This window comes from Coloeus monedula (assembly GCF_965178545.1).
Source record: "Coloeus monedula genome assembly, chromosome: 25".
NCBI lineage: Eukaryota > Metazoa > Chordata > Aves > Passeriformes > Corvidae > Coloeus > Coloeus monedula.
The window spans coordinates 4,071,133-4,211,351 of NC_138805.1; the positions used below are offsets into that span (position 1 = coordinate 4,071,133).

General features: G+C 52.3%; 4 protein-coding genes across 6 annotated transcripts in view; all 4 read right to left on the minus strand.

Annotated features, from left to right (window-relative positions):
• Positions 1-39,406: 39,406 nt before the first annotated feature.
• Positions 39,407-81,777, minus strand: SORL1 (sortilin related receptor 1; the record flags this gene model as incomplete). Of its 2 annotated transcripts, none has more annotated exons than XM_082296858.1 (48): positions 39,407-39,474; positions 40,056-40,268; positions 40,380-40,572; positions 41,464-41,570; positions 42,003-42,177; positions 42,955-43,119; positions 43,199-43,318; positions 43,788-43,972; positions 44,555-44,651; positions 44,909-44,991; positions 46,109-46,181; positions 47,085-47,189; positions 47,495-47,607; positions 47,866-48,035; positions 48,575-48,701; positions 50,173-50,301; positions 50,681-50,830; positions 51,207-51,362; positions 51,657-51,791; positions 52,429-52,560; positions 52,796-52,927; positions 53,349-53,456; positions 53,660-53,782; positions 55,958-56,077; positions 56,430-56,552; positions 57,545-57,658; positions 57,816-57,989; positions 58,756-58,894; positions 59,308-59,554; positions 60,172-60,263; positions 60,393-60,524; positions 60,695-60,867; positions 62,410-62,495; positions 62,714-62,842; positions 63,851-64,037; positions 64,728-64,906; positions 65,019-65,107; positions 66,737-66,810; positions 67,307-67,424; positions 67,599-67,791; positions 67,942-68,111; positions 68,858-68,959; positions 70,846-71,026; positions 71,299-71,366; positions 72,080-72,241; positions 72,519-72,644; positions 72,935-73,051; positions 81,559-81,777. In XM_082296858.1, the coding sequence occupies 48 exons, from the start codon at positions 81,775-81,777 to the stop codon at positions 39,407-39,409; spliced, it is 6,573 nt and encodes a 2,190-aa protein (XP_082152984.1). The 2 variants fall into 2 exon arrangements, with proteins under 2 accessions (XP_082152984.1, XP_082152983.1); XM_082296857.1 differs by having other exon boundaries at positions 53,660-53,785.
• A 4,263-nt stretch (positions 81,778-86,040) lies between these two features.
• On the minus strand, positions 86,041-89,424 carry SC5D (sterol-C5-desaturase). Of its 2 annotated transcripts, none has more exons than XM_082297109.1 (5): positions 89,352-89,424; positions 88,517-88,734; positions 88,023-88,155; positions 87,480-87,580; positions 86,041-87,211 (listed from the first exon to the last, which is right to left on the minus strand). In XM_082297109.1, the coding sequence occupies exons 2-5, from the start codon at positions 88,724-88,726 to the stop codon at positions 86,747-86,749; spliced, it is 909 nt and encodes a 302-aa protein (XP_082153235.1). In that variant the 5' UTR covers positions 88,727-88,734; positions 89,352-89,424; the 3' UTR covers positions 86,041-86,746. The 2 variants fall into 2 exon arrangements, with proteins under 2 accessions (XP_082153235.1, XP_082153236.1); XM_082297110.1 differs by having other exon boundaries at positions 89,344-89,358.
• Positions 89,425-98,826: 9,402 nt separating this feature from the next.
• LOC309581937 (alpha-tectorin-like) lies at positions 98,827-119,277 on the minus strand (the record flags this gene model as incomplete). The annotated part of the gene is made up of 23 exons (XM_082296855.1): positions 98,827-99,021; positions 99,424-99,540; positions 99,660-99,747; positions 100,051-100,213; positions 100,694-100,942; positions 101,062-101,225; positions 101,501-101,703; positions 102,071-102,181; positions 102,305-102,585; positions 102,683-102,969; positions 103,198-103,581; positions 104,385-104,584; positions 105,155-105,716; positions 106,019-106,629; positions 107,321-107,894; positions 108,291-108,883; positions 109,397-109,967; positions 110,248-110,660; positions 112,441-112,606; positions 113,145-113,282; positions 115,940-116,227; positions 117,388-117,521; positions 119,214-119,277. 23 exons carry the CDS (start codon positions 119,275-119,277, stop codon positions 98,921-98,923), a joined length of 6,462 nt encoding a protein of 2,153 aa, XP_082152981.1. The 3' UTR covers positions 98,827-98,920.
• Positions 119,278-125,383: 6,106 nt separating this feature from the next.
• TBCEL (tubulin folding cofactor E like) overlaps positions 125,384-140,219 on the minus strand; it is a 17,802-nt gene continuing 2,966 nt past the window's right edge. Inside the window, exons 2-8 of the mRNA XM_082296856.1 lie at positions 139,266-139,415; positions 136,899-137,038; positions 134,776-134,957; positions 133,551-133,807; positions 131,845-131,971; positions 131,224-131,340; positions 125,384-127,139 (exon numbers count right to left, since the gene is read on the minus strand). Of these exons, the coding sequence (XP_082152982.1) occupies positions 126,821-127,139; positions 131,224-131,340; positions 131,845-131,971; positions 133,551-133,807; positions 134,776-134,957; positions 136,899-137,038; positions 139,266-139,398 (1,275 nt within the window). The 5' untranslated portion in view covers positions 139,399-139,415 and the 3' untranslated portion in view covers positions 125,384-126,820. The remainder of the gene's footprint in view (positions 127,140-131,223; positions 131,341-131,844; positions 131,972-133,550; positions 133,808-134,775; positions 134,958-136,898; positions 137,039-139,265; positions 139,416-140,219) is intronic.

Genomic DNA, 140,219 nt, shown 5'->3' on the forward strand with positions numbered 1-140,219 from the left:
AGACAAGGACCAGCATTAATTTTCTAAATCTTTGCTGTCTTCTCTCGAAAAGCCTTGTATAGATATGGAAAACTCCATCCTAGATCTGAATTTTTTTTTTTCCTTTATGTATATAAGTGAAATCCTTATTTGAATATCTGCCCACCGGTTATTTTATATCATCATTTGCATAGTTCAGCTTCCTCCTGACTCCTCAGCAAGATTTAAATATAACAGCCACCATCCCAGTGTGTATTAACAGGTCTGGGAGTTCACCTGGATGTCTTCAGAGAGCTGTCACATTCCCACCTGGAAAATAGGGAAAAGAGGCACAGTGGCCAAGAATTTCCTGGACAACTTCCTAAGCAATGCTTCCAGCCAAAGAGCAGCTCCTCTGTCACTGCCACCTCTCTGATGTCACCTCTTAGGGTGACCTCCAAGGTGACCAGGAGTGGCTGCTCTGTAAAATCTCTTTATTTGGGTACTTTCTTGCTCCAAACCAAGGGTTTTATCCTTCTTTTCTGCCCTGACTTCCTTCCATCATGAGTCCAGCGCCTTTTCCAGTGGGTTTATTTAATTCTAGCGTGAAAGGTAGGGCTATAAAAGCAGGTGTCCATCTGTCCAGTGATGCAGAATGAGCCCGAGTGTCCTGTTCCGAAGGCTACGTGGTGTTTTTGCCACAGGAACAGACAAGGGGCTAATTACAGTATCAGGGAAATGCTGCGAGAGACGAGTCAAATACAAAATATTCAATTCATTTAATATTCCTGATGAATAGGCAAATTACTCTAATCACATTAGTTATTCTATTCATTTATTAGCTAAGAGTGATTAGTAGTGAATAGCTGTAAGAGGATCTTCCAGGTGCAAAAATTAGGCATCTATAGTTTCATGATGTTTATTTTCAGCGGAAGATAATTGTCTCTTTAGCTCCTCTCAGACACACACACACACTGCCACACACAGCCCCGCTCCCTTTTGTCCAGGCACGGGGGAAAAGGTAGGAAAAAACCCACACAGGTGTGCAGAGATAAGGCCAATTCCCTGCAGAATTTAACAGGATTTATTTCAAAACAGTTGGGAAGAGATTTCTCCAAGATTACGCCAAGTTAATGCAGGGGGATTTGGATGGCGGTTCCCACGGAGCGCTCGGATAATGCCATTTTAAGCACCAGGCTCTGCTTCGTTCATGCTTGATTTGATTGTGCTGGAGAGTGGGAGCTTGGCTTGATCTGCAGCACAAATGGAGCCCGGGTCCCTCGAGTGACAGTGGTGCTGCTGCCCTGCTCCAGCGGCTGCTCTCGCCAGGCCCCAGGTTCCTGCTGGTGTTGTTCCCCATGGGATAAGTGCAGATAGGCTGGTTTGGGTTGGAAGAGATGGAAAAGTCCATCTAATTCTACTCCCTGCCCTGGGCAGGGACACCTTCCACCATCCCAGGCTGCTCCAATCCCCGTCCAACCTGGCCTTGGACACTTCCAGGGGCAGCCACAGCTGCTCTGGGCACCTTGTGCCAGGGCCTTGCTACTCTCACAGCCAGGAATTCCTTCCCAATATCCCACCTACCCCTGTGGTGATTAATTTACAAATAATCCGTAGTTTTTCCTTTGTTGGCGTGCACAGATGACTCCAAAACAGGAGGGAAAAACCCAAAACTGACTGGAATTCTGCCTGGGATCATCTATAGGAGTCCCAGCAAAATGTAAGGAAAAGGCATCAATGTGGTTGCTCAGCTCTTCCTGGGATGGGAAATTAAGGACCAGCAGACACATCCCGTGGGGGAGAGGTAACAGGGTAGCTGGGAAAAGCAGGGGGATTGGATCCTAGAGTCCCAGAGTGGTTTGGATTGGAAGAGACTTTAAAGATCATCCACTTCCACCCCCTGCCATGGGCAGGGACACCTTCCACTACCCCAGGTTGCTCCAAGCCCCACCCAAGATGCCTTTGGACACTTCCAGGGATGGAGCAGCTTCCCTGGGGAGGGTTAGAGTGGGGGCAGGTGAAAGGGAATTTCTGCATCCTTAAACTTTGGCTCTCGTGCTGCCTCACCCCTCACTTCACACCTCGTGGCTTGATGGATCCCACCAGGGCTCTGCACCAGTTTGTCTGCAGGCACTAAAGTGCAGGCTGGAGAGCTGGGATTGCAAGGCAGGCATTTCCCTGATTTTCCCGAGTAGGAAATCGATGGGCAGCAGCACTTGGAGAGCGAATTGACAGCAGTATTTACTCCTCGATCACACACGGCGCTGCCGGGGCGCCTTAATTCAATGTTCTCAGGCACTTTCAGGATGTTATGCTAAGCAAAGGCTGAGCTGTCATTACATTTTTATGAAGTCAATGCAGTTTCTAACAGCTCAGAAAAAAGAATTTACAAGAATTGATCAAATATCTCATTTTTCTAAGGGAATCTGCTCCTCTGGATTTCCCTGAGCTGTCAGCTCGCATTGATATGATCTGATTGATGCTGTTTGCCACATTAAGAAACGTTGGGAGCTAATCTGTTTTAATCCCATTCTCTGTTTTTAATATAATACTCTTGAAGGTAACTGAAGGTTATTACTTATTTTAAATAGCTTAAATATTTGTGTCAAAACATTGTCCTCAAAGGTTCAAATCCAGCCTTTGCCACACGGCTTGAGGGAGGAGAAAAAAAAAAAAAAGAAAACCCCCAAAGCACCAATGTTGAGACCATTTGGAATGATCTAATCCATGCTCCAAATCCCTTTGTTCTCCTGTTCCCTTGCAGTGCTGGAGAGTTTGAGCTGAATGCCATTTATTGGGTGGTTGGAGGGGGTGCTGGCTGCTAAGGAGTTTCTTTCCTGGGCTCTTTGGGGAGGCTGCATTTTTCCAGCTCCCAGTTTGCTCCCAGTTTGGATGAAAGCTGCCATATCACAGGGAATTTCCTTATGGAAAAAACCCTGAGAATCCACAGGGAAAACTGGTACCTTTATTGCTGGGGGAGAAAGCTGTGCTTTTCCAGGACTTTCAAACCAGTATTTGGGGGGATGGATAAAAAAAGCAAAAAGGAGTCCTGGGGTAATGAGAGTTGTACATTATCTTTGAGGAATCATTTATCTCTATGCCAGTTGTTTAGCTGGGTTTGCCAAGCTTGAAAATTTAGATTTATTGGTGCCAACAACAGGAATGGAAGCATTTAATGGGCTTGTGCTTTATGGAGGTGATGAGGAAAAGCAACAGAAAGTCGGGAGGTGGCTGGGATTGTGCATCCCTGGCTTTTTTTTGGGTTGCTTTCTTAGGAATAAATTCAGACTGCTTGAAAGAAAAGACCATTTTTAAGAAGAGAGATGTATGCTACTGGACATGGTGTGGGCAAAACGGATTAACTCCAGCATTTCATTGATGTCAGGACTCAAACTGCTGACATTTGAACTTTGAGTTGCACCTTTCCCTGGCTGACCTGTGCTGTGGTCACTCAGCATCTCCTCCTTGCCGGCTGTGCCGGGATGAGGCTCCTCTCCCATTTCCAAAGGTTCTGGCTGGGGGCCCCCAGAGCAGCCCCACGTTTGCTGGTGCTTGTGTTTCGCTGGGGCTGCTGTTGTTTACCCCACACGCTCAAACAGGGCTCGCACTGGCTTCGCAGGAGCAGATGTGAAGCACAATCTTGGACGCCTTCCCAGCCCTCGCTCCGAGCGTCCAAGTGCTCAGTATTTCCTGCACGAAGCCAGTCTAGTCTGACACAATGCCAGCTGCACGGAATGTGCTCTCCCAGTGAATGCTCAGTGTCTGGGTGGCTCGGGGCTCGCACACAGAACCACCGTTTCCACCTTTTTACCCCTTTTCCACCCCGTTTCCTTCCCAAACCTTCAGTGGTGCCGCGGTGCTGCTGCCGCTCTCACAGGGAGCATCTCCGAGCAGCAGCGTTGGGTGAAATGAGGGGTTTGTGTCCAAAATCTCCCCGTGCACCTGCTGCTGTTGCTGCACATCCTGGAGCAGCTGCCACTGGGCCTGTGCTGGCCCAGCCAGCCCCTGGCAGTGGCTTTTTGGGCTGAGCTGTCCCCGTGGAGGCACAACCTGTGGTCCAAAAAAAAGGGATTTTTCACCTGCTTCTGATTAAGTCTTCAGCTTCAGAGCGAACAGCTCCATGTGCACTTATGGTTTATGTAGATCAAGGAAAGTGGTGAGCACTGAGTCCCTCCCTGCCAAGTTTTCCCCTCGCTGTAGCACAGAGTCCACTTAAGAGCTACAATCTGGTTGCTTCATTTGCTTTCAAATTCGCCTCCCATTTGTTCCTCCAAGACATTTGGGTAAGTGGCAGCATCTGTCTTGTGTTTGTGTTATTCACACTGAATTTCCAAATGGACATTTCAAATGGGTGCAAGATGCTGCTCTGGCTTGGAAATCAGACTTCTCCAGGCTGTGCTTGACTTATTAGATGTAAAACAGGCTGGGGTTGGATGTGGGGCTGGATGGAGACCTCCAGAGCAGCGCTGGAGCCCGAGCAAGGAGCGTTTTCCCCTCTAAATCTCCATCAGCCCGGCTGCAGAAGGGCCACCCCGTGAAAGGTCACCTGTCTGGATAACGGGAGGTGTTCAACCCCGACGGCTTGGCCAGCTCTCAGCCCCCAGGTGAGCCGCATTCCGCTGGCCCAGGGGCCCTCTAGTGGCATTCCCGGCTGGATCTGCTCTGCCTGGCTCCTGCCTGGGTGGGCAATGTCCCTGCTGAGGGTGCAGGGGTGACCTGGCACCAGCTGGCCCTAGAGCAGGGCGCCCATCGCTGTCTGCATCCTCCCCCGGGACCTTTCAGCAGAGCCAAAGCCTCAATTGGGGTGTGAAAAAGGCTGGAACCACCATGTCGGGCTTCTTCACTTAATAATTTCCACTATTTTCCCTTTATTTCCCTTTTTATTTCATTCTTCAGCTTTTTTCCATCATACCTTTCCGCAGTCCCAGGCCCTCTTTTCAGTCTGTTTGTAGATAAATCTCCCTTCATCCATCCCCTTTCCCCTTAATCAATTTTTGGAGGTGTCAGAGAAATGGTTCAGATGTTCCCAGCAGCAAATAGAAGCTTTAAGTCGTTCCCTGATGGTTCTACTCCTTATCCCTTTCATTTACAGTGGGGGGAAATACAGATAATTGCAGATCCTGTACATCTCAAACTGTTTGTGGTGATAGTTGCAATTATCCAAAATAATTGGCAGAAAGATCTGTGGACTTAATGTGCCGGGCTAAATTAATACTCTTAAATGCTAGAATTTTACCAGCCTGTGTTTGTGCCGTTGCTCGTGCTGGATCTCCTAAAATGGGCTAAATTGGCCATGCTGGCCATGAGGAGGCATCAAAAGGTTTCTGGTGTCGTTTTAGATCGGAGTTTATCTGAGCAGCCATTAGGGAAGGCAGAGAGGAATATCACTTGCACCCACAGGAATCTGGTTTTTTTCTCAACTCATCCCTCAAAGAGTTTAAATAGAGGCAAAATTTTCATGTGCAGAGCCATGCCCAGGTTGCCCAGCCCGAGCTCACAGGAAGCCAATCCTCAGCAGTGTTCCTCCTCCAGTCTGCAAGTCCAACCCTCTTCTGGTTCCTCGGTCTCCATGGGAGGTGTGGACCAGCAGGAGCTCATTTCTGGGAGTTTCAGGGAGAGGAAAACATCTGGAATTCTTGGGTAGGCATTCCCCTTCCCTGGAGGAGCAGAGCTGCCCCACTGCTGAACCCCATCGCTGGCCCCAACAACGAGTGAGAAACGTTCCTTTGGGGAGCTGTAAGATACTGAATTCGGGATCGGAGTCAGCCAGGGTTAAATCTTTGTGAAAATCTGAGTTGTAAGGGGTGTGCCTGGGCACTCTTCAGATGGAGCCAGTCAAAACCTCCAGGAAAGGGAGCTGGGAAGGGGCTGCGGGTGCAGACAGAGCTGGTGCTTCGCCCACGGCCGTGCAGGCGGCTCAGAAAACAGACCCAGGCTTGGCTTTGCCAAGAGACCTCACTCCCCCAGCAGCCAGACTGTGGGGAGAAAGACATTGGGAGTGAAGGGCTGACAGAGACTGACAGAAGCTTAGCACCCTGCTGGATCCAGCCTTTGGAAAGGGGCGATGAAAGACAAAATCCTCGGCGCTGCGATGGCAGCGCCGTCCCTGGTGCAGCCCTTTGTCTGCGAGATGCCAGGCAAGGCTGTGCCAAGGTGCTTTTCCCTGACCATCTGCCTCATGAGCCCACATGCCAGGCTTGATGCAATCCAAAGCCTGATAGCACACAGGCCTGCTGGTTTATGAGGATCCATTTCACAATTAAAACAAATATTTAGGATTTCTTCTAAATGAAGGGGCCAAGTCCTCGCGAGGGAAGTCTGGCGGGTCTGAGGCTTCTCTTTCTCTCCTGACAGAGGCAAATTGCACTGAGATTCCAGTCCAGAGGTCGTCTGTGTCATTTCAAAACTGTGCTGGACTTAAATAGAAAGAACTACAGAAACTAGAAGTGCAGATGGAGAGGGCACTGACTGGGTGGAAGGCACATCCTCTCCCTTCTGCTTGGCTTGGATCTGCAGCGATAGGCAAGGCAGGAAAGGTGGAGGTCACCCTGTTATCAGGGAGGCTGATTTTGGCTTCACTTCTCCTTTACAATGTCCCACAGGGGCACCTGGGGGCAAAACTCCATCCTGGCTCAGCCTGGGCCACTTTCCTGAGCTTCCAGGGGCAGGATTTCTTGCAACAAGGCTTGATGTTTCCTGAGCTTCCTCCTAGTGCTCCCACCATGTTAAACAAATGCATATGCTTCCTGCAGATCCTTGGCAGTGCTCTGAATCAATCCTACATGGAAATGAGGAGGTCTGGCATGCCACTGTGCAATCCAATGGTCTCACACCCCAACAGAGCTCAGCTGCAGGTCATATGTTCCCCTCCGAACCACATTTTCTGATGAAAACCTTCTTGGCTGCAGCCTCAGAACCAGCTTGAGTGAAGTCAACAAGGCAGAGGAAGTGCCTTGGCCAGGATGAAATGACAAGCTGGGAGCAGAGCTGGGACCAGAGCGGGGTCTAATGACTCTCCTGGATCTTTGTGGCCGTGGCTGACGGGCACAGGGGGAATTCAAACCCATCCATGCACACCTTCAGCCACTCATACCTGTCTGAGGGGCAGAGAGAGGGACAAAAATGAACTCCCCTGTGCAGGGATAATCCTTGGGCTCGTGGAAGAACCTCCAGGGTGTCAGACTTCGCCCATCCTGTGTCCGACACCTGGTGTTAGGTGCTACCCACTCCCAGTTTTTAAGCTGTGCTGTAAAAAGGAGCGTGGGACCTCGGTTTTTTCCCTGCTGGCGGGGTTCTGGCCGTCATTCCCTGTGGATGGTTCCTAGACACACATTCCTTTGTTTAGGAAGACCCTGTATCATGTTGACACAGCAGCATGTGGCACTGGAAAAGGAAATAGAAAAGGCTTTTGAACACAAACTGGGCTGGTGCTGCAAGAATGCAGGGTGTGAAAGGGCATCCAATACTAGGGAACAGTTTTCGGTTGGAGCTGAAAACTCAGATTTCCATCTTTGCTTCCTGCGTTTTTCCATTTGTAGGGAATTTAGCAGAGTGGGCAGGTTCAGTATTAGTGCAGTGGGTAAATCCCAGCAGGACTCTCTGTGGGTGCTGGGGGGCAAGGAAACGCTGTGGAAGCTCTCCGGGTTCTTTGCCCTGTTCTTGCACCGTGGTGCAGCAACTCCCACTCCCCAGGCCTCAGTTTCTCCTCTGGGAATATTAATGCTTATTGGTAAAGTGCTTTCAGGGCTTGCCCATGAATTTTTAAAACACAACAGAATTGCCAAAAAAGAAAACAATACAAAAAAATCTGCTGTTGGGTTCCAAGTCAATAATTTGCCACCCTCCAAGGACCATGTCCTCAATCAAAACACATCTGTCGCAGCCAGCGAGGCTCCAGCAGTTTGTAACACCTGTGTCCGAAGTTATTCAGAGCTGTTCCATGGATTTCTGTCTCCCAGGTTGTTTCCTGATGGATATCCCATGAAATATTCCTCTTGAGGGCTTTGCACATCCAGGGATCTTCCCTGGGATTCCCAAGCATGGATTTAATTCCTCATCTTGCTGAGAACTCTCTGTGGGGCTGTGCTGGCTTTCCCCAGGGAAAGTAGGGACATTTTATATCATCTGAGAAGTCCTTTTAGACAAACAGAGTGTAAAAGAGCCTTTCAGGGCATGAGAACTGAGTTTAGACTCTCTGTGCGTCAGATAAATAGGGATAACCGATCTTTTTCATGTGGCTTTGCTGGTTCAGGTTATAAGAATTTTTAGGATGGGCACTTAGGCCTTCTCCAAACCTTGTGGGGTGCCTGGCAGGGCTGTACCCCATTCCAGCCCAGGTGGGATGGCAGGACAGGGTGCAGAATTCAGCCCCCAGGTCTCTCTCTCTCTGCGTTTGGCCTCTCCGTCCCGATTTGTTTATCTCTCAGGGGCCTTTCTGTTTTCAATTCCATTGTTCTTCACCTGGGAATTTCAGGCTATTATTTAATTTCCTTCCAGCTTTCAGCCCTTCCCCCGTGCCTCCCAGGTCTCCCTGGCCAGCCCAAGCCCCTCTGTGCAGGGAGTTTTTACTTTTCTGCCCCTCTGTGCGAGTCAGTTTTCGTTGGCTCTGGCAGCATCTCCTCTTGTCAAGGCATTATCCAGTGGGGAGCCTGATTATTTGGATTCCTTCAGCTTCCCCTTTTAATATATCTCCTCTGTGTCCTGCAGCCTGACCCCTGCCAAAGGACCTGCCACGAGGGTTGTTTCTCCCAGTCTGGAGCCCTCCCCCAGCTTCCCTTTCATCTGTGTTTTCTGAGAGCTCTGTGCTTCAGGCAGCAAAGTCAGAGCAGGGTTTGGGGCCTCTGGATCCAGCGCTGGATCCCTCCCCCATCACCTGAGAAAAGGCAAAAACCCCTTCTAGGGCCAGCCTTGGAGGGGGGTGGGGAATGGCTGAGCCCAGAGAGGGAAAGGAAACCATTTAATCCCTTTTTCTTTGACTTTGCAGCATGGCTCCTGGAGGAGTGTAGGCGCTCTGGGGCAGACCCTGTGCCGTGCTCTGCAGAGCGCTTTTAGGGCAGCACACCTGGGACTAGTGAGGAGGTCCCTAAAAATTAGGAAAGAGAGAGTGTTGATGCCAGGGTGCTGCACTTGTGGCTCCAGTATGCCCAGTGGAACCAGTTTAAAACTGTCCATGGGGATGTCAGGGGGCCTCTCTCCAGGTTCAACACGAGGGAGAGATGCTGGCTGCTGTGATTTGATCCCCTCCCCTATGGAAACCTCCCCTCTGAAGAAGATAAACAGGATTTTTCCAGCCCCCTGCCAGTGTTTTATTTGTGAAATTGCTGGAGAAGGAGGAGACCTGTGGAGGTCTCCAAGCTAGACCCCAAAATCATAAAATATTTCTAGAAAATACTTAGCCAAGATGCTGTTGAGCAGGAAAACAGAGAGGGAAGGATGGAAAGAGGTATCAGCTGGCAGCTTTCGAGGGTTTCTCTGCAGAGAGAACAGTGTTCAGGTGGATGGCTCCCCATTTTTGGCTCAGGTGAGGTGGAAGCCACACCCAGAGCAGGCTGTTTTCCACATAGCACTGCTTCTTATTCTTAAAATATTCCCAACTATGCCTCTAAAACTGGTGTAAAACAATTTTTCAGTGTCCCACGGTGTTGTTGGATCCTCCTTTAGCTCCCACCTCTGGTCCCTCTCGGTGCAGCATGGATGCAGAGATGGATGATTGGCTCTCAGGAGATCGTGTGTGTGTGGTCCAGGGCTTGCAGCTTGGTGTGGGTGCTGAGAGTGGTTTTCCCCTTCATTCAGCCTTCCCAAGGAGAGGCAGCAAAGCCTTTGGAGTCATCCAGGAATGGCTGTGAGTTGTCACTGCCCGTCCCATCGATCACCCAGCACAACGTGACACCTCGGCCAGGGAAATTCAGAGAGAAGCAGTTTTCTGTCAGCTCCAATTTACCAATAAGGCCTTTGAGAGCAGGGCTTGAAATGACTGGATTCTCCACGAAAACCTCTTTTAGGACATACAACAGGAGATTTTTCTCGGCCAAAAACTCCGTTTAAAGTATTTTCCCCCTTTTTCTACCACCATCCACCACCTGGGTCAAGAGTACCACCAGGTTTTGGCTCTTTTGAGAGTCAAGAGAGGGTCCTGAAATATTGTCCCTCACCTAGGGAGGTGTCCCAGCACTCATCTGAGCCCGAGCATCTGAGCAGGCCCTTGCTGAGATGCAGATAAAATTTATTAATATTAAGCAGCAGCTCATCATTGACATTTTCAAGGGGAGATGCTAAAGTCAGGGCTATAGGAAATCTGAATCCATAGCTAAGGACAGTTGCAGCCAAAATTTTATACATCCTTCCAAGTGCTGGATGCTGCCTGAATTGCTGAAGTTCATCCTGCTCAGAGGAAGTGGAGATTTGAGCTGAGCCTGCTGCAGTTACCAGGTTCCATGCCCCTGTTAAAACGCATTTATGTCATCCCCACTGTGTTCCATCCTCAGACATTTGGTTCCAGGAGTACAGCAGCTCTCTCCTAAGGTTTGGAGTAAACCCCGTGGCAAGTGATGTTACAGGAAGCAGAGATTTGACATCTGGGTCAGAGCTGCAACGCGCTCTCTGCAGGTTTGAAACTCCCCTGATGTCAACCTCACCCTTGGCAGCTCCCTGGGTGCTCCCAGGTGTAAATTGTCCTTCCTCTGGGCAGGCTCTGTGCTCCAGAGCGCAGTGGAGGAAAAGAAATCCCACCGGTTCATGTGTTAGGGGAAGGAGGAAAACAATTTTCTCTGTTGTTCTGTGAGGTGTCTGACTCAGGGCTTGCACTGTGGAATTTGTGGAGCTGTCTCCATCCTTATTAATCTCCTGTTCCTTTGGTTTACAGTGAGCCCTCCAGCAGGATGATTCAGCAAGGGAAGGGCAGGAGGGAAGAGAAGATGGGCTGAAGCCTCCACTGGTGCAAAAGGAACTCTGAATCCCTGGTTTGGGGAGGTTTCTGTTGTGTCCTGGCCCAGGGAAGAGCCCTGCAGTGGCTCTCTGCTAAGGCACAGAGCACAGATTAACTCAGAGCTCAAAACTCCTTATTTTCCTTGGCGTGGTGAGCAAGGAGAGCTTACATGGCAATCATCCATAATACATGACACAGGCAGAGAGACAGAAAGCAAACAAAACTGAGATCAAGTGCCCAGGAAACACAGCAGCCCAGGGCTCACGGGGGCTGAGGGCAGCTCCTCTCTGCACCTTGCAGGGCAGGATTCCCAGGCAAGGTGCAGAAAACAGAACTGAATCCATCACCCTCCCAGCACCCATCTGCTGGAAGGAGTGGGGGAAATGGAAGACTGGATGCTGGGGGGTGTCCAGCCTGGAGAAGAGAAGGCTCTGGGGATATTAGAGCCACTTCCAGTGCCTAAAGGGGCTCCAGGAGAGCTGGAGAGGGACTTGGAACAAGGCATGGAGGGACAGGACACAGGGAATGGCTTCCCACTACCAGAGGGCAGGGCTGGATGGGAGATTGGAAGGAAATTCTTTGCTGTGAGGGTGGGGAGGCCCTGGAACATGTTGACCAGAGAGTTGTGGACTTCCCATCCCTGGCAGTGTCCCAGGCCGGGCTTGGAGCAGCCTGGGATAGCAGAAGGTGTCCCTGCCCATGGAAAGGGGGTTGGAACAGGATGATCTTTAATGTCCTTTCCAACCCAAACCATTCTGGGTTTCCAGGTCTAATTCAGGCTCCTGCAGTAGCTGTGGAGCACCTGGTTTGCTGCTGTGATCAATAAAGAGCTAAAACCTGTTACAAAAGTCAGCTTTGAGGCAGACTTGTGCTTTGGCCCTGTGGCAGAACTGTTTTGTCTCTGCAGTGGGAGGTATCTTAGGGATTGCAGGGCTCTGCCGTGGATTCAGCCACAGATCTCTGAGGGAAATTGGCTCTTCCTTAGTGCGTGGTCCTTCCTGACATTTTCAGCAGGATGGGGTTTGGGTGACGATCGCTCTTCCCCATCTCTGTGTTTGGGTCTGGGTCAGTTCCTCAAGAAGCAACGAGAGAGGCAGACCTGGCCCGCTCCACGTGCCCGGCAGTGACACCAGCTCTGAGTGTCCCCACGGAGAAAGGCGGCTCTTCCTCAAGCAGCTAAAAGAAAACGCCAAAGTTTCTGCTGTAAAAATGAACTAAAAAATACTCTTGTCACTCTCTGATGGTCCTTAAGCTGTGAGGGGCGTGTGTGTCAAAAAACAAATTTGAGGAGAAACATAATCTTGAGTAGTCCTTAGCAAAACGAGGGAAAGTCAAAGTATTTCTTGAGCCTTCTTTGTTTAATCCTGACGCGGTGATTTATTCCCCCCTAACACATCCACCATCCCCCTCCACACACACACACACACACACACACGTCCACCAGGGCAACTGCTCCAAATTTTATTGGAAAAATATAAAACGGCTTTGCATTCTTACCTTTATTTCAAGACCTCCTACAAGAAACAGGAAGGGTAAACATGAAAGATCTGTTTCCTTTAAATTGTGAGTGTGGGGGAGTTTTCCTGTAGTGAAAGGACTGTTTTGAAAAGCTCTAAATGCTTTTGAATTGAACACATAGGAGTAACGTACACACGGTTTGAATTTACAGTTCTGGGTCTCCTATCCCCCTCCATATGAATCCTATAAGTCAGACGTGTTGCTACAGTGATTCCCACCGGGAAAGTCTGGACCTAGACTAGGAACAGCTGTAGATCTACAATCCACCAAAGTCGGCTTCTGAAACAGATATGAATTATTGGTTCAGTCAGATAAATATGGCTTTGCCTTTCCCCCACAGGCAACCACATATGGCACTTGGAAAGAATTAAAACCTTTACCCTTGGCCAGGTCTGGTTAAATAATGGCTCTTTCTTATACTTTCCCCCTCTCTCCATTTCCTCTCATTCATTCTTCTTTTCATTTTCCTTTCATGATCTTTTTGGCACCGGCACCCGAAATGTCACCTCCTCAAAGTGACCCCGAATTTTCCAGTGTCACCTACGGGGCTGCGGGAGCGCGGGCGAGGCAGACGGGTGGGAAAACATGGAGCTGTTATTCAGCGGGGCTGGAGCTCTGAAAGGAGGAACAAAACCACCTTTCTGCTGCTCAGCATGGCTGTATTGAGTCCAGGAAAGCCTCAGAGGCTGCTGCTACATTGTCAGCCGAGCTCGGGCTTGTCCCAGAGCCCGAATTCACCCAGCACCCCACAGTGCTTGTGCAGGAGGGTGCTCTGCCCCTTCTTGGGGTCCCCTCCTCTGCCAGAGTGATTTTTATGTCTTGAGCAGCTCTAACAGAGAGGAACAATGGTCTGAGGGTGAGGCATCACGGGGAAATGAGGAATGTGAGGGTGCCTCCACTCTCCCAGCCTCTTCTCCCCATTCCCAGCTCCCTGTGCTGCTTCTGCCCCTCCAAACTCAGGGCACACAGGTGCAGAGCAGCATCCCTCAGATGAGGATTCAACCTCACAGCCATTAAACGCTCTCACCTGCCTCTCATGGGCTCCCTGATCCCCCTCCTCTCCCTGCTCCTCTCTCCTATCCTCAGTCACTCCTCCAGCCTCACGAGCTGCCCTCCGGCCAAGCCCTCCACCAGATTCAGCGCAGTTCCCTTCCTCGAGCTACTTCACGGGCTTTAAAAATCGGGAATTAAGAAACCTGTAAGTTGCTGCTTTATCTCATTATCTCCTGTTTTGCATTTTAATGTGCCTGCTCTAAAAAAGCCCTCATTGATATTCTGGTTCGGCATGTGTTTGTTTGTGTCTCTTGGGAAAATTGGCTACAGATATTACTAAGTCAAAAACACACACAGGAGAGTTTGCTGCATATTTTCCTTTCCTTTTTTTCCTTCTTTGAAAGAAGATGGTATTTTCTTCACTTTCTTGAATAGCAACAGAGTGGAAATGGTGGGATTTGGAGGCAGCTCAGGATGTAGGATGTAATGCACTGATCTTGGGGTCTCCGGCTCTGTGTGTGAACTCCGGGGTTCTTCCTCCTCACCCTGCAAAAGGACCCTGCTTTGAAATGCCTGGCATCCTCCTACAGCTTCCCAGCCATGCAGCACCTCTTCCCAAATCCTCAAAGTCACAGGGACAACCCCAAAGGCCAAGCCTTGGGGCTCCAAGGCCGGTGTTGAACCAGAGGTGATCCCAAAGGCCGGTGTTTCCTGCCAGTCTGGGAGGGTGGCTCTGGCAGGAGTGTCCCACCACAGCCTGTGGGTTCCTAGGAATGTGCAGAGGAGCCTGGAAGGGCTGGGATGGTCTGTGGGTGGCTGGGGAAGAGGCCACGTGGGCAGAGGCAGGTGCATTCCAGCATTTCCCTGGCTCCAGCAGCAGCTCCGAGCTCGGCACGGGTCCTTCTGGAAAAGTACAGGGGACTTTATTGGGATGGTGCTCCAGGAATATGTTGCCAGGGCTTGGTTTTCCTCTCCCTTTTGAGGTGAAAAATGAGCTCTTCTGCCCTCTGTGCAATCATTAAAATCCCTCTGGTGCTGCTCTTGAATTGTGGTTTAACTGCAATGCTCCTGACATGTTTCCACTGCTGCTTCCTGCTATAATCCTACAGTTAGGGGGACTTAGGATGGGAGAAACAACCCTCTGGAGGTGGTGATGCCTCTCCACCAACTAGACAGGGAGTTTAAATAGCTGCTTCAGACTAGACATTTAAATTTTTAGGGAAATAAAATTTACATGAGGTGAACCCCAGGTTGGCTGCTTGGGAAATCTGTGTCAAGCAAATCTTTGAAGAGGTTTTTAAAAATGCAGTTGTTTTCGACATCTCCTCGAGAATCATAAATGTTAAAAGCACTCCTGTCAGCCTGGGACTCAGCAGAGGGGGACTTCTTGGTTGGATCTCCCTGGTTTTTGGCACTGTGTTCTGTACAGGTGGCATTTTTGTGGTGGGAGGGGAGGATCTGCATTAAGAAATGAAAATGTGCTGAGTACTTTGTCAGCTTTAGGGTTTATCTTGAGCAGGCGATGACCTGGAAACACCTGTCACATCACAGAGATGCTGAATAAGCCAGCAGAGGCATGTTCCCACCCAAAAGATGTTGTCACAGGTCCTGAATCACCTTCCTTGATCATTGCTCTGGTGTAAGCAGTGATGCAAGACCCCAGCTCCATCCCACTGACACATCCAGGTGTCCCTTGCTGCTGCTTCTGCTGCTCTCTTTGCAGCTTTGAGCAGTGTCCCAAACTCTTCTGGCAGCCTCTCCTTCTCCCCTGAGGCATCGGCAGCAAATGAAGGCGTTTCAGCAGAGCTCCTCTCTGTTCCTGTGCGAGCAGCTCGGTGTGGCCGATGGCAAAGGCTGCAGGGACAAACTCCTCACCCTCATTTCTCTTCAGGGGCCCAGTGCAGGAGAATAAGCAGGGATTTTTTCACACGGAGTCTGAATTCCAGGGCTGGATCGTGTCTTCGGACCCCTCTGCGCTGCACTTCCAGCCACCATCCCGAAGCTCTCCCGGGGGACGGCGGTGTGGAACAGAGGCACATCCCAGGGCTCAGGGTGCCCGCATTAGCCCCCATCTCAGTGCCAGCAGAGACCCTCCCCACCTTTGTGCTGTGTCACTTCTGAAACCACTCCAGGTCCCTTTTGCTGCCCTGCTTTTGGAAGGAGTAAACTCACAAGCTCCTCAAAATTAGGCTTCGTTTTCAAATCCCGAAATACAGGGCTCCCTCTCCCCTGGCAGTGACATTCCCTTCGTCTCCAGCACGCTGTGTTTGTGTGAGGGTGGGTGGGACATGGACCCGCTCACCTCCAGCGAGCACCTGTAAGTCCTGGCAGCGTTTTGGCCCCCAGCCCACACCTGGGGACACATTTGGAGCCAGCCCCCGGCAGCACCCAACCCCTGCAACCCCTCTCAGCACACCCTGCCCTGATGTGAGGCACCATTGTGCTCTAACATTTCACTGCCAGGATTCCTGCCTTTTTATTTGTCGTGGGTGCTTTTTTCTCTCTCTTTTAATGATCTTCTTATTTTCTTTAAGTGTTTTGATACTTCCAGTGGGACCACTGAAGGCAGGGCCTTTCCCTGCTGACCACCCTGACACTGTAGCCCCTGTCAGGGCTGCTGTGGGCAGGAAGGGGGAATAAATGGGAAGTGCAAGGGAAGAAATGGCACCGTTGCCAGATGCTCCAGCAAGGAAACACTTGGGGACCCTGTGATTTGTCCCTGCTGTGTGGCAGAGGCTGCTGTGCACCGACAGCACCCCAGCCATGCACTTAACTGACTTTAAAAGCGACCGAGGTGAAGTAACCCTTCTTTATTTTTATTTTTTTCCTTTAAATACCGTGTGGTGCCGAACTGAAATTGCAGCCAGCTTCTATTTTCAGAGGGCTCAGTGAGAGAATGTTTTTATCTGGAGATACAATGACTGTCGCCCTGTAGCCTGCAGTTCCCATGCTGGTGCTGCCAGGGCCCATGAATGCGTGCTTTATGAGCTGCTCTCGCAGGTGTTCGGGGGGCATGTAATCACTAATGAATGCTGGGGACACACAAACTCGGGGCAGGCTCTGGCACAGCCAGCCAGGCCAGGCTTTTTTTATCACTCTGTGAGAAAAAGCAGGAAAAAAAAAAAAAAAATAGTCCAGAGCTTTTCCTTCGAGAGCTCTCCCAGCCTCTGCCCAGCTTGGTGGTCACTCACTCCATTTACACCCACCCAGATAGGAGTTTGGGCATGGAATTCAATGTTTTGGGGTTTCTTTTGCCTCCCTGAAGGAGGAATCCCGGAGTGGGCAATGCTTCCGTCCACGTGGAGTTTGCAGGGCTTGATCTTGAGGATTTTGTGCTTTTTATCCTCCTGTCTCTCCCCATGCCAGGGCTGGCGCATAAAATAAGGAGCAGTGACTTCAGGAGGAGCGCAGCCCTCGGAATAACTTGGAATGCGTGTGTTATGGACGGGGCCTGTTATGATAATGATGATTAATTTGCCATTAAGCCTGTCTGATCCTTCCCCCTGTCCCACCCTCCCCAGGCACAAAGGGACAGGGATTGAGTTGCAGGGGCAGTTTGGGCTTTGGCAGGCTGGGTTTTCAAGCCCTTGGCTCTGCAGCCAAACAACGTGCTCTGAACAGAGTTCTGGGTGAGGAATAACAACAAAAGTCACCCCAAGCAAGGCAGATTTTAAAAAGGGGGGAAATCTCTGTGATTTTTAACTCAACAGACCAGAAAAGGAGGGGAAACGCGTTTATTTTGTGACTCTCAGCCAGAATTGTTGGATAAGTGACTTAAGCCCTCCTGGCTCCCAGGAGAGCAGAGGTGAGACACCAGCAGTCACACACCAGGTTTGCTGACAAGCAGCCTCTGGCTTGGGTTTTGCTCTGGGAGGGAACAAGGATTCTCCAAGCTGGGAAATGCCAGAGCGTTCCCACAAAATTGGCTTGGAGTCACTTTTGGCTCGGAGAATCTGAGCTCCAGCTCACCTGTGGCTGCTACAGATAGGGCGGAGGTGGCCACTGATTCCTGAACTGCTGGGTCTCAGCGTGGCCAGGAAGTTCAGGTGCACAAGCTGGATGTGAATCCTACCTGGCCAAAGTGGCAGGATTTCCCCTGGGAAAACTCCCAGTGATTCCTGGTTTTTATTATTATTATTGTTGGTTTCATTTAAATGCTCTGTGGGAAGAGAAGAGCCCCCAAGTTATGATGACTTTTATCAGTCAGTGTCAGGTTAACAGCTATCTATAAAGCCATACATCCTTCAGCCTGAAAGGAAGATACTATTTTGGAAAAAAAAAAGAAAGAAAAATTAATATTCAGGGTGTGCAGCCTGAGCCAGTGTTTTTATTTGTGCTCATATTTTTCACTGCCTTTCTTTTACACCTCAAGGACACATTTATGATCTCCTCGTGGTATTTCACTTCTGAGGTGATGGTGATGCCTTGAGAAAAAACAGATCTCACATTAATTTGGCCCCCATTAGAGTGCTCGTGGAGCAGGGAAATGCGAGTGCAGCTCTCGGATCCTTGGCTGCATTTATCAGGAATTTGCCATTTTGGTGCTTTATTTCTGCAGTGCCAATGCACACAAAGGCCTTGGGTTGGCGCAGCACAAGTTTTCCTTAGAAATAAAGGCAGAGGGAAGCACTCCCCACCCTCCTGGAAGTGGCACCCCTGAAGAATTACCCAAAAATCCAGGATGCTGTCTGAAGGGAAAAGAAAGCTTTGTGCATGTTTAAAAGTGTGGTTTTTACCCTGCAGAGGAGGAGGCAGAAATGCTGAGGTGGTCTGCTAATAAATGAGGGTAATTAGTGATGGGGAAGGATAACACCTTGCATTCACAGGGTATCTTTCTCATTAGGGACCGGGCTGGTGGTGTGGTGTCTCCTCTAGGGCTGAGGGAAATGGGTGCTGGAGAAGCCCAAGATCATCTGCAGAATTGGTGGCACGGCAGGAAAAATAATCATCACCCCCCAAGTGCCAGAAGATGCTTTAACCCCCAGGAAATGCAGCTTTTTGGTTGAATATTTTTAATTTTTTTTTTTTTTTTTTTGAGAGCTCTCTGGCTCTTTGAGCATTTTTCGAGCAGCAATGCAGCACCTGTAAAATAGCAATTCTCCCAATTTCCATGAGAGAAGTGACTCACGCAGGGAGGAGATCACCACACCTTTCACAGCTCTCCAGCAGGAGGTTGGCAATGTCTGGGTCAGCTCAGGAGCAGCAGACACAGGGACCAGAGGCACACAGGGATCTAAACTCAGGGCACCGAATTCCCAGTGAGGACACAGCTCTGTCTTGACATGGAAAAGGAATTTCTCTGCCGTTTGTCACAGTCTTGGCTTTTCTTGGCTCATTCCTGGAAAAAAGAGAGCACCCAACAAGCAAAGACAGCCAAGGTTTGGTGCAGGGAAGGATGAATTTCCCCAAGCCGCACGGTGGCACCAAGTCTTTGCCTGAATTTGAATTTACTACTTCGTGTTGTGTCACATCCAGCTTTCCTCAGCCATCATTTTCCCAGGATGTGAGCACCTTTTCCCTCATTCCTGCAAGCTCCATCCTCTCCAGTTAGGAAAAGGGCAGAAATCCTCCAGGCTCTGCCCCACCACCCTGTTCAGCTCCTCACCCACTGCTGGGTCTCTTTCTGCAGAGCTCATCATCACCCCAGGTCTTGTTTATGCTTTGGAATATTCCTGCCTCTGTCCGATATCTCGTACTTTTATCCCTGTTGGATTGCAGCCAGTTATTTCAGATGATTTTTCAATTTATCCAGATAATTTTGAAGGCTAATTCTGATCTTAACATTCTGGTGGGGCTCTCCCAGCTCTGTGTTGCCCACAAATTTAATAAACAGACTCTCTGTCAAGGTCAGCATGGAAAATGTGGAATAGAAACAGAAGCACAAAACCCTCCTTCAGTTTGACACCCACCACAGCAAAATTTTCCCCAAATCATGCTGGTTTCAGCATGGAGGGAATGTAATTTCTGCCTGAAAAAATTCCAAGCTTGCAGCTCTCCCAAACACTTCCAGCTCTGCTTTGTTGTCAGATCTGTGTCTCACCTTAAAATTAAAACAAAAAATACGACTGAAGCACTTAGAGATTTTTAAGCAGCACCTTTCCACTCCCAGGTAATGGGATATACATTCTGGAGATGACATTTCCATTCACAAGGATCTCGGGATCCACCACAACTCTCCCTGGAATATTTCCCTACCTCCAGGATGAGGTGGAGCAGCCATTTTAACGCTGCACCATTTAAACCCCCCGCACATGATTCCCTCCCGAGCCGTGGGGTTTGGAATTCTGGGGAGCCACAAACTTCTCGGGCTGTAATCAGTTCCTTCCTAACTCGAAGCCGCCTCAAATTATAAATTGCTTCCCTCACCGATGCAAAATGCGGCGGCACAATGTGGTGATTGATGCTATAGAGGAAACTCTGGTACAGTTTGCACGCTCTCAAATGTAATCCTGGTGCAGGTGGGGGACTGAAGCACGGGGTAAATGCAGCTGATTAGATATTTTGTCTCATTCAGGAGCCTTTTCTGCCAGCACTATATGACTGAATGCATATTGCATGAGGGGCCTGTTCCAAAGTCCATTGAAATGGAGTGAAAGGCTCCCGTTTTTCCCTCGGCGTGCTTTGGAGCAGGGCAGGAACACTGTCAGGCACACACAACAGAGATGTTGCATTTCGGTTTGAGGGGGACTGGCTCTCTTAATGGCAAAAACAAATGTTTTCCCCGTGATGTGTGGAGCCCTTAACGACAGCAATTCCTCGGGGAGCCCCGGGATTTGCAAATATTGAATGTATTTCCATTTTGTGGGAATTGAAGGATGGAAAATTAAAGGAGGTGGCCAGGTCCTTAGAGAAGAGCTGGAGCCTTGACCTCTGCTCTAGCCTGGGACACTTGTCCTGGCAGCAGTGCAGCAGGAATGTGGCTGGGATAATGCTCCTCACTTCCAGCTCCATTCCTGCTTGGGAAATGCCCTTTCCTTGCTCATGCAGTGTGTGACTCCAGCCAGGTTGTTGTTAGTCCAGGTAGGGAAGAGCTTGTGCCACACCAAAAGGCAGCACAAACTAGGAAACTCGCAAGAAAAACACAGTGTTGTTGTTTTTGGGGTCTTTTCTGGGGACAGTCCCAGCAGGAGCCTCATCCCTCATCCTGTCCCAGCAGTGCTGCACCCTCAGCTGGTCCAAGAGCAGGGCTGGGCCCAGGGATTCCTCTGGGAGCCCAGACAGGAGGTGAGAGGGCAAGGAATTGCCGAGCTGGGTTGATTTTCCTCTGCGTTTCCCAGCCATGGATGCGAATTTCTCTGTTTTCTGCAGAAAAACCGCTTCTCCTCGCTTGCATTTCTGTGTTGCCAGCGCTGGGGATGAGCCATGCTGGCTGCACCAGTAGCCACTCCTGCTCTGCAGAGGCTACACCGAGGCACAAAAGGCACGGGCAGGGAATTTAATCACTTTTTGTGGGGATCTGGAGCCCGCAGGTGGGACAGACATAGGGCACTGCTGCCGAGGTAGGAGGAGGATCCTTACCCGCACCCCTGCGAGCATCTCAGGGTGTTTTAGCCCAAGGGAGGCAGTGGAAGAAGGGAGGGAGGCACCAGGGGCTGGGGAGGGACCCTGCCACGGGCTGGCAGCCAGGTCTGTGTCCCCTGCCGGCTTGAGCTGGGTCTGTGCCTCCCCTAAACGTGCCGCATTTATCCGTGCGGCGTCTCTCCTCCTCGTGCCCCTTTCTTTTTTCCTCCCTCCTCTCGCCTTTTATAGTCACGTCAGGCACGGCTTCAAGGGGCGAGGGCAGCTCGCCAGAGCCTCCGACCTTCCCCTGCCAGCGCCCATCGCTGTCGGGAGCCGAAAATTGAGCCCGAGCGCCGGCTCTGGTGAGGCTCTCGCGCAGGGAAATGAATAAATAACCGGATAAATAAAGTGGAGGGCACCTCGAGCAGAACGCCGGTGCGTGGCTGGAGGTGCAGCCACCCCCTTGCAGCCCTCACCGGTGAGCAGTAAATGGAATTCTGTTCCCTCTCGGAAGGGTTTTTCCCCCCTCATTTGCCGGTTTCTAGCGGTGCTCGAGACCTCCAAGAGGTCTGGGCGCAGATTGCAGTGACTCCCAACCTGGCTCCGGCTCTTTGTGCCAGTGGGGCATTATCTGCGGCTTTCCTTCTTTTTTTCTTCTCCCTCTTTCTTTAAAAAGCCATCAAACAGCGCGTACTATTCAGTGATTAAGATTATTTGGGTTCACTTCAGTCCTGGCACGGTGCTAATAAAAAAAAAAAAAAAAGCCCGACCCAGCGTTGAAGGGTTTGTTCTCTCATTTGCAGAAGGAACCGTCTCACTATGGGAATGAACAATTAACAGCGTTTAAATGAGCTGAACTTGGTCCTTTTCTCCCATTGTCTTTGTGCCTCTTGAATCATCTGGAATTGGATTTTCTCCGCTGTCTATTTTCCGGTGCGCTAAAATGTTCTACATAAATCATAGAGCCCAGCCCCGAGCCGTAACCCCCTCGTCCCCTGCAAAAACCACGAACATGTTGTGCTTAATCACCTGGATCTGTTGCACGATTGCCATCTTTGCTGATTATGATTTTTTATTATTATTATTATTCCCTGCCATTTTTTTTTCCTTAAAGGAAATACAGCAGAGGGATGGGGAGGGCGTTCTCTCCCCGGTTCCGTATCCGCAGGCATTGCTGCCTTCATTAATTAAAAATGATAGCGAGGAGAGCGAGCAGAGGGGTTTGATCTTTACATGGGAAAGGCAGCGTGGAGCCTCTTCTAAACCTTTTGGCGACGGATTTCAACTCTTCTCTCACGCTGCAACCCCAGCGGGCTGCATCTGTATATTAAATATATATATATATATAAAATTTAGGGGTTTTTCCGAGGTAAATTCAATATATAAATATGTTGAGTATATGAGTATATTGAGTATATAAGTATATTGAATATATAAGGGTATTGAGCATGTAAGTACACTGAGTATATAAGTATATTGATTATATAAGTATATTCAATATATAAATGCATTGAGTACGTATTAAATCCATAGGTGTATTGAATAGATATTAAATGTGGAAGTGTGTTGAATACAGAGTTATATTAAATATATGTATATTATATATATAATATATATAGTGTATATATAATATATATACTATATTTATAGTATAAATATATACTATAATATATATAATATATATATTATATATAGTATGTATGTATATTATATATAGTGTATATATATTATATATAGTATATATATATTATATATACTGTATATATATTATATATACTATATATATTATATATATGCTATATATATTTTATATATATAAAAGATATATATATATATTATATATATAAAAGATATATATATATATAATATAGAGTTATATTAAATACCCCAGGAAAGGGATGTGACACGGAAACCAGGCAGCTCGTGGTGGTTTCAGCGCCTGTCGGGTGATGCTCAGGGCGGGTTTATCGTACCGGGGCAGCCCGAGCGGTGGCGGGGCAGGGTCAGGAGGGGGATTTGGGGCTCGGCCGGCCGTGCCCGCGGGAATGGGCCGGGCCAGGGGCGATGGGAGCCGGGCCAGGGGCGATGGGAGCCGGGTCGCCCGGGCCGTCCGTGCGCGCTGCCGCCGCGGCGGGGCCGGCGCACCTCAGATGAACCCGGCGGGGCCGCCCCTGTTGCCAGGGCGGGGCGGGGAAGGCGCGCGCTGATTGGCTGCGGCCCCGCGCCGGCAGCCAATGGGAGGGCAGGGAGGAGGGATGCGCGCGGGGCGGGGCGGGGCGCGCGCCCGAGGCGGGGCCCGGGTCCGGCCCCATCCCGGGAAGCGTGAGATTGATATCCCGGGAATGCTGAGAGAGATATCCCGGGAACCGTGAGATTGATATCCCGGGAATGCTGAGAGAGATATCCCGGGATCCTGAGACAGATATCCCGGGAACCGTGAGATGATATCTCGGGAATGCTGAGATATCCCGGGTACCGTGAGATACATATCCCGCGAACCGTGAGATACGTACCCCGGGAATGCTGAGACTGATATCCCGGGATCCTGAGACAGATATCCCGAGAATGCTGAGATATCCTGGGATCCTGAGATGATATCCCGAGAATGCTGAGATATCCCGGGAATCGTGAGATATCCCGGGATCCTGAGACGGATATCCCGGGAATCCTGGCACATTCCCGAGTCCACCCCTATCCCGGGATCCTGAGACATCCCGGGATTGCTGAAATATTCGGGGAATCCTGAGATATCCCGGGATTGTGAGATACCCCCGGCATGCTGGGACACCCCGGGGTCGTGCCGCATCCCCCGGCCCTGCCCGCCCCATCCTGTGGTTCTGTGACTCTCTGATCACTGGCATTAATTCCGTTAAGTTCTCCCCACGCAAAGGGGAGAAAGCTCTGCGGTGCTGCTGTAACTCCATGATGGACCATCCTGGGATGATCTTTAAGGTCCCTTCCAACCCAAACCATTCCATGCAGGCGGGAGGAGACAGGAGAGCAGCTGGTGGGAAAGCTCAGTTCCCAACCCTGGAGAAAATCCATCAGGATCCTGCTCTGTGCAGAGGTCTTTGAGCAGGAAGTTCCACTTTATGGCGTGTAACCGAGCAGGACCCCGTTGTTTCAGACCCTGGCCCTAAACCCGTCCCTGTTTGGGCTGTCAGCAGTGTCTGAACAGAGGAACAGCCTAGCAAGCAGATTTGCCTGCCTCTCCTCCTGAGCTCTTTGCTGTCGTGATGCTGCCGCAGCAGAGATGGTTTTCTTATATAACCACCCGGCTTTTCCACAGCCATCCCCCTTCCCACGGGAGCAAAGCATCGCCTGGGTCATCAAATCCAGTCCTCTGCTTGCCAGCAGCCACAGCCCATCTCAGAGAGGGATGGAACTCCCTCTCCAACCTTGTTGGGGCTGCTGTCTCTCCTTTTTGTCTCTTCCTGCTCGTTGCTTTTCCTGAAAAGTCATCCCAGCCTGTCCCTTGTCAGCCAGGAGCCCCAGTCCACCATAGGGACACACGGGTTACCTCCCATGACTCTGCAGTGGCTCGTGGACCTCCTTTGTGGCCACCACTGAGGTGCTTTTGCAGGGCTGGGCATGCCCCAGGGTGGCCCAGGGGGTCAGTGGTCCAGTTAGCAGAATTACGGCGTTTTGGGGGTCTGAAAGTTGGTGGTGGCTTCCATGAATCCCCGTGGGGTGCACGGCAAGAAAGGTGACTCCTGGCTCTCCTCATGCCAGGAGTCAGGAGCATCTCCTTGGAGCTCCGTACTCCGGTCTCACCCTCTGAAAAGGCAGCAGGTACCGTGTGGGCCAGCTGGGAAGGTGTCAGGGCTGTAGGATGGAAGGAATAAATGCCCCGACCTCCCCAGCACAGCTCCTTCCCCCACTGGAGGATGGCTCGTGCTTTGCAGCCCAGACAGAAACCCCACTGGTCCTTGGGGACTCCCCCATTTCATTCCTACCAGCCCAGAAGCACCAGCTCTGACCTCACCAGTTCCACTTTTCAGAGCATTTGCATTTGTGGCCCATGTCCAAAATGTTGGTTTTTTTTTTAAATTTTCTCTGTGTAACCAGAGCTCATCCCTAAAGCAGCCAGTTAACCCTTTCAGTTCTCTGTCCTCCCAAAGCAGAGCTGGTTTTGGTGGGTTTATATGGATTTCTCCAGAGGGTGAGGTATGCTGTTGCTGTTGGGGTGCACATGGATGTGTAGGGGCAGCCCAAAGTTTGCCCTGGCTGAGTCATGGAGCGAAACCCTCATCACGTCCCCATCCACCACCCACAGCCACCTCTGAGCAGAGCCCGCAGGGCTGCGTGGCCGGGGGAAACTTCAATTTCCAGGTTCATCGTGTTAAAATAAATGAACTTCCACGTAAGAGGCTGTGGGGGTGAGGAGATGGAACACAGACACACAACCCGGGGCCCTTCTGCAGAATTAGGGCAAAAGTCTGGCCTTGTTTATTCTCATGTAAATTCAGAGTAAACCCAGGCGATTTTGTCATCCTGCGCTCTGACGCATTACTGTAAATGCTACTTTCGTAACTCTGCCATTATTTATGAGCATTGCTGCAGTGCTGTGTGAGATCAGGGCAGAGTTATGCCTGGTCACGTGCGTGTTTTAAGGATCACAGCTTGGACGTTTGAGTAGAGGAGACAAAGGCAGTCGATCATCTTCATTTCACAAATAGGGGCGTAGGATTACATGATCTGCTGGAGAGCTTGCAGGAAGCCGGTGTCTGGTCTGGACAGGAAACGGTTTTCCTGTCCTGAAAAACTTTTCATAGTAGAGGGGGGGAAAAAAAAAATCCTGTTTGATGTTTGGGGTGAAGGGTTTCAAGGGCAGGAAAATGTGATCGGTAACTGTCCGATGAGGGTTTCAGACTTGAGCCCCAGGTCTGCAGGGAGCAGACAAGGGATGCAGCCTTGCAATTGCTCACTGCAAGTCAGCAGCTTTCCCCTAGCTGGGGGAGTTTATGGATCATCCTGTCCATCAGGGCAGGCAGATTTTCTATCCGTGATCAATGGGGATTGCTTGAGCAGGACGGATTCATGCTCAGGACTTGAGGTTTTATCTGCTGCATCACATCCAGAGGATGATGGAAAAGAGAAATAAAAAAGGGGTTTGAGCTGGCAGGACAGAGGCAGTTAGAGGAACAAGCAGGTCTCCAGATGAAAGGCTCTATATGTGCTCTGTGTGTATTCTCTGTAGAACATCACCTATTTAATCATCTTCTGCATCAGAAGGGGCTCGGTTGAACATTCCCACCCCCTGCCCCGGCTCTGGCTGGCATTGCCCTTTGTCCTGGAGCTGCTGGGAAGGATTTCCCTTAAGGCTGTGCCAGCTTCTCCATCTCCAAGCTGCCAGCCTGTGCTACCTGCTCCTCAAAGACTTGTGGCTCAGTCGGTTGTGACGTGCCAGGATATCTGTTGCTGGCATTCAAGGACTTCCTCCTCCTGCTTTATTTTGCCATATTATTTTCCTCTCTTGAGCTGGAGGACAGAAATCACAGAGGACAAATGTAAGTCCCTGCCTTTCTCCGAGGAGGTCACTTGTGCAGCGCTCACGCTGTCCCCGCCTCTCCTTAATCCCACGGCTCTGCACAACTCCTCACCCCCCGTCTGACTTTTCCATCTCCAACCACAGCGTCTGCTCAAACCACATCAGGTAAATGCAGCGCCTCACTATCGACCTAGGAGGGGAAAATGACTTTCTAATCTGTTGAAGAGCAGTGTTTCCTTCTCAAATCAGCCTCCTCCTCCCGTGCAGAACCCAGCAACGAGGAGGTATCAGCCCATATACTGCAGAGGAACAGCCTTTGTTGTGTGTGGGTACTGCAAAATCCTTGGGAGTGCTGAGCAGGTATCTTTCAGAGGGGAAAAATTTAAAATAAAAAGGCAATTAATTAGACTAAATAAACATATATTAGGGTTCAAAATATGCACAGCCAAAATGAAAGTCACATTCTGGTTCATTAAATCTGAAAAGACTTCACACGTTTTAAGCCTGTAATCATGTTCACAGATGCAGCATCCCCTCCCCAACCTGCCCCCCTCCCGCAGATTTCACACCTTGGGAATGGCTATTGTAAAAAAAAAAAAAAAGGAAAAAAAGGAGCAGGGGAAGGTTTGCTGCTGCAGGGCACGGGCAGGAAAATCAGTGTTTGCTGTGGCATCTCTGTCGTGTCAGCACCGGCAGGGCGAGGGCTGGGTTCAGGTGCTCGAGGAGGAGGAGGCACAGAAATCTCAGCCCCGCTCTCCTTCCCCACCCTCCTCCCGCCCGAGCCGGGGGTCTCTCGCTGAGTTCCCCCGCTGCTCCCAGGCTTCTCCCCCTCCCCTGGAGGGTGGGATGTTACCAGGGAGCTGAGCTGCAGAACATATGGAAACGTCATGCGTGTATATATAGGAGAGGAGCGAAAATGGATGCTCTTGGGTACAATAAACATTAGTGTATCTGCGGGGGGGGGGGGGGAAGAACCTCAGCTATTTGCGCCGCTTTGGTGGATGTTTGTCGGGGGGGTTTTCACTGCTGTTTGGAGCCATAAATGCATACATATAATTTAGTTGAATTAGGAAGTCTGTGGAAGCCGGGAGTCATTCCTTGCGTGGAAATTCTGCTTTATTCCGAAGCGGCACAGTCAGAAAGGAGGATGTTGTGACTGCGTGCCAGCAGATATTTGTAAGGAGACATTTTGAAAATCTGAAGGGAGCAGTGTGAACGTTTTCAAGATGTTGGGGCTTGTTCTAGGATACCTTGGTGATTCAGTGCTTTCTTCTGGCTTTAGGTAAAATGAGATCAAAATTCAAATGTTTCTGGTGTGCAAAATCTCACCAGCAGTTTCGTGCACCCATTTATTTCTTTTAGTATATTTTTTTTCTGATTTTTTCAAATATCTAGTGGAGGTTTCTCTCTACCCCAGTGTGTGTGTTATTCAACAGGATGCCAGCTCCCTGGGCTCCAGCTCCCTGCGTTCTCCCTTTCTCAGGGAAGCAATCCCAAGGAATTTGCTGCAGTTCCTCGGGGAAGTAAGAAAGCTCAGCGTAAGGTGCCTTACACAGAAACCTGGGTATCATATCAGGCTTTCCGTGCCTGGATATCTTGATCAGTTTAAGCTGATTAGAAAAGCTCCTCGGTTCATTCTTGGGCAAGCTGGAAAACGATCCCTGCTTTGTATAATGAAGTATGTTATCTATCCTGCCCTATAATAAATCCAGAGCGGGGCTGCGGGGGGATTGTCATCTGGTCTAAATTAGCATTGCTCCGCTGCTGCCGATGGAGCCCTGACAGTGCTCACCAGGTGAGGATGTGGCCCATTTAGGGAGTTCCCGTGGGGTTACAAAAGCAGCATTGAGGACCACAATTTCAGAGGAGGAAAGAAGCCAGGAAAGGAACAGGACAGCTTGCAGGGAATCTTAAATGACATTAATTGAAATCTTATCACTTCCTTCATCTTAAGGTGAACCCGGGGCACAATAAAGAGCAATTATCTGCCATCTTCCTTCATCTGTCCCAAGTGCAAGGAGGGGAAGAGTATATCCATCACTCTTTCTGCTCTACCTTTTTTTTTCCCAGAGACAATCCGATATATTTACAGACCTGTCACCCCTTCAAACCCCTCCTTTCACGGGAGAGCTGAACAAAAGCAGGTAAAAGCAATGGAGCTTGGAAAAGAGAGGGGAGCTGGAAACTGGAACCCAGTGAAAATGGGGGCATCAGCCCTCTGAGAAGCCGCTGAAGGGACTTGAGTTACCACACGCCAGGGGAATGGTCACGAGAGACTTGGCCGGAGGGTTGTGAGGTGGCAATAAATAGAGCTGTGCTCTAAAACCTGGAGCAATGTTTGCTGGAAGCTGAGAGAGGCAGGGAGTTCTTAACAGCTCATGGAAATTGGTGCAGCACCCAGCATGGAGACCACTGGCAGTTTTTTCCTCCAGGTGCCCTCATGAGGTGAGATGAAGGCCATGGTCCCATTTAAAGCATTAGCAGGGCTGGGAGCAATCCCTCATCTCTTCTGGAGAGACCCAGAAGCTGGATTTCATCTTGGTAGACCAGAGGGAGATGGTTTACGCCCTGTCCTGTTGTGTTTTCTGTCTATTCTGCAAACACACCAAGGACAGCAGTCCTGGGGCTGCTTACTCCGCAGAACCAACCCACACTTTCATTCAGGCAGCAGGGAGAGGATTCTCTCAAACCACAAGAGGAAAACATGACCAAAACCTTTGAGACGTCTGAGCTGAAAGAGGAGCAGAAGGAGCTGGCCCTGCCCAGGTGTTTCCCTGGGGCTCTGTGTGGGGCCACAGCTTGTGCCCCCCACTCTCCCCAGCGGATTTGAGAGGAGCAGGAAGGGGCAGCGACATCTGGAACGCCGAGTGCAGCCTGTGGCAAGAGTCAGGGTGTGAGAGGGGCAGGTTCCAGGCGGCTGGGTTTGGGCTGTGTGTACAGAAACTCCAAGGCCATGTTGCTTTCTGACAGCAAATCGATGCCGCTGTAAACACGAGAACAAAGGAGCTCGCAGAGGAGAGGGGGAAGGAACACGGAAAAGGGAGAGATGGAGGGACTGCTCCGCAGCCAGAGCTGGAACAATGTTGGGAAAAGCTGAATGACTTCAGCACCTATTCATTCCCTGGCCAAAGCTGGTTGCTTGCCCATTCCCAAGGCCAGCGAGGAAGTGGTGGCCTCGAGTGGCTGAGGTGTGAGGGCACCAGCCGGGAGCAGGGGGTGACCTGGCTGCTCCCGATCCCTCTCCCAGGGTTTAGCAACTGTTCAATCCCCGAGGCCAGGGGCTGGATGAGGCAGACACTGTACATGTGCAGCTGGTTAGGGCTCAGCGTGCCCCTCCCCTGTGCAGCCTTGTGTCTCATGATGGATATCACTGGCAGGGTGAATTCCCATTCATTTGTCCCGTGGCTTCGGCACTGCGAGCGGTTTCCATACAGATCCCGCAGGAGAGAATACCGTGGAAAAATGGGGGTTTGGGAGCCAAGATGCTGGGATGTTCTTCTTCCCAGCTCTGCAGCAAAATAGACGATCTGGGGCCCGGCAGGTCTCAGTTTGGGATGGTGTCTGGCTCCTGACCCGATGTTGGGGTCATGTTGGTACATGGCTTTGGGGTTTAACCCATTGCAGGCAGGCTGGTGGCGGCGGGGGGGAGGGGGGGGCTGGTATTTAAGGCAGAATCGCAGAATTACCCAGGCCCTGTGCTGATCCACATGGCAGAAACACAGTTTTCCACCAGAACTGAGGGAGTGGGAATGCAGTCAGATGCTTTGCAGGTACAGCGTGACATTGAGAGGCTCAGCCCCGGATGAAAGCAGGTTTTCATGTTTGGTTGGGGTTTTAAGTTCAGCTATTTTCTCTGGCTGCCGCTGGGAAGGCCACATGGAAAAGCTTTAAGGACCCATCCAGGACGGGGAGAGGGAAGTTTGGAGCGCACAACTCAGCCCCTGAGCCTGCCCATCTGTAAAGAATCAGCATAACAACACTTAATGTACTTCCCCAACATGGCAGTTGTGGGCCTTAATTAAACTGTGCAGAGTGCTCGGAGATCCTCAGATTAAAGGCTGTGTGTACAGTGAATTACAAAAGCAAACAACATGAAATTTTCCATGTGTTGTGCTAGAGCTGTCTTCGTTTACCAGAAACAAATCATTTAATGCACCTCTTACATGGAGCTTGTTTATACGGGACGTGCCTGTTATTCCAGTAGGAGGGAAATCTGCTAGTTTTGATTATTGTTTCTCAATACTTCACCCACAAAAGGCGTAAAATCTGAATATGATAACAAAATAATATGCTAATAAAATTTTTTGACTCTATGTATGTGTAGTTAGCCCTGGGAAACGTCATCAGTTTTAACGGGCCTGAAAGATGGTGGGAGGTAAATTTAATATAGTATAAAAATAAAGGTAATCCCAGCAAAAGACAAGCGTGGAGCAGTCGCTGGAGTCACCACAGGCAGAGACAGAACATGTTTTGTGTCCAACAATAGCAGCGTACGTGACTTGAAATGCTCTTTCCTTATAAAACAAAATACCCACTGGTTTGGCTTATTAGTGCTAATCTTCAAAGGGAGAAGCAGTGCTGAGGTTCCTGGTTCAATTCAGAAGTTCAGCCCCGCTCTGGCAGCGCTGGCTTGACAAAGTGCCATTGTTGCCCACGGCCGGGGCCGTGTGTGTGAGGTTTAACCTTCTGCATTTCCCCTTTTCTGCTGCACGAGGAATGCCCAGAGCTGCGCAGAAAAATGTCTCTGATGTGTGGTTTACACGTGAAAATGCTGCATTTGAACTTGCACTGACTCTGCCCAGAGTGGATCGGGTTAAATGGACTATTACAATGGCGGGAGCTCATCTGGAACTAATAATTTTTGAGGCCACCAAAAGTAAAAAAAAAAAAAAAAAAAGGTGGGGGGAGGAGGAGGAGGAGGAGAGATCCTTTCGAGTTTGGTGGCCAGTGACTAAAGCTTCTGCTGCCATCTACTGCACATGGGTGGCAGTAGGGCCGGCTGGGAACTGCCCGCTTTGGACCGAACCGGCCAAAACAACAGGTTAAAAAGTGAATTATGGGTTCTGGTACAGATAGAGCCGGTTCCCAGCTCTGCCCTCCCGCGAGCGTATCTGGGGTCTGGCTTGGAGGGGTTTAGGACCGCTGGGAGCATCTGGTGGGGCTGTGCAGAAGGAGAGGAACGCGGTGCTTTCATCGCCACAGGTTTTGGGCTGCGCCCCTTGGCACCGTCACCCCTTGGCACCGTCACCCCTTGGCACTGTCACCCCTTGGCATTGTCGCTCCTTGTGCTTAGGATTCACCACCACGGCGGAAGTTTTTGGCTCTGGTTCTGGGGGGGGGGGTTGGGGAGGGGCGTTTACAAAACCCCCCTGATCCATGGTGGGCGAGGAGGGGCTGCAGCACAAATCACCCGGCAAAACGGGCCGGGGTGAGCGACATCTGTTTTGTCTCAGCACGGGGGAGCGGGGCCGGCCGTGGCCCCACCCGCTGGACGAGGCTCAAGCATTACCGTGCTTGGCCAGACAATAAACGCAGCCTATTTATTTATGATGGCTGGACCCTTAGCAGGTCACTGGCACGGTCTCCAAGGGCGATGCATTTGAATCCCTCTCTGGATTTTCCCTCTTCCCATCTCTCCAGGCTGCCTTCTATTCTTTGTGCCTGCTCTCCCGGGAGATCTGGGCTCGGAACAAACAGCTTGCCATCCTTGTGGCTCTTGGTCGCGAGGTTAAATAAGTTTAGGAGGGAAAAGTACATTTGGAAATGGTGTTGATGCAGATGAGTGAGCCAAACACGCTATTGTCTTTACCAGCTCTGAGTCTGCTGTGGCAATTTCCAGGGTACAGAGACAGGCTGGCTGTGGGTTCCATAGAGCTACTGCAAAGGGGATGGGAAACCAAGCTGGTCCCGTGACTGAACACACAACTGGGATTTGGCCTCCAGGCTTCTGTTCCTGGCTCTCTGAGGGATCCCGAGAAAGCCCCGGCGGGGGGGAAGGAAAGCTGTGCCGTTTCAGAGAGCCAGGCTAACCCCAAAGGGGGCCAGCAGCACAGAAGGGGGAGCCTTTGGGGAGGGTGTTGGGAGAGGAACTGCGGCGCTGCTCTCCACTGGAGCTGGGGAAGGGGTGCTAACAAGAGGAGATGTTTGGCCAGGGCTCCTCTCCAGCCTGCGGGGTGTGTGTGCTTCAGGAGCTGCCGGGCTGCAGGGGGGATGTTCTCACCCGGATCTTGGGTTTGGGATTCATTTCACGTAGGCTGTGGTGTCTTACAGTCCCAAGGCTCAGTGTGAGGCAGTCGCCGTTGAGTTCCCGTTATAGCAAAGAGAGTCTGACCTATTTTAGGATGAGGGAAGCACTCTCTGAACTGCTGTGCCTCATCCTTGGCTGCAGACAAGGCCTGGAGTGACCCTCTCAGCTTGGGCAGGGATGAATCCTGCACAGAGCCCAGGCCAGGAGGAACCTCCAACCTCTTCTCCATCTTCTTCCTGCTACCCTTGGGGATCTCAGGCTTGGGGAGATACAAAATGCATTGGCAGCCATTCCCTCAGTGTACAAAAATGACTGAGACTCAGTCAAGCCCCAAACTTCCATTCAGGCTCCAAATTCCTCCTTGGAGGGCGTCTGCTTCCCCCCCACTGGTTACAGAAAGATCCAGGGAAAATAAACCACCTCTTTTGGCCAGGCCAGCCTGGAGATGAGAGGCTTGGTGACGTGAATATCGCTTCTTGTCAGGTCCTCCACCTTTAAAACGTTCCCCTCCTGTACTGCCAGTGTCCAGTTGTGGCTTCAGGATGAATTTAATGAACTCCTGCTCACTGAGTGTCTTCCTGGCCCTCTTTCCCAAACTGCTGTCTAGTTCCTTTTCTATGACCGTCCATCATCCTGGGATTTTTTCCAGCACAACCCCACGCAGGTGCTCTGAAAAAGAAGAGGCCAGGTCTGCTCCCTAAGTTGATCCCAAGTCTGCAGAGGCTGGAGAGAGAAAATCTTCTGGGCATGATGTCAGCCCAGCTCTGAGAGTTTGAGGATGTGGGCTTCTGGATGCCTGTAATTTACAGGAAAGAAATAAACCTCACATCCTGGAAGATGCCATTTTTCTTGCATCCCACACTTGGCAGGTTGGGAGGTTTGTGGTAGGAGCCAAGATGTTGATGGTTAGCATGAATCTTTCCTTCCCACAGACCTTCTCTTCCTTCCTTCCTTCGGCTGGGCTATCTGGGAGCTCTTGGCTCCTCCATCCCAAAATCCAGCTTGAGTTCTGCTGTGAAATCTCCTCAGTTATTTCATCTTTCCAGCTGAGAAAGGCTAAACACAATCGTTCGGGAGTCTGGCACAAGGCACTGGGAGTGCTTGCTCAAAGGAGGAGCAGTGAGCCAGAACTTCAGCTGCTCCCTCAAGATCAGAGCCCATCGATTTTGTGGAAAGCTTAACCCACGGTGGGAAGGGATTTTTTGCTGTCTTTCCACCTGGTTTCCTCGCTCCTGCAGGCAGGATCCACGTCTTCCCCTCCCTGTGGTTGCAGGAAGCAGCCCCTGGTGTTATTTGGGGGAAAGAGGAGACTTTTTAGGAGCAGCAGAGTGAGGGGAGCCTGGATCCAGCTCCTGGATGGGTTTGTGCCTTGTGCTCCATCCAAAGCTCCTCCAGCAACTGGAATTTTCCTCTTTGATGGGTTCTCATCATGGTGGGGAAAAATGTTATAGCTTGCTGTGGTGAAGGTAGTAAAGGATTAGGGTGGAAATCTTCCCTATCCATAAAAACCTGCAGCTTTTGTTAGGAGAGGAGGCAAACTTTTATTCCATTGAAGTTTTCTCAGTGACAGCGCTGAGGCTTTAGAGCCGCGTGGCTTCCTCCAGCAGAAAGTAGGTGCCTGGGAATGAGGTGTAACTCCTTGTACCTCCCGGGGGGAACAATCTATTCCAGGGGCAGCCGGAAAAATCAGCGTCGTTCACCACCGAGGGGGCGACGGGGAGGAAGGGACGACTGTTTGTTAACGTTGCCTTAAGCTAAATGTTAATGAAGCGCAACACTTAAGATGCTCGCACGCCTCAATTATGTCCACCAAGATCACATGTTGCCTTTCCAATTATCCGGGCTGGGAAATGAGGGACGTGTGAAGAGGCTGCTGCCTGCTCGTTACCTCTCCCTGCCAGCAGAGATCCTGCTGGATTTCTCCAGGTGCCGGCTGTACCTTCACACGCACCGTGCAGGGACGGGGGTTGTTGTGGAAATGGGTTTTAAGCACGGAAAATAACGTGGGAGGTGGTGCTGTGCAATCGTGGAGGTGAAGCTTGGACAGGCTGGAAGTGATGTCTGGGTGTCTGGGGGTGTTGGTGACCTTGAGGGAAGGGACAGGCAGACGTGACCGCGTTAGGAATGAGGGTGGCACCTCTCAGGAGCTGCTGCTCCTTCGGCACAAAGCTCAATTTTCCTGATTCTGAGCGCCCTTGTCCCGTCCCTGCAGTTTGATCGGGAGCACTGACAGGAGGGGAACGGCTTCAAACTGGCACAGGGCAGGGTTAGATTGGATATCAGGGAGGAATCCTTCCCTGGGAAGGTGGGGAGGTCCCTGGCACAGGGTGCCCAGAGCAGCTGTGGCTGCCCTTGGGTCCCTGGAAGTGTCCGAGGCCAGGCTGGAGCATCGTGGGATAGTGGAAGGTGTCCCTGCCCATGGCAGGGGGTGGAATGAGATGAGCTTTAATGTCCTTCCAACCCAAACCATTCGGTGATTCTATGATCCTGTTAGGTTTTGTAAAACAAAAATATGTTCAGAAAAAAAGTCTCCTTTTTCCTGCACCAGACACACAGAGGCTGGGTAACAATTTCAGAAACCAGAAACTGTTTTGTTTACCCAATCCATTTTTATTATTATCATTAAGTGGAAAAAAAAAAAAAAATTGACAGACAAAACTTCCTTCAAAATTGTGCAATAATACATAGCAGAAATCAGTGAATAAAAAAAAAAAAAAAAAAAACCAACCAAAGGACACAGAGTAGCAATTCAAATAGTACAACATTAAACTTCACTTAAAGAACCTGATTAAAAGGTGACACTACCTCTATTAGAGGCTGGCTGCTTGTGGACTGATGCAGGTGTGGAAGGATTAATTATAATGTTGCAGCTATTTCCAGGAACGAAGATGCTCTCGGGGTCCAAGAGTAACTGAGTTATTGCACCATTTCCCTCCTCAAGTCCATTTGAAGGAGACTTGAAAGTTGTTTCAGAAAAGGGGTTTTTTCCTGAAAAAATGACATTTTACTTTTCCATCAGCGAGTAGGTGAAGTTTGTCATTAAATATACTCTGATTCCGAGCATGGAGATGCTCACACTGAGCTCTGCCCTGCGAGGAATGGGAATTCTGCTCAGGGAGAGTTTCCTTGGCTCGGGTGGGGGTTCCCTGGCGGATAATGTGAGGGTTTTGGACACTCTGGAAACAGGAGGAGTGAAATAATGTGATGACCACCAAGGTGACCATCAAACACGAAAGTCCTTTGGCCACGAGGCCACAAGACGTGGATGCTGGCAGCCAGCTCTGTCTCTCTGCTCTCCCCTCCCCTTCTTGGCTGTCTCTGAGCTCCCAAACCTGTCTGTAACTCCATCTGTGTCCAAGGAAAAGAGGCTTTTCCCAGGGCTGAGCCTGCAGCTGTCTCCTGCTAAGGCTGTGTCAAGGTGGGAGCACCTGGAACAAGTTAGGGCAGGGTGAGCCGGGGCATGAACTTGCAGCACGCCAGCCCTTCTGCACATCAAATACCTGCAGGCAGGGGGTTTTACCCCGAATTTCACCCCTCTCAGAAATCCCTCTTGCAGTTTTCCTGAGGTACAGGCCCTCAGCCAAACCCCAGAGGGGCTGGAAGCTCCTGCTCCAGCTGCTTCCTGCGTGCGCCCAGAGCGTGGGCTCTGCTCTCGCTGGGTTCAGGGAGCTTTTACAGAGCTGGCAACCCTCAGAAGGGATTTACTCAGACTGAAAAGAGCATTTTTTTTGACCTTTAATAGGTGTCAGGTCTCCAGTCTGGGAAATGGTACCTCCTTGTCGTTTCTTGTAAAAACCAAAGCTCCAACACAAAAAACCACCCCTCACAAAAAGTCTGAGCCAAAGGAAAAGAAGCCTCACGGTCCAAAACCTCAACAGACTTTAGTGTTCAACCTTAGTCTTTTGTTCAAACGGACTTGAGAGTACCCGTGGGCATCTGAAATGGATGCAAACACAAATTAACTGGTGGAAGTTCCTCCTAACCAGGGTATTTTCCATACCCTTTTCTTGTTTTCCATACGGATCCCAGCATTTCACTGGGTTCCTACAAAGTAAACCCAAATCACCTCCCAAAATTTAGGGTAGCCAGTCATGTCACATTGCATAAGGCTGCTGAAAGGAAACCAGAACGAAATGTACATCCACATCCACGTGCCATATTTACAGCAGAACCCTCCCACCCCCTGCCTGTCTCCGTGAACAAGATTCCGTGCTTCAAAAGTTCATAAAAATATACAATTTACCCCAGAACTTCATCGAAGCCGCTCACTCCCCACCTGGAGCCCAGACTTCTCTATCTCTCTCTATATAAAATACACTAGCCCTGTGAAAGTTGCTTTGCTGAGAGCACAGTGGTGATTTCTGCAGTGAAGGGGAGGGCTGGGAGCATTGGGGACAGCTCTAAGTGCTGTGCCCACGAGGGCTTTGCAGTGTCCCCAAACCCCTGGGCACTCACGGGTGACTCCACAGAGGGCTCTGCTCTGCCCACGCTGTGTTAGGGAGTTACATTTAACCGAGAGTGTTGGGTTTTGGGAACAGTGTTACCCCAAAATGCTGGGCTCTGCACGAGTGTCCCCGAGCCAGGAGCTTTTTGGAGTGGCCAGGAGTGACCTGTCCCCCAGGGGATGCTTGGAAACCTCCAGCCAAGGGATTTCTGCAGGATATAAAGTGGTTACAAGGGTCCCCCTTGGCATCTGGCTAGACAGAGATGGGCTAAACTCTGAATTCTGCTCATCTTACTGCAGCAGGATTCACTCTGGGGGAGTAAAATATCAGAATTTAACCACTCCTAACCCTCAGCAGAAAGGCACCAGATTTTGGGATGCTACACTGCAATTTTCATTTACCTGTGCCAAAAATATGTACTTTATAAGGAAGGGGTTCAGTACTCTTTATCTCTGTTTTTAGGCTTCCTCTCCTGCATAAAATCTTTTGATTTATGTTTTTGAGACTCGTTTAGCCTCTGGGTCAGAGTCTGGTCTCTCTGTGTAGCTGTAACTCCAGGCAAACTGTGCTGTGTGCACTGGGTTGATTTACTCAAAATTTCAACTCCTGAGCAGCACCTGATGCACTGACAAGGTAAAAATACTGCAACTCTGCGAGCTTGCTGCTACTTACAAAAATCTGATTCCAGTTTGGTCCCAGCTTTGGGAGGGGGAAAAAAAATCTGTCACCGGGAATGCTAACAGCAGTAATTGAAAATAGAGTCAGTATTTCTCTAGAGTATCAAACCATCCAGACTTCAACTTCTTTTTTATACAGTTTTCTATTGTGAAATTAAACGGATCAGTCGTGTATCAAAACATAGTTGGCCTCTCTCACTTCATCTGTAGGAAGACTGCAATTATAACTTAATTTACACTGCAAAAATACCTTTGTTTTTAACAAAAACAGTGTGACAAGACAGTGTGCTGTATTTCCTGGTGAGGAGTTTTGCATATATCGAGCACGGACAGGGGAGAGCCCTGAACATCCTCTCCTGTCGTGCTCCTGGGTTGGCAGGTAGTGGTGAGGTTCACATTTTTTGGTGAAATGCACATTTTGCTGTCACAAAATAAAAGCTCCAAACAGTGGCAAGCAGACATTTGCATTTGGCTCTGCAGCCAGTATTGTGTCTGCTGGGAACGTGAGATGAGAAAATAACACGTGTGTGTGTGTGTGTATTTATATTATCTCTAAAGCTGTAGGTAAAACTACAGCTGCTTTTAGGAAATTCCAATGAGGGAGCATCAAATCCCTGCTGTGGACCAAATTAATTTAAATTTTCAGTAATTATTGCTCTGTGTGAGTGTGGAAAATCTGTATTTGCACACACTGGAGGCTCCCCCTTCCGTCCCACCACTGTGCTGGCATCTGAGGGAAGCTCCACAGAGGAGGGGTATCCTAAATACCTGGGAAATGTGGTTTAAGGTGCAAGTGGCAGTTTTTTGTTTCAGTGATGTGGTGGTTGTAAGCTCCAGATTAATTAAGCCCCGTGTGATGGGCAGGGGCAGCAGCAGGAGGGGTTTGGGCAGCACATCTTGGTGTGGGGATGTTTTTTGCCTTCCTACAGCAGCAGGAAGCAAAACTCATCCCTAAAAAATGTGCCGAGGTACCTTAAGATTGCTCAAAGACTGGGTCTTGTATAATGGAGAAAAAAATATGTGAAAATGAGGGTTTTTATTATCATGGCAAGGACAATGATGGGGATGCCAAGATACGAGTGCCTTGCAGGATAAAGTGGCACATGTTCTACACAAGAATGTGTACAATGTCTGACGACTCTGGAAATCTGTTCTGCAGCAGATTTCCCAATAAATTAACACAACAAAAATACTTTCATATAAAACAAACTCCAAAGGATTTTTTTTTTTGTCCTAAAGTAAAAGCAAAACCTTCAGGGACTATATTACTTATCTCTCTCTACATATATAATCTCCTGAATTTTTTTCCTTTTTTAAATAAATTTATTCTTGTCTTAGAAAAATAAAACGAGTAGCCAATTTAGTCAACGGAAAATATCTCACAGACTTAAAAGCATGCCCAGCAAGCATAGCCTTGTAAGACTAAATTAATGTTAAATCAAAGCAATTTGTTACTCAACCAACCTAGTCTGCAATTCACAGTTGATTACTACAAAGTGTATTCTTAAAATTATTATTATTTTTTTCTTTTTTTTTTGGCCCATATAAAAATAACGTATTGCAACTCAAAGTGCATTTTTAAAATAAACAATCAACTATTTTTATCAAATAAAATATTTACACCATTTGGTTTTGTACAGTCAGAAATGCGCTTCAGGCGATGACCATGGGGACGTCATCTGAAAATCCAGTTATCATTGGGGCTTCGTCGTCCTCATCTCCTGGAAAACAAACCCAAAAAAGAGCTCTTTGGGGGCCCTCAACATTTATATTGCATTTTATATTTCTGGGGTTTATATTTCTGTTTTTATATACATTTTGCATTCTGTTTTTAAGCGATTTGCATTGGAAGGAGGGGTTTCATGTGATAAAAACGTTTGGTTAGGAAAACATTCGGTCGGACCTGATGGTCCTAAAAGGTCTGTGCGACCTTAACTATTCTATGGTTCTGTGCTTTGGGCTCTTAGATCAAATCCATAGAGATTGTGATGCCAGAGTGGCCCAAACCATGATAAAAGAATTCATTCTCACCCTGATTTCACGTCCCCAGTGCATTTTTAAGTGATTTGCATTGGAAGGAGGGGTTTAAGTTTGCTAAAAATGTTCGGTTGGGAAAACTTTTGCTGGTTGGACCTGATGGTCTGGAAGGTCTTTTCCAAATTTAACAACTCTGTAATTCCCTGATTTGTACTCTTAGATCAAACCCATAGAGATTGTGATGCCAGAGCGGCCCAAACCACGATAAAAGAATTAATTCTTGCCCCCGATTTCACGTCCCCAAATGCCACCAGGGGCCACGCACCCAGATCATCCCCCGAGGAGAAGATGGCTGAGCCCAGGCGGGAGCTGTAGTGGCTGTTGGCGAAGGCAGTGAAGCTGTTCTGGAGCCTCCTGTGCCTCATGTACAGCACCACAAAGCCGATGCCCAGGGTCACCAGCAGCAGGAACAGCACTGGCACCACGATGGCAGCCACGTCCGTGGGGCGGCCGGATTTGGTGGCAGAGGAGTCTTCACCTGGTGAGGGAGGGACACAGGTGCTGCTTGTACCAACTGCACACCTCTAAAGAATTTATGAGGCTTCCCGGAGTGTTTTTAAGGAGGGTGAGGGAAAAAATAGGGACTCACCCATTCCCAGCTCGTCATAGAGAAGTGTGGCCGGCTCCCCACACATCTGCCCCCCGTACAGGCACCGGGCCTGCACAGTGAATGAGTAGTTGTGGCCTATCTTCAGGTTGGACACCTTGAAGAAGTTCTCCGTGGTGTTGCCCAGATAGGCTGTGATGTTCATCAGGCTGTCAAACATGTGAATCTCGTAGCCCTGAGGGAGACACAAGCCCCAAATCACTGGGCTGCAGAGGGTGGGTTTGCTCCCTCCAAAAGGGGTTTGAAACTTGGCTTTCCTCCTGGATCTGGCTTTGATGAACTCTGCTGGGCTGTCAGCTGGGAGGGAGAAATGTGGAGCCTCCTCCAGGAACCCCTGCTGCTGTGCACGGACCTTGACCAGTTCAGGGAGGAGAGATTTCTCTTCTCCCAAGTGACAGGATGAGAGGACACAGCCTCAAGTTGTGCCAGGTGAGGCTCAGGTTGGACATCAGGAGGAATTGCTTCACTAGAAGGGTTGTTAAACATTGGAAGGGCTGCCCAGGGAGGTTTGAATCCCCATCCCTGGAGGTGTTCAAGAAACAACTGGATGTGGCACTCAGTGCTCTGGGCTGGTGACAAGGTGGGGATCAGGCATAGGTTGGACCCAGTCCTGGAGATCTTTTCCAACCTAAACGACTCTGGTTTGGTCAGTCTGGTCCGCTCTGTCCTTAGAGCTCCACCTCAGAGCACCCAAGCACAGAGTCCAGTGGGGTGATGGCTTTTTTGGTGCAGTTTTCTACCTGCCCATGCTCTGACAGACATTTCACAAATTTTCTATCCAACTCTGAGTAATGACAATTCTCAGACTTCCTGGCATGGCAGGGCAGCATCCTATTCCCAGTCCTTTCACACAAGGGACAATTGTCCTTTTCTAGGACAGTAATTATGTTCCTAAAAGGTGACTGATTGGATCTATCAGCTTCAGAGCCTGAGCCGTGACACGAATTTTAGTGAGCTCTCTTAGAGGGCTCCCCAAGGACAGGATGGATTTCAGAGTCTGTGAAGGAGCCTTGCAGTGACTCTGCCCCGGGGTTTTCTGTAGGACAGGAGGCACAGCAAAACTTACCCGGCTTTCATTGAAATTACTTTCCTTCAATGCCAAACTCTTCCAGAAAAGCAGAATATGGTCGTTTTCTGTGATGATTTTTAAGGCGTCCGGTGCAGACAGGGGGACTGCAAAGGACAAAAAGTGGCAGTGGGTGAGGCTGTAGCACTGGTGGCACTTTTCTCTTACAGGAATGGAGTCACTTCTGAAACTTAGTGGATTTTTTTAGGGATCAGCACAATACTCTGCTTGGAAAAGGGATGTGCTGGGGGAGAGGATGCTGTGGCGTGGAAGCTGGGAGGAGTTTTTCAGTGGTAGGAACGTAATGGTACTTGGTGGTGTGTACACAGCCAAATGGGTATTCTTCCATCTCCATTTATCAGGAGAAAAACACTGGATATCACTTGAGAGGCTTCTTCTCCACTGCTGTTGTTTGGGGGTGTAATCACCTCCCCTGGGAGGCCTCCCAAAACTGGGCTTTGGCCGTGGGAGAGGACCAAGAGCTGCAGAACCATTCCTCCAGCCTGCAGGCAGCACAGGATGGGCGGCGTGGCCCTTACCTGTGTTGATCTTCATGCTGGATTCCTTGCTCATGTTCCCCAGCTGGACCATCACGTGGTATTTCCCTCCTGGCTCCAGCTTCTTTATGGTGTACTCCACCGTGCTGTTCCGGCTCTTCACTTTGTAGATTTTATCTGTTTTCCTCACCAAATCTTTAACTGCCACAGCGTAGAGCTGGAGGGGGGAGGAAATGGATGGAAAAAATCTCACTTTCCTGCAGACTTTCAGCAAAACTGTGGTAGGACATTAGACGGGGGTGGGGGGGCGTAAAATTTGCTTTAAACCAAGGCTGAGCTTTACAGAAAGCCTGGGAAGCAAAATTCCAAGCCTCTCTCTGGTTCCCTGCCCAAAAATCTGCATTTACTGATACAGAAAATGCAGTTGGTGGAACAGATGAGGGCAGGAGGAAAACCTCAGGTTGTATTTCTCAGTGAATCACAAGGATGCAACACGAACCCTGTCAGAGTTTCCAGCTCTGCTGGGAAGATTTATACCTCCAAACCTTTGCTGTTCAAGTCTCTGGACCAGAATGGGAGGGGAAAGCTTGCTGAGAAAATGACTGGCCTTCGATGGAGCGAGACCTGAGCGTACGCCAGCGTGGCAGAGAACAGAACCGGGCTTTGTTGGGGTAGGAGGCAGTGCCCCAGCCCAGCCTTACCCTCCTGGGCAAAGCCAAAGCCCAGAAAGGTGTTTTGGCACATGCCCAGGGCTGTTTTTAGACTTAATCAGCAACAGATATCCCAGATCTGGCTCTTTTTAAACATTACAGCCCTGAGGTAAGGGCCAGTAGGGACGAAATGAAGATCTCGGAGGTGTCAGCACTTTGATGACGATTTTATGTGGAGCATAGATCAGATCTCAGGCTTTCTCCAGCGGAAGAAAGGCAAGGCTCTGTCTTTGAGCCAGCATTTTGCATGCACAGGGACAGGAGAAGGCTCTGTGGGGTGTTACCATGTCCTGGTCGGGCGAGTCGTAGGGCGATTCCCACTTGATGACGGCGAACGTCTTCCCGGTGTGCACGGAGTGGAGGTGCCGTGGCGGCAGCCGGTTGTCCGGGATCATCTTCACCACCACGTAGTCCGAGGGGGGGCCTTGGTAGGGAGACATCACCCGCACCTGGGAGGGAGGCACAGGGGTCAGGGCTGTGTCCTGGTGGAGCCATGGCAGGCACAGGGAGAGGAGGAAGGGAGCCCACCAGGAACAGGTACTGCTCGTCCCGCTGCACCAGCACCGTGATGTTGTGGGCGCTCGTGGTGCTGTTGTGGGGGCTCCTGTACAGCTCCAGGAAGGACGTGGCGTAGAAGATGCCGTAGACCTGAGGAGGGAGAGCGCAACAGGGATGGTGCAGGGTTTGGCACGGCCCAGAGCATCCACTGGCTGCCACTTTTTAGGGGCATAAAGCAAAGACCCTTTTCCTTCTGGACCCTTTTTCCTGCTTTTCCCTCTCTCTTGCCCAAGGTCAATCTGCCCACTTTCCTTTGAACTCCCAACCCAAAACCCTGAGTTCAGCTCAGGGTCCAGCAGTTGATTCAAAGGCTGCTGGAGCATTGTGCTGTCTGCATTTAAGCCACTTCTCACTGCATCAGTGGCTGAGCAAATGGACAAGGATCCTTTCTTTGCTTCTATTTAAAGGGCAGGAGGTTCTTTCCCTCATTCTCCCCCAAATTTTCAGGGCCTTGGAATTCAATCCAAACAAATAATCCTGATTTCAGGGTTTTCTGTGCTGCTCTGAGGCTCTGAGCTAGACCCCAGGGTGGCTGATGAGGGAAGGGCTGGTGCCTTACGACATTCCTGGGGCCGGTCCAGCTGCATTCCACCGCCGTCTGGTTGATGGCCTTGGCCTTGAGGCTTGGGGACGCAGGCCTTGTGCCACTGGTCACCACATGCACAAAAGACAGAGGGCTGTCACCCAGCTCCGTCTTAGCCCAAGCAGAAATTTCATAGGGGGTGTGTGCTGTCAAATTGGCCACTGAGCAAGAAGAGAAAGGGGCACTATTAGGTGAGGCAAAGCACGGCGAGGGCGGGGTGAGAGCACGAGGGAAGGGGCAGCAGCAGCAAACAGATGGGTGCCTGCCTCTCCTGGGCCGTGCTTCCATTCCTTTGGAGTAATTTCCTTTCTACAGAAGCACCTGATACTCTGGCATCCAACCCAGCCCGTGCTTTCCTGGGCCCGGATGATTTCCCATATCCACACTGAGATTGTTCCAAACCAGAAATGGGGTTAACAGGGACATGTGCTGTATGCAAGCCCAAGAAACGCTTGTTCTGTTCCTACTCCCTTTGGCAGATTAGAGATGGAACAACAAACAAAACCCCATGTGATGAGAAAGGACTAGTGCAGCTCTGGGGGTAAATCCCAAATCTGCTTGAAATCTCCAGGTCCTCAAAACAGGATTTGCTGCTTTGTCCTCTCCAGATAGAAACAGAATTGTTTAAACAGAAACAACCAGTAGCAAAACAAAAAAAGAAATAAAATAATCCTATAACCTCCCATTAATCCTTCTGCTGGGTGTTGACCAAAGCAAAACTTCACATTTTGTGCAGAATTTACCTTTTTGGATGGACTTTTCTCCTTCTATGACCAGAGTCCTTTTTTCCTGCCTGTGGGTATCGAATGTCCAGTAGATGTTGACCACGTAGCCACTGACCTGTCAAGCCCAAGGACACACAACAGAGCCATCAGCTCAGCTGTGCTTGCACACAGGGAAACAGGGTTGCTGTCAGACCCCTGACAGTCTTTGCATTGTATTTTCCATCCCAATTAAGAGCCCCGGGGCAGTTTGGGAGCAGTAAGAACTGATTTGGCATGAAATAACTGGTAATTGCAATGCTTCAGTGGGTGGCAGCTTCTCCCAGCCACTATTCACCATTCACCCAGCTCAGAGGTAAAGGGAAAAACTCTTACCTTGATATTCGTGGTCATTTTTAGGCTGAAACTTATGGAGTCCTCGCTGTAGCTCTCAATGTGGATGACAGGGGGAGGGATGACTGGGGGGAAAGAGAGAAAAGGCCTGTTAGTACAGCACAAAGAAATAGAAACAGTTCTTGGGAGGAGATAAAATACAGCTTTTTGTGGTAACACCCAGCTCCCAGAACAGGAAGCCCCAACCTTGTCTAAGACATGTTCCCCTCAGAGAAGACACTGATGTAATTTTTTAAGTGAACTACCTAAAAGCTGCTTTATCTGTGCCCTGCTCAGTGCAGGCTGGAACTGGAGGGGTCTGGGCAAAGGGATTTCCCTCTGAACTCAGCAGGATGAGCTCCTATCCCAGCTAACAGCTCCTGGCCTTCCGAGGAGCTGCTGAGGGAGGTCAGGAGCTGTCGGTGCCAAACACTCGTGCAAAATCTGAAGTGGAAGTTATTTCTGTTCTTTTTACCTCTGCTTTTCTAACCATCAGGTAATTCACATTATCTGAATCCTGCACTTTGAGTAGCCTGGTGTTTCCTTTCCCTTCTTCCATCTAGCAAATTAGCAGACAATTTTGATGCAGGGACATAAGTTTGGATGAAAAACTTGGCATGAATACAAACGACTTCAAAAGGCTTTTCTTTAAAAAACCAAAACAGGTTGGGAAGGAAATGATTTACTGTGCAGTTTGAATTTATCTGCTGTCACTTTGATGTTATGATAGTTCTTGGGAGCTGTGGTTGTTTTTTATGGTCTAGACCTAAAGGAGGAACCACAATAATTGTGACCTAAGAGGGAGAAGGATGAGCCAGCATCCTTTTAGGGTGAGAGTGATGGAGTTGGTAATTTCTTGTCCATCCTGTGGCCTACACAAGTCTGAGGGAACCTGTCTGCAGCCTGGGAGAGAGGGAACAGGCTCCTCGCCCACTTCCAGGGCAGCACATCCATCCTCTGAGCCACAGAGCTCAGAGGAGGAGTCAGTGACCCCTCCAGATGCGCCACCAAACTCTGAGGCAGCTCAGGTTGAGTGAAAAAGTCACTTTTTACAGGCCACTTTTAAGGGCAAAGCTGTTGAACAGTGTGAAAGGCTCAGCAGGGAGAATAAAGGACAGGGAGGTGGCTGTGGATGCTGATACTTCAGGCTGATACTCTGATTTTTGTTACCTTGTCTGAGTTGACCGAAACAGCAACATTTACCTTTGCCTTTGATGGTGGTTATGGATTTGGATTCACTCCAATTTCCCACCCCTCGACTGGTTACTGCAGCAACCTTTGGAAACGAGAGGGTGAGGGAATATGAGCAACACCGTACAGTGCAAACAGAGCGGGAGGTTAGAGCAAGGTTATGGACCTGGCAGGGCTCCTGGGAAAAGGACTTGGAAGCAAACAATAGCTTAATTACTCGGCAATAAAATGCTTAATGCAGAGCTAAAGCCGACTGCTTAAAGTCAATTAAAGGAATCTAAGAGGAGGGAGCTGCAGCTTCACTGCAGATAACTGCTCTCTTACGAGATCTTTGAGGAGCCCATCGAGATAAGGAGCTTGGGGCTCCATGGGCCCTAAACCATGCCAGGGAAGTCCATGTGAGCACTGAATCTGCTTCCAAAGATTTATTTGGGAATGGATTATATTGGGAAGGAACGCCATGAGAGGAAAGATCCAACCAGCTGTGGGAATAACACTGATTTGGAGCAGGGGCTTTAGCCCACCTCGCTGTGAACTTCCCCAAGAACTCGGGAGGCTGGACAATGGCAGAGCACACATTTCCCAGGGCTCGCTGTGCAGACTTTCATTTCCTATTCTTATTACTTCTGTCTATAATTACCCAGCCTCTCCCCTGTGCAGACATTCCCCACAGGCAGATCTGCTCCTTTTCCCTCTGATACACCAAGGACCAAATTTATCTCTGGCCCACATCCAGTGCAATCCAGTGACATTGGAATGGGCAATTAGCAGGGAGGATTTTGTCATCCAGCCTGGCCTTCTGGGACAAAGGAGCAAGTCAAGGGCCTTGGAACTGTAGACATTGGCAGTGCAAATGCCAAGCCCCTGGTGTGGGTTGCCATAAAGGGCAGGGCTTTAACAAGATGGTTTTTTAGCAAGTTCTTGGCTGTGCAGGACTTGGGCCACTCAGTATGAGAGCTCACTTAGAGAGAGCTTTGGAAACACTCACTCGGACTGTGTAGAGAGTGTTGACCTGCAGGTTCCTGATCTCCGTGTAGTTCTTGGTGGTTCTGAGGGATGACCACTCCTTGGATCCGCTGCTGCTGTATTCCACCTAGGAGCACCAAAACAAGGCATGAGGGCTCAAAAATACCACAGGTCAGCAGGTGCCTCTGGGACAAAATATTGGCAGAAAGAAGCACGGCAGCTCAGAAAGGGAGAAATGAAGAACTCCAGGGCTGTGGAGCCCCGCAGCATTGCTTCTCCCAACTTGCCCAATGCTCCCAGCAGATTTCCTCCCCAAAATGTCCCACTCCAGGCCCACCCTCTCTGCAGCTGGCTGTGTGCTGGCAAGCCAGCCCGTGCTGCTGTCCCCACCCCACTGAGCTGGGCTCAGCCCCAACGGGCAGCGGCACTCACGATGAATTCCCGGATGAGGCCGTGGGCATTCACGGGGGGACTCCACCAGCCCATCACCACACCCTCAGCTTCTTTCTTCAGGGACAGCTGAAGGTTGAGGGGAGCATCTGGTACTAGAGAAACAGAGAATTATTAGTGAGAAAGAGAAATATTGGTGCCAGTCGCAGTGGTGTGCGCAGAACGTGCGGGGAAAAGCAGCGTCTCCCTGAAAAATCGGGATAAAAAGGGGTGGATGGCCCTTTCTCCCCATCCAGCACAATTCCCAAGCTTATGGAAAGACCCTTTTTGCTCATAGCAGAGATATCTCTACTTTTTAGCCCAAAGCAGCAGCAACCTGCCAGGGCACTGCTGGGAGTAGCAGCTCTGCTTACGTCCTTCGGGCGCCCGCAGCGTGATGAAGTCGTTGGTGTTGTAGACCCGGCTCAGACACTGCACCTGCACTTTCACCTGGTAGGTGCAGTCGGGCTTGAGGACTTTCAAAACGCTGTTGGTCTTGTTGCTGTGGGTCTCCAAGATCTTCCAGATGCTCTCACCGACCATCCTGCGCGAGAGAGCCACACCCCTCCCGTCAGGATGGGCTTTTGTAGCACAGAACACACAGATTGTGCCAGAAAAATGGAACCATTTTAAAAGGTTGCTGCTCGTTTTTCTTTTTGGTAAAGCCACACCACCAATCTTGAAAAGATGCTGTTGGGAAGCCTGAATTAACCATGGCTTGGTGACTTATAAGCCCCTGAGCTTTATACAACTGCTGTGCTCAAATTTGTTATCTTTGTTCTGGCTGTTAATGGTCCCACAAAGATGAGGCCCAAGTGGAGAAAAAAAAAGACTTTAACAACTTTAGTGTTTGAGTAAATAATCAGGGAGGAAACCAACACAGTTTGTCACAAATGCCCTCTTGGTACACCTATTCTGTGTCTCTTTTGCTACCAAATATGAGATTTTCTGAGCAGAACTTGATTAAGGAGCTCTGAGTGTTTCAGGCCTGATTCTGTGCAGTTCTCTGCAGTAAATACAGGCACACCTGTGCTCACGCTTGTCCTCTTTACCTGCTACAACAGCAGGTGAGGGATGGTGTACCTGTAGTAGATGTTGTAGACACAGGAGGTTGAGGACATCCTTTTTGGCCGAGCCCACGTCAGGGTGACATCACCAGAGAAATCAGCCGTCCACTGGAGGTTCTGGACTTTGTACACGATTGTGTCATCTGAGCAGGCAATGGGAAAAGTTAATTTACTGCAGGGAAACAAACCCTGTGCCCAGGAGAGAAACAGCAGTTCTGGTTGTAACACGAACAACAGGGGAGGTAGGAACAGCACTGGCTGAAAGAGTGTCTGCACCATTTAAATGAGATGTTTAATTTATCACTGGAGAACACTGCGCTCACAGAGGGCAGTTCAGAGCAGGAATTTACCCCTGGTGCTCTTAGTTCCACTCAAAATGTCTTTATGCTGCGTCAGGCAAGCATCTCCTTTCCCCTGAGGAAAGATAAAGTGTGGCTGTTGATGAAATACTGGGAGTTTTGGAAGTGTGTGTGTACAAACTGCTTGGTGTCACCCTTCTCCTGAGTGTGATCAGACCGTGCTGTCCCTGTCACCCTCCAGGGCCATTCTTTGCGTGTTTTCCCTTATCACATCTCGTGTTCAGCAGCAGGACCCAAGCAAAGGCTAGCAGTTCAAGTCTGGGGCTCGCCTTGACGCGAGCTCTGTGGCTGAATCACTGCCTGACCTTCACAGAGGCACTTAGGGGATAAAAGCACCGTGGAAGCCAGCCCTGGCAGTGCTGGGGACGGGAGGTGCTGATCTGGAATGCCCCAAATCCGTGCCCTGCTCCCACCAGGCCATTCCCACCTCTCTCTCTCTCCACGTGTTGGAGCCCAAATCCCAGTGTTGTGGCTTGGCTCTGCTGGGGTGCTCAGCTTTGGTGCTGAACAGAAACCGAGCAGAGCAGAGGCAAACTGCTGCTGCTGTGTTTTCCCTGAACAGCTGGAATTAAACCCAGCAGGCACGTGGGTCCATGGACAGGCAGGGCAAGACAATTTTTCCAAGGGAAAAGAGATGGTTTTCCCTTGGCGTAGCAGCCGAGCCGTGCATCTCAGCAACGCCTTCCCCCTCCCCTGAACCTGCTGCCCTCTCCCAATCAATATTTAATTAAAGAACTAAACCTGATTGATGCTCGGCCCCCCCCAGCAGTTCAGTGGGGGAGCAGCTGAAGCTCATGGGTGGCCGGAGGCAGCGATCGATCGCTGTTACAGCCCAGGGCGGGCTCTGTCCCGCTGCCCCCACAGGGCCACCAAGGGCCAGCGTGGCACAACCAGGGATGGCAGCAGGGCACGTGCCACATCCCCAGGGTCACCTTGCAAAGGAGGGCAGAGCAGGAGACTCTTGCTTCACCTGTGGGCCATGTAAAATAGACACCTTTGCTCCTATACATCCGAAAATGATTTTTTTTTTTTCTGTGTCTGAGGTGCTGTCTTCTGAGGAAGACAAATTGTCAATGTAGAAGCTGCTGGGAAGTTTGTCCCAGCTGGTGATAAATGGGTGAGGAGGTAGCTTGGACAACTGAACAGAGGCAGATAAATCAGGGATGTTGGGAGGGAAAGGTCACATATCCAGGAGAGCTCCTCCGTGTGCTGCCAGGGAGCAGGGAGTGAGGGATGGGAGAGGGCTGCTGCTTACCTGTGCAGTTCCTCTCATCACTGCTGTCTGAGCAGTCCAGATATCCATCACAGCGCTCTGTCAGCATGAGGCAGGCCTCCCCATCCTCACATCTGAAACCACTGGGGCACGACAGGCTGCTCTGAGTAGCTGAAAAAGGCAGAACAGTTCAGGGCTTGAGGCAGGGAAGTTCCCTCAGCAGCACTGGAATGTTTGCAGGTGGCTGCGTGTCAGGCATGGAGCTCAGGCTGACGTGTCAGATATTGGGGTGTCTCCTTCTGGCTGTATCTTCAGAAGAACCTGGTGCTTATCGCAGGAAAAGCAACAATTGGACTTCTAATGGGAATAGCACCACTTGGGCTTTTTGTTCTTTTTTTTTCTGTAAAGGATTTCTGGTTTCTGTAAAGAATTTTTTTTTCCTGCAAGGATTTCACCAGCAATCAAAGCCTCCTCAGAGGCTTCCCCGCCCTCACAAGGAACCTCCCAAGGGAAGGATCCAGGTGGGACCCAGTCCCTTGCCCACACTTACGGCAGTTCCTCTCGTCCGTGCCGTCCTGGCAGTCCCTGACTCCGTCACACCGCTTCCAGTTGGGAATGCACTTGCGCAGCTGCTGGCACTCGAACTCGAAGCGGCTGCAGCGCTCCGGCAGCGCTGGGGACGTGGCTGTCACGTTGGGTCCTGCACACAGAGAGGGAGGAAAGCACCGGAGGCACGGCGGGGCTGGCACCGGCAGCAGCGGGGACCGAGCGCGGTGCCCGGGTCCCGACTCCACTAGATGGCAATCTCCTTCCATCCAGCAGGTGGAGAGGATGACGCCTCAGCCATCCTCTCTCCTGACTGCAGAGGGCTGGGAAAGCTTCTGCTTTGCAGGGAATGTCCTGCCCACGCCGCTGGAGCAGTGTCCCAGTTGGTGGCAGGACGGTGACCCCAGGGCCGGAGGACATTTTACACCATGCGTAAATTAACCCCGCAACCTGGCGAGGCTCTGAAAGGCCAGAATGCCTTGCAGATGTGATGTGGGAAAAGGGAAGGGGTGAGGGAGGGGGAAGCTTACTGGAGGTGGGACAGGCCTCCTCGTCAGAGCCATCCGTGCAGTCCTTGTAGCCGTCACACACCCAGCTGTTCATGATGCAGGCACCGCTGTTGCAGCGGAAATGGTTGGGAAGGCACGTCGGTGGGATCAGCGTGGTAATGGGATGAACTGGAGACCCTAAAAATACACCAGGGAGAGCTGACCTGAGGGCCCTGCTCCTGTGTAAGCTCTGCCTGCTCCCTGCTGACCCAGAGGGAAGTGGGGAGCAGGTGAGGCATCACAAGCCCGGTGCTTTCATCTGCATTGTGTCTGTAATCAGGGTACCCAGAAAGAAAGGGTAAAAACATGCATGAGAGTGCCCACTCATGGGGCATTTTTGGAGCCACAGTGGCTGTGGGAAGGCAGAGTGATCCTTCAGCATGTCCTGGTCCCCATCGTGTCTGTGTCACAGCCTCAGCACTGCGTCCTTACCCTCACAGTCCTTCTCATCAGACCAGTCCCCACAGTCGTTCTCCTCATCGCACTTCCACCGGTTGGGGATGCAGTGCCCGTTCCCACACTGGAACTGGTAGTACCGGGAGCAGTTTGGGGCTTCTGTTGGGTTTTCTGGCAAGGAGAGGAGAATCCCATGAGCCACAGGGTCACCTCAGCAGCCCTCAGCACAGCTGAGAGGTGAGAGCATCGCCCTGAGCAGCACAAGCACATTCCTTTCTCTTCATCCCCAGCATTCCCATTCCTCCCAGTCCTCACTCTGTTGCCACCACTGCTTTGTCTGTGTCCTTCATGGCCAGACACCACCCCTGATCTCAGAATCAGAGCAGAATTCACCAGAGCATGGCAGAAATGGAGGAGCAAACCCTGCAACTCCGAAATGAGGCTGCAGCTGCCTCGCCTGGCTGGGTACAGCTCCTACAGCCACCCAGGGAACAGTGGTAAATATTGGGTTTGGCTGAAAACTGCCTGTCTGCTCAGGGCTGGGAGTCTGTGCAGTAAACATGGTCACAGAAGAGTCACTCAAGCACAAGATGTGCCAGGTTTTCAGCGCGCTTCACTTTACCTGCCTGCAGAACGAGGGCAATGACAGTGATGTCCAGGTAGGACATGCTGTGATGTGCCCAGAGAAAGCTGCACTCACACACATAATGCACACGAGTGAAAACGTGAGGGAGACAGGACTCCATGCTCCTGAAATCCAAAGGAAGCTGGAGCTGCAGTGGCAAGAGGCGCTGGGGGTGCTGCTCACCACAGTTTGCTTCGTCAGAGTAGTCGCCGCAGTCATCCATCCCGTCACACTTCCACACCAGGCTGATGCACACCCCATTCTGGCACTGGAAGCTGAACTGGTCACAGGTCCGGTGGAACTCGGGGTCCTGGGCTGCAGGGAGAGGTTTGGTGTAAAGATCAAGGGCTTCAGGAAAGCTTGAGCAGGAAGGAGCACACTCGGGGCAATCTCAGATTTCTGAGCAGAGCATCGTGGTCTAGAGCCACCCCTTAGGAGAGCTGGCAGCTCTCTGGTAGTGGAACACATGATATTATTGGTTCTCTCCACACCTCTGGTTTCATTCTGTGCCCACCCATCCCTCAGCAGAGGTGCCCAGGGTGACACTTACAGCACCCAGCGTAGTTGGCATCTTCGTCCGAGCCGTCTCGGCACTGGATGATGCCGTCGCACACCATGGAGTGGAACAAGCACTGCTGCCGGTTCTTGCACACGAAATCCATGTAGCGGGTGCACAGGGGCTCTGCAGGGGTGGGGAGGACAGGGGGTGGCACCTCTGCTGTCCTTGCACACAGCAGCGTCACCCCCTGGGATCCGCGCACGCCTGAGCGCAGCGGGCGGATTTTAGGGACTTAGGGAAAGTTCCCAAGACAAATGGTTTGAGCTGTGTCCCTGCACAGGCTGCCCTCCCCAAATAACCCCTCAGGGTGGGCACAGGCACAGGAAGGGTTTGGTCAGATCCCTGGCAATGTCCTCCCAGTCTGTCCCAGTCTGTGCCTTTTGCTGACCTGCCGATTTCACAGGGGGCTCGTGACTACTGCACACTAAGGCTTTCCCATTATCTCCCAGGGCTTTACTCCCAGTGGGACAGGCTTGGGCAGACCAGAAATGCTGTCAGCCCTCGCTGCTGGGCCCCAGCAGCTCCCCCTGGCCCCGGTACCCACCACAGTGCTGCTCATCCGAGGCGTCGGAGCAGTCGTTGATGCCGTCACAGTGTTTGCTGGTTGGGATGCAGGTGCCATTGGGGCACTGGAAGCCATTGCACTTCTTCTCTGAAATCCAGAATTGGGTGGATGTTGTGTGGTTTTCAGGGTTTTGTTAATTAGCTACAAAAAGCCATGGTTGCCTTTGCGCTGTGCCAGCTTTTGGAGGGGTGGGGGCTGTGCCATGAATTTGTAGCTGGTTTAGCTCGGTGGGTGTGCAGAAATCCCTCCCACCCGTGGCAGAGTCCCCCCACACACACAGGACACGTTACCACAGCTGGCAGGGTCCTCATCAGAGCCGTCCTGGCAGTCGGCGTCGCCGTCGCAGGCCCAGCGCTGCGGGATGCAGTGGCCGTTGTGGCACTGGAAGCTGGAGGCCTCACAGGTGTGATAAACTGCTGAAACCAGAGCAGGGGGACACCTGAGTGTGGGGTGTCAGCATGGCCCTGCTGAGCTGAAAGCGAGTCAGGCCACACCACCACACCCTGCTCCTTCCCCTGCACCAGGATCTCCCGCCACAGCGGGTCCCAGCACGAGCAACACCCCATGGACCCCATGGTCTTTCCCTCTCCATGCCAGTCTTGCTCACGAGCCTGCTGTGCCTCGGGGATGGCTTTTGGAGGGCAGAGATCTCCCAAAGCTCTCCCCAAAGTCAGCAGCCTGTCTCCCTTTGATCTCAGTCCTTGGGGTGTGTGTGCAAAGGTGGCAGCGGCGGCATCGTGCCAGAGATGGTGAGAAGTGTCACAGAGATCAAGCAAGGCTTGGCAGAGCTGCAGGGTCCCCGTGCAGGGCAGGACAGAGACAGAGAGAGCTTTTAATTAAGGCAAACAAGGCTCTTCCATGTTGCCAAAGCAAACAAGAAATACAATTCTCCCTGGGGGTTTTCCTTAGGCTCCTGTCAGGGAAATATCTGCCTGTGGGGTATCTGGGTTGCAGCCTGGTTTGTGCTGTCACTTTAGAGACAAATCCTGCTCCTCAAGCAGGAGAGCGCTCAGAATTATTGGGAAAAGCAATGTTCAACTTAATTAAATGGCATGATCCTGAGTTTTAGGTCGGAGAGTGACACGCACTTGCAGATATTTCGAAACAGTACAATCTGGTGGCAGTAATATTCTATTAGGTATTCAGCGTGAAATGTAATTATTTTAGATAAGAGCAATAATTGCAGCCCGGTGAAGTCAGACGGAATGTTCCTCAAATAACTGTGATCCTCTTAGATAATTCCAACTTCAGGCTTTACAAACCCAACACGCTTTTTGAAGTAGGTTCCTTTCCTGTGGTAATTCTCTCTGGAGAAACTCATATGAGAGATAAGTGATACCAATATAAATTAAACCTTCTTAGAAAGCCACGCTCATGGAATACTAATGACCAGGATCCACGAGGCTACAGCCCTGGGTGCTCCAGGCACAGCAAATGCCACAGGGGTGAGCAAAGAGGAGCTCAGGGACCTGAGAGCAATCTCCTAAATCCTCGGGCCAGAGCCCCAGGACAGCAGCTGGTGCTGCTCTCTGTCCCAAAGGCTCCAGACTGCCAGAGCCAAGCTGTTGCCAGCATTCCCAGGGGCTGTCCTGGTCCCTACAGGCTCCCCATGGATCTCTGCCCACACCGTGGAAAACACTGCTTTTATCTTGAAATATCCCACATATGGCTTGAAAAATACAACCTTGTGTCTTTCACGGATGGGCTGATGCTCTGCCTACTCTGAGAAGTCTCTTCTCTTGCAAGTATTTAGGTTTTGGGCTTGGTTGATATTTTTGCTTGATTATTTTTAGTGGAAAAGACCAATACACTGCTATCTGTTGGCTTTTCTAAAGAGAAAAAGGCTCTGTGTGGGTGTTAACCTCAGGAGGCTGCTGAGGAGCATCGCTGTGGTGGTGAGGAGGGCTGAGTGTTGTGGCTTTCAGCTCCAAACACACACTGGGGCTCACAGGCCTTGCTGCACAGAAGGCACAGAGCAGGAACAAGGTTATTTCTGCCAGCCAGGCTGCTTTAATATGAGTTGTAAGAAAGGCAAGAGTGGGTCTTCCATGTGGGACTCCCTGCTTAGGACACCCTCTTCAGGTTTTTGAGCCCACAGAGCAATGAGGCTGCCAGAAGAGGACTAAAATTGCCAAACTAAACTTCCCAAACTAAATCTGCCTCTTCTTGAGAGCAATTACTTGTGGAGAAGCTGCAAAGAACGTGTCTGTTTTCCGCACCAAACGAATGGCAAGGACACAGAGTGAAAGCTGTGAAATGCTGTCAGTGCCCTGCAACACGGGAGCCCTTTTTGCCAGGAGAGTCCTTTGGCTGCTCAGCAGCCACAGAACCACTTCCCATTCCACAGAGCTTTCTTGCAGGTAAAAAGCAAAACTGGATCACTGTGTGAGCATCTCAGAGCTGTCAGCAAATTGCCAGCGAGACCTAAGGCACTGGGGGGAAGAAACCCTTGGGTTTGGAGCATCACATCACCCCAAGGTGCTCTAACAAGCCAGGAAACTGAGGCACAAGATGCTGGCCAATGTCTGCCAGGCCAGAGGTAAAAAGTGTCTGCAGCAGGAGGTTCTTGGTCACACCCCAGCACTCACCAGTGCAGTTCGCTTCGTCTGACCAGTCCCTGCAGTCGTTGTCCCCGTCACACATCCAGGACAGACGGATGCACATCCCTGAGCTGCAGCTGAACTCATCGTTCCTGCACTGGTGAGCCTCTGCAAACAAAATATCAGGCTTCAGGCCGTGGGAATACCCAAGGAGCAGAGCAGGAAAGCTGGATAATGATGGCATGGAAGCCTCCCAGCTGGAACATGGCGAGGGGAAGAACCAGCGCACGGCCTCGCTCTCTTCTCCTGTCCCTCATTTCCCAGTATACCATGGTCCTGTCCCTAATTCCCAAATACCCTTTAAATGCTGGTCCTGTCCCCACTTCCCAGTCCTCAGTCAGTGAGGAGGAGGCAGCCTGGATAAACAGGAGGATCTTGCCCTACGCCACTTCTGAGCAGCACCCAGAGGAGCAGCAGCTCTGAGCAGCACAGGGGAGCAGGTCTGAGTGGGGGCACTCACCACAGTGACTTTCGTCGCTGTTGTCCCCACAGTCGTCCTCCAGGTCACATTTGTAGGACAGAGGGATGCAGGTCCCCGAGCCCTGGCAGCGGAACTGGGTCTCGGTGTCGCACACGGTGGTGGCTGATGGAGAGAGGAGGAGGAGGAGGTGGTGGTGGTAGAAGATGGGTTCTGTTGCCTGAGGGTGTGTACTGAGTGCAGGGAGGTGGAGGGACGGGGACAGACTCCTGCCAGTGCAAGCTGAATTACTGCTCTTGTATTTTAATGCCATTTTTAGGCACTCCGTGTAAAGCAGAGCAGACAGGGGTCAGTTTTCTGTCTGGGGATCAGGAATGAAGCCCCTGATGTCCACTTCCAAGGCAGGGAGCAAGAAGCCAAGGTTGTAGAGCCATCTACTCCCCACAAAGGGGATTGAAACCTCAGGTGGTGGGATGAGACAGGGCAGCCAAAACAGGGGAGAAGCTGGGCATGAGTGTTGCTATCCAAGGCAGGAGCTCTGTGCCAAGCTGGTGACATCTCTCTGAGGAATGGGTACCCACAGACGCCTTCCCACACCTGGAGTCAGACAGCGAACTCAGACTTGGACTCTGGTACAAAATGGGCATAAACAGCCTCTCTCCTGGTCCTCCAGGGATTCCTAACTTCAAATCCAGTCCTTTTTCCACAGTGCACTAATCCAAACCCTTCTAAGGCTGTGGAACATCTGCCCCTCCTGCACGCATTGGCTGTCCCCAACTTTGCACAAAAAGGTGACCTCCATCTTTAATGTGTGAACTTGATTTATTATCTCAACAAGAGGCCCATGTCAGCACTATCTGCTCTCTTTTCCTCATTGGCTGTGCCCTCAATTAGCTTCAGAAGACAATTAGTGCAAGAGACAGTTGGCATCAGTCTCACCAATCTTTAGACACTGATGCCTCATCTGGTTAAGGGGATTGGGACAAAACTCATCCAGTTTGCTTTGGGAATCTACCAAAGGAGCTGAGTTCCACCCCCAGAGCGCCTCTTGCTCTCCCTGACTGTGAATGGAGTGTGGACCATCAGCTCGGGTGAGATGCCACCCCAGCAGACACCTGAATGTGGCCAGGCCAGTGCCACCAAGGCAGGACACTCACGGCAGTTCTTCTCGTCGCTCATGTCCCCGCAGTCGTTGTCGTTGTCACACTGCCAGATGCTGTTGATGCAGTTCCCATTGGAGCACCTGTACTGGTTGGGCAGGCACGTGTTCTCTGGGGCAGGAGGGACAACAGAAACGAGCTGGCATGAGGCTGTGCTGCCAGAAATGAGCCACTCTCCTCCCCGACAGAGGACAGATCCTGCCGGCCTCTTGTGACGGCAGAAACCACCTCAGCACTGGGCAGCAGCAAGAGCCGAGCAGGGCTTTACCTTCCTTTATGCACGTGTTGTTCTTCATGGCGTAGCCGTGGGGACAGTCACACCTGAGCTCCCCGCTGGGCAGCACCGTGCTGGCCACCCCCTCGGGGCACTTGCAGCTGCGGCCGTTGTTGGACCTGGGCAGGCAGAGCAGGCTGCAGGGCTTGGTGATGCAGGCGTTCTGCCCTGGAGCAGGGCAGAGAGGAAGGGGACAACGTCAGGGCAGAGGCACGGGAATCCCAGTGTCACAAGCCAGCCCAGGACAGAGGCACGGGAATCCCAATTTCACCAGGCTTTGGATTCAGATCCCACTAAAAGCCAGCTCTGCAGGGCTGAGTGCTGAGGTCACCCCTAGGAATGCACAGAGCCATCTGCTCCAGGGAGTGTGAGGGTCTTTAAGGGGGAAAGATTGGCCCTTAAGGGACACAACTCATCCAAGTGGCTTTGGAGGTCTACCAAAGGATATGAGTTACACCCCCAGAGTGCCTCTTGTCCCCCCAGTCTCCTGCAGGCTGCTGGCTGGCTGAGCCCGTCAGTGGTCTTGTACCCATCTGAAAATGGGTATAAACAGCACAAGGGGGTCAGCAGTGCCTTGTCACAGCACAGACAGAAGGTTAAAGGAGGACAAAGTTGGTGCAGCCCTGAAATCCTGTGGTTTTTTGGTCTATACAACACTTTGATGGAAAAGCCAGGATCTGTGACATAAACTGCGAGGTGCCACCACAGCCAAGTGCCCTACGAGCTCTGTCCCGGACGGGGAGCATCTCTCCTGGCAGCCAAAAAGCAGACTATATGAGTCATGAAACTCATTCCTTATGACTGTGCCTGAGTGACTCAAACCCTGCAGAAATGGGGATATATTCAGGAAAAGCAAGCCAGGATGGCTGGGAACCTGTGGAAATGAGGGATGAACACATTCCTAAATCCCAGGGAGGATCATGTGCACGATTACCTGTTGTCTTTCCTCTGTAAAAGATTTTCATATCCATGATCCCATTCAGTCTGCCGACCAAGATCTCCATCCTGGAGCCGCTGGTTTTGGATGCTCTGAAAATACTCAGCTGTGACCAGTCATTCCAGTAGATTTCATTCTGAAACACAGGCTTGGCTCTTAGCACAAGGAGTGACAGCACCAGGGCTGTGCTCATCAGGGCTGCACTAATCACCCTCAGTACTGGACGTGGGGGGACACTGAGAGTGAAAAGTGTCCCCAGCCCAACGGGGAGAGGAAGAGGAAGGCCTGAGGTGGGATTCAAGCTGGAATGGGATCTGCTGGGTGGCAAACATCACAGTGCAGCTGCTTGGGAATGTTGGTCCTGGGTTTGACTGCACTTGCCTGCCTGTTTCAGGGATTTGTGGGAATGTGCCGGGAGCAGAAAGAGAGCAAGCATCATGCCTGCTCCAAATCACATCCCTGTCCTTCAAATTCAGTGTGCTCAGTGCTCCTCCAGCACCAGCCTCAGAGCCTGCATGCTACGGAAAAAATGACAACGGGGAAACCAACCTTAAATACAGCAATGGCATAGGGGTGAGGGAGGCTGTCCAGGATCACAGATCTCTGCATCCCATTGAAATCGACCCTCTCGATCCTGTCCATGTAGGCTTCAGTCCAGTAGATCCAGTGGTCATCCACAGAAATGCCGTTTGGCCACCGCACGCCCTCCGAGACGATGCACGCGGCCAGCGACCCGTCCATGTCACTTCTGTAGATGCCAGCCCTGGAGTCACCCCAGTCTGTCCAGAACATCAGCCTGGCAGCAGGCAGAGAGGTTACTTGAAATCCTCCCAGAGCAGCTCATCAAAAGGAAGCAGGTTAGGAGAGGCAGAGGTTGGAATGCTTTACATTCCATGTCTCCTGCCCGACATGCCTTTGAACAGGGAACTCTGCAATTCTAATGAACACCACCAGCAGATTTATGAGCAGCACAGAGGCTTTTCAGCTGCAAGCTCTGTGGTGGGAGTGCAGCTGCAGGTTACCTTGCCATGAACTGCTCGGGTTTGTCAGAGCTACATTTGCAGCCGAGGCCAAACCCCAGAAAGATGTAACTTGCATTTGGCTCTTGAATTCGAGCACTGCTCGGTTTCTCACCTGCAGCTTTCCCCACTGACCAGACCAGTTTTACTGGCAGGAAGAGTTATTTGCTAATGGGTATGTGTGGGTAGGAAGGAATAAACAGTTTGTGATCTGTGCCCCGAGGGAGTTGGTGCCTTGGTTGGGGACACTATGGGGACAGTGGGCTCTACAGGACAGGACTGTGCTGTGCCTGTCCCCCATTTCACCTCGCCAAGCTGTCCTCCCTGAGGAGATGAAGGATCAGCAGTTTCCCTAGGGAATAGAGGGAAATACTTGTGATGTTTTCTGTCTTACCCATCTCGGGGAACCAGAGCCAGGGCTCTGGGTCGCTCCAGTATTGAGGCGTTGAGGACGGTGAGTCTCAGGTCTCCGTCTGGATTGGCAACCTAGACCCAAAACCAAACCCAGGACAGGTGTGTTTGCTATGGGCACTGCTTGAAGTGACACGAAATCTGTGTCAGGCAATTACTGCTCCTTAATAAAATAAGCACTGCCACGGGTGGGCAGAGCTGTACCTCGATTTTGGGAATCCCAGCATTGACCCAGTAGAGCAGCTGGCTGAGAGGTTCAAAAGCCAAAGCTTCCACTGTTTCCAGCCCAGTGCTTACAATTATTTCCTGCCCAGAGCTGCCATTGAGACAAAGACGCTGGAAAAAAAATTAAAATAATCAGAATAAAAAGATGAGGAACTGCCTCAGCCTGAAGGTCAGGTGACAGGCAGCTCGGAGGGGAGGAGTACCAGGACAAACATTTCCATTTCGGGTGTGGATGCATCACCCAGGTGCAAGGAGGTGATGCCTCCCTGCTCGTGGCTCACCTGGATAATGTCCAGAGTGACATCAGCCCAGTACAGGCAGTTGTGCTCATAGTCAAAATCCAGGGCCACAGCCCCCCTGAGCCCAGCCAGGGGCAGCTCCTCGCTGACGCCCGAGGCGAGGTCGTAGCGATGGATGGAGTAGCGGGTGGCGTAGAGAATGAACTCGTTCTCTTCTGCAACGACAGTGCCTGATTTAGGGGCCATTTCTGGGCTACTTGAGGGGCAAAAAAAGAAAATAGCAGGTGTTTTTCACCCCTGGTCTTAGCACCTCGGGGAGGCAAAGAGCCTTTGGCTCAGTGGGATTAGGTTAATGAGAATGTGGTAATAGCCTCACATGGGGCCGGGCACACACTGTGGGCATTGTCTGGTCCAAGAGGAGGAGGAGGAGGCACGGCTGGCAGAACCTGCTCCAACCCCTTTCTTCCCACTTTAGTGCTGCCAGTGGGAAACAAAATACTGATCTCCTCTTCCTCCAAAAAAAACATTAAAAAAGAGTGGGAGTGATGCAAATCTGCAAGTCCTCAGGGACGCTGGCCCCACAGGAAATATCCCAGAGTGGGTTTTTTTTCCAAACGGAGCCGAGTCCTGGTAATGGGATCCTGGTTCGGGACAAAGTCTCCTGGGCATCATCCCACCACCGGTCAGGTCCAATAATGCTATTAATGAGTGGAGCTAATGTCAGTAGGTAACTCTGGCTGTGCATCCCTAATGAGATTATACGGAGATATGAAACAGATACTGTACATGAAATTGTTACCATGGAGAGAGCCGGAGACGATCCGCAAACACTCTGGGAACACGGCACTTCAAAGGCCGGCCCGGTGGGGACGGCAGGTTTATTTTGCAATCAGCAGGGCCCTTCTCAGCATGCCCGACACAGCTCTCCAAATAGCTCAAGAGGGCTCGGAGGGGTGAATAACGTGTCAGGAGTGAAGCTAAGTGCAGCGCTGGCAGGAGTCCCAGCACAGGGGATGCTTCCCTGCGCTGTTGAGCACCTGGAATATCTTTTGCGCTCTGAAAAATTTTAGGGCAGCGCAGGGGAAACCTCCTGCCCTGCTCAGCTCCCCAGCCCTTCCATGAGCCCCTGCCCTGCCTGAGGCTCCGGAGCTGCAGCACGGCAGCAATGCTGATCACGCAGCTCGTGACGGCAGATTAAATTAAAGCTGTAATGAGCAGAATGCAAATAACTCTGGCAGCACAGGGGCACAGGACTGTTACAGTGCCCTGTATGTTTGAGAGGAGAAAATAAGGATGGGGGGCTGAATTTTGGCAGGCAGAGGTGCGAGGGCTGAAGGGCAGCCCCAGTCTGGCCCCAAAGGGCCATCGTTCAGCTGTACAGGGTGGCTGTCACAGGGTGGGACATTCCCAAGGGGATCTTCCCAAGGATTGGGGTGTCTTTGATCTAATTCCTGTCTTTCTGGTTGGGTTCAAGCCAGCTACAGCAAGGACATGACCAGGATAAAAGAGTTCCTGCTTGCAGCCTGCCCCTGAGGGCTTCAGAGGGCTCTGCACTGTGGGCAGATGCTGCTCCCAAGCAGGACCCTCAGAAGCTCTGGCCACGGGACAGGAGAGGGCGATTTGTAACCCACCCAGGGCCCTGTGTCACAGGTTTTGTCTGAGAGCCCTCTGGGACTCTGTGCCTGGTCCCTCAGGCACCAGCCAAAGGTTTTATGAATGGAGCCCTTGTGCCCACAGCAGATCCTGCACACACTCACCCGCCAGCGGGCACGGCACCAGCTCCCCCTCGAGCCGCGACTCGATGTCTCCACCCGTGCAAGTGTCCCCCGAGATCTTTCTGTAGCTGCAACACACAGAGCCAGGCACTTTATTCCATGGAAAAAACTGTGAACAAACCACCCTGTGCAGCCACAATAAGCTGTGGTGTTTAATTGCTGTGTATGTCCTAACATGCCGTTTGTTTGCTGCCACTTTTGTGGGTTTTGTGGTTGTTTGGGGTTTTTTTAATGATAAATTCCAGCACTTGGAAGATCGGGTTGCCCTCCCAAGCACAGAACATACCCTCGAGTCTTCCTGTAGGTTGAGCCAACAGGGCAAGGGACTGGTGGGTCATAGGGTTTCCCAGCAAACTCAGAGTCAGGGACACAAACTTCTAAGGATAAGTCATCGCTCAGTTTGAAGCCAAAATCACTGCAAGGAGAAGAAAGATTTAAGGAGGGACAGGGAAAAGCACAAAATTCAGCCACGCTCTACTATGAGTCTATTTTTGCGCAGAATTTTTAAGACCCCAAAGTGACTGTTCATTTGTTATCGGTATTTGGCTGCACAGAACCTCTCCGAGCCAGCCAGGACGTTTCAAGAACATTTTGCAAATCAGCTTTGCCAGTGGCTGGGCAGGCTGGGGAAGGTGAGGCAGAGCTGAGCCAGTGTACTCTGCAAAGCTGGCTGCAAGCCCCAGCCCTGCTGCTTGGCTGGCTCAGGTCACTGCTCTGTCTCTTGGCTGGTCCTGCTGGTAAAATGGGAGTGACAGTGCGGCTGCTCTCTGGAAACCGCTGCGGGGGAGAGAGGTTTTGTCAGTGGGATTTTGCAGGGAGCCCAGGGCTGAATTCTGAGGCAGGATCCCACCAGCCCTGCCCTCGGTCTGCTCATGGTGAGCCAGACTTGGTCTCAGCATCATACAGGCGGATGTGGACCGGAGCGGTCTGGTGTGAGCTCCACTGAAAGCAGAGTCCCTGAAAAGCAGCTCCCTTTCTAACCCCAGGCCTTTGCATCAGGTTGCCAGAGCATGTTTCCTGCTCCTGGAAGCTGTGCAGTGTCAGGATTGTGGGAATTGCAGTCCAAGTGCAATAGCAGGGCCAGCTGAACCCCTGTGGCTAGAGAATCACAAAGATTTTTAGTGGATCTCTGTCTGGGATGGGAAATTATCCATTATCATTTGGAAGGTGATGGATTAACAATACTTCCTCTTCCGTGGAACCTTTCAGAGGCTCCCAAAAGCCTCTAAAGACATTAATTAAGTCTCGTGCCCTGTTATTAATGAAAGGATGTTTTCACTCTGTTTAGTTTCCTCTCTGCTATAAAATGAAGCAGCGAACTCCAAGCTACATAAATTGGATATTTGTTCACTCGAAGCGATTGGTCACAGATACTTATCTTGGATTTACAATCCAGACTAAAAGAAATTAATTGGTATTTTACCATTCAAAGTCCTCCCTCGTACAAGAGCAGTTGGAGACCATGACAGGCCTGTCAAAATCTTCCCCATTGAAGCAGGTCGCATGAGGAGTCCTCCTTTTGAAAACGGTTTTATGCCCCAGTAAACATTCATTGCCTCGCTCGTCCGAGGGTGACCACAGCTTGTAGTCGTTCTCTGTGCAAGGGACCCCTGAGAGGAGAAGCAAGGCTGGAGTGCAGGAAGGTGCAGCTCTTGCAGCACCCCAGACCAAGGGTTTACAGGCAGAGACATGCAGATGTCCCTGGTGCCCAGGGGTGCCAGGCGTGCTGGCATCCAGCCCCACACCACAGGAATGCCCCTTCCTTCCCTCTCCATGCTCCTCTGGCACAAAACTTCCCCCAAAGTGCAAGACCCCAGCCCTGTCCCACAGGGAAAGGCAAGGCCAGGAGCGTTCCAGCTGGGAGCGTGCAGAGGCACGCAGTGACAGGAGGGAACAGGCAGCTCCGTGGCAGTGACAGGGAATCTGAATGAAGTTGTTCTGGTTACCAAACAGATCCGTTCCCAACAAAATGTCGAGGGAATCAGTGATAAATTTTAGTCAAGCAAATTCGTCTGCTGGGTTTAACTGCGCTTTGATTAAAATGCTGCCTCGCAATCAAAGCTGAAATGGGTTATAAAACATTCATAGGCACAAGCCTTCAGAAGGAAGTTTTTTCTTTCCCCTTTTCAACAAATTCCTCAGTGAGGAGGGAAGGAATACAGGGAGAGCACAGGGAACATGAGTGCCTTCAGCAGCTGTGTCCACGTGGACATGAGACATGAAGGACAGGGCACAAGGAGGTGCCCTCTCTCCTACCCACAGAGCCACCCCAGAGATGGCTCTGCCACCTGTCCCCTTACCCAGCACGTCGGTGGTGTTGATCTGCAGGATCAGCCAGCTGTGGCCATTCTCCTTGTAGGAGCCAAAGATGGTGAATATGGTGCTTTTCTCGCCGGGCTCGGTCAGGAGGCCGTACACAAACACCGGCTTCTCCGAGAAGGTGAAGACTTTCCAGGTTTCCCCTTCGTTTGTGCTGTACCTGCAGAAAGGAGATTGGGAGAGGTGTCAGGGGCATCTCCTGCCCGCTGCAGGGCACTCTCTGCCATCCCCAGCCCGAGCAGCAGGGGCAGTTCCTGTGCCCTGACACTCACTTGAGCTGGTCGGTCTCAGTGCCTTGCGCGATGGCCACGAGAATTCCACCGTGGTCACCCCAAGTGTAGTAGTGGGGTCCAGACAGTGCCTGGAAGAGAGACAGTGCTGAGGGGTGATCAGAGCTGTGCTGAACGAGGGGAAAATGGCTTTGTCAGAAACTCTGCCTGACCCAGGCTAATGCTTCAGCCTTGGCCAAGCCAAGCATGTGGAGGCACGAGAGATTCGAGTGTTTGTGGGACACCATCTGCAGGTGAGAACAGCCAGCCCATTTCCCCTTACAGCTGTGGGTGAGAGCTGCCCTGAGCCCTGGACTCTGCTCCTCCTGTGCTTTGTGCACGGAAAGAATCAGTGGAAGAAGTGCCATGACACAAAACCAGAGCCCATCACTCCTCCTCTCATCTGTCACGACTGTGAGGCTCTCCTGACACCCAGCTGCAACTCGCGGCCTTCCCAGGACTGCAGAGAAGGGTTGGTTCTCAGGCTGTGGAAGGTCTCATGAATGTTCAGAGAGAAGTGGGGCCATGGCATGCAGAAACAAGCCCTGGAGACAATTCATCCATGCATCCCGTGGAAAGAAGCTTGGATTTCACGCTCACCTACACCTCCAGCACACAATCAGCTTTGCTTTCCCATCCAGGGAGCCCAGAGCACTTCAGGATGAAAACAGGGAGCTTGTCCATGCCAGACCCTGCTCACAGGATGTGCTGTCACACTTGGGGACATTCTTACACTGGGCACTGAATGCATTGTTCCTTTCTTCTCTGGGCTCTGAAATCACCCCAGTGATCTGCAGAGCAGGGAGCCTCCCAGCCTGCTGCTGGCCAAAGGCGAGGGGAGGGAGTTGTGGTGCTGCCTCTCAGCTCCACTGCTGGGTCATTCTGCACCTCTGCTCATGATACAAAGACCAGTCAGTGCTGGTGACTTGGGTCAGTGCTCCCTCATCATGTTTTAATTGCACTTCAAGGCAAACCTGTGCAGCTTGGCACCTGAAAGTCTCCATTTTTGGACACCCTGCCCCATCTGTGAGCTCCTGCCTGGCTGCAGGGTCCCCACAGCAGCTCTCCAGCTGGGTTTTGGAGCCAGGAGCAGCCTGTGAACCACCTCTGGCAGCAGCCAGACCTGTGGCGTGTCCCCACCGCCGCTGCAGCTGCCCAGACCTCACCCCGACTGCGCAGCACTCGCTGGGGGAGAAGGAGGCTGCTCAATTCCCGGGATTAAATAGCTTGCAGATGCTGGAATACCACATTACACTGGCTGCAGAGTGCACAGGCGGACCACAAGCACTGCCACAGACCAGAACATCCACTCAGTAAACAGCAGCAAACTCCCCATAAACCCAGGGACAGCATCCCATTTTTCTGGAAGAAGCCAGAGCCTCTCCAAACCCTCCCACAGACGAAGTCCTGGCTGTCAGTCCCATTTAAAGACACCAAATGACCCGTGCTGAGGGAAAGTCCTGCCAGGTGAAAAGGAGAAATAGAGGAGGGAGCTCTCCTGTGTTTGAATCCACCACCCACACCAGAGGTTCAGCTCCAACCAACCCATGCCTGGTCCTTCATCTAAAGACCTTTTTCCCTCAGTTTTAAGGCATTGAGCACCTTCCAGCTCTTGGACTCATATGAAACCACCTTTAATGCAACTTATCTATATTGCTGCCAACATTCTCCCTGCTCCCCCACCACCCTGGCTGATCTGGCAGGTGTAAGAGCAGCCTTACCTCTCTCCACCTGGCTCCAGCACTGCTCGAGATATAAACATTGGTTTTCCTTGCCATATTCTTGCCAACGGAGCCTGGGAGAAGGGGAGAAATCATCCTTCTTGAGGAATGCAAAGTGATTGCTCAAGAGGAAGCCAGACACCTCCAAACTATTTTTATCTGTGATTGAGGAGCTGATTTTTCACACTACAAACTAATCCCTTCAAAAGCAAATATTTCAAGGGCTATTACAAGTTTTAAAAGCAGATGGGGGGAAAGCCCATGGCTACAAACATGATTAAACCAAATGTGTGCGTTCTTCAGGAACAGAGCGAGACAAACAGGAATTTCTGAATCTTCAAGAAGCCCTTCATGAGGATCAGGAAAGAGGATCAGAACAGAGCAGGTTTCTCACATCTCTGTGCTGCAGTGAAATGCTCATTCTGTAATTACTGTACAGGGACTGCAGCAGAGAAAGGACAGCAAAATGCACCACTTAATTGCATTTTATAACCTGCTTGTACAAACGAAATAGTGCCAAGCTCCTCTGTCCTGACAACAACACCCCCCGAGCCAAGGGAGAAGCAGTACCAGTGGCAATGATCAGTCCTGGCGCTGACTCCTTGGAGAGGATGGGCATCCTGCGCAGCTGGAAATTCAGCAGCTGGCTCAGGCGCTGGGCCAGGTGGAGAGAGCAGCCCTGGGACAACTGGGAAAGCAGAGCACAGTGGATCAACACCCCTCCCTCATCCTACCTAGTGCAGCCCTCTCTGCTTGGAAAGGCAAGGAGGGACTCCTTCGCCGTGGCACTGGCCCATCACCGCTAGACCACGTCCCCACTTTTTGGGGGGCCTTGTCCCTGTGGCACCCCAGCCTGCGGTACCTGGCAGTCGATGTGCTCCCCATAGTGGGTCTGTGCCGGGGGCTGCAGCAGCTCCCAGGTGCCACCCTTGTCGAAGGTGATGACGGAGCGCATGTTCTCCTCGCTGAAGGAGCCGTTGATCAGCGTGGCGATGTAGACGCCCTGCACGCCTTCCACGCGGTGGAAATCCGCAAAGGGCTCGTTGGCAAAGTACCTGTGGGGTCGGTGAAGTGGAAGTTGAGCTCCCCCGTGGGTCTGGGGAAGGGGGGATCGTCAGACAAAGGTAATGCATTGATCCAACCTAGCCAGAAATCACAGGTTTTGGTCGATGTTCTCATTCGCCATCGGGTGAGCCCCATCTTACCTGACCAAGGTGTCGCTGCCAGCTCCCCCTGGGCTGTAGTAGAGCACGTTTTCTAGGGACAGGGAGAACTTCAGGCCCTCTGCCTCCGAGATGTAGAGGTTGGTGCGGTTGTTGTCGTGGCTGACACACACAAACACCTGGTCCTCCGAGGCATCAGCGATGTAATATTCCTTTGGGACACAAAGAAGGGGCTTTGTGTGTGTGTGTGCGCACAGGGAGGGTTTACACACAGGCTGGTTTGTATTTCCTCTTAGCTTCCTTCCACCTTTTTGTATTTTTCCATTCAGCAGGTGGAAAATCTTCACTTTGCTTTTCCTGTTGTGTTCCCCCCACAGGGATTCCCGTCCTGCGCCCTGCAAAGCCCCCTGGAAGCACCACTGGTTGCCAAGCCCCATCCGTGCTGGATCTCTGGAGCCCCCTGAGGCTGGGAGTGCACCCCACTGCTCTGCCAAGCACCAAGAGCTTGCTTCTCGTGCCCTTCTTCATTACCCCCCCAGCCTGGGGACACCACGGCACATCTGGTCCTTGGATCAAGGACTCTTTGCAAGCCCTGGCTGTGCCCTGGGCTTCCTCAGCCTGCAAGAATTGGATGCTCCAGGCCATGCCAGTGCACCCCACGCCATGGGAAGAGGTAAAGTCCCCAAAAGCAGAGTCAGAGCAGTGGGATCAGCCCCTCTCTGGCATCTGGGCTTTGCCACCAGCCTCCATCCCAGTGCTGGCGGAAGCGGGTGACCGTCCAGGTGCCATCGTGTAAACCACAAGATCATCCCAACGTGAGCCTTTGCTCTGCCACCACCCCCAGCAGGGTCATTCGAGGTCCCTTCCCCCTCCTGCAGCATCTGGAGCTGGTGCTGACGCCACAGGGTGTCCTTGGCAAGGCAGGGAGCTGGGAGGCTGCTCGGGAAGCACCACTTACCTTAATTGGATGCTTGGTAACGAACTGTGCCACCCTCATGGGCTTGCGGTTGAAGGAGACCCAGAGCTGGACCGAGGGTGGCTGTGAGCTGCCAAGCAAACGCTGTGCAGAGAACAGGGGCACGTTAGCAGGGGCTCTCACCCCCCAGGTCACCCTGATCTCCACTGGGATCACCCAGTGCCTGGGACTTCCCCCTCCCTGCACGTGGGCAAAGCGTGGCAGCTGCCCGATGCTGGGAGCAGTGATCCCCGCTCAGGGTTTAAATTGCCACAGCCAGGGCTCAGCAAGGAGATAAACTGCCCTTCCTGGCCAGCTGGGTGGGGGTCAGCAGGCTGATTTTAATTCCTCCTTTTTCCTCAGAGCACACTGTCCTTTCCTTCCTATTTTTACCGATTTGCGCAAAACGAAAGGCGCCGGTGTGAAGCTGAGAAAGCAAAAAAGCTGGGGGCAACCTATTTCATACAGGATGCCAATGGTGAGGACCTAAACCCAGATCTAGGCTCCAAAAATAAGCGGCCTGCTTTTTTTTTTTTTTTTCCCAGGCTCTGTATCACTAAGCAACCGTGCCTCCCACGGAAAGGAGCAGAAGTCAGAGCCCTGGGTGCCGCTGCCATGCAGCCTGTCCTTTCCCCAGCACCGCCCGTGCTGCAGCCAGGCTTGGAGGCAAGTGCCTCATTCCAGACCTGAGGATGTGATTCCCAAATGAGGGGTTTGCAGCCAGCCTCCCTCAGTCTCAGTATTTCCCAGCAGCGTTTGCCATGGTGTGGAATGTGGGTGATTTTATCGATGTTTAGCCATTATAGGTGCAGGAGGAAGCAGGGCGTGCTGCCCGCTGGCCCCTGAGTGCTCCAGAAGCAGAAAAATATCCAAAGCACCCCCAAATGGAGCTCAAACCCTCTTGGTGCTTTCAGGTTGCTGTCCCTGAGCTGAGCAGCTTCTCTGCAGAGACACAAACCACCTCCAGTGTTTCACCCAACACCAGCAGCGAGCCCTCGATAAAATCTCCTGCAAACCACAGAGCAGGCACAGCGCCAAGGGGCCGGGCCCTGGGAGTTACAGACTGTGCTACCTGCAAGAGAGGCTTCTGAGAAACTGAAATTGCTCTGCAAGTGCTTCCTGCCTCTGTCAGACACCGCTGTGCCTGCTCAGGGGGCCGGAGGTGACACACCCGTCACTTACTGCCTAGGAAACCCTCCCGAGTTCTGCCAGCAGTCGCCCCTAAATAAAGGTTCCTTCTTAAAACAGTCGATGGCAGCTGCAGGGGAGAAAAGCATCTTCTGAAAAGAAAGCTGCTCCTTCAATTCTAGAAGGATCAGGACTTTGTGCCTCTGGTGCTGTTTCTGATCCTCTAGACAGGCCTTGCCCTCAGAGGAAGCACTGACACTTCCTCGCTTCCTTTCAGGTTTGTCCAAATTTGGCCAACAACTGTAAAAAGCACAGGGAGGCTCCGGCTGCAGAGGGACCAAAAGACCCCTTTTGCTCACCCACATCCTCTTTTCTTAGGAAAGCAGACTGAAAATCCAGCTTTCCTTCCAGGCTGGAGCACATTAGGCTGCTTGGACCTCATCCACGTTTGATGGTAATCTCCCCTGACAAGCGGCCTCCTATAACCACCGAGCTACCGAGCCACATCCCCCTTCCCCTGCCACCCCCACCCCGATGTCCTTCCCAGCCATCCTGTGGTTTTTCCCGGGTCCCAGCCCTCTGCAGGCTGACCTACTTCTGCCCAGCCTGCCGGAGGCCGGGGTATGGAAACACCACGGGGAGAGCGGCACGGGCAGCCACTGCTGTGTCCATGGCAGCGTGAGCCCACGGGGGTGGCAGCTGCCAGGCAGGCTGGGTGACACCTCTGTGACAAGCTAAATGTGAGCTCTGAAGGCTGTGAGGTGCAGCAGGCAGTGGCGTCATCCCTGGCAGATGCTCTTGCCCGCCGTGGTTTTGCACCACATCCTCAACCCTCGGCGGCGAATTCCTCACGTGTCACTCACCACAGACTTGGTTGCAAACATGTATTTGTCCCTGAGCTGGAAGTCTTCAACGTCTTCCAGGATTATCTCCTTGTTTTCCCGGCTCTGGAAGAAGTCTGTGCTGCGGATGACCGTGGAGGCCCCGGAGGGCTCGTGCCGCTCGATGTACACCGTGCTGGGCTTGTCGTAGGGCTCAACCCCCCTGGGGAGGACAGGGGACATGGTGGGATTGGAGAAGAAGGCAGCAGGAGCAAGGAGATGGGGTAGGGGGAATGGGCAACACCCTTGGGTGCCAGTGTGGGTGGCTGTCACTTGTCACCCTGCTGTGGCACATCCCCACAGCGCACGGTGAGGGGAGCAGGGGCAGGGCTGGAACACACCCTGGTACCCGGATTCTTGGTTCCCACAGGGCAGCAAACAACGCAAGAAGTGAGGGATGAGAGAAGACAGGAGCTGGGTGCACGCAATACGTACCAAGAAAAGGACTTCACGTGTTCCTGAATCATTATCCAGGTCTGGCCAAAATCGTCTGATTTCCAGAGCTGCAACGACAAAGGTGAGAAATGCCAGTGGGAGTGGGACACAAACAGACCCAATCCTTCAAGAGACCCAATGTGTCCATCCGTGACTACTCTCATGACTTCTTTTCATGTAGCAGCTCCTGGAGCAGCAGCAACCTTTCTAACAGAACACCCCAAACAGCAAAAGACTGGCCTTTAGCCTTCTACCAGCAGGATTTCCCACTGTTTCACCTCCAGGTTTTACTCACTGTGTCTCTCTGAATGTGCTGGAACTATTTTCAATCTTTACCCAATAGCTCCCAGGGGCGAAAAAAGTGTTTGTATTCAAGCAGCAATTTGTTATTCAGGACCTAAAGCCAAACCACAGGCCCACATGAAACACTGCAGAGGTCATCCTGCCTCAGCTGCCAGGGCTCTGTGGTGAGTTATGACCACGATTGTTGGGGTGATGGATACGGTCTGGAGCAGCGTGGATGGAGGAAAAGGAAGGGAAGTAAGACACCCATCCTGCAGGTATTATATCCTCATTCTCCAGAGGTAGGAACAAGAGAGACTGTAGGAAAGGGAGTGTCCTGGCCAATTTGGGACAGCTCTGTGTGCAAGATCAGACACCCTGAATGGCCAAAGCATGAACCCTGGCACAAGGCAGGGCGGCTCTCGGCTGTGGGGGACATGGGAATGTCACAGCAGGGCAGGGGTAGGATGCTGGCTCCCCACCTAAGCAAAGTGCTCACCTGCTTATTAGGGTGAGACCTGTCAAAGCCCAAGAGGAGGTTGGGGTTCCTGCTGTGCAGGAGGAGGTCTGCTGCTCTGAAGGGAATGGAGAAGCCTTGGATGGTGTTGCAGAAGTTGGTGGTGATCCAGAGGTACGGGGCGAAGGCGTCCACAAAGATGTACTGGGAGTGGAGGGACAGACAGGGGAGAAGGGAAGGTCAGAGCAGAGCTCAGGCTGGCAGCGATGAAGACAATGTCCCAGGGGAGCCTTTGGGAGGGCAAACTCTGGAGGAGAAGAATTTGGCTGTCCCAGCCACCCCTCTCCCGCCACACCCTGAGTGTCACCAAGCCATACAAGAAGTGCCTGGCACATGCCACCTCTGCCCCAGGGACAGCCCAAGGGGTGTGCAGGCTCCCTGTGACAGCAGGGATAAAGCCCCAGCTGCCACATGCCCTCACCCTCTTGTTGTCGGCCGGGCTGTGGTAGAACTGGGCGATGGCCACCTCGCTGCTGTTCCCCCCGTCAAAGCTGAACCTCTCCGAAATCTTCTTAAAACTCTTCCCATAGTCATAGGACACATAAACCTGCAAAGGAGAAGCCCCAGAGTGAGAAGCACAAAGTTCTGGGCTCCCTTCTGACAGATTTGGTGGAAACTCAGTAAACTGCAAGGCTTTGAGATTTCCCGACCATGCCTTGAGCCCATGGGGCAACACAGGATATTAAATTATTTTGTCCCTCTCTACCCAAACTCGTGGGCCTTTTTTTGTTTCTCAGGACACAAGAGCAAGTCAGGCTGTAGCTCAGCAGCCACCATCACCTTGCCTGGCCCAGAAGCAGAAGGTGCACCTGGACAGGGCCAGGGGGTGTTACTTACATCGCTGTTTTTGGGACCCAGCAAGGACAGGCTGTCCCTGGCCAAGGCCACAATCACGTTGCTCTTCTCTCCTGCCCAGTGAACGACCATCTGATTGTGGGAATCGTTGAGGCTGACCTGCAACACCAAGGGAAAGGACACCCTGAGTCACAGCCTCACCCACAGCAAGCTCCCACTCGTGCCACCCCTCCTTGGAAATACCAGACTTTGGGAAAACTCATTCAAAGCGGCATCTCTCCTGAACGTGTAGGCAGAATGTGCCTAAAAGGGTACGTTTTCCCCTTATTCTTCCTCCAAAAAACAGGATTCGGGGGATGATGAGAATGAAAACTCACACCAAGGACTGAGAAGTGTTTGCAAATCCAGGCCGATGAGGCCGCAGGGAAACAGTGGCAGCTTTCTGCCTGACAGGAAGCAGAGGGCCAGGCACTGATGCCTTCTCTCTGGTGACCAGAGACAGGACTCGAGGGGCTGCCAGGAAGCTGTTTCAGGGGAGGTTTAGGCTGGATTTCAGGGAAAGGTTCTTCCCCCAGAGGCTGCTGGGCACTGCCCAGGCTCCCCAGAGAATGGGCACGGCCCCAAGGCTGCCAGAGCTCCAGGAGCGTTTGGACAGCACTCTCAGGGTGGGATTGTTGGGGTGTCTGTGCAGGGCCAGGGGCTGGGAACCTTCCAGCTCTGGATATTCCACGATTCCAAAGGCCCTGCCGATTTCCAGCGCACACACGATGCTGTTATTCCCGTGCGCGCTGTATCTGCCAGCAAAGCGCTGGTTTCTATGGGGAAGCTCTCGCAGCATCACCACAGTGGGAGCTGAAGGTGCAGGACAAACCCTCAGTGGCTGTCACCAGCGAGCAGGGACCGGCAGGCGTGCTGGGAGAGCCGGGGACAGCAGCTCAGCTCGGCCATGGATGGGTGCCCCACTCCCTGCAGCAGAGGACGTGCGTGCCTGAGCCCTCGCACGCCACAGCTCAGCCCAGGGCTGCTAACCCCGAGCTCAGGGCCTCGGGAAACTGTAAAAATACAGGGATAAGCCCTTCTTAGGCTTGATAACCTGCAGCTCTCGCTGACCCCGGGATCAGCGAGCAGCACCGCCTGGAAGAAGGGGCTGCTTTAACCTCCAGCAAGAGAAACACTTGGAAAAAAAAGGTCTTTATTTTGCGAGAACAGGGAGGGGGGGAGAGCCAAGCAGAAACCCTCAAATCCCTCTTATGCAATAGGCTCACAGGAGGGGAAAGAGAACCGAACTCAGCCCCGGCAGGGAGCAGCCCCCGGGCCCGGTGCCCCCCGGCTGCCCGGGCAGGGACCCCCTCACCGGGCAAACCCCGCCGGAGCTCCGGGCCACGAACGCGGCGCAGATTTAGGTCAGGCAGCAGCATCAGCTACAAAGCCACGCAGCCGGAGCCCTGCGTGCCCGCCGGAACAAAAAAAAATTAAAAGAAATGAAAAGGAAGAGACGCTGTTTGAGGATGCAGGGAAACAGGGCGGAGAAGGAGGAATTGCTGCTGCCCGCTGAGACAGCCGGCAGACAGCCTCGGGTGTGGAACCAGCGCAGCTCTGCGCTCCCGCTCCCCCTCCCCTCCTCTGGAAGTAGAATAACCCCGTTTAAATCTCTGACATCTCTGTAGGTTATTTTGGGTGCAGCTTTTTTGGGTGCCCAGCTGTGCTCGGGCTGGAGTTGGGCACTGTTAGGAACACAAAACTTGGCCCTTTGGACCCTCTCAGTCAAGAGGGGTTTGTTACTCAGTGTCACTTTTAATAGTACTGCTAGTTTGTTTGGGTTTGTTTTTTTTTTCCCACAAGAAATCAGACACTAGGAGTTTGAAAAGCAGGAAAACCAAAGGAGACTCCTATCTGCACCTTGATTGAACCTCAGCAGTAAAACTCTACAGCTATTCTTCTTGTAAGATAAAGCAGACAGTGGGACTCCTTTTGGGAGACTTCGAAAGAGCAGTAAAACCCAAAAACCAGGGGCAACGTGTTTGGGTTCAGGAGAGCCAGCTGAGCTTCGTTAGTCCCTGAGGAGCTGGGTGAGCTCAGGCAGCCTCACTATGGCAGGGCCCCTATTTAAAGGCAAACTGGAGGCAGGCAAGGTTTGGCTCCCTGGTAGGAGGGAGGAGTGCTCGGCAGGAAGGTTTGGAGCAGCTGGAGAAGGCAGCACAAGGATGCTGTAAGTCTCCCAGGAAGGGGTTGTACAGCAGTGGCTCGGGTTTAGGAGCTGTGCGGTTTTGTGTTTGTCGCCTCGCAGCCCCTCAGAGCTCTGTGGGGACCCTGCTGGCTCAGGGGAGCACCAACCAGGACCCCACAGACAGCAGCTGGTGTCCCTTTAGCCAGGATGGGGTTTGTGGAACAGCTTTGCAATAAGGCTGCTGTTAGGGACCCTGCCCTGCTGCTGTGGCATCGTCACAGCGTCCCCACCTCCCCTAGCAGGGGACACCTTCCTGGGGAACTGGTGTAACCTCTGAACAGGCAGTGACTGGTGCTTAATGGAAACAGCATTTAGCATAAATTCCACTTAATGGGGAAGCGTTTTGGTCTTTGCCAAGCCATTAAGTGTATATGAAATATGCATGAAATTCTAATTCGTCCTCCTAAAATGTAAGGTGCCAAATGAAGTCCAGGAGGGGCAAACTGGAGCCAAGACGTAGCAGAGGCTGCTTGTAGCTGTAGTTAATGTAGTTAATGTTTCTAGCTTTGCTATGTGTTTATTTCTTTGTCAACAGCATCTTCCAACAAATGAATGCCCTGCAGGAATGGGATGGGAAGAAGACAGCCCCTGGAGCTGCCCTCCGAGAGCAGGTACGAGCTTCAGGGGTGCAGCTCCAGGCTGGGCTGGCAGAGGGGATGTCTGGGAGCTGAGATGGGAGGGTTGCCCTGCTGAGCCTGGAGAGGTGATGGCTGTCAGTAACCGAGGGGACCTGGGTGGGTCGAGTGCAGTGCTGACTCTTCGAGTGCCCAGAGATGGGAGAAGAGTCCTGATCCATGTTCTTTGGCACCTAAATACCAGCTTCCCTTCTGTCACATCTTTCTTGGTTGCCTATGCCCAGCTTTGGAGTTTGGAGGATTTTGGTTGTGGAGGTGGCTCACCCCTGGCACGTGACAAATGTGAAAGCCGGGGCTCCAGCGTGGTCAGGGGATGAGAGACTGGCAGGAACAGCTCCTCAGAGCTGCTCTCAAGCCCTTCTCTCCTCAGAGCTGCTCTCAAGCCCAGCCTTGGAGCCCCTGCTCTGCATGGGAAATGTGACTTCCCCATGCAGAAATCCCACCGCTGGCTGTGGTGAGCTGCCAGCAGAAACATCGTGTGCTGGCTGATTTGTAACAGCGGTGACAAGTGACAGGACAGCATTAGGGGCTACTCCTGGTGTCCAGCGGGGCTGGGAGCTCACTGTGTGTATCCCTGGTTTGCTTTGCTGAGGATTAATGCTCCAGCTCTAGGGCTGGGACTGCAGCTCAGGCCAGGCACTCACAATTCCTCAGGAGGTGACGCACTGTGACAGCTGTGGGGCTGAGGCTCAGTGCTATAAAACTGAGTGCAGAACAAAGATTCCTAGGGATCACTGGGGTGTTTTCCCATCCTCCAACTGACCCACAAACAAATGCAGTTCCCGGGGAATTTCGAAATAGTTAATAAGTTATTACTACTGTTTGATAAGTGAGGCTGGCAGGGGGCAAGGGTCCTCTGCGGCTGTGAGCGGCTGCTGAAACCATCCAAGTGTTGCCATCAGCTCAGATCACAGCTTCAGGGCTACCAGGACATGCGTGGAGAAGGGGAATGGGCTAAATATTTTGATCCCAGTAGCTGGGGGAATGAGGATGGGGCTGAAGAAGGGGTCAGAAGCAAAGCTGCTGCCCGGATAGCAGAGGGTAGAAAAAGAAAAAGTGCTCTGACCGTGCTCCTCCTCATTCCAGCTCGCTGGAAGCTGCAGAGGACAAGTGCCAGGCCTTTCGTCCCCATTCCCTGTGCCTCCCCCGGCAGGGCTTACGCAAGAGCCCGGTCCCAGAGTGCCATGGGTGGCTCCTGCGTTCCCGGCACGCCGCGTTCCCTGCGCGCTCCCGCTAAAGCTTCATTACGGCACCTTCTGCTCTGCTCCCGAGCATCTGTTTCCAGCCCTGCCATGATATTTTAAAATACAGCCTGTGCCTGCCGTGGCGCTGCTTGTGGCTTGGACTGAAAATGCCAGGGTCTGAAATCATTGATATGAAACATGGGTGACTCATTTTGGAGAGCGCCAGGCCCCGCGTTAATTTAGTTAATACTGGAATCATCTGCTCGCAGGGCTGTTTTCTCTCTGCCACCACCAAGAGAGCTCTCCCTGAGCTGTTGTTTCGAGGAGAATGGAAAAGGTAGGGGAGGGGGAAGATTGGGGTCAGGGCAGCAATCCAGAAACAACCCAAAAAACAGCCTGGGCTCTCCTAAATTGATAGAGGGACAGGCATGTGATGGGAACGGAGGCTGCCCCAGCAGATTTGGGAAGTGCTGATGAAATCCACTCCCCCATAATGAAGGATGAAGGTGGCAGAGAAGGTCTAAAGTGCGCCATGAGCTTGTCATTCCCGCTCTGGAAAGCTTGAGCGATGCCCCTGGGACACCACAGCGCTCGCAGGATCTGAGAGGAAGCTGCTGGAGGGGAAAAACAATGGATAAAACCACAAATACCTCTCCCAGCCACCACGGTGCCAAGAGCAGGAACTGTGTGGCTTCCAGAGATCGAGCTCTGGCAAAAAGCAAACACCAGGAGCGAGGAAACCTTCTTAGGGTGGCCACAAAAGACCCAGCAACGGGGAGGGGAACCTGCTAACACAAAGGAGGAAGAAAGGGACATGGCTGGGACGTGCTGTCACCAGCCAGGGCACCTCCAGAAGGTTAAAGTCTGATCTGGGAAGGGCTCTGCCAGGCTGGCAAAGTAGGTCAAAATTAAGTATGGTTCAGTTGCAATGCAGGATGCAGCGTGACTGATGTCTGCGCTCCCAGGGCTGGATGGCATCCGCCCTGCAGAGCATCTCTGTCTCCTGAGAGGAGCAAGGCTCTCTGCCAGTTTTGCACGTTTGAGAGGAGGTTATCTGAGGTCTCCATCAGCACAGAGGGATGGGCAGTGTCAAGGTCAAGTGGTGGGCTGATAAGAGGTCAGGTCATAGTAAATAGCCTGGAAATGATGAAAACTCGGTGCTTTCCTCAAAGGCAGGGTTGGTTATCACCAGGAAACAGGAAGGTTGGGAGCAATGAAGTAGCTCCCCCCCAAGAAGGGGAAGAGAAAAATGATGTTAGGGCAGAACCTGACTCTGGTTCAGGGGACAGGAAGGCACAGAGGTGACAGCCACACGAAGGTTATGGGCACAGGGAGAGGCTCAAGCCTTGCAGTGGCAGCAGAGAGGGGAAGCGGCTGCCACAGGAGCCACCAGCACTTAGAGAAGATGACTTTTGTCCCAGCATAGTTTAAGGCAAAGACTTCTTGTGAGCTGTGCTTTAGGAGGTGGCTTTAGATAAACCCTTTCCAAAGAAGGGCAAAGGATGTCTGCAGGTAAAGGTCAGATCTGTGTTGGCAGTGTAAATGCTCTCATAACTCCCTTCTCCCCCTCAGGACCAGCAGATCCAATCTGGGCTCCTGCCCCAGCATTTTTCCTCTCTGTCTGTCACAGCCATGACACAACACTCGCCACACAGCCGTGCCCATGGTCACCCTCCAGCCCAGCACACACACAGGCAGCCAAAGTGGCTGCTTTTCTCTCCCCTGTTTGTTGCAGCCCATGTGGTTCACACCCGGCAGCCGGGATTTATGTGGGATGGTGGGGAGGTTCCATGGAAATGGAGAATCCTGGAGCCAGGCCCTGTCTCCAGGTCTGAGCAGGGATATGTAGGCAGGAGCACAAAGGTTGTGAGGGGACAGGAGGGTGGGGGGCAGACCAGCCACTGTGGTGGTGACCGGGGACTTGTGCCAGGAGCAGGAGGGCAGGGTGAGGTGCTGTGCTTGAGGAAAGGGTTCAGGGAGCCCTGCTGGCCCCCAGGAGGTGAAGTTTTCTTGCCCTGGCGATGCTTCTCTGCTGTCAGTGGCATCCTAGAAAAGTCCTGTCTCGTGTCAGTGCCTGCTTCAAACAGTCTGTCCATTGTAACCCTCACCAACAATCCCACGGAGGTGAGGGCTGTGCAAGGGAACAAAACCCGCTCTGTCTCGGAGCTGACGGACGCCAGAGTTGGGGTTTCAGTCTCTTGATTGCTGCTGCTGCAGAGTCAGAAAAACCAAGGAAAAGCCACAGAGGGGGTTAGGCTGCTGGTCCTGTTATTTGGTGATGTTCCTGGAAAGTTTTGCTGCAGCCTGCCCGGCAAGGATGCGATCAGCAGTGAGGGTCCAGATAAAGAATCCAAGCAACATCCTGTGCTTGTGCTTTGGTGTCCAAGGCAAGAGGGCTCCAGGCCTGTTCCTGACCGTGCTGAGTAAGCGGAGTTTGGCTGCTGAGGAGCTACAAAGGGTTTGGATGTTCTTCCCCTGCTTGGTTCCAGACAGAGCGGTGCATGCCTCCCTCTGCTCCCCTGATGTCATCACCCACACCAGCAGCAAACCCCGCTCTCCCGCACCCCTGAGCTGAGCCTGGGCCCTCAGCTGTCCCACCAGCCTGTTTCAGGGCCACTGTCGAGAGCCAGGGAAGGGCAGGGAGTTTTGGGGCACGAGCCAGAGCGTAGCATATGGCCAAGTGACCTGCCAAAGGCACGGGAGTGGGATGTGTCCCAGATAAGGGACTGCAGTGACACGGCACGAGGATGCTCGGTCCAAGCACTGCCCCTTATGCTGATGTCCCTGAGAGAGGAGTGCTTTGACTGCACGATTTTCTGCTGGGATTGGAGTGCCAGAGAGCTGGGGGAGGGAGGTCATGGGGCTTGTTGGGTGCTTGTGACCAGGCACGAGACCCCTGAGCATGGTGCTGCACAGCTTTTCCGGCTTCCCAGGCATTAGTGACTTGTGTGGTCAGATCTGTAATGCAGCCTAGGACACACGGGCTCCCTCTGGTCCCTTTTATTAAAACAGACCCCTGATTTAAAGCACTGCAGCACTTGGGAGAACTCAGGACTGTTGTTTAATACCAAACAACTCTTCCTGGTGATGCACCTGGGCTGTAAAATTTGCCCCAAAGCAGAGGAAGGAATGGGTGCTGTGTGCTTTGCTGCCAGTGAGAGCAACTCCATTCTCCAGGCAAATCCCCTCTGGAAGCTTGAGGCAGTGAGAAAAGCCCAAACAATGGCAAACTGTTGAACTCCCACTGCTTCCTATTAGTCCTGTCCCAGATGGAGACAGGGTTACTGCACCCTCCTGCATCTGCAGCTCCGTGCCCAGGTGACAGGGACATTCCTGCCAGAGCAGCCCTCTACCTGGCAGGTGGGCTGGATGGAAGGCACGGGGAGACAGAAGGGAAAGTGCCACCAATGTCTCTCCGTAGATAAGAGACAAGTGTCATGTTTTCTTCTAAAATGGGGTAGCTGTGTTATGCTAAAAACAGCCAAACGCTGAGGAGGTAGAGGAGGCGAAGCAGATTTTCAAGGGGAGGAGGAGCAGCTTTTCCCTAAACAAGGGAACAGAAGGGCTTTAGGAGCAGCACCAGCCCTGCATGTGCCCCTCCAGCAGCTCCAGGGCTGGCCCTGCCTCATGACCGGCTCCTTCTCATCCTACGAGTAGCTAAAAGGGGAAATTATAGAGCACCCCGGGGGAAAGCACTATCCTTCAGATGCCACTGAAGGCTCAAAGCCTCTCCTCAAGTGTGCCATGTCCCTCCGTGGGCTGGTCCCCCCCCCCACCAGCATGTTGGGCACGTGATGGGGACACAGGCAGTGTCAGCGAGGAGGAACAAGTAGGGCAGCGAAATGTAATCCAGCATGTGGGGACATCAAAAATCAAGTAGAACCTTTAAGGCTGAAGCTTTCCACAGCTGAAAGTCCGAGTGTAATTTGTCATCACCCCCCAAAAGAGATGGAAAAGAGGGGGTGAGGGGGAGCCCTCATGGCAAAACTTGCCAGTGAATCGAGCCCGAGCAGGGGTACTTTCAGAAACAGCAGTTTCTGTATTTTCCCGCAAAGAGCAACTCCGCTCCCCTTCTTTTCCAAGGATCAGTAGAGGATGGCTCAGACACGCAGAGCAGCCCTTCGGGGAAGGACGCGGTGCCTCGCCAATAGCCATGTCTTCCCCGGCGTCACCTCTCCGTGCCCGGCTCCCACCGCGAGCATCCCTGGAGGCGCCGCTGCCCCGGCGCTCGCCCGCAGGGACTCGCTGTCCCTTCCCGGCTCTCAGCGGCGGGGATTGCCCGGCCCGAATCCCCGCCGCGTGCCCTTGGCTGATCCCGCTGGGAGCGCATCTCGCCGGGAACGAGCCCGCAAGTACCACCGCGAACGTGACCGCGGCGAGCCGGCTCTGGGGGAGCCGGGGATGCGGGGAGAGCCGAGGGCAGGCGCCAGCGGCGCCTAAACCCGCGCTGTTCTCACAGAGCCGCGAACCCACGCACCGACCCTTCCCCGGGCGGGACGCGCCGCGACCCCCGCGGGAGGATGGGGAGAGGGGGGTGATGGATGGAGCGCGGTGGACGGAGACCCTCGGGGGGGGCGAGCCGCGCGCGTGTCCCCCTCCCCACGGCCGGTGCGGGCTCACCTGTCCGTACACCTGGATGGGCTCGGGCGGGCGCGGCGCGGCGCGGCGGCCCCGCGGGGGCTCTGCGGGGGCTGCGGGGGCCGGCGGGGCGCGGAGCAGCAGCAGCGGCGAGCGGGAGCCCGCGGCCGCCGGCAGCAGCAGCAGCAGCGGCAGCAGCGGCAGCAGCCGGCGGGGGAGCGGGGCGGCCCGGCCGGCCCCGCCAGAGCTCCGTGTCGCCATGTTCGTGCCGCCGGGGCCGGGCGGAGCGGAGCGGGGCCGGGAGGAGCGGAGCCGAGCCGGGCGGAGCGGCAGCCGCGCCGCCGCCCGGAGAGAATGTGCATGGGCAGCGCTGCCGCTGCGAGCCCCCCCCCTCCTCCGCCGCTCCCCGCGGGCACGGATGCTCGGGCCCCCTCCCCTCTTCTCCGCTCCTTCTTCTTCTCCCTCTTCCTATTTTCCTCCCTCTCGTTCTTTTTCTCCCTCTCCGGAGGATGCTCGGGTGCCCGTCGAGATGGAGTGAAATAAGTTCAAGTGAATTTCTGTGAAATGGAGTAAAGTGGAATGAAGCAGCCAGAAATCGAGTCAAAGGGAGCAAGAGGGAATGGAAGGAAACTGTGTTGAAGTCAATGAAGCTGTTTAAGGGGGTGTGGAGTGACCGGGCAAAGGGGAAAGGCTTCAAACTGGTAAAGAGTAGGGTTAGATGGGATGTTAGGAAGAAATTCTTCCCTGTGAGGGTGGTGAGGCCTTGGCACAGGTTGCCCAGAGCAGCTGTGGCTGCCCCATGCCTGGAAGTGTCCAAGGCCATGTTGGACAGAGCTTGGAGCAACCTGGGATAGTGGGAGGTGTCCCTGCCCATGCCAGGGGGTTGAACTGGATGGGCTTTAATGTCCTTTCCAACCCAAACCATTCTGGGATTCTATAAAATAAACTCAAATAAAATAAAAGCACTGCAGCTGCTTCTCTCTGGGGAAGGAGTGAGGTTTTCCCCAAAAAAGCCGAGCCTCACTTTTCCTCCCACTTACATCCTGCAGGTGTGTCCCCCAGCCCGGGGTGGGGGCCTAAAACACCCCAGGACTGGTGGGAAGTGGCGGAATTGTCCGGGCTGAGGTTTGATGGAATCACAGTGGTGTGAACCATAAAATCATGGTAATGGGGGTTCAGGTCCTTGCTGCTGAGTGTGATGAAGAGCTAAGTCCACTTCTGGATGGGAAGGTGAAGGTGTGGATGGATGTCAAGTGAAAAAGGTGTAAATTATTTCTCAGGTTTTTGTGACAGAGTATCCCCATGGTACGATTCTGGCAGCCCTCCTGAAGCCTTTATCTCAATTTCTGCCATCTTCTTACCTGGGCAGAGTTGGGAAGGTGAGCGAGACATGGTGGGAGTGGGAAGCCAGAGACCCTCAGGGTCTCTCCAGGGCTTTCTGTCACCTCTCCCACCCATGGGGGTGGGTTTGAGCTGTGCCAGTGGCTGTGTGCTTCCCATAAAACACTGGCATAGCTGACATGTCCATAACTCACTGGTGCAGGAGATGATGCTTGGTTGGTTATGCAGGGACAGCACAGGACTGATGCCAGTGGCCACGACTCTGATTTACTGGGGCAGCTCAAAGTGCTGGACTCCCAGGTGTGGGGATTCCCCTGGGTCTGCTCCCCTGGTCACCGTGCATCCCTTTCAGAATGCAGCTTGTCCCATCCCTGCCTGGGGCTCGTGGGTATTCTGGGTGTTCCAGCGCAGGGGTGGGAAGACGGGGCAAGGATTTGAGGCAGGAGACTCAAATGCCACTGGGAGATGACAGGAAAGTGGAGCTGTGCTTGTTGCTCAGCCCCAAATTGTCTCTCTTAAGCCAGGGGTGGTTTTTATGGGCATGATTTTGCTGCTAAGAAAAGGCTCTGGCCTCTTGTGTCTCCGAGGTGCTGAGAACAGACTGATGGCTTTCAACCCCTCTGCCTCACATGCTGTGCACCATTCCAGCATTTCCATCAAGGAAAATGGATGTGGCCCAGCAGTGAAGGCATGGGAGCCTATAAATCCCACGGACAGCCCCGAGGCAGTCTGGCTCCCCCTTATTTCACTTGCCTTAACAGCAGGAACATTGTTCAGAGCTTTCCCCGAGGTGCTTTCACTTAGAAACCCAGTTAGTGTGTTTCAATTATCGGGTCAATACAATTATAAGCCCTCCTAATAAAGCTTTTAGAGGTCTTGACTCAGGGTAATGTCCCCCTGGAGGACAGGAGGTCACCGTGGGTATGGGCAGAGTCAGTGAGGGAGTCTCACTGTGTGGGAATCCCTGTAGCCAGTTGCTCTCTGGACCAGATGTGGTGGGCAGGCGAGAAGGACTCAGAAAGGACCTGGAGATGAGGAATAGAATAAGAAATAGGAGGAAATGAGGAACTGCCTTTGCTGAGGTGCTAAATGGAGGAAAATGGTGTGGGGCAGTTTGCTGTCCCTCTCCCAGCCCTTGTGCCACACTTCTTGCAGGGTCCAAGAAGGGTCCCTGCCCCCCTGTGGGCTCCCTGTGGGGGCACAGGGAGAGAGCTTTAGCCAGGAGCTCCTGGGTGAACCCAGCCCTGGTAAATGCTCACAGATGAATGGCTCTTTCTTTGTGCAGGGAAACACACATTTCCCTTGCCAAGGTATTTTTTGTTTCTTGAGAAAAGACGTAAAGGGGAGAGGGGAACAGTGCAGAGTTTATTTTAAGGCCCATCTGGATTTCATCAGCAGCAAAAGCTGTGAACTCCAAGAGCAAGGCAAGGAGCCCCTGGCCCCCTGGTTTTCCTTCCCCTCTTCCTCGAGACCTTTCCCTGTCTCGGCTTTAGAGGTCCCAGAGGGTTTAGGGGACTGAGGGGCTGCAACAGCCATTCCCCACAAAGCCTCACTGAGACAGCAAAGCTGCTTAAAGGAACCATTGCTTGTTGCTGGGGATGAGTCAGGGAGCAAAAGAGGGATGCCAGGGACAAGAGCCAAAGACATCACCCCACTCATGGCCTTGGTCTCAGAGCCTTCCTCAGAGGATGATGATGGTTGTAGGGTTTCCTACAGGGTTCAGGGCTGTGTCAGAGGCACCTGGTTGTTGCATTCACACTCCAGGGGTCACTTTGTGTGCTGGGGTCTCTCTCAGGAGGATGTTCGGTGTGTGGTACGAATGTGCCCTGCCCTGATGTGTGGCAGAGCATCGTGTGGGGGCTGAAAGGAGGGAAGAAAATGCCCCGTGTGGGGTGGGACAGGGAAGATGTTGCAGACAAATCAGCAGCAAAGGCTCCGGTGTCAGGAAAAACATGGGGAATGGGCTCATGGAACGGGAGCAGGGACACCCGTGTGTGTCCTGTAAGAGAGGCAGCAGCAAAGCTGCTCCTGCCCCACGCTGGGGGAACGAGGAGGAGGAGGAGAAGGGCATCCACGCAGGTGCAGCTCCAGCGATGGCTGTCGTGAGCAACATCCCCATCTTGTGGCAACAGCAGCATCAGGGGAGCAGAGCCAGAGCTGCTGCTCTCCGCGCTACAGTGCCCCAAGGCCACCGCGGGGGACGCGTCCTGTGCCGGCAGCCTTGTGTGACCGGCAGGACACGCTCTCCCTGTCCCCGGGCTTTGGGGTACTGCAGATCCATCCCGGTGGGAATGCCAGGTGCCCAGCATTAGGACCGTGGGAGGGTGCACGGGCACCAGGAGTGATGGCATTTCATCCATTGGATTTTACTTCCCTGCAAGGACCCAGCTGCCGAGGGTCAGTGTCTGTCCCGAAGCTGCCCAAGATGGGGTGCCCAGGCATTAGGCTCAGCAAAGGTGAAAGGATGGCGTGATGAGAAGCCTGGGGCTCTTCCCAAGGGTCTCATGAGGATTGGGAGTCAGGCCCGTGGCTGGCCAAGGTCAGTGATGTTGTCACCGTGTTTGATCCGGGCCCTGGGCAGCGCTCCAGGCCCCAGGTTAATCAGCAAACAGAGGTCAGGGGTCCTGTCCAGGTGGGGAGAGCGAGTTGGGATGGGCAGATGAAAGCAGAGCATGGTCCAGGAGGGGCACTGTGCTGGCAGGATGTGGGACAGGTGTCCTTTGTGCTCACCAGGTGCCACATGGTGCGGTGGTGTGGCCTCAGGCCACTCCTGCCTGGGGACAGCAGAGACTGGGTGGGGAGCACAGGGGCTGTCACCACAGCAAGGCACTCAAAGAAGGGCCTCTGTGCCCAGTAAGGGCAGCAGGGCTCCAGTGACTGGTGAAACTGGGGGACCAGGGGATGGGAAAGCACAGGTGTCACTGGGACGTGGTTAACCTAAGGAGGTTTGGGGGACTGGAGGTGGCTCTGGCCACTCCAACTGTATTTTCCCCATCCTCTGCTGTTTTAGCCCAAATTTGCTGCCAGCACAGCCCAGGTCTGTGACAAACCCCTCATGGGTGCTGTAGGGCAGAAACAGGCTGCCCCAGGAGGCTTTGCAGGAGCCAGGGAGAAGGGACCAAACAGCAGCCAAGTTGGCAATTGAGATTTATTGAACGTGGGTCAACCCCAAAGGTGGGGTGACCAAATTTCAGCAGGAAACACACAGGCCCTCAAGGGGGGAGCCCTCGAGTGAGGAGAAGCCCCTGCCCCTCACATCTGGGTGCCTGTTCCTCCTCCCTTCCCCCTCAGAGTTCTCAGGAAGCTGAAGGGACCCACAAGACTCAAAGTACACCTCTGTCCTACAGGCATTGATGTTTCCATGGGACATCCCCGGGCAAGAGGAAGGAGGTTGAGTGCAAGAAGTCCCACCAAGGGAGCCATCAGGAGAAGCCCCACCACCTCCAAAAGGTAAGGTTTTTTTCCAAAATACAGCTCGTCCCGATGGACACCACGATGGGAGCAATGAATCATCGACAAAGGGGCGCAGCAGACAAATGAAGACCCTGCCACGAGTCACGGTAATTTGTGCCACGTTACTGTTCTATTTGTGCCATGTTACTCTTCTGGTAAAGCATCAGCACAGCACTAAAGCAGCGCAGGGACCTTAGCAGAGATCCAAAGGGAGCTGGGAGGGGAAGCAGTAGGAAAAACAGGGCAGATCTGTGGTGTGGAGCAAAGCCGGACGCCGCCGTTTTGGGATCGGGGCAGGTCGGACGCTCACCAAAAATCACCCCACGCTGGTCACATCATCAGGGACAGGGGCTCTTTGTCCGTGGAAAACAGTCTTGGGTGGCTGGTGAGGGGTGGGACAAGATCCAGCCAGAGAAGGGACACACTTGGAGGAAGCCTACTCGGTCTTGGAGGCCGCGACGCCGTTGGACGCTCCCTGGTCTTTCTTAGAGGCCGCGACGCCGTTGGACGCTCCCGAGTCTTTCTCTCGGAGCTTGCGCAAGTAATCGTGGGGGCCTTTGCCCTCAAAGGACGTGGGGCTCTTGTAGGAACCCCCAATCTTGTCCCAGAGGGTGAAATACTGCCCGTAGTTGTAGTCGAAGTACAGGTGGTGGTCGGTGTGGTGGGCAGAGCCGTTGATGATGTGCCGCAGCAGCCGCGGCACGCGGTAGTCGCCGTCGTGGATGGAGATGGTCCAGACGTTGACAAAGATGTAGAGGCCCAGGTAGGTGACTTTGTGCAGGGGGAAGAGGAAGGGGTACACGTGGTAGGGCAGGCTCTGCATGAAGCCGTCCACGGGGTGGAAGGCGTGGCTGGCGAAGGGCGTGGCGATCTTCCACAGGTGGTGGGGCTTGTGGAAGCGCTGCAGGGACAGGGGGCTGTCAGTCGGGGTGGACCCTTTCAGGGGGTCCCCCAGGCAGATTCACAGCCCCAGGGGATGCTTTTTGGGCCATCACCACCCAAACTGAGCGGGGGACATGAGCCCTAAAGGGCTCTCAGCTCCCATCACATGGTGACACCTGGTTCAGCCATTCCCACCCGAGCATGCATTCCCTGGGAGGAGCATCTTGGACAGGTCCCCCAGAGTGGGACAAGGACTCTTGTCCAGAGCCCCTCGTCCTGTCCCATACCTTATAGAACAGCTTGTGGTGGAGACCACGGTGTATCCAGTAGATGCCCATGTCGGTGAAGAAGAGGAAGGACAGCATGCTGAGGAACACGCCAGACCAGCCTGGGGGGAGGGGAACAGGGGTGTTAGAGGTGGCACATGTGGGCATCAGGAGGCTGTAAGGGCCTCCACAATGGTCCTCGTGGCGGGAGACACATCTGAGTTGTGTCAGGTTCTGCCCCACTGAGGTGAGAGCATCAGACTCTCCCCTGTGACTCAGGGCAAGTGAGTCAGGTTTCACTGGGAGTCACTGGGAGCCATGCCCAGGGAAGGGAGGGATCTCTTTGGTGGAGGGAGGAGTGTGTCAAGCAGGGGGACACAACCCCCAGTGAGCGTGTATGGGTGCCTGCCCTAAAAAGAACTTGGGATTTTGGCTGATAGCCTGGGACAGGATGTACCCAGGAGGATTTCTTGGGGTCATCATTGGGAGAAATGGGGGCTGAGGGAGGTGGCCCAGGTGGGGAGAGGGTGCTACCGTGGCAGGGGGTGCAGGGAGGTCACTCACCATAAGGGGAGTCCTCGATGTTGTCGTAGAGTTTGCTGTAGCCCCGCACCTCGGCGAAGAACAGGGCGACAGTGGGGACGCTGATCCAGGGCAGGGAGCGCAGGGCGTAGGCGATCTCCCGGCTCACCTGGTTCTGTGGGGCATGGCAAGAGGGATCAGGGGCACAGGGGACATCTGAGAGCCCCAATGCTCCTCATGAGGCAGAGAAGGATGGCATCATGGCCACCCCTTTGTCATGGCATCCGTGCCATGGTGTGGGACGCAGCGTGCTGCTCATTTGGGGACAGCTGTGCTTGGGGCAGGGCTCACGCTGGGTTGTGGCACTTGTGTCTGGTCAGGGATGGTCAAGGGCAACAGCAGGCTGAGAGGGCTGGTTGTGACAGTAGGGACAGCCTGTGCCACAACACTGGCACGTGACATTTGAGGTGGACAGGAGGATGGCGAGGGGGATGCTGCCACAACCCCTGGGCGAGGAGTCCCCAGGGTGCACCCACCTCCAGGAACTGGGGATGCTTCTTGAGCTCGTGGTCGAAGATGAAGTAGTAGCTGAGGGTGCCAAAGAGCAGGTAGAGGGCGAGGGCCCCCAGGTTGGTGATGACGAAGAGGCTGAGGAGCTGGCGGCAAGGCTCGCCCTCGGGCCACCCCGCCGGGTACACGTAGGGCGTCAGGAGGTGCCGGTCAGCGGCTTCCAGGACCAGATCCATGGTGGCTCCTGCAGGAAAAAGAGTTGGTGCGACTGCTCAAATATGTCCCTCTCTGGGGCCATCGGGGCACAGGAAATCGGGTGCCCGCCAGGTTGTGGGCAGGGGGGTGGCAGGGTGGGGATGTCGTCCATCCCTCTGGATCACCTTAGACGGGACTGGGAAGCAAGTCTGGGAGATGCAGGTTGTGGGTGTAAAGCCAGAAGACGCAGAAGTGGGAGGCTCGCCTAATTATGGGCTCTGCTGCTGTGGGAGGGGGCATTTATGACAAGGGACAGCAGGATGTGGGTGGGAGGGGGACGGGTGACAGCGGGATGTGGGTCTGGGGAGCAAAACCCCTTTTGGGGCAGCACATGGGGCTCAGTTCCGTGCCCCGCGGGGCGATTCCCGCAGCGCTCCTCGGGGGTCCCCGGGCAGCGTGGGTGGCCAAGGGTGGGGAGGGGTCACTGTGTTTGGGAGCCGCAGGTGGCACGGCCAGCGGCGGGGAAGCAACCGAGGGGTGCTGGCAAGGGGGACGGTGACGCTCGCGGCGAGCGCAGCGGCCAGCGGGGGCCCTGCCGGCGGTGTCCCCCCCTCCGTGACCCCAAATCCCGGTATCCCGTACCCCCAGTACCCCGTACCCCGTTACCTGCCCGAGGGTCCCGGAGCGGCGCGGGGCGGGAGCGGGGCGGGGCCGCCCGGTAGCGCCACGTGACGTCACCGGCGGAGGCGCTCGCGCGACCTCGGACGGTGACGTCAGTGAAAAGGGGGCGTGGCGGGGGCGTGGCCTGACGGATTCGGGGGAGTGGGCGTGGCCTGAGGCGTGGCCGGGAGCGGGGCGTGGCCAGGGCGGGACGTGCGGAGCTCCGGTGCCCCCCCGGTCCCTCCCCGGTGCCTCCCCCGTCCCTCCCCCGGTGCCTCCCCGGTGCCTCCCCCGTCCCTCCCCCGGTCCCTCCCCGGTCCCTCCCCGGTGCCTCCCCCAGTGCCTCCCCCGGTGCCTCCCCCGGTGCCTCCCCCGGTGCCTCCCCCGGTGCCTCCCCCGGTCCCTCCCCGGTGCCTCCCCCGTCCCTCCCCCGGTGCCTCCCCGCTGCCTCCCCGGTCCCTCCCCCGGTGCCTCCCCCGGTCCCTCCCCGGTGCCTCCCCCACTGCCTCCCCGCTGCCTCCCCCAGTGCCTCCCCCGGTGCCTCCCCCGTCCGTCCCCGGTCCCTCCCTCGGTCCCTCCCTCGGTCCCTCCCCCGGTGCCTCCCCGGTGCCTCCGAGCGCTGCCGGAGGGGGAATTGTGGCCGCTCCGGCCCCTTGCCTGCTGTCCCCTCGGTCGGGGTGGCGGGCGCACATCCCTGGTGGCAGTCTGGGTTGGGAGGGACCTTAAGGACCGTCCGTTTTCACGCTGGACACGGGCGGGGACACCTTCCGCTATCCCAGGGTGCTCCAACCTGGCCTTGGACACTCCCAGGGATGGGGCAGCCACAGCTGCTCTGGGCACCCTGTGACTCCCCACACTCGCAGACAGTTTGTAACCCTTTTTCTTAAAATTACTACTTTTTTTTCCCCATTTCCCCCCAGTTTTCTCTGCAGCGGCTTTTACTCAGTCTCCAGACCCACCTTCTCTCTCCCACTCCAGTTTCCCGGAGTTTTCCCCTGAGTTTTCCCCAGGTAATGCATCTCTTTTCCTCCCTCGAGGTCACACCTTTCCACCTCCAGGGCCTGGGATGGGGACTCCAGCAGAGAAGCACAGCAAGGCCTGGCCTCAAATCATCTCCTGCTCGTCTCTCTACCCAAACTCCTGCCTCCTTGGGAATTTCCTGCCTGCACAGCGCTGGGAAAGCTGGGACAAGGTCTGTACCAAGTCTCCTTGTGGAATTCTACTCTAAAAATCTGGGAGGGAGGGATGGAGTGATTCACCAAACTGTATTCCTGACATTGCCTCAGCTACTAAAATCATGGGATTTTTCCCAACACCAGCAAATATTGTACCCGCCATGCTTATTTTTATTAAGATACAGTCAGTTCTTTTGACTGTTTTCCCAGTAGAACTTAAGGAAAACTTCAGAATAAAAAAGTCAGTCCAGAAGCTTCTATTTTGTTGAAGTTATAGATGTTAAAAGCAGAGGTTTTTGATAGGAACTCTGATTTGTGAGGAAATCTGAGTCCCATCTGTTATTTACGAGCTGCTGGTGTCATAAACACAGACAGACAAGTGTAGGACACAGACCAGGGGGAAAACAATTTCCAGCGTGGCTTTTTGGCAAGGCAGCTGAATAAAAAAGTTATATCTTGACCTAAAGTCGTTTCCGCTGGTAAAGCTGTAGTTATTCCCGTTATTTCTATACTAACCATGTTTACAAATGGAATTTCAACAGAAAAAAAATCACCACCAAGTCCCTGTGGCCACTTTCTTTCAGGGGCAGCACAAACCATTTCACTTGGCTTTAAACCTTGTGCTGTTTCCCTGCAGTGCTTTAAAACAAATAAACACAAAACAAAACTAAAACAAAGGCCAGGGTGGCTTGGCTGGTGCAGGGACACTGGGAGGTGTTTGAGGATGTTTTTTCTGTCATCATCTCTCCAACAGGTCCAGGTCTTTCCTGTATTTGGGGCTCCAGAAGTGGATATTCCACATGTTTGATGCACATTTTTATCCATCTGGGACAGGTGCAGGATATTGATATAGAAAGATGGTGGAGGAAAAATACGTGATTGCTCAATGAGGAAATCCAGGCCAGAACTTTCATTCCTTCTGGAATCATCTGTATTTAACCATTAAAATAAAATGGATTTGGGCTCAGGTGGGGGAAATATTTGGTCCGAGTTCAAAATCAGGTTCAGCAGGGGAAAAAATTACACATAATTATTATTTCTCAATAAAAAATAATATGAATCAGTCTTGTTTGCCATTCTTACCAGAACACAGAATTATTTTTATTGTTCTTGATGCTGGTGTGGCTTCCAGCAAAATAAATGGGAGTTTTTGATGGGGTGATGCTGCTGATGTTCACAAATGTAGGGTGAAAGTCAGAGAATGACAGAAATCCTAAATTTGTTGTGGAAGGCTGATGGCTCAGAGAGGCTGGATGAGATGTGGAGAGAGATGAAACGACATTTCCTTGAATCCCAAAGCAAGAGAAATGGTAAATCCTAAAAAAACCCCAGCAGTTCAAATGAGAGCAGGAATCCTAAGGAGAAGGGATCAAAGAACAAACCAGAGGGGGAAGGAAAGGATGAAAACTTCTGAAATTGGCACGGGGGGAATAAACACATTGGGAGAGGTGAAATGATCGAAGCTGGTCCCCAAAGAGGGAGAAATTGATCCCAAGTGATCCCAGTGATCTGAAGTAACCCCAAAGTGCCCTGGAGAGAGCAAGTTTGAACTCTGGTAACCCCAATGACCTAGAGTAACCCCAAATCTTAATTGGTGACCTCAAATAACCCCAAAATGACCAAAAATAACCCCAAAAATGACCTAAAGTAACCCCAAAAATGATCTAAAGTAACCCAAAGATTTCTGGAGAGAGCGAGTTTGACCTCAAGTAACCCAAATGACCTAAAATAACCCCAATGACCTATAGTAACCTCAAATCTTCATTGCTGACCTCGAGTAACCCCAAAATTGACCCAAAATAACCCAAAAAATGACCTAAAGTAACCCCAAAATTTTCTGCGACAGTGTGTTTGACCTAGAGTAACCCCAATGACCTATAGTAACCCCAAATCTTAATTGGTGACCTCAAGTAACCCCCAAAATGACCCAAAATAGCCCAAAAATTTTCCTGAGACAGTGTGTTTGACCTAGAGTAACCCCAATGACCTATAGTAACCCCAAATCTTCATTGCTGACCTCAAGTAACCCCAAAATGACCTCAAGTAACCCCAAAATGACCTAAAGTAACCCCAAATTTTTCTGGAGACAGTGAGTTTGACCTCTAATAACCCCAATGACCTATAGTAACCCCAAATCTTAATTGGTGACCTCGAGTAACCCCCAAAATGACCCAAAATAACCCCCAAAATGACCTAAAGTAACCCCAAATTTTTCTGCGAGAGTGAGTTTGACCTCTAATAACCCCAATGACCTATAGTAACCCCAAATCTTCATTGCTGACCTCAAGTAACCCCCAAAATGACCCAAAATAGCCCAAAAATTTTCCTGAGACAGTGTGTTTGACCTAGAGTAACCCCAATGACCTATAGTAACCCCAAATCTTCATTGCTGACCTCAAGTAACCCCAAAAATGACCTCAAATAACCCCCAAAATGACCTAGAGTAACCCCAAATTTTTCTGAGAGAGTGAGTTTGACCTAGAGTAACCCCAGTGACCTATAGTAACCCCAAATCTTAATTGGTGACCTCAAGTAACCCCAAAATGACCTAAAATAACCCCAAAAATGACCTAAAGTAAACCCAAAATTTTCTGAGAGAGTGAGTTTGAACTCTAATAACCCCAATGACCTAGAGTAACCCCAAATCATCATTGCTGACCTCAAGTAACCCCAAAAATGACCTCAAATAACCCCCAAAATGACCTAAAGTAACCCCAAATTTTTCTGCGAGAGTGAGTTTGACCTAGAGTAACCCCAATGACCTTTAGTAACCCCAAATCTTAATTGGTGACCTCAAGTAACCCCAAAAATGACCTCAAGTAACCCCAAAATGACCTAAAGTAACCCCAAATTTTTCTGAGAGAGTGTGTTTGACCTCTAATAACCCCAATGACCTAGAGTAACCCCAAATCTTCATTGCTGACCTCAAGTAACCCCAAAAATGACCTCAAATAACCCCAAAATGACCTAAAGTAAACCCAAAATTTTCTGGAGACAGTGAGTTTGACCTCTAATAACCCCAATGACCTATAGTAACCCCAAATCTTAATTGGTGACCTCAAGTAACCCCAAAAATGACCTCAAATAACCCCAAAAATGACCTAGAGTAACCCCAAATTTTTCTGAGAGAGTGAGTTTGACCTCTAATAACCCCAATGACCTATAGTAACCCCAAATCTTAATTGGTGACCTCGAGTAATCCCAAAAATGACCTCAAATAACCCCAAAAATGACCTAGAGTAACCCCAAATTTTTCTGAGAGAGTGAGTTTGACCTAGAGTAACCCCAGTGACCTATAGTAACCCCAAATATTAATTGGTGACCTCAAGTAACCCCAAAATGACCTAAAATAACCCCCAAAATGACCTAAAGTAACCCCAAATTTTCTGCGAGAGTGAGTTTGACCTCTAATAACCCCAATGACCTATAGTAACCCCAAATCTTCATTGCTGACCTCAAGTAACCCCAAAAATGACCTCAAATAACCCCAAAAATGACCTAGAGTAACCCCAAATTTTTCTGAGAGAGTGAGTTTGACCTCTAATAACCCCAATGACCTATAGTAACCCCAAATCTTAATTGGTGACCTCGAGTAACCCCAAAAATGACCTCAAATAACCCCAAAAATGACCTAAAGTAACCCCAAATTTTTCTGAGAGAGTGAGTTTGACCTAGAGTAACCCCAGTGACCTATAGTAACCCCAAATCTTAATTGGTGACCTCAAGTAACCCCAAAATGACCTAAAATAACCCCCAAAATGACCTAAAATAACCCCAAATTTTCTGCGAGAGTGAGTTTGACCTAGAGTAACCCCAATGACCTATGGTAACCCCAAATCTTAATTGGTGACCTCAAGTAACCCCAAAATGACCTAAAATAACCCCCAAAATGACCTAAAGTAACCCCAAATTTTTCTGCGAGAGTGAGTTTGACCTCTAATAACCCCAATGCCCTCGAGTAACCCCCGAGTTTTAATTCTTAACCTCAAGTAACCCCCAAAAAGATGAAAAGTAACCCCAAAGTGCGCTGTAGGGAATCACTTTGACGACAAAAAACCCAAAATAATTAAGATTTGGGGTCACTATAGGTCATTCGGGTTATTTTAGGTCATTGGGGTTATTAGAGGTCAAACTCACGCTCTCCAGAAAATTTGGGGTTACTTTAGGTCATTTTTGGGGTTACTTTAGATCATTTTTGGGGTTACTTGAGGTCATTTTGGGGTTACTTGAGGTCACCAATGAAGATTTGGGGTTACTATAGGTCATTGGGGTTACCTTAGGTCATTGGGGTTATTAGAGGTCAAACTCACTCTCGCAGAAAATTTTGGGTTTACTTTAGGTCATTTTTGGGGTTACTTTAGGTCATTTTTGGGGTTACTTGAGGTCATTTTGGGGTTACTTGAGGTCACCAATGAAGATTTGGGGTTACTATAGGTCATTGGGGTTACTTGAGGTCAAACTCACTCTTTCCAGAAAAATTTGGGGTTACTTTTGGTCATTTTTGGGGTTACTTTGGGTCATTTTTGGGGTTACTTGAGGTCAGGAATGAAGATTTGGGGTTACTAGAGGTCATTGGGGTTATTTTAGGTCATTAGGGTTACTTGAGGTCAAACTCACTGTCTCCAAAAAAACTGTGGGGTTACTTGAGATCATTTTTGGGGCTATTTTGGGTCATTTTGGGGTTATTTGAGGTCACAAATTATGATTTGGGGTTACTATAGGTCATTGGGGTTATTAGAGTTCAAACTCACTCTCTCCAGAAAATTTTGGGTTTACGTTAGGTCATTTTTGGGGTTACTTGAGGTCATTTTGGGGTTACTTGAGGTCACCAATGAAGATTTGGGGTTACTATAGGTCACTGGGGTTACTTGAGGTCAAACTCACTCTCTCAGGAAAAATTTGGGTTACTTGAGGTCATTTTTGGGGTTACTCTAGGTCATTGGGGTTACTTAAGGTCAAACTTGCTCTTTCCAGAAAACTTTGGGGTTATTTTGGGTCATTTTGGGGGTTACTGGAGGTCACCAATTAAGATTTGGGGTTACCTTAGGTCATTGGGGTTATTAGAGGTCAAACTCACTCTCTCAGGAAAAATTTGGGGTTACTTTAGGTCATTTTTGGGGTTACTTGGGGTCAACAATTAAGATTTGGGGTTACTATAGGTCATTGGGGTTACTAGAGGTCAAACTCACTGTCTTAGGAAAATATTTGGGGTTATTTTGGGTCATTTTTGTGGTTAGTTGAGGTCAACCATTAAGATTTGCGGTTACTATAGGTCATTGGGGTTGTTAGAATTCAAACTCACTCTCCCCAGAATTTTTTGGCGTTACTTTAGGTCATTTTTGGGGTTACTTGTGGTCAGCCATGAAAATGTGGGGTTTCTCTGGCTCATTTGGGTTACTTGGGGTCACCATAAATCATTCCTGACAAAGCTCCCTGGCCCTGCCCTGGTCATCAGCTCCTCCTGGGCCCGGTTTGATGTGGGGATGATGAAATCCCTGGGCCTTTGGAGCAGGACAAAGCTCTCCAGCTCCATCTCTTCTGGCTGAATCTCAGTGTCCCTCTGTCCCCCACCCCTCCACCTTCTGAAGCTGCAGATTTTGGATGGATTTAAAACACCAACACAGTTTGAAACTTGAAGGTTTTATTGGGCTGGCAATCATTAACAGCACACAGCACCCAGGGTTAGGTTTTAATCATCGTCAGTACACAACTAAATAATCAGTCTTTAATAAATTTGGCCTAAATTAGCCAAAAGTCTGAAAAAAACCCCCATAAGTAGTTGGAATGTTGAATTTAGGGAGAGTTTTGGGGTTTTTTTTCCCTTGTGTTGCCTTTTAAACACAGCTGCAGCATTTGAAAGCCTTGAAGTCAGGTTTGCATCATCCCAACTGAGCCCACATGGCTGGATTGACCCTGGGCCATCTGACAGTTGCTAATTAGGCTTCTGCGTGTGATTAGGTTGACTTCAAAACATTAAATTACAACCTGAAGAGATTAAGATCAAAGAGAGTTTGACGTCCAAGGCCCGGTCTTACAGACTAGTCTGGATTTCAAGTAGCAAAAGCCACCTCTGCTTCAGGGTAAAGTTGGCAGAGTTCAATGGGATTTTGGGGAGAAATTCTTCTTTGTACAGGTGCTGAGGCCATGGCACAGGGTGCCCAGAGCAGCTGTGGCTGCCCCTGGATCCCTGGAATTGTCCAAGGCCAGGTTGGAGCACCCTGGGATAGTGGAAGGTGTCTCTGCCCATGGAAGGGGTGGAATGAGTTTTTAGGTCTCTTCCACCCCAAACTGCTGTGTGATTCCATGATCATTAAGTCCCATGAAGCTGTGGCCAGTTCTGTGGTCAGTGCCGTGGTCAGTGCTGTGGTCAATGCTGTGGTCAGTGCTGTGGTCAGTGTGATCCCCACAGTCGGGCTCTCCTCTCACCATCGCTCTTTGGACAGTCTGTCAAACCCTATGAAGATCCAAGGAAAATCATTAACACCACCATAACTCCCTCACAGTGCTCCCCACTACCCCACTGTGTCACCACGTGAGTTTTTACCCACCTGCTCACCCAGCAAGGGCCAGCCAGCCCCATCAGCACCTCCGGTGCCCTGGGGATCCTCTCCATCCTCGGGGTGTCCCAGCACAGCCCCAGCACCCCCACAGTGTGCAAAGATAGACCCTCAGGCCACAGTCAGCTATCTCAGGTCAGCACACCCACACTCCTGTCATCCTCCACCAGTTCATTAATTAACGCCGAGATAAGGGTGGGAGACATGGCCCGGGGCAGGAGGAGGCAAAGAGAGACTGGAGAGAGAGCCTGGAGACCTGGAGAGCAAAGAGGGAGATGCAGAGGGATGGGGAGAGGGCACAGAGGCAGAGGGGGCAGAGAGCAAACATGGGGAGAGACACAGCAGACCCAGCTGAGAGTGAGCACAGAGACAAGAGAGGGATGGCAAAGAAGCACAGAGAGGCACAGAGAGAGCAGAGAGTGAGGACAGAGAGAGCAGAGACAGACAGGAGAGGCACAGGCTGGGAGCAGAGAGGCACAGAGATGGGGGACTGAGGCAGCAGAGAGGCAGCCACGGGGAGAAAAGAGGGGTGAAGGAGAGAATTCAGAGCTAACACACACACAGAGGGCACGGAGGCACAAAGAGGGAGCTGAGAGGCAGAGAACATGAAGAGACCACATCCTGCTACCCACCTCTTCTCTTGGGGCAAGGGGAACCAGCTGCCCTCCTGCTGCCCCAGAACCCCAATCCCCTCTGCTCCTTCTGCCCTACATCCCAGCCCATCCCACGGCAAACCTGCCAGACACACACTTCAGCCCTGACCTGTGCCCTCAGCTCTGGTGTGCCCCTGCCTGGCACCCCACAACTCCCTCCTCACCCCTCCCAGGGACTCTCTGCAGCCTTGGTGTCCTTCCAGCCCCTGCTGCTGCTCCCCATCCTTGCCCCATCACACAGGAGCCGCTGCTTACCAAGGATTACAACACTTTTTATTCCCACGCAGCCGTTTCACAGAGTTACAAACACAAGACAAGACACCAACACTGACAGCCCCCCCACACCCACCAGCACCCCAAGGCTGCTCCCCACTCTTCCACCAGGCACCCCAATGCTGCCCTGTGCCCGCAGACCCCAACCCTGCTCTGACCCTCAACCGTTGCGCACCACGCAAACACGGCAGGGAATTCCATCCCTCCTTCTTCTGACTCTTGTTCCTGCCCACCAGAAAGCACCTCTTTCCAAGTATTGGCACCAGCTTGTCACCACCAAGCACAGTGCCAAGATTTCCAGACCCCCATGGATGAGTTTGGCTCTCTGAACCAAACCTCAGCACCGCCTCTGCTCCGGAGAGTCAGAGGGTGACACGGTCCCAAGGTGTCACAACATCCAGTGATGGCAGTGCACTGCTCTGGCCATGACCTGTGCCCCCCACACCTACCTCTGGTTGAGTCTGTGAGCTCATAAGACCCTGGTGGCAGCTCCCAAGGACAGTGGAGACCCACAGCTGTCCATGTGAGGGGACAGCGCGCGCTCCATCCTGTCCCACGCTACCGACAGCGGCGTGGGCCACCTACAGTGCACCCCACAAGGGAAAGCCCAGGGAAAAGCTGCAAAACCCCTCGAGTCCACATCAACGATGGAAAGCTGCAAAAAAACCCCAAACCCCAGTCCCACATCACTGCTGGCGATCATCCAGCTCTGTCTCGCCGTTGCTGCCGCTGCGCTGGCCGCGTGTCCCCTTCACGTCCGGGTCCACACCCCATCGCTCTCCAGGTCACGTCCCTTTGCCTCCTCGCAGCGTGGCCGGGTTGGCAGCAGCGTGGCCACTGCGGGGGGGGCTGTCTCCTACCCTACAAAGACTCAGGCTGACGCGAGAACAGTTTTTGGCTGGGCGGCGGGGCCGTGCCTACGAGGTCAGGTGCCGTGGAGCTGAGCGCAGCCACAGGCACAGCTGGGCTGCCAGCAGCAGGGTCACTCGGGCACGGTGCTCCCCTGAAGAGCTGGAGGCTGCCAACACAACAAGACCCACATGAGCTGGGGCTCCAGCACACATGCAGCAGGTGCCTGCCTCCCAGGTGCCCCTCAAATCACGCCAGTCTGGTGCCCACCCAAATGCCCGACCTCACTGCTGGGCCCCCAGACTCTGCCCATGGTGTTTACCCCACCCTGCACCATGCAGGTACCATCACCTCCCTTGCAGCTGCCTGCCCGCTCTTCAGAACCTGCCAGCAGTGGCCCCACAGCCCTCAGGTGACAGGGACGGCACACATCTGGCTCCCTGCCCTCCACACCCCTCCTGTCTGCAACGCATCACACGTCCCAGCCACCTTCCCCACACTGCTCGTCCCACAGCCCCTCGGTTTGGGGGTGGCAGTTCCCTGCTGTGCCCACCCTGACCCCGGTACTTGCCCCTGCAGCTCTTGCCGTCCCCTTGCAGTGTCCCTGTCACACAGCTGCACAAAGGCCCGTCCGCCCGGCTCGTGCAGATCTGCTCACAGCCTCCGTTGTCCTCACACCAGTCCGATCCTGGGCACAGAGAGCAAAGGGGGACACCTGAGCCATGCTCCCAGACCCCTGATCCTTGGCTGCCAGAGGCTGGGATGGCAGAAATCCACCCCCAGCCTTCCCTGGGGTCCCACACTTACGCTTCCTCCTGATCGGCCCCACTGAGAGGATCTGCTCCTTGGACTCCTCGGTGAAGGCACTGGCCATCCTCGTGTGCTGAGGGCAGTTCTATTCGGGGATAAACACCATCTCTGTCACCCTCAGCCTCTGCCCGGGCCCCCTCTGTGCCCCTCCAGCTGTCCCAGCTCCCAAAGGGACCCTGCAACCAGGCTCAGAGAGCACAGGTCCTAAGGTGAGCTGCCCATGACGGAGCATCTCCTCCCCATGCCTTGAGGGACACACAACCCTCCCATCTCACCCCTAGGACTACATCTCTGGTCACCTCTCTGATGCCACATCAACAGGGCTCACTGCACTCTGGAAGAGCCCTTCAAATTAAGCAATCCACCCCTCTGCTCTCGCCCCACTCACGATTTTGCAGGAGTATTTCTCGGAGTCGCAGAGGGACACGGCGCAGTGCAGGTGAACCTCGTCGTAGTCGCCGATGAACTTGAAGACGGTGACGTGGAAGCGACACGTCAGTGACACCCCGTTCTCCTCTATGCCAATGGTGTTGTCCTTCATGTTTTGGCACCTGTGCAAAGCACTGATGCTCAGCACCACCCTCCTGTGACTGCCACCCTCCCTCAAGGGGTCTCTGTCCCCATAAGGTCCCTCACCCCAGGTACCACAGTGGGGTGCTTAGACCCTGCCATGGCTTGTCTATGGTGTCATGCCCTGCCTCTGTCACCTCTCTGGCATTCCCAACTTGTACTCCCACTTCCCAAAATGCCTGTGCCATGATCCGTATTCCCTCATCTGCTGCGAACAGGAGTCACCCACAGCATTGTTGACACAAGGAAGGTGCTTCTCCCTGCACCTGGTGCTCTGTCACAGCAGGGCTTCTGGCTGTGTCTACACCGAGCAAATTAACTCCTGCTCTAACAACACTGCTCCTCACCCTTTCCAGATTTTGACCATCTCATTGGCCAAAAGGTCCTTGTCCCAGCTGATGCCACCACCCTTCGAGCACCAAGAGACACCACGAAAACCATCGGGGCTCGTGGTCACTCACCCTCCCTCGATGATGAAGTAGCGCAGTTTGTCGTTGCTGTCCCGCGAGGGAGTGGCGTAGCACTTGTTCAGCATCAGGATCAAGTGGTTGGAGTCAGCCCCCACCACAAAGACCCCCACGTAGAGCACGTCCCGGGTGGTGAGCACCACCTCACCCTGCCGGTACGGGTGCTTGTAGGACGAGTTCTTGTACAGGGCCATCTTGGTGGTGAAGCTCCCTTCCTGCGTCGGCACCGTCAGGTTAATCACACTAACGACGGCAAAAAGAATACTGGCTCAGATGGAGGAAAGGTCATGAACCCCAAAATTGCTGCCTTGCTTCAGAACCAGCACTGCCTCACCCATCTGTGCAATGGGCCCTGCTCCTACCTGAGCATCGGCCGCACCACTGAATCCAGGGAGATCTTGATGTCCAGCTCATAGGCACAGGAAAACTCCACATTGATGGTTCTGTCCCGGGTGATGATGTTGCCCGTGTTGTTGGCGCTCTCGATCCACACCGTGTTCTTGTACACTATGTGAGTGCTGTTGGACTGCAGAGGGAGCACAGGCACTGCTTAATTCCAGCTGTCCCTGCTTCCCTGCTCCTGATGAGCACCTATAAATGAGCTGTGTGACAAGGGCCCTGCTGCCCCTCCACCTCTGGCCAGAAAGGGCTTGGAATTGTATCCTTATTCTACAAAACCTTCCTCTGTTCTCCTTGACCCCCAGCCCATTAAAGCACCTCCCAAGCATCACTTGCACTGACCTGCCCCAACCCTGGACTGTCCCACACTCCCAGCCCTGCATGCCCCACATCCCAGCTCACCTGCACCAGGTTGCCACAGTTGCCTTTGGTGTTGTTGATCTGGAAGGAGATGAAGTCCTCCCCCTCGATGCCGGGGCAGTGGCGGTCGTTGACCCGCACGCCCTCACGCTCAAAGCCCAGCTGGAACAGTTTGCACTTGGAAATGGACACCTCCATTTGGGCGGCCTTGCAGGTCACCTCCGCATCAATGATGTCGTGGGTGGCTAAAGGAGGAGATGAGACAACTTCAGATCACCACAAATGGCCCACTGACTTTTCTCTCCACCACCAGAAGTGGGCTGGGATCTTCTCCTGTGGTGTGCCCTGCCCATCCTACATCCCTGCTGCTCAAAGTGTTCCCAAACCAGAGATGCCCATAACGTGCACCCCAGAAAAGCTGTTCCCTGCTCTCTGCTCCCCTCCTGAACTGTGCATGGTCAGGAAAACCTGTCCTGGCAGAGGTCACAGCCCTCAGCATGTCCCTTCCCAAAGCCCCAGTGGCACGATGGCCCAACATGGAGCTCGGCACTGACCCCACAGCCAGGAGCAGGGGACTCCCTGTTCCCATAGGGCCAGGAGCAGAGGACTCACTGTTCCCGTAGGGCGGGGGCTCGATGCAGCCGCACAGCTCGCCGCCGTTGTCCAGCTCGCAGGTGCGGTTGGGGCAGTCGGCACCCACGCAGGGATCTTCCACCACTCCTGCTAAACAGCACAAGACACAGCACAAACACAACCTTTACCCTCAGACTGCAGGGCAGCCACCTCCAGCCCCTCTCCCCAGTAGGACATGGTTCCCCTCGACCTGGACAGCCCCAGTTCTCTTACAGCAATTCTCCTTCTCGATCCACTCGGTGCCCAGGATGCCGAAGGTCCGGCAGGCCTCTCCGTAGGCAGCCAGCGAGCCGCACAGCTGGACCTTCTTGTGGTTGTAGCAGCCATCCAGAAAGCAGGACTCGTAAAAGGGCAGCGGGTCCAGGAGGCCGTAGCAGGGCTGGAAGTAGCCCTTCATGTCGGTCAGCTTCAGGCAGTAGCTGTCACTCTGCAGCTGCTGGATCTGGACGTTGTCACACGAGGCGGCGTATTGCGAGTACTGCAGCTCGTTGCAGCTGTGGGCACCGGACACGTCGTGGGGGTTCCTTTCATGGCCAGCCCTGTTCCCATTCCCACTCCCGCCTGGTGGGAAAGGGCTGTCTGTCCACTCACCTCTTCTGCATGCCGTTGGTTTTCCAGCTCTGTGCCAGCACCACGCTGCTGACGGCCGGCTTGCCCCGCAGCGTGGCGTAGTCGTCGGTGGGGTCGCCGTTGAAGTTGCCACAGAGGCCGCACACCTTGTTCTGCAGCCGCTCGCCGATGGTGATTTTGATGACGTTGAAGCCGTTGTAGCGGATCTGGATGTCGGGGCTGGAGTCGATGACCAGGAAGCCCTCCTGGCTGAAGATCTTGGTGGACAGCCCCGTGACAAAGGGGATGCTCACGTGGCTTCCGTTCACCTGGTGCAAGAGAAGACACAAAGCTGATGTCCCTCCCATATCCTCTGCTTACAGATGTGGGTGAGCCACTCGTAAATGATTCCATGGCTGCTCCCCACTATCCCAGCTGTGAAAACATCGACAGTTCCCTGGGGCCCTAGTGGAGACCACTGCGCAGCCTGGACTGCCATCCACTATTCCCTCCCCGCCCACCTCTGGAGGGGCCGGACACCCATGATGAGACCTCACCTTGACAGTGTTCCTGTCACTGATGAGGATCTGCTCCTCGTTGATATAGAAGTACACGGGGGAGATGATGGTGAGGTTGGGCGAGGACCACTTGTCGAAGTTGATGATGAGCTGGAAGGAGAAGTCGGGCAGCTTCTGGCAGATGGTGGAGAGGACGAAGGCGCAGTTGGCGGGGAAGCGCAGGAAGGCGCCGTCGAAGGTGCGGAAGACGCCGCCGCCGGCCGCCAGGCAGAAGGAGCTGCGGGTGCTGAAGCAGCCGCGGACGCCGTTGCGCAGCGCGCACTCCTCGTCCGACTTGCAGTGCCGGGGGTCGCACTGGATCAGGTTGCGCCGGAAGCAGCGGCACCGCCGGGTGCAGTCCCCGTTCCAGAAGAGCTGCTTGGGCTGAAAGAGGGACCCATCACCGGCTGTCCCATCGCCCTCCAAGGATGTTTGGGACAAGGTTTACAGCCCTCTGTCACACGATAAGGAACAGCAGGCAACGAGGGCAGAGGAAAATGTGCAAAGGACGCGCTGGCAGCTTGCACCTACCTTGCAACATTGCTGCTACCCATACTCACCTTTGCACTGCCACCACAACCTCCCTCACCTCTTCTGCGCACACAAAAACCACAGTGCTAAAAATACCTCTTTGGCCTCTTTCCTGCACTCTGCCAGCCACCAACCCATCTGCAAGGAGCCCCATTTGACAGTAGCCCGATACTGGCTCCTCATGGAGCAAAGGCATCTTCCACAGAACAGTTGTACTGGCACAAAATACAACCCACTAAAACATGAGCAACGCTGTAAGCACAGCACTCTGCTGCATCAAACTCCTCAGTGACATGCAGCAGCTACGAAAAAACAAATTTCATGTGAAACAGTAAATTTACCATGTGTGGAATACCTAGAACAATGTGATCATAGAGTGCTGGACTTTGGCACTCATCAAAGAGTTTTCCCAGTCACCAGCCTTTCCTCCATCCCACCTCCACCAGTGCCCTCCTGTGCTTGACACTCAGGTCACCTTCACCCAACAACTGCTTGATGGGTTTTTTGGATAGAAAGACTCCCTGTGCAGCACACCATGCAAGGACATCCCTCTCCTCTCTAGCCCTGCAACCAGCCCAGCCTGACTGTCATCCCCACTCAAACTCTGCCCAGAAATACCATCCAGATGGAGGGAGCAAGCCCCAAGAGCCACGTACCTCGTAGTATTTGCCATCGGAGTAGCAGCCACAGTTGTGGGGCAGGATGCAGCTCTTGCCATTGAGGACGTAGCCAGGGTCACACTGACAGCCCTCCACGCAGTAGTGGCTGCAGTCGCTCTTCAGCCGGATGGCGGCACATCGGGGCTGGCACAGGGACACGCAGCTCTCGTAGTGGCTGTTGGGGGGACAGCTGACAGCTGAGCAGGGGACAAAACAGACACAGATTAGCTCCATGGACAAAACCAACCTGGCTCCCCACCAGGGACTGACTCAGACCTGTCCTGCATGGTGCCAGTCTGTGGCCTCACCACCCTGCGAGAGCGGGGCCCCTGAGCCATGAGTTGCTTGTTAGAACAGAAAAACAACACAAATTTAATTTTCAGTCTCGTTAGCAAAGACAATTACTTCCCATCTGATTTGCCAGACAGATTGGCTGCCAGGGAGGCATGCAGTCCCCATCCTCAGGAGCCTGATTGAACAGCACATCGTCATCTTATTGACAAGGTGCTGCAGCTTCATTAGAGCAAACACATCCTGCTGGCTCTGAGGCTGACTAATACAACCCCTGGTTAACAATGAGGGGATTGCTGATTCCTTCTGAGCTTGAGGCTTCCCCTTTTCCATCCCTGCTCCTGCTGTACCACATGCAGTTTGTAACAACTCCAAGAGACTTCACCCACCTCACCCAGCAACTGTGAGAGGGATTGGTTGCCAGGCCATCGGCCTCCCCCTCCCTGGCATCCCAGGAAAAGAAGGGTGGCACTTACAGCATGAGGTGAAGTTCCTCCAGCCAGTGATGGCAATGCCCTGAGTCTGGCACGTGCTGGCGTAGTTCTGCAGCCAGCTGCAGGCAGTCTGCATGGCCCCCCCATCCACGCACGTGTCGAAGAGGCAGTTCTTGTAGAAGAAGCCGGGGTTGATCTTGCTGTGGCACTTGGCAAAGACGCCACTTTGGCTGGGGATGAGGCTGCAGAGCTGCTGGGGCTTCCAGAAGCCTTCCACCTTGCCGCAGGCCGGGCAGCGGTCGCCGCAGCCCACGCGGCAGAACGCGTCCCTCTTGGCCCAGCTCTGCACGAAGTCACTGATGCTGGTGGCCGGTGTCCCCCCCGCGGCCACCAGGTCGTCCTCGGGGTTGCCGTTGTAGCGGCCGCAGAGACCGTAGGTGAGGTTCTGGAAACCCCGTGGGATGGTGACAGACAGGAAGGTCTTCCAGTCATACACCACCTTCAAGCCGAAGTCAGTCTCCACCACGATGTGGAAGCCAAAGGCAAAGATGTTCACTTTGCCCTGGCCCAGCTTCAGGGGCAGGTAGAGACGCTCGTTGTTGATCTGCAGGGAGGAAACAAGGCACACTGTGAGTGGGAATCGTGGTGGGAGCTTCCTCAGAAGGACACAAATGAGGGCATCTCAGCATTCCCAGAGCACGGCCCCTGCTGACCTCACCTCCACACCCAAAACAAGGCAGCCGAAACAGAAACCCCCTCCAAAAGCTGTGCCTGGCAACACCCTAGGACAAGCCCAAGCGTGACCTGACCCCCAGAAAACCTTGCAGGCCACATCTAGGGAATTGCTCCGCAGTTTGGGAGTCACACCTGCAGAAATAACCGCAGCCCTCATGGTCCTGCACTCACCAGCACGGTGTACTTGTAGGCACGGTGGATGACGATGTTGTAATTAAAGACCTCCACTTCGACCTGTTTCACCCACAGGGCCAGAGAGGTGTCCCGATCCTCGTTCTTGGCCGTGACACTGAACGCCGGGAACGTGTCCGAGCGCTCCACCATGGGCCGGGAGATGGTGGTGCACAGCACCAGCTCACAGCTGCTCTGGAAGTCGAAGGAGTAGCCATCAAAAGTCAGGTAGTGCCCGTAGCCCGAGATGATGCAGGAGGCGTCGGTGCGGACGTGGCAGTAGTAGAGGCCGTTCTCCTCCAGGCAGTACTCGTCGTCCTTGCAGGACACGTTCTCGCAGTACACGCTGTTGTCCGAGCCATTGCAGTAGCACAGGAAGTGGCAGGAGATGTCCATCCAGAAGGTCTGGTTGGTGGCCAGCTGCCGGCCCTCGAAGTTGCAGCCGCACTCGCGGCGGGGGATGCAGCGGGTGCCGCGCAGGGCGAAGCCCTCGTCGCACTGGCAGCCCTCCGAGCAGGTGTCCCTGCACACGGGGCCCGAGGCCAGGCTCTCGCAGGTCTCCACGCAGCTCATGCACTCCTCGAAGTGGCTGTTCTCCGGGCAGGAGAGAGCTGCAGGGCCGGCAAACACAGAGCCTGAGCCCCCAGCTCCGACAGCACAGGGTGAGGAACAGGCAAAAAGCAGGTGGTGACCGATTCAGGGGGAAAAGAGGAAAGAGTCCCAGCATTTTGTGGCCACTGGCTCATCCCATTCCCTTTGCAGCCCCTTCTCCCCTCAGCCATCACCCCCCTCACATCTCAGCCCTGTCCTGCCATGTGCCAAATGATGCCTTCTCCTGTTATTTCCCAAACAAACACCTTCCTGAACACTCTGAGGCAGAGACAGGCACAGCCTTCCCACCACCTACTTCCACACTCAGGATTTTTCACATTTGCTTCTGAATTGTGAGTGTTCTCCCATCCACGGCAAGTTTACAGCGGCAGCTAAAACCCAGTGTTATTCAAATAATCCTCTGGTGGTGGCGTACAGCACCGCCAGACACCATCTGTGGCTCCAGAATGCTCCTACAGTGCACCATAAAACTTCTGCTGCCTCCTGAAATGCCACCCTGAAACCACTTCCCTGGGAAATCTGTCTCTGCTGGCACCAGAAATTACTGCCTGTGATTCCAGCATCCCGCACGAAAAGCTGCTCCACCTCTGCGCGCCCACAAATCCCCAACAAAAAGTCTCTGCCTAGGTCTGGTGGGTTCCAAACCCCCTTCTCCCCATCCTGGGTGATGAAAAGCTTTGGTGGACTCACGGCAGAAGCTGTGGCTCCTCCACTGGCCGATGTCCACGTCGGCGTTCTTGCAGGCACTGGCGTAGCGTGCCACCGAGTCACACAGCTCCGACACGTTGCCCCCGCTCTGGCACAGGCGGAAGAGGCATGTCCTGTAGTAGGCTGAGACGTTGACCACGCTGTGACACTCCAGGAAGGAGCTGTTGGTGGGGTCATTGATGATGCCGCAGCTGGAGCGGCTCCTGTAGGACTTGAGCAGCTCCGAGTCGTTGTTGCAAGCCATGAGCAGGTCCCCACACTCCCCGTTGCAGATCTCGTCGAAGGTGGTCCAGCTCTCCAGGAAGAGCTCCAGGTTGTCCGTGAACTTGCCCTTGGGCAGGCTGAATTCGTCGCTGGAGTTGTCGTTGAAGAGGCCGCAGAGGCCGCCGGTGCAGTTGAAGTAGGAGGTGGAGAGGCGGATCTCCAGGAGGCCAGAGTCATAGTAGCTGATGGCCAGGAGCCCCTCAGACTCCATCATGGTGCTGTTGTCAGTCTGGTAGATTTCCAGGCGGCCAGAGGGGTGGAAATAGGGCAGCCCCACATCATAACCATTCACCTACAAGGAACAAGGTCGAGAGGCTTCAGGAAGGGTGATGTGGCTTTGCCCAACCACACCCTGCACGTTAAACACTTCCTGACCCATACCCACCCTCCAAGGCCCAGAGCCTCCTCTGAGTGAGGGCATGCAGCTGTATCTTTGCTTTTTGCCCCACAAAAAGCAATTTTTCTTCCAGGGCAAAAACACTTTGCAGGAGAAAGAGGAGGCAGGAAAGCCTCCTCAGCAAACAGGAGGAGCAGTGCTGTGGCAACAACTTCACAGGCACCTCAAGGGCCTCCGTGTCATGGCTCAAGTGCCACTGTGGTGTCCACAGCCACAGATCCATGAGCTCTTCTCCACTGGATCACAGCACAAGCCACCACCTCCCAGCCCATCCCTAGGCCGCACCTTTACCTTAATGTCTGACAGCCTGGTGCCTGCAATCTTCACCTCTTGGCCGGCCGCCTGGACCCGCACAACGCGCGGCCCGTTGGGAGCGGAGCCGGCCTTCTTCTGGCTGATGTCCACCTCGATGAAGTCCGGCCTCTCTGGGCAGGTCTTGAGCAGCGTGTAGGACTGTTCCAGCGGGTAGGGGAAGGTGATGCCATCAAAGGTCTGCAGCACCTGGTCCTGCCCCACCAAACACACGGTCTCCCGCTTTGGGTAGCACCCCCGGTAGCCGTTCTCGATGGTGCAGATCTCTCCCTCGGGGCAGGTGGTGTTGAAGCACCTGGCCTCCCTGCCAGGCTCGCAGTGGCACTGCACAGTGCAGTCTGGTGATGCCCAGAAGGACTCCCCGATGGCGTAGTAGCGGCCGTTCACGTCACAGCCGCAGCCCTGGACGGGGACGCAGCGGTCGGCGCTGAGGACGTGGCCCTCGGGGCACTCGCAGCCCTCGGTGCAGGGGGAGGTGCAGGCCAGCGGGGCCGTGAGGTCCGAGCAGGTGGCAGGGCAGCTGCTGGCACACACCGAGTACTGGCTGAGCTCTGGGCACTGCACGGCTGCCGCTGTGGGCGCAGAGGGGTGACAAACAGAAGGACTGTGTTATGGCACAATTCAGGGTCAGCTGCCACCTTCTCACTGGCCACAGCAGAGACAACACGGAGGGACCCGTGACCCCCTCAGTGGTAGGACTGGCCCCTCCATTTCCTTCCTAGGCCTCCCTGGCCAGTCCTGGGCTTCTCCAAAATAGCCCCAGAGCCACTGAGCCACCCAGAGCTATTTAAGGCTGCAAGGATGGTGGACTGACCAACCAGTCCCCATTCCAGTCCAGCCTCCAACTCTCCTCATGGCAGCTGATGATCTCCAGGACAACATGGAGCTTCCACCTCATGCCTGGCTTGTGCCACACTTTTGCTGGAGCAAGGGTGTGATGCCACGGAGAGGAGGGACCGATCAGTTCCCTCCCGACACCCTCCACTTCAGGCAATTCCCTCCCTTGGATTTCCTCCCCCTCCTGTCACACACTCCTGGGCACACAAGCAAACCCCGGCACTGCTCCCCTCCTCCCAAACACTCACCGCATCCCGTCTGGCTCCGCCACTCTCCCACCGAGATGCCCAGGGCCTGGCACACGGCAGCGTACGCCTGGATGGCCTGGCACAGCCCGGTGCCATTGTCTCTGGCGCTGCAGAGGTCGTAGACACAGCTGTGCACGAAGGCTGTGGGGTCCACGACGGAGCCACACTCCCAGAGGGGCCCCCCACTCTTGTTGATGAAGCCGCAGTACTCAGGGGTGAAATACAGAGCCTCGGTGGCGGGGTCACAGAGGCTGCAGTTCTCCAGGCAGCCCGTGGAGCACCTGCGCTCGGGATGTGGCACCTGCCAGCTCTCGCCCAGCTCCGGCACGGACGTGGCCACCCTCCCGTCCGAGCGCAGGATGTCATCCTCCGGGTCTTTGTTGTAATTGCCGCACAGCCCGCACGTGGCGTTGATGTACGAGCCCGGCACGGAAACGGAGGCGTAGTGCTGTCCGTCGTAGGTCACCAGCAGGCCGAAGTCAGTCTCCAGGGCGGTGGACAGGCCGCTTTGGTAGACCTTGATTGCACCCAGTTCCAGGGAGATGGGCAGGGACACCACCAGGTCGTCCACCTGCGGGGACAACACCCGGCGGCTGAGCCAGCGCGTGGAACAGCAGAGCCCTCGTGCTGGGACACAGACAGGACAGTCCTGTTGTGGGGTTTTGGGGTGGGGACACGCACAGAGGGCCAGCCATTGGGAAGCCACAGGCATTTCCTGTGCCCCGTGCCCATCCCCAGGACCCACGAGGCCCAGAAGTGCCATCCCACGCTCTCCAGGTTGCCAGCACGGTCCTGCTGCTGCCCCAGAGGAGCCGACCTGGCAAGTTCCCTGCTTCCAGCAGAGCTCTTACCTTTGCCTTCCCAAAGCTGCCCTTGGGGAGAACAATCTTGTGCGAGTAGACCTCCACAAAAATATCCCTCAGCCAGGAGACGGAGGAGCCGCCTCGGTTCTCATTCTTGGCCTCCACGTTGAAGTAGGGCAGCTGGGAGCCTGGCCAGCACTGCCTGGCGAGGAGGTAGGAGCAGGAACCCTGGAAGTGAAAGAGGAAGCCGTCGAAGGTGTGGTAATGTGGATCTCCGAACACCACGCAGGTGCTGCTCTCCACCGGCACGCACTGGAAGAATTTGGTCTTCGTCTCACACGCCTCGAAGGGGCCACAAGCCATGTCCTGGCAGAGGATCTCATTGTTGAAGTCCAGGCAGCGGCACTTGGTGGTGCAGTTGGCGTTGTCCCAAAAGATCTCCCCTTGACGGAGAAACTGTCCTAGAAAGACAGAAAGGGAAAAACCCACGCTACATCACTTCTTGAAACAGAAACACACTCTGAGTGCACCCTCGGGGGGGGGTCTGCTGCTCCTGTGATGGGGACCACCACCACCGTGTCCCGCTGCTGGGCTTCTCAGCTGCTTTGTGTAAACTCCCAGCAAGAGCCGCTCAGCAAACCCCAAGCTCCGTTTCCAATGGGTGGTGCATCCTCTTCGAGTCCTACCCACGCCACGAGTCCCTGGAATGCTGCGAGTGCTGTCACAAATCCGGGGTCAGTGCTGCAACAAGCAGGCTGGAAAACTTGAAGGCTGTTCCACACATTTTGGACACCCACCACTCTGGTTCTTCTTCAGTATTGCAGGGCACAAGAGGCATTTGTGCTGTTTTCCCAAAGGAAAAGCCCCATTTGGAGGCACCTTCCAGCCCTTTTGCTGCACTTGCACCATCCTCCAGCCTTGCTGCCATTTCCATGATTCCCCTGCTCACACAACTGTGCTGGTCAGAAAGTCACTCTGTCATCAGCAGCCCCAGGAGCAATTTACTCCCATTCAGGAAGAGCTCGTAGTAATTACAACACCAAAGAGCTGTTGACAAGCAACTTCCACCCCACACACGAGCCCCAGCGGGAGCGCTGAGTGATCGCACAGCCCCAGACGGAGCAGACGTGTTACACCACCAGAGAGGAGCGGGTTTGGCTGGTGACAGACAGGAGAGGCTGGGAGAAGGCTGGAGAACAAGGATGGCAAGTCCCCGTGAGGGATTCTGTCCCCTCCATCTGGCCATCTTTCACACTCCTCCAGCGCGTGGCTTCTGCCGTGCACTGCCTGAGTTTACCTCTCCTAAACTTTTTGTTCTCTTCCCTGCCTCCTACAAAAAAAATATGCTATTTTCTGCTTCCCCGCAACAAATGTCTCCTCTTGGCAAGGCCCACGCTCCAACCATCCTGGAGTGGGGAATTTGGGAAAGGGGTGTCATTCGGATCCAACACCTCGTGCTGTGTCTCCTCTCGTGGAGGGCAATCAGCCATTCGCTGTGAAATTTAAATCCAGTGGCGGGATCTACTCGTGTTCCTCTTGTCACCTGCAAAGCTGAGACTGGTTTCCAGTTTCTCTTCAAAGTCCAGCCTTTCCTCCTGGGGTCAGCAGCTGGAAAACGCTGGAGCAGCTGGACCCAAAACTCTGCTGGAGCTGCAAGAGCCTTGGAGTCTCGTGGACCTTCAGTACCATCCTAAACTAGGACATAAAGAAGCCACATGACTCCAGTGTCCATCAGCAAATGACAATCCACTCTTGCTGGAAAGACTCCTGGAGCACAGTGGATGCTCCTGACAGTTTTATTTGTCAAATGGAAATGCAATAATCTTTCAGCAGCAGAGTCCCTGTGCAGCCACTGTGTGCATCGATTAATCCCTTTATGGCCCTGCGCTGTCAGGGACGCAGGCACAGACTCTGTAACTGCTGCAGACACACGGCATTTGTCCTGCCTGGAAAACCTGCTGTTCCTCCTGCAGAAACAAGGGAAATGGCACCACAAGATCAGCTTCCCTAATTTGTGGGCAGCAGGAAATTGCTGTCCCTGGGTCTTTCCTGTTGCCACCAATTATCGCAGGAACTCGGAGATGTGCACAGACTGAACCCTCTCTTGTGTTTCTGTCCCTGCAGCTGCAGCTCGTGGGGACGCCTTGGCAAAAGCAAAGATCATGCAGCACCCCAACAGCAGCACCTTTTCCTACACTGCACCCCAAAATCTGGGGACAAGCAATGCCATTTCTGCCTTACCTCTCAGGCTGCAGCCGTTGGCCGGGTCTATTTCTCTGCCATCTATTTTGAAAGCCCAGCGCCCAGGGACGTTTACGTTGGTTGTTTCCTCAATATTGACAATGTCTGGGGTTCTGGAGCCTGGGATGCTGAAAAAGTTGGTGAGATTTCCACCATTGAAGCCAGCCTAAACCAGAGAGAGAGAGAGCAAATTCCATCACCCATCTTGGCAACGGGAAAGTGATGCTGCATTTCCTCACTTCTCTGTTCCCCACTGAGTGCATCTTCTTTAGTTTTAACAGCTCTTTCTGGAGATTTCTGCTTTCAGATAGTCTGAATTTCTTTTTTTCAGGTGGTTTGGATGTGAGTGAAAGGCTAACCAGGCACTACAAGCAGAAGGGATGTGTATTTACAGATTTATGTTTGTACAGACACGTCTGTATATACATATAGATCTGAGGCTGTGTGAATTGAGTGGCCAAAATAAAGTCAGGGAGCAATGTAGGGAGATTCCCCTTATTCAGGAATGTCCCCCTCTCCTCAGGCAGAGGGACTGGCTGTGGCACTGCTGCCACCACCAAATTTTGGAGTGCTCATCCCACCATGCCCAGCAGTTCAGTGCAAGGCCAGTTCTAGGCCTGAGCAAGCACGGCCACCTTGGGAAAAGCCATAGGCAGTCATCCAAGAGCTCAGCAGAGGTGGGGATGCGGGAGCAGGAGCCTCACCTGTGCCATCACCCCGCCGAGACCAGTGAGGGGGTCCCCTCCGCTGGCCGTGCCCGTGGTCCAGCTGATTTCGTGGTAGTTAAATAAGGCAAAGGACGACACCCCGTCTGTGATCAGGACAGCCTGGAACGTGTTCACCTGTGCAAAACCACGGGCACATTCACAAGGTGATACTGCTTTTCTCCTGCCCTTCTGCCACATTGTTGTCTGGCCTGGGTGAGCCTCACAGTGAAGACCAGAAGTGGAACGAGACCCCAAAATCCGCTTGTTCTTGCTGCCACAGCTGCAGCAGCTCCCATTCCTGCTCCTTCCTCCACCTGGGAGCGTGTGAGGACGATCTCGGATCCAAGGGAACACCAATAGATGGCAGCATGAGAATAAGCTCACGGGGAAGGAGCAGCGGGCAGGATCTGGGTGGTTGTGATCTGTTATCTCCCATTACTCCACCTTAGCTTTATTCCTGCATTATCTTTCCCTGTTCCCTTCCACGTTCATATCCTACAACGCTGCTGAGGGTGGATTCCATCCAAGCCAGCCGTGTATATCCTGCACTTTGCTGGCTGCCAAATCCCCTCCCTACCAGCTCAATCTGCTGCTCGTGTTCTTCCTTTCACTTGAAATGACTCTGCATTTCCAGCCCCACAAACTCCAGGCACACTCCAGCCCGGAATCCAGCTGGGAAGAGCCCAGCTTCCCTTTTAGGGCTGTGCAGAAAGACAGAAGCAGCTCCTTCTCCCCCTCTATCCCTGCAGATGAAGCAGCAGAGCTCCTCACTGGGAATTCAGTCAGTCCCTTCTCTCAGCTCCCTGCATTTTCCTGTCCTTCCCATCCCTGCCCTGAGAACAGCTCCTCCCGCCTCTGAGCAAGCAGGATTTTAGCAGGGCACAGAGTGTGGGCTGCCTCTCTTTTAATTAATCTAGAGCAACCCTTCGAGCCTGGCTACCTGGGCACTGCCCACTGGGGAGGAAGCCACAGCCACAGAAACAATTCCCAGGTGATTGGGAAAGCCCATGGATCGAACCATCTCCCACTGGGAAGCACCAAGGCTTATCCTGCCAGGAGCCCTGAGTACTGCAAGCAGTCGGTGGCTGCTGGAGGGAGGGAGGGGAGGGCTGGGGGTCACTTTGCACCACATCCCATCCCCTTGGAGCAAACCCACTGGCCCTGAGGATGCCTTAGAGGGCAGCCCAGGGCTGCTCCCGCCGCCTGCACGCCGCAGGGATGTCACTTCCAAGGCACATTCGGCCCCTGCCAGGAGAAATCTCGAACACGGAGGCGAAGCAGCTCTGGGAGCTGTCACGAGAGAGACAGAGGCGGGCAGAGCTGCCTCTCAGCAGCTGCACATGGCACAGTTCACACCCGGGCAGGCAGGGCAGGGAGCTACAGCAGAACCACTTCCACCCCTCATCCTTCCCCTGGGATTATTTCTCCCGTTCCTGGTTTCCTCCTGCTCACCTTTGCCGAGCCTTTGGCTGTGCTGGGAGATCACAAACACGTCACACATAAAGGCAGTGGCACTTGGAGAGTGCCACAACAGCTTTTCCACGCAGCAACAAACCCTGCTCTGCTCAGGAGCCTCTGGGAGGGTGGCAGGAGATGAATCTTACACCTGGATCTCCTCGAGAGGAGCAATTCCATCAACCCCCAAAATTCCCCTCTTTGGAGCTCCTGCCCATGGAGCACCCTCTCTGTCCAACCAGGCCCTCAGGAAATGAACCCTTTTGCGCAGGTGACATCTCCAGGCAGCAGCTGCAGCCTCCCCGAGACCACATTCCCAAAATGGTTTTCTGCAGCTTTTCTGCATTGCGATGAAATTCCTGCTTAAGTTGCATGGTGCTATTTCCTTGTGCCAACTCCAGGCCCTGGCTGCTGCTGAGCAGGAAGGCTGCTCTGTAGCAAAATAAATTGCATTGTGTTGCAAATGTAATTCTTCAGGCAATACACGGATCTCTATATTGCTGGCTGTCTGGAAATATATAGATATATAAAAATATATAAATGTGGGGTTTTTCTGCAAGTGCTGCCAAGACTGGCAAAAAATATGCATCAAATCTCAAGCTTCTCTAGCTGAACTGTTTATCAGAGCCAACTCCTCGAGACAGAAGCAGCTGGGTTTTGGCACTCACAGCACACAGGCTAATCCTGAACAATCCAGACAATAGCTGGGATCCCTCACTTGCTGTTCAAGAATGGGTTGGATGAGGCTTGGAGCAACCCGATCTAGTGGAAGGTGTCCCTGAGGTGATCTTTTCCAACCCAAACCATTCTGATTCTATCTTCACCCCAAGCTCCAGCACGGACCTCCCGCCATCAGCTGCAGTCACAGCTCACAGATTCACCAGATATTTAAAGCTGTCCGTGCCCTGACAAACAGCGCCCTGCCATCCCCCTCCTGTGAGATACAGCTCACACACTGACGGCCATGTGACACGGCCACGCTGTTGGTGTGACTCTGATCAGCGTGATCAGTCTCCCGTGCAGGCAGGGAGCTGCCATCAGAAATATCTGCATTTGTATGCAAGAAGCGCATTATGATCAAGGCAAAAAGCCCTAATTGGTGTCAGAGCCTTGCTTAGATCCACTGCCTACAAACACTGCGGAGGAGATGCTTTCCCTGGAGATCCAAAGCAGGGAGCGAGGCTCGTACAGGCTCCCAGGGGAGAGAATGAAAGGGCCGTGCTGCTCCTCTGCCCAGAAGGGAAGTGAGCAGCAGGAACACAACGTGTCTCACTCAATTTCACACACGAACGATGGGACAAGACACGAAATACACCCGTGAGGAGCGCAGCTCTTACCGGCGTCGTGCTGCTTCCCCCGTAGAACGTCACCTCCTCCCAGGTGACGATGAAGACCCAGAGGGCAGAGAAGGAGGCCATGTCCCTGAAGTGCCTGCGGATGTCCCTGGAGGCTCTGCGGAGCAGCTCTGGCTCCGTGCTCTCCCTGTAGTAGATCTCCCCGCGGATGCCGTTGTGCACGTCTGCCCAGAAGGGCGCCACGAAGGCGCGGCCGTCGGTCAGCGGGAAGGCCTCCGGCGTGAACTGGCTGACCAGGGCGTTGAAGGAGATCACGCCGTTGTTGTTGACCTGCGTGGAGACCCCCACTCTGTCTGAGCAAAGGTGGTTTAGCAGAATAAATCAGCACAGAGCTGCTGGTTTGTCAGGAAATGTGGGGTTGGAGGATTTGGGTTTATACACAGACAGAGGGTGAGCAGCCCAACCTTCTGGGCACAGATTCACTTCATCCTACCCATGGTGGCCAAGGGTTGGTGCAGGAAGCCTCAAAGGCAGGACAAAACCCTGAAAAGTCTTCAAAATAGGGTTCTGCAGGACAACACAGGAAAGGCACCCATCAGAGCAGGATGGCACCCAAATCTACTGAGACACTGCCGTGGGCCCCTGGGGTCACTCAGGCTTTGGAGAGCAGCTCTGCAGCACTGAGGGGTGTGGGTGGTGATGACACAGGTGGCTGCATGGAACAAAACTGCCTTTGGCTTCGTCATCTGTGGCAGATCCTGGGGCTCCCCGAGAGCAGGGAGGGGCCACCTCAGCCTCCCCAGAGTCCGCTGAAGGTGCTCCCCAAAACAACATCGTGGCAAAGCGTGGGCAGCAAATGGCTCTGCTGCCCTGGATGCTGGGATTCCCCACCACACAAGGGCTTGAAATGGGATTCCTGCTCTGCCCGTGCTGCTGTGCACAAATACAAACTGGGGAACGGACGAGGCTTCGCCTCTCTTCTGATCCCACAGTGACCACAAGATTTGGGATGTGGCACAGTCACGCTGACTTAGGCCCTGTCTAAGGTTTAGGTGAGCTCAGGTGACCCCTCTCAGCCCAGCCCTGGTGTCCCCTTAGCCAGGCTTTTTGGGAACAGCAGCAGCCTGTCCTTCTCCTGGGCACCCATAAAACTCTTGCCCTTTTTCCCCCCCTGCAGGTCCTGCATGTTCTTGTTTCTTGTCATGGAGCAGGAATAATGTCCCTGGTGTCAAGCCCTTCGCTTTGCTGTGCCATTTAATCACCCACAGAGAAAATTTATTGCCTTTTAGATTCCTTTCCCATGAACATTATCCCATTAAATATACCTTTGACTTTCTTAATCATAAAACCTATCAGTTCATGAAATCTAAGAACTTGTCAGGTAGCTGCTAATAAATCTTCCAATTCCTGATGACAGGCAGAGCGTGTTTAAAATGCAGCCAATAATGGCAAGGAAAAGGATGAAGGGAAGATCTGCTTTCTCCACTTACATAAATGCTTCTGTACGGGGCTCCAAAAAAGATGAATGGCACAGAGATCTTGATTTCAGGTGAGCTCCCATCATCGACTTTGGGGGTTTTGGTGTCGTTCTGCCAGAATGGATACAGGCTTGCCATGCTGCGAGCTGGAAGGAGAGGGAGAAGAGTCCTCAGGGCAGTGTCAGGACAGCCCTGACTTCAGAGAGGCCACAGGAAAACAGCACCAAACCCAACATCAGCAGCCAAAGGGCGTTTGAAGCCAGGGCAGAGCTGCTGGCTGGGGGACTGGCTTTAGGACAGGCTCTGGGACAGGCTCAGGAGAAAAAGCAACATCCAGGTTAGTCAGGGCACAGCAAAGTGACTACAAGATGCACCAGAGCTGCGCTTCTGCCTCCCCTGGGACTGTGCCCAAGTCATACCCCCTAAGTCTTTTCTTCACACGAGGACAGCAGGTCCATCCCTGCTCCAGGACGGGCAGGACTGGCTGTTCCACGTGGTGAGGTGCTCAGGAGAGCAAACAGCCCCAGTTCCAGCCCCAGAGCCACGTTCCTGGCAGTGCCCACCTTCCTCCTGCCTGTTTTCCCCCTTCCGGGGCTCCTGGCCCGGGGAACAGCCTGAGGGGTCACGACTGCTCCAACATTTCCCGACAAAATTCAGCTTCCTGCTAAAAGGCACTGCCAGTAACATAATTGTCTCTCCCAGAAGTGCTTCAGAACTGTCAGGTTTTGACACATTTCAGCCGCTGTTTTCCTACCAGCCTAAAACCCATCAGCCTGAGGCACCGGCAGCCGCTTCAGGCCCCAGGGAACACGTCCCTTCCTGTCCCAGGCACTGCCAGACCTCCGCTGCCATTTCATGTCCTGTTCCTCCAGCCAGCTCCTCACAGAGCAAAAGGGGATTTCTCTGGGTTTGCCTCCCCCTTCTCCCCTCTTTGATGTAGGAAAGCCTCACGACATTCAATCTGGGCTGACAGAGCCCCAGGCTCGGAACAATCCCGGCTCTGTTCACCTGGATTCAGGACATTTCCGGGGATTTCATTTCCTGGGCCCTACCCTGAGCTCTTGAGGGGCCTCCAGCCGAGGCCAGCTTGCTCTGTGTTCCTATGGACAGGGAAGGGGCTCTCCTTGATGCCCAACCCTGAGGATGCTCCATGCTGGGCATTAAGGAGTCACTGACTGACCCTTCACAGGCTCCAAATTTCCCTGGGGAAAGGGAGATTAGGGGAAATCTGTCCTAACCCATCCTGATTTCCTAGGACACTTGTGTGAGCTGAGTGCCCTGCGTGCCCTGCTGGACACCAAGGGAGGTGGCATTGACGGTGTCCAAACCACAGCTCTGTTTCCACAGACATATCCAAAGGGCCACTGCCAAATTCCTCCTGCCAGGCAGTAAAAGAAATCATTTCACAGCTGTTACACACCTGATGAGTTATCACAGCCAGGGCACAGCTACAAGACATGGATTTTATTCCTTTTTTAAACAGGAAGCTCAGCAGACACTCCTCAACTCTTCTTCAGCTCTACTGGTGCCACACCACCACACCTGCTCAGCAGCCCTAACAGACATTTTCCAAACTCCTGCTTCCTCTGGAATGCTCTGGGTGCACACACAGCCATAAAATGATAAACAAAAGCACCCCTTAGGATTCTCAGTCCCTCCATCCCTATGGGAAACACTCAGTTCACTCTGCTTGTTGCTCTTGCTCCAGCCAAGGAGCTGGGGGTGTTTCTCAAGCCCTCTGGGGTTGTTTCCCAGCCCTCTGGGGTCATTTTCCAAGCCCTCTGGGCTCTCTGGGCACAGCCCAGCTGGGGAATGTTTTCCTGATGAGAGATACTCACCTCTCTGCCGGGCTGTTATCACCAAAAGGGCCACCCAGGCTCCCAGAAATGCTCTCTTGTTCATCCTACAGGAAGGAGACAAACCCAGCCATGCATCACATTGGTAGGAAAGCACATCCTTGAAGCGATTCCCAACTGCTGCCGACACGGGGATGTTTCAGGGCTGGAGGTCCCTCACCTACCAGGCAGCCCTGAAATGCTGTCCCATGCATTGGTGTGAGGAGAATTCCCTGGTGATAACAGCAAATCATCTGTAGTGCCAGAGGGAGCCCAGAACCTCCTGGAAGAGCTCATTTCATGTTGAAAATAAATAAAGCCACGGCTCCCCATGGGCTCTCTATTCTCCTGAGGGTTCAGGAGCAATTCCTGATCCACTTAGTGCAGGGATGGCCACTCCTGGCTGATCCCAGAGGGAGCAGCTCTGCTCCAGACAGGAGAGCTGTGATGTGCTCTCATGGTCCAGGGGCTTCAACTGCAGCTAATCCTCTGCCCTGGCTGCCACCACAACCATTGCTCAGGGGGCTGGATGAGCATGGAAGGAGCACATTTTACACAGCTGGGCAGCTCCTTGAACAGGAATCAATGAGAGAGAGAGAGCAGATACAAAAAGGAAGCGAAATCCTGTGCCAGCTCTAATTCCTTCTGTGCCTAATGCAATTTGTTACTCGTTATAAATCCAATAGAAAATATTGCTCAAACACCTGCTTTGGTTTCTTCACCCGTCAATTCCGCTCGTGCCGCACGGGCACGGCTCAGGCAGAGCTCCCAGGAAGGTCTGGGGTGCTCCCAGCGTGCTGGGGAAAGATGTGGCCAGCTTCCCACACCAACTGTGTGCATTATGCCCAGCCTGGGTGTCAACAGCAGCCTCCCCACCTTCCCAGCTTTAAAAACCTCCCTACAAAACCCAGCGCCTCTGTGTGTTCTCCCCATGGATCTGTTTTTATGAAATGCGTGGATCAACAGATCCAGCTCCTTCTAAGGACACTCACAGGGCACAGGATTACATCCCATCATCTCTCGCACATCACTCCCACTTGATTCCCATTTCCTGGGAACTTTGGAACACAGTGGAAGGAAAGCTCTTCGCTCACACCAATGCGACCGCATTCCCCATGGGGAAAGTTCATTCCACCAAGGAAAAGTTTTAGCACATTCCCTGTCTCGGAAAGGTGAAAAGAGAGTGACAGAATTTTGTGTAGATTGTAAATCCGAGTCACTGCAAGGAGAGACCAGGCAGAGCGCGGCCAGTGGGGACGGCAGCAGTGCGAGGACAAGAGCGGAACTGGACGGACAGCGAAGAACAGATTATTTAACACATCCCATCCAAAACTACAAATTTTTAGGTATGGAAAAAAAGAATTACCAACCTGTTTCGTAGGCTAGAGGAGCGACCAGCTCTGAAATTTTAGACCAGTCTTGGTAGAGCAGGGCGAAATCCTATGTCAGTGGAGAATGCATGCCCATCCTCCCGTGCCAATTATTGCTGACGACTGAAACGATGGCTCAGTCCTTTGCTCTCCCAATTGAAAACTCCGTTTTCCTCAAGGCTCTTCCAGGGCTGGAGCAGTGTTGAGTTGCAATCACAACTGTTGTTCCTCTATTGATAACCAGCAGGCTAATCTGGAGATCAGATTCTGGCCTGGAGAAGGAGAGAAGCCTCTTTCTTCCCCAAAAGCTCACCCCCTTCAGGTGGATTCAGATGGAAATGCCAGCGAGACAGAGCTGGGCTCGCAGCTCTGCTGCTCAGGGAACAGAAAACCCAACCCTCGGAAGAATTGAGCCCCTTCCTCCTTTGTGTAAAGGGGGAAAAAAAAGCCCATCTATATAAAGTTACAGGATTAGCATTAAACAGTGCTAGGCTTAAAGCGCCGTTCAAAGGCGCTGCCCTGGACTTTCAATGGAGCTGCTTTCACATCGAAGTCTTGCTTTTACAGGTGGAAAAGGAAAAACTCACCCAAGAGAGGGCTTCCTTGCTGTTCCCATTCCCACCCTCTCTGGAAGAACTGGTGGTAGTGGGGAGTTTCACTGGGGGACTGCTGTGAGCGTTATGATCATTTTCACTCGTGCAATTGCAGTTTCCACAAGGATTTTCCCTGCCTCTGGCATCTGGGCTGGCCACAGCTCTTCATTTGAGCCCAAAATGTACCCCAAAAATGATTTCAACTGCTTTGAGCTGGTTCATATCCATGTTGGATGAGAGGGAGAGCTGGAGCAGCAGCCGAGGGGTGAAGGATTCCCCAGCAGAGCCACGTTAGAGCTGATTTTTCAGTCTGCAGCAAGGCTCAGGTCAGAGAGGCACTGCTCCCACCCCAGCAGTGGGAAAACAGCCTGGCCTTGGCTGATTTTCCCTTCTGACATTTTGGGTGGGGGCCTTTTACTCCCTATTTTCCCTGCTAGGAGGTCTTTATTCCTTTTGTGCTCCTCACCCTGTGTCAGGAACAGAGAGGAGACAGGAATGCCAGCAGCCCAACAAGAAACCCAGACTTTTTCCCCTGGGTGCTCCTGGCAGTGTGTTCAGCAAGTTTCCCCCAAAAAGCAGTCTTACCTCAGCAGTCTCTTTTAGCACATCAGGGCACCAGGCAGCTCGCTGCCTCCACAGCAAATCCCAGAATTTGCTTTCCCTCCATCCTCCAAGCAGGAATCTTTCATTTTAAAATGTATTCTTAAATTTTTAAAAATTAAAATTTTTTAAATTCATTTTTTACCCTTTTCTAAGCCAACAGCTATTTTAGGAGGGCAGGGGGATATCAGCACTGACTGATATTCCAGGGGCAGATTACTTCCAGCCCACACCCTGGCTCTTCCCTTCCCTCCCATACATTTTAAACACGACCAGCTCCAGGAAAATCAATTGACTCTCCTCATTCTGTTTTGTAGCACAGAGAAAACTGGTGAAAATAGGTTTCCCTCTGCTCCTTTGTCAGTTTAATATTCTGGTCCTGTTTGTCCTCGGCGAGTGTACACTGATGAAGTTTGATTAGGTTTCACCAGCTCTTTGGGGAAGACTTTGTCTTCCAGCCTATCTTCTTCTGGCAGGGGATGTTCCCATCATGCAGTGCTGAACACATTGGAGCCCAACAACCAAACACTTCTTCTTCTTTTTCTTTTTTTTAAATTCTTCTAGGAGAAAACTTCCTCCCATGCCTGACCTGAAGGAAAAACAAGCACTCAAAGATGCCACAAGGGCTTCTGTGGCTGCATGACCTTGGCACAGCAGCCACAGGCAGTGCCTTGTCTCGTTCCCATCTCAAGGACCTGGCACAGCCCATGGGAGATGCCCTGGCAATGGATTTACCCAGGACATGTTTCCCATCCAGAGGGGCATCTCCCTCCTCCTGCCTCCCCCAGGGTTGTTTGGTGCAGGCCATGAGGCTGAAATTTGTTTTAACCCCAAGGCCAGTCCCAATGAGGAGAGAGAGTGAGCTCGAGCTTTATTCCTCACCTGGAGGTGGGGATGAGTCCCAGTCATGGGGAAATACAGCCCAGGAGAGGAATAGGTCTTCAGCTCTGTGACTTCTCCTTTTGACAGGTGGCACCTTGCACAGGTGAGGTGGCTGTGCCCAAGCTCATGGACAGACAACACAAAAAAATCCTGGCAGTTTTCACTCACACCTTTGGGGTGACAGCAGGAAACATTTTTGCTTCAGGGGACACGAAAGTGCAAAGCTGAGGACACTGGGGTTTTTTTGTGTAAAAACTTACATAAGTTTATTGAACTGATCCAAACCAATGACCTATTTTGGCCTGAATTCCACCGCTAAGTCTGCGAGCAAACCAAAGGCAAATCGTGGGAGCGGGACGTGTATCCCCCGTGAGAGAAACCAGGATAAAAAACCAGATGGACTTACAGTTGTTTTTCTTTGAAATTACATATGAATGCAACACTAATAGGGAGCAAGATAGATCTTCATGTTTAAATTATATTTGAACTTTCCAGGAACTGCAGAAAAGCAATCACAGAGGCAAAGGCCCGAGATGGCTGAAGCCCCTCTAACGTTGCTCTGGGGAAGGCGTCTCTCTACTGCCTACAAAAGTGCCACATCCAAACGAGGCAGGCACAGCTGCCAGGAATACAGATTTTAGCCTCTGGGCTGCTTTCAGTGCCTCGTTTGCATTCTCCAATCTTGCACATGCACAGAACCCACAGAATCTCAGTGACAAGCGAGGAGGCAGAGCCGCCGCGGCGCCTCCGTCAGACCGCAGACCTGAGGAGGCGCGGGCACAGGGAGAGCCCGTCCCCAGCAGCACTTCCTCCGAGTCACCACGGGTCACACCTGCCACCAGCACGCCTGCAGCTCCCAAAAAACAGGGTTACAAATCCCAGCCAGGGCGCAGAGGCCAGCCAGCACCCTGTGCATATTCATAACACCGCTCGTTACGCGATCCACCCGGAACATCTGGCCAAAAACACGGATATTCAACAGGAACCTACCCAAAACCACAACAGCACAGCGTCTGACTCGGCACACGGAGCCGTGTGACACTTTGGTTTAGAGCTGGCACCCAAGTCCTCGTGGAGCAGGTGCTCTGCCCGCTGCACAGGCTGCCCGTGGCAGACTTTTATGCGTGAACTAGCAGGAACAACACAACAGCTCTCGACAAAAGTAGCCCTCGGACAGAAGGACACCAAAGCCAGGGAAGCTTGCAAATCTGTTTTGTTTTCTCAAGGGGATGTGGCAGGCACCTTTAGCTGAAGCGGGTACACGCTGGCAATGCCTGGACACGGCCCCTCCCAACATGGCAGCGGTTTAAATCAAACCCCCTGCCACCTCTGCACCCTCACTCAGCACCCAAACTCCCTCTCCCACTCAGAACCTTCTCCTCTCTCCTCAAGACCTGGTCCCCTGTTGGGTGGAGCACACACAAGACCCTTCCTCACCAGGTATCGTGAAGGGGAAGTGATCTGGGGTACTTTGCCACATTGCTGTGTGCCATTTGGTCCCACTTTACACAGCTGATCATCTGCACACATAAACTCACTCTGGGTTTTGGGGCTGAGTCCTTCTCCTTGGGAAGCCAACCAAGATTTTTGGGTTCTACCATCCCATGAGTGCTCCACTGCCTGCACACAAGGTGAATGCCTTGAGAAAAACCTTCCCCTGAAGAAGCAGCAGAGTGGTGATTTCACATCCTGACCTGAACAGACCAGAGGAGCAGTTTTGGGTGTCAGCACCAAACCTCCAGCACTTGTTAACCTTCTATGTTCTCTTTTTCCATCTTCCAGTTCCCACCAGGTCTGCCACAAATAAAATCAGGATTTACTGCCAGTTCTGAGCCGGTGACAGCACCGATCCCTCCAATTTTTAGTGGGCAAACAAACCTAAAAGCACATACTTGGATCTTCTTTATCATCCCATTCCACCTTTTAATGGACTTTGTTTATTCCCTTCTCTGAAACCCAGACACTTAATTGTGCTGAGGAAGTTGGTCAAGAGTTACAGCATCTCATTAATAGCAGGTACAATGCCATAAATACACCCACAGAGGCAATTACTGCTCTGGAGAATTAGGTCAGAGATATTTTGCATCCCCACAGGTCGCTTGCCTCAGACTCTGCAGCCACTCCGGGATAACCTACTTACACTGGAGGTCAAGGGCTGAAATAGGCTTCTAATATTAAACAACCATATCTTCATAAAACTTTGCTTTATAACAAAATATCTTATTAACCACAACTTTTCCTACTGGTAGGTATGTATATATCATACAGAAGTGTTGGCTTAAGGGTTCTGCTATCAGGCAGCAAATTATTTTTGCTGCCCAAATGGAAAATACATCTTCAGTAAAGCTCTAGCTTATAAAAGCATCATTTTCTGTTACACTGCCACTGTCTCCCTGCTGTTTAGTTTACAGGTACCACGGATCTATGGAAAATCTATGCTACCTATGGAAAATCTCGCTCCCTTCCCTATTGCTCATCTCAACGGGGCCAAGAAATTGCTATTTTTGGCAGGGGGATGAGGCACAAATTAGTAACTTGTTTTAAATCCTCCCATTTTAACTCTTGCTTTGGATAAGGAACTAATCCCCTTTGAATAATCCCCACATCCTAAACCTGAAGACTATGAGATAATAATACTTCATGCCCTCCCCACTGATCCCACCCCACAATCCACGTAAAATGTGAAGAGAAATTACACAACTCCAAGAATACCAAAGGAGCTCGGTGATGCGGGCAAAAGCATCCTGGGAAAGAAAGTGCACGTGGGGATAAAGGGAGCATTTCAAAATGAAGGTCAGGAGTTCATGTGTAACTAGAGCCCTCGCTGCACAGCTCCAAAAACTGGTGTGCAGCTGCTTGTAACCAGGAAATCGGGAAAGTCTTGAACTTGGAGCAGGGAAGACACAGGAAAGCGAAACGAGAGAGAGAAAGGAAGGAGGATTTCACGGAGCAGGCAGGGGCCTCTGCTCTGCAGTAGAAAACAGGGACTACGAGAAGCAGCAGCACACGATGCCTACGAGGGGAGCGTGGGGAAGCCAAGAGAGAGAGTGAAACCTGCTGAACACCCAAACGTGAGTCCAGCTGCTTTGCTCCTCCACTTCCAGAGGCTGATCCGAGCCAACACATCCTCCGAGTTCGGACCCTACGCAGGGACCCCGGCCAGGGGCCCCGGGGAAAGTGCTAGGTTTGAACTGGTGCAACAGCAACAAACACAAACTTCAACTTGACTCTTCCTCTCTGCCAGGAGAGGAATTTTAGCCATCCCACTTGCAGCACCCACTGGTACAAGGTGAAGTGCAGGGGGGAGCTCTTCAGCATCAGGATGGACGACGGCCAACGGGGGAAGCAGCTCTTCAACCCCTCGTTGATCTGTTTCTCTGAAAGCCCTTCCAACGCAGCGCTCATCCACCACATCCCAAAATTCACTTTCCAACACACCCTTTATCCCCACAGGCTGCAGACACCATGTGAGATGGGTACAGCAACCAAAACCTCTTTTTTCTGCCCAAAACCAGGTGGATATAGAGCGTGCGCTTTGAAAAGAAAGCTTCTTCCTAGGAAGTTCTTTATCTTTCCCCCATTTTGTGCACTCACAGAAACCAAACCAGCAGGGTGAAGTGGATGCACTAAAGTACCTGAGCTCTGAATCAAGCAGAATACTGATGGAGATCTTTCCTGTGAACTCGAGCACAACAAAAGGTTGAAACAGCACCAAGCTGCAAGAAAATACTACAGCAAGCTCGAGCCACAGTTGGATAGCGAGGCCAAAGGGAGCTCTGGTGGAGCAAAACACCAAAAAATTTAGGAAAAGAAAACAGCAGGTCAAATTCGGCACCGAGCTGTCTCCTCCCTTATGGACCCTGGCATTGTTTAGCTTGAACAACTGACCATTCATGCCAAATCACGAGTATACCGGAGCATCAAAGGAAACATCAAGGTATTGCCCACACTGAAACACATGTCCTGAAGTCAACTGTCACCTCAAGGTCACCTGCAGTGGATGGTGGGCATGGTTCTCAGATCAGGGCACTTCCTCCGGGCTAAGAAATCACCTGCTACAGAAACACAACCAAACCTCAACCAACCAACCGAAATAAAAACCTTGCAAAAACTCCTCAATGCATGTGTGTGGGTGTGTGGGGGTGTGTGGGTGTGGGCAAAAAGGCTATTTCATTCTGGGCTCCACGTAAATTTTATCTCCATCCCGGATGCCGTAGGAATGCAGCGCCCGCGAACTGTATTTCATCTCCTCGGGACCAAAAGGAGCTTCCTGGTCCAAGTAGAAGAGCAGCATGTTGCTTGTTGACAGCTGCACCACAGTTTTTAAGTGCTTCTTCAGCTCTGCCACAGTCTGATCGAGGCGGATGGACATCTCCTCCACCTTGTCCTGGAAGTGAACCTCCACCTTGGCGCTGCTCTGAGGCCGCAGATCCACCACTGCCAAGGGCTCCAGCTTCCCGTACTTGGTGACCAGCTCGTGATACCTGGAAAATTCAACAAGGCCAGAGTTATGGTGCAGCCAATGCACATTTCCCAGGTCTCAGTGCTCCTCACATGACACGACATCGACCCTGATTCCAGCTGATGGCCTGAAGCCCCAGAAAGCCCAAGCACTCCAGTCACTTTGGCCCACAGTCCCCAGGCTGCATCGTGGCACTGACACGAGCTCAGTGTCCCACTAGGGACGAGTATCTTGCTGAGGAAGGTGAAGTTACCACCAGCCTGAGATGTTGAAGCTGACTGGGCTCAAAACAGCTTCCTGACGAAACTGAACAGCACACTCTGGGCTCCTACAATTTCAGAAATCCCAGCTGTGGCTGCAGTGGGATTTGGAAGAAAGAGAGGATGCTGCGCTCACAACTCTATGCCTCCTGCTCCAGTGAGGAGTGCCAGAACCAAGGAGGAGTGCCAGAACTCACAGAGAAGTGCCAGAACCAAGCCAGGGCTCGCAAAAAGGACACAGCCCTCAGTTTAGATTCCCAGTATGTGTGGCTTCACGACTGATTATCAGACATTCCTGCTGTTTTCCAAGAGGCCATCTAGGTCCCAAATGTTACACTCCTCTGAGCACACGATCACTGAGATCACCGAAGCAAGGTGAGCTGTTGCACAGTTTGAGAGCTGATAACAAACAGGGCACTTCTTGCCAGCTGATCCCTCACACCTGCTCTAAAACAAGATGGGAATTTTCCTAGCAAGAGGCACACACTCCACTGTCACCTTGTCTTTGCAGCCAAGTTCTCGGAGTGTCCTTCGCAAGGTCCCTGCTACGGAAAGTCTGTGTCACCCCCGCCCCCTGCTATTGCTGCCATCAGGCCAGGCTGGATCTCCCTGCCTGGCTGGGAAAGAGCAGGAATGGCAGCACAAAACACAATGGGATTGGGATGACAAAGGCTGAGAGCTGCTGAGGACAGGTAACGTTTCAGAGCCCCTGCACAGAAAGCGCTTTGTGTTCCCAATCCCCAGCGGAGCCGAATGCGATCGGCGCGGTGTCCCAGCCCCCGCCGAGCAGCGATGGGATCTGGCAGGCTGGGTGACCCCAGGGAGTCCTGCAGGAATGTTCCTGGAGAACAGCAGCCCCTCTGTCTGCTGGGCACTGAGGTAAGGACCACAAGGCACTAGGGTTTCCCCAGTCCCACGGACACAACCAAAGCGTCCAAAGGTGAGACGGTGCCCTGCTCTCACAGGGGTGGGGTGAGATCTACCACTGGGGTGGTAGATCAGCCCCATTTATCTGGGAAAGCCATTACTGCTGAGAGAAAACAACACTCTCCCCACATCTAACCCACCTGCAGGCAGAGCAAGTGCCAGCCAATGTGGCACCAGTGGGGAGGGTTTCTCTTTCTCTGGAAGGATTTGCCAGCAGCAACATCCGACGGCAAAGAGGGAGAGAGGAGCCCACCTCTTGCTGCTCCAAAGCCTCAGTCCCCTTTGGGACATCCCTTTAATTGTCAGCATCTCTGCTGCTGCAGACCAGCAACAACTTCTGTACCAGCCACAATTACTGTCATGATTCATGCATGAAGGGTGAACTGGGCTGATGGTGGGGAGAGGATAAAGAGGGGGACAAATTTCAAACAAGCTGAGAGAGAGAACCACTGTGAGAGAGTCGAGATTATCCAAATATGTGCTGTAAATACATGGAAGGTCAGGCAAGGCTCTCTGAAATTTCCTTGTGTTGAGGAAAGGCAGAACGAGCTTTGCAGCCTGCTCCTTGTATGTGAGCTGCAAAGAAAATGGGGAGTGGGAGTGACTGGCTGCCCTCAAATCAGCCAGGACCAAGGCACACATGGTTCGTTTTGGACCCCAATAACAGGCACCCTGGGGACTTTCCTAATCACCCCTTGCAGCCTGGCAGACGCTGAGGCTGCTGAAGACCTGAGCCTGGCTGAAAGTGTCTGTGATGCTCTGCAGATAAACAGTGGAGCAGACAGGCAGAGGGCTCATTAAAACCCCCCAGACACGAGGACGTCACTCCACGAGACAGCCAATATTGGATTGTACACCCGGCGCTCCCTTTAACCACGACATCCAGAGAGATAAATTGTTCCTTCCACTTCCCTGCCTGCCTGATCCCTTCCAGCTGCAGACAAGCAGAGGGGTTCTGGTGACAGAGCTTATCACAGGCTGCACCTTGGCAGTCTGGAGAGGGGCTGCTCCCACTGGGAAGTTTTCTGTGCTCAGGTTGTGCTCCCTCTGCTTCAGGCAGCACTGCAATGCAGATGTCAGACCCCAGCCACAATACGTGTGTCCTGATGAGTTTCTAATTAGAAATCACCTTTGGAGCCACCACACCAGATTTGGGAGCGAGGAAGGGGAAGTTTTAGGAACAAACAGACACAAAATCCCCCTGCAAGGAATGCCAGGTCTCCCTTCCAACAAGGGCTGCTGCTTGTGGGTCCAGGAACTCAAACCCAGCACTAGAGACACTCAGCCATCTGCAGCCTCACTAGAAAGGAGTCTGCAGTGGCACCCAGCCCCTCCAGGACAGAAAAACCCTCTCTGGTAGCTGCAGAAGTCTCCTGGAAACGCTGCACAGATGAAGGGATTCAGACAAAGAGGCCATTGACCATGAAAAAGGCAGTACCAGTGTTTAAAGGCTAAGAAATCCGAGGGGGAGGTAATTTTTCTAGCATAAAGCTGGCGTGTTGGCCAAAACCAGCCTGGTTTTCTTGAATGGGTGAGATGTCAGTAATCTTTTACGTGAGATCCCAGCTGGAAACTGATCCCAGTGGTCTGTGGTGATGTGTAACACACAGCCTGTTCCCAAAACCCATGTCCTAGGCATCATGAGTGCCTCAAGCTGTACCCCACTGTGTCCTTCCCAGCAATATATGGATCATGGACATTCTGTCACCACCAAACACAAGAAATAGGAAGTGTTATGGAAATTAACCCCTTTTGGGAGCAGCACCATGAGCTCACAGTCCCTGTCTCCCCTTCCTCTCTCCTGCATTCTCTGCCTCTGCTGTTATCCCTTCCAATATTTCCTTCAATTTTTACGCTTCAAAGCCCTCTAAAATTACAAGCCAGGACTTGTCCTCAGAAAAAGGACCAGCTGTCTTGTCTCCCTGACTACATGAGTGCCCTCTGCCTCTGAACTGACCCCAGCATGCCTTTAACAAATATTATAATCACTGACCCTATTAATATTCACACAAAATGCCATGCCCTCATTGCCCATTCCAGCCTTCCCACCCCCTTACTGGATTGGCAAGTCACATATCCAGTGCTTTAGAAAAACAATTTTAGCTGAGAGTTAAGCCAAGGAAAACACTGACCAGATTCCATTTGTACCTCTGTCATCCATACCAGGCCATACCTGTGACCTTCAGTGTGTCCCCACCTCTGACTGTGCCCTCAGAGTCACACACACTCCTGTCCTACCCCTTTTCTGTAAAAAAAGGACAATAAAGCTTTGCTGTCCAAAAGCACACGAGGGTTTTAGGGCAGAGGGCAGGTACAGGCAGTGACCCAGTGCTCCATGATCCCTCCTCAGCCCAGTAGAAGCGGTAAGTGGATGCTGGCACAGAAAAGATACAGACTGAACAGCATCTGTCCGAGTTCATTAGTTTACCAAGATGAACAGATCATTGGATGGACATTTTTGGCAAAGAAAACCCATCAGACTTGTGATTTGCAGGCCTGAAAGTGAGGGGACAGCTTCCCATTGCCAGCCACACTGCACACACCAGATGGTGCAGAGGATTAGCTGGCCTGGCCTGGCAGCAGAGAGCACGGTGTGTCCTGGCTTTGGGCACACAGGTGGGTTATGAAGGGAGCCGTGGGAGAGGCCAGGAAACAACGAAGGTCATGAACTGAACAGTCCTGTTGTTTAATGGCACTTGACACAGGCACTTTCAAGATCAAATCTGACTTGGGAGTGACCCTACAAATCATCAGACACCAATAATATAACAACTTTAGCTCAAACAGACAGAGGGAGCCAAGGCCAGAGGAAGGTGAGGGACGGTTTCTTTCATGGAACAGCTGGCACATATTTCCCATCTCCTGTTCAGTCACCACCCTTCTGTCCCTACTCTCCACTGCAGGACAGAGAATTCCTACCTGAAAGGGACCTCCTCCTCAGGGAACTCCATGTAATAGCGGATGAAGAACCGCTCCGAGTCCTCCCGCTCCCCGTCGGCCACGATGCTGCCGTTGAGCTTGGTGATGGATGGCAACCTGCAGGCACACACCAAGAGCCACAGTCAACCCAGGAGGGGAGCCCAGACAGGCTCATCAACAAGCCAGTCACACCAAATGTGCCCCAACTTTAACACCATGAGAATTCCTGCCAAGGAAGCTCAGGCCTCGGTCCCTTTGAGAGAGCGGGAAAGTTCCATGTAATGTCTCAAGCACATTCAAAATTAAGCATTTTCATTTCACCACATGTGCACAGGCTTGTGGGAGACTCGCAAAATTTCCTGAGAAGCAGAGCAGTCAGATTTAACATTTCCACTACTCTGACTTTTCCACAAAACAAGCTCAAATCTTGCTGCATTCACACAGAACTTCATCTCCTACCAACCTCTTCCTCTGACGAGCTGCTCCCACCCAACAAATCAAGCTCCAGTCTTTCTGCATTCACACAGAACTTCATCTCCTGTCAGCCTCTTCCTCTGATTACCTGCTCCCACCCCTTCCTTGCCTTGTCATGTCTCTGCTGAGGAGAACAAACCAACAGACCTGGCTATTAGCAGCTTCCTGCGTTCCTCGGTGGTGTAGGACTGCAGCAGAGGAATTCCCAGCAATTTCACTTCCTCGAGTTTGGGGAAAGAATTTAACTTGTCAATGTCTTCCCAGCAATGCAGACCTGCTCAGAAGGAAAGACTTGTGTTAACAAACACAGAAAACACATCATGGATCCAAGATAATCAGACACAGCCAAAGAACATATGTGACAGGAGAGTGTCACTGCTGTTCCTTTGAGAAGTTGGCTTTTCGCTCATGATGTGCTGCTAAAAAAGCTACATTTGCTTACGAGACAGAGGAGCTGAAATTCTCTTGTGCTGTTTTCCAAGTCTGGAAGGATGCTCTCCATGGCTTTTTTATGGAGCACCCAGCCTTTGGCCTCTCTGCTAGGGACTGACCAGCATGCATGATGTTGTATCTATAAAGGGATGCTGCCTTCAGAGTGTTAAAGTCACCAGCACTTCTTTCATTCCAGGCATCACTAAGCAGCCATCAAACAGCTTTACCTCACACACATGACCACCTTGGGTCCCATTTCTGCTCATAACCCAACGGTGAAACAGTCCCAGAAGCCATCCAGCCATTTAATGAAAAAGGTTTTAACTTGTTTTCAGCCCCCTCAAGACTTGACATTTGGGATAACAAAGCAAGCAGGGAGGACAAAATAAAGCAAAGCTGAGGATTGAGCACTGGCAGAGCCCTGATTGTGTGGTGAGATCAACACAACTCATCTTGGAGCCTTCACCTGACAGAACTTCAGAGTGCAGCAGCTTTCCCTAAAACCCCCAAAAAGTTTTAACAAGCTCCTTGGGATTCCTGTTTGACTTTCAGCTCCCAAAATATCAAAATGCAACACAGAGCCTGGAGTGCTTAAGCACCTGGCAACAGAACTGCAAAACTACTTAACCACAGGAGCACTTGAAAGCTTTCAAATGCAGCTTAACAGGCTTTTCCTCCCCTAGTTAAGCTTTTGTTACAGGGATTCCTTGATGCTTATATTGTAGGGCATGTTAATAAAGTCCCTTCTACCTGCCTGACACTTAAGCAGCACTTGCACAGCATATAAAGCTGTAAAGAACAAAAGCTGCTGGTGCATGAAGCGCTCCTGCAGATGAATTTCTGGTGTATGTGTCATACACAAGCACGTCACAGCCCCCACGAGCTGCCCTGCAGCTCCTTCTCTCCCAGCACAGGGTGCTCTTCCCAATATTCCAACTGCTCATTCTCTCTCTGGAGCGTTGGCTGAAAATTCTCTGGGGCTGGAGTGTAAAAGCAGCTTCCAGCATCACTTGTGAGGTTGTAGTGCCTGAGCACGGCTGACAGACAGCTTCTACTGCTGCTGGGGGATGCTTGATCCACGCTGCATACCTGCACACGCCCTCATTTTACCTGAGATAAAACAGGGAATAAAGGGAAAATGGCATTTTTTCATCACCTTCACTGCCAGACATTTATTTATCCTTCTCCAGCCAGGAGTACCTGAAGCAGGGATGGGAAACAGAGGGAAACCACCAACATAAAAAACCTTTCCAGCTCATTTTGATTAACTGGTCCACGCTGCTCTGACTCATCTTTTGATAATGACTGACTACCCAAGGCAGCAGGAAAACCCTACAGATGAGCAAGTTCATTTCTTGTCATCTATACAGGAGGAGAGACTGATCAACCAACAAAACCCATCCCTGCTTCCAGGCTCTCACCTGACTTGTGCAAGTTGATGGATCTTAGGTTGGGGAAGAGCCTTGCCAGGGAATCTTCTGATTCTTCAATGGTCGTGAGGTTGTTGTTAGCCAGGATGAGTGTGTCCAGTGATGGAAACATAATTCCCAACTTTCGAATTTCAGTCCAGTCTTGAAGATTATTGTCAGTTATGTGGAGTAGCTTGAGAGACTGACAGCAAACTGGAGAACAAGACACTGTTTCATAGTCGTTAAGGCACAGGAAGAGCTCCTCCAAGCTGCACAGGGCAAGAAGGATCATGTCATCAATTTTATGGGATTTTAACACAACTTTCCGTAACAGCTCTGAAAACCTTGGTGTAGAGAAGACCTTAGAGCACTCCCCATGGAGTGTTTCAACTACATCTCTGCTCCCATCCAATTCAGAGATTAAACAAAACCTTTTAAGTGTTCCCTGAGTCTCTCCCAGTATTGTGTAACAGACTGGTTGGGGTTGTCTTCCACATTTGTGCCACCAACCCAGCAGTGACTGGGAGCTGCTCCCAGTGCTCTCAGCTTAATTTAAAATGGGGGTTTGATACAACACTGACAATGATTTTTTCCCCCACATCACTGCCAAAGATTCCCATTAAAGAAAGAAGAGATCCCATTAAAGAAAGAACAGGTCCCACTAATTTTTCAGGCAACTGAACATTCCCAACCCCAGAGAAGGGTAGGTTGGCTACACTGGACATTCTGTTGTCACCATCTCTGCTTACAAAGCCACACAAAGAGGGATCTGTCACCAAAATGAAGCCACTGAGGACATCCATGGGAGCAGAATGCCAAAGTGGCCCATGGCCAAACCACAGAAATCAACACCTTTGCAGAGAAAAGCAGGATGAAATATTCCCTGACAAGTGGCCAGACCCTCAGAGTCACATCCCATTTAACACGTATGCCCTGCATCATTCATTGCACAGTGACTCAGAGGGAAGTGTGACCCTCCTACATTTTTGGGGTCATTATCCATCTCTGGTATTTAGGTCTGGAGGAGGAGAAGCCCTGGGCTTTGCAGCACCACCCAAGTTTGGTTTTAAAGACAATGCAAAGCACTCACCTGGCCAGTTCCCAAACTCCCAAAGGAAAAAAATCCCTTTTTCTTTACTGACGTTTGCATCCTCCCAGCCCCACTCATCCCTCACCACATGATTCCATAACCCAGCCTTGACCTGAGTGCAGCAAACCCCCAGCTTCCCAGGCTTACTCTGGTAACTCCTGCAGGATGGTGTGCACTGTTTCCCAGGAAGCTTTGCTGTTGTTGAGCACAAGTTTGCGGACGCCAGCGAAAGACCCAGCGCAACTTCTCTCTAAAACGGACAAACTGAGAGGGTTGGAACTCAGGTTTAGAAACTCCAAGTGGGGGACGTTGGACACAATTTTACTGACCTAAGTGGGGAGGGAAGGAAAAACAGAAAGAAAGAAAAGTGTATCAGGCAGTAATCGGAGCTCTGGCATTAACACCCCACCTCCTAAAAGGGGCCCTGTGGAATCAGCACAAAGAAATAATATGGGAAAAACACAGGGATATCTACCTGGAATTCATTCTCCAGCCATTCCTGATCTAGATGAATTGGTTAATTGCTCATTCTCCTCAAGAGTTCATTTAATTACGCTCTAGGAGCAGCTTGATAAGAGAAAGGCAGACCCTTGGGACAGGTCATAAAAACCACCTCAACCCCAAGGCTGAGCAGCAGCACGTTCCAGGAGCCAGACCTCGCTCACGGGGGGCCATGGACACCTCTCCTGCCTCCATGGCCAACACTGAGCCCTTGTCCAGCTTCCCACTGCTCCCCACAGAGCTCAGCCAATCCCTAATTCCCTCCTTGACTGGGAAACTGAGTGGGAAGCATCTTCCAACAGCAGTGGAAAATAATTCCGAGTCAGAGAACACCTGGCTGGAGATTTCCACTCCACAGAGCTTTGGGGTGGGCAGAGATGGGGCAGACCATGGCACACAGAGGTGTATAAATGGCCCAGCTGTTGGCAAAGGGTGATTGTCTCCTGCAGAGGTTGAATTCAAGTGTGGCAAACATGAGGTAATGTGTCTGCCTCGCTTCATGCCTCGTCTCAGGTGATGTCATGGTTTGGGTGCTACACCTCAAGAATTAAGCAGGCAAACTGGATGACATCAGTCCAGCAAAAACACAGGATTTAGAAAAAAATGGCTTATGGTGAATGATTGGAAGAAGGGTATTTTTTCAGTATTATATTAAAATAAGGAAAGGAGGCATTAAAGTTCTCCTTAGTGGGTATAAAAAGCTGTTGTATAAGGAGCAGTGATGATGCTCCTCCTGCCTGCTGAGAACAGGGCAGGCAGAAATTGGCTGAAATTGCAGCACAGGAGACTTAAATGACACAGTTTAGCCTATGAAGCTATTAGCTAAGCATGGGAACAGGCTACCCAGGGTCCTGGAATCCCCAGCAGGGGCAGGTTTTAGGAGTGGGGAGATATTTATCTGGTGTGGATGGGCTGTGAAAACTTAATCCAGTCTCAGAGGAAGAGACCAGCACACACAGAAACCTTTCAGTTCCAGGGCAGCCTAAAGAGACTGAACGCAGAGCAGGGTGTGAAATGTGCAGCTCGTGAGTGACCAGCGAATGACCAGAGCTGAGGTCAGCCCCACTGAGCTGGGACACTGCAAACTCTGCATTCACTCCCTGCTTAAAGACATGAGAATCTGATGGCACAAAACCCCAAGAGATCCTATTTTTTTTCCACATATTTCTAACAATAAACACTAATATAAAAGGAGAGCATAATCCAGTGAGGAACTTAATGACACTTGAATGGATTGAGACTGTTTCACTCCTGTTACATTGCATTTATTGAGCATTATTTCATCCAAGCACCTCAAAGGATTTTACAACAGCATTTAGCATTAATTAATGAGGCTGCAGAAATACCCTTTGTGGTAAATATTATTAAATCTGTTCTGCAGATAAGGCAACGAATGTGGAGAGGGAATAAATACCTTGCCCACCATCACAGGCACAAAGCTGGGAATCAACTGCCACTCTGTTAAAAATTAAACTGCTCATTAACTTCTTGATGTTAGTAATGCCAGTTCCAGTGCTTTGCATGATGATATAAAACAAAAATACAGATTTTTCACCCACAGGCCAAGACTGTGAGTCACAAAGTACATGGAGTGGAGTGCCACACTGGATTAATTTCACCACATGTATTGCTCAGTTGCTGTCGAAGTAAATAAACATCACCTTCAGAGATGAGAAAGAAGCCACAAAAATGAAACCCTCAACAATGCAACATTTGCAGTCAGTAATAGCTGTGAGAGGTACCCAGAAAGGTGCCCATCACCATTTTACCTCGTGCCAGTCTTCCAGTTTGTTGTCAGAGAGGTCGAGCTCAAAGACGTGGGCGCAGAAAGCGGCGATCTCGTTCTCGTCCCCGGCACAGGTGATGCCACAGCTGTTGAGCACCAGCACACTCGGCAGGTTCAGGCGGTCTGGCACAGGGAAAAACAGAAGCTGCCTCTGCTCAGCACTGCCTTGGAGTTACAGAACCCAGCCCCAAGCAGGAATGTTACAGCCAGCAAAAGAAATCTACCAGTAACGCCAGAATTGACACTGATTTCAGGAGCTCAGTTAAATACGGATTTTATGACAGACACCATCATGAAACCTGGACTGTAAACACGAAGTACCACTCCTATCAGTGCTCTTCAGCTCCTCCACGTATTCCTGTGTATTTCAGGCCTGTCCTTTGTCATTTTTGGCCTGTCTCCTATCAATTCTTGCCAGAACTTCTGCTCTTCCCCAGGCAGCTGCTGCTGCAGATAGGACACAGGACTAGGGGAGTGTCAGCTGCAGTCAGACTCCCTTATCCTCTTGCCCTGAGCCCACTTGGGCTTAGAAACAGCTAGGAGGTATTTAAGTATTTCTTAGGAGGTATTTAAACATTTCTTAGGAGGTATTTAAACATTTCTTAGGAGGTATTTAAACATTTCCTTTCTAAGCTTTCCCTTCCCAAGGTTCAGTGTAGAGCATTCAGCATCCATGCAAAAACTCAGCTCTCTGCTCTGCCTTTCCATTTCTGCTTCGGTTTTGCTCCAGCTCCTTCTCAGGCAGGTAAATGTGCTCAAAGCTACAACCAAGGAGTTGGACCTCAATCACAGCCTGCTGTGCTAAGGCTAAAACATGACAAAAAAGTGGGGATTTGTAACAGGAAACAATTTCCACACAAGAAATCCATGTTGAGGCAAGGCAAGCCATCAGTCTTACACTCTTTCACATACAACATGGCTTTCCCACCTCTCTGAAATATTAAATCCATTAAAATTTAACCACAAGCTTTTTCCTAAATAGGTGGCCCCTTTTCTCCTTAACACTTGACAGCGACAAGACTGAAAAAGGATTCTAGCAGCAAACAACTACCTGGAGTGATCTGAGTTTCCAGGTTTTCTGGCTCGTAAGTGTTTGGCTTCTTTAAGGGATGGTGTGGCACTTTGGGAATTACTCATGGAGTATTTGTAAGTCATGTCTCAGCCACTTTCTAGGACATGGCCTCTTTTCAGCACCCAAACAGCTCAGGTGAGCAGGAGAGAGGTAAATTTACCTGGAGAGAGGGCACTGACTGAACATTCCATCAGGTCAATTTTCTGTTCTCGTTCATTTTGAGAGTGTTTTATCCTCAACTGAACTCAGGCCCTTTGTTCTCCTCTGTCAAACCCAGTTATTGGAAACTTCATCCAGCTGATTTCCATGGCTATTTTCCTCTTTGGGGCTGGTTATGACACAAATTGACCTGATGGATGTTTGGATTACTCCTACAGATCGTGATGGGCAAGATGTGTGACACGAAGAAGAGCTCTGATGGGATCAACGTGAATCTCAGACCCATCCGTACAAACCAAGAATTAAATGCCAACATCAGAGTGTGAGGGAGGACTAAAGGGTGTCACATGGATCTAGTTCAGAGGAGATGGTGACACAGATTCTGCAGTCTGGGATGCTCAAGGACATCCACAAGCAGCAAAGAGCTTCAGACACGCATCTGGCTAAACTCCCTCGAGACAGCAAGGTCAGGAGCACAGCAGAGGGGAATTCTCCACTAGGTCACAAAGCATTTGGTGCCTTGAGAAGACAAAGTACACTGCAAGTTCATCTGAGGCACTTGTCACAAAAGCAGCCCGGCCAGAGATTCAAAAACTCATCACTCTGCTTGAAACATGTCCCCTCCTGTGTACACTGAGCTCCTGCCCCTGCAGGCATCAAAGCAAGCTGGCACCACTGGCATGGGGACCAACCTCGAATTTAGGTCACTTTTTATGTATTTTTAAAGCCATCTCTGCCAAAATACCTGTTGCTGCAGCCAATAGTAAGATAGGATCAGTGGCCTGAAGAAAACAAGCTCCAGGGACTGCTGAACCCTCAAAACCCAGACTGCACAGGGCCTTAGTTCCATCTTCCACTCACAGGGCTAGAACCTGGTGATCTTGAAGGTCCCTTCCAACCCAAATGATTCTATTCTATTCTCTAATTCTGATTCTGTGACAATGCAGAGAAATTTGGTTTTTTACAGCAACCAGTTCAGTCACTTTCCACCTTTGTTAGATTCCAGTCTCCAGTAAAAACCACATTGTGATGGTTCTTTCTCTGGGCAATTCAAGGTGATTCCTCTTTCAGTTGATTCCTCCCAGCACCCCCCAGATGCTCAGAAAGACCAGAATTTACCTTTCATAGGTGAGCCCTGTGGAGTTGCCGGGACGTGCACCCCCATGCCAGGCCCACGACGGTAGGGGAAGTTCTCAGGGCTGTATTTCTCACACAGAACTTGCATGAAACTCCTTCCACTGGGTTGGTCCATGCTCCCTTCTTGGACTTCTGGTTAAAGAAGAGAAAAACAGAGCATATGAGCAGTCAGCAAATAATAATCACTTCTAACAGTGGTGCTTGAACACAGGGAAAGAAGGCAGGTGGGTCACGGGTTTTGTTTCTGAGCTCCAGCTTAGTCTAACAGGTCCTATTCCAAATTTGAGATTAAAGTAAAACATTACTTGAAAAGAACCCAGAACCAGAGGCTTTGGTGCTGTACAAACACAGCATTACAGGCCAAGTTCAAGACCTCCTTACCCCACTTACTCCTGCTCTTCCAGGATAACTCCAGGCTGCAAAAGGTGACTTCTGCACTTGCCACTTCTGCCCCTCCCACGAGGACTGAGAGAAAGCCACAGCTATTCTCAAACACATTCCCAGGGCAGCCAGGAGAGGAAGGAGCAAACAGCTGTTTGTGAGTAAGAGATTGCTCCAACAGCTGTTTGCCAACTTCCCTTTTCTGCTGTGTCACCAAACATCTCCTGGCCAGGCCAAAAGGCACCTTCTGCCAATTCCATTCTGCAGCTGCCTAATGTATCTGGGAGATAATAACTGTGCCCTGCATATCTGGGCATGGCCCAGAACAGCACAGGAAGGAGGCCTTGCCTCATCACAGGCTGCTGAGCTGCCTGGAGAGATACTGAGAGTCAGCTGGGAGTGTTTCTGGCACCAGGATCCCTCCATGGCCGGGGTTCTGCCCTGCCCAGGTGGGACTCAGCCTCTCTCTGTGCCCTGTTTTTGTGTGCACACTCTGAAATCAGCATTGATGGTTTTGTAACACAGGAGCAGAGCTTGGCTCGTGAATTAAGAGAC

Excerpts from the sequence above, each read along its gene's own strand:
- SC5D (XM_082297109.1), bottom strand. The coding sequence starts at position 88,726 with ATGGATCTGGTCCTGGAAGCCGCTGACCGGCACCTCCTGACGCCCTAC. Across the intron at positions 88,156-88,516 it reads AGCATCCCCAGTTCCTGGAG|AACCAGGTGAGCCGGGAGAT; the intron begins GTGGGTGCACCC and ends CATGCCCCACAG. Across the intron at positions 87,212-87,479 it reads ACCACAAGCTGTTCTATAAG|CGCTTCCACAAGCCCCACCA; the intron begins GTATGGGACAGG and ends CTGTCCCTGCAG.